This window comes from Harpegnathos saltator, unplaced genomic scaffold, assembly GCF_003227715.2.
Source record: "Harpegnathos saltator strain DR-91 unplaced genomic scaffold, Hsal_v8.6 scaffold587, whole genome shotgun sequence".
In the NCBI taxonomy this organism is placed as follows: Eukaryota; Metazoa; Arthropoda; class Insecta; order Hymenoptera; family Formicidae; genus Harpegnathos; species Harpegnathos saltator.
This window is the reverse complement of record NW_020230412.1, coordinates 937,462-1,043,901: the sequence shown is the minus strand read 5'-3', so window position 1 is coordinate 1,043,901 and position 106,440 is coordinate 937,462. Positions and strand designations below refer to the sequence as shown.

The window sequence follows — 106,440 nt, the reverse complement described above, 5'->3', positions numbered from 1 at the left end:
AGTTACAAGAATGGGATTCACTTAACTATTTTTTATTTTGGCTGAGAAATAGCTCTAGGGATGAAAATATTTCTTCAAAGAAAATTGGATTCTTCATATTTTTGTTAATATTACTGAAACCATAGGAAACATTAAATTAAATTTAAAAAATGTTAAATACAATATTAAATGTAACGGTGTGCAATGGTCTTTACCATTATAAATAACCATAAAAAAATTTTATTTAATTTCCTCATGTCTTTATTTTTAAGAAATTTTATTGTTTTTTAATAATAAAATGAAAAGATCTTCCTAAGCCTTTTATTCATGTGTATGAATTGCCGATGGTATTTTTTTAAAAGATGAAATTCACTCTTAATCCGTAACCAGTCTCTTCGATCAAGCTACTAGTACAATGGAGTCAAGTGGACCTCAATGAATTACTGTTTTTTTAACGTTAAAATAAAAAGTGATTAGAAAAGACATATTATTAGTATTATATATTATGACTAGAATTATTCAGTAACAATCTTGATTTATAACTAGAGAACTAAAATTCGTTGGGTCACTGAAGTCCGAGAATATCAACTATATCAGATATCCGGGAGTATCAATATCTGAAATTATAATAGGAAAAAAATATATTTTTTTCCTATTATAATTTCAGATATTAACCCATAGTTGAAATTCCTGAATTCCAGCAACCCAAAAAATTATAGGTTTAGGATGTAAAAAGCACAGGATATAAAAAGTACGGAATATAAAAAATATAGCGACTCATATAATATTATTATGATATATAATATTTATACGAACAATATTATTATCGTAACTATTATATAATAATTATTAATATTTTTATTTTTTTATTTAAAGAGAATAATAGCAATCTTCTTTTGACAATTATGAAGAGTATACGTTTTTTAAATAAGTTGTATATAATATGAATAAAATTAAATACTTATCATATAGTGTTATAGACTATTATACACTATAAAATTTTGTATTTAATATTTTTTCAATGTCTTCTATAATTTCAGAAATATTAGCAAAAATGAAAAAAACTGGTTTTTTTAACAGGATATTTTCATCCTCGGAATCGTTTCTCAGCCAAAATGAGAAATAATTAAGTGATAAGGTCCAATTATATTGTATTTCTGCAAAAGTTTAAATTTTCTAGAATTTTTGCTTACCCAGACCTTTTTAGTTAACCTGATTGTATTCTCTAACCGCAATCAAGGGTCGTATATCTGTAAACAGTGTAAGGAAACTACAGCTCTCCCCTCCAAATTTTATCTTGAAATTTCTCATAAGAAGGAGCAGTATATGTATATAGTTGACGGGAATAAGTCAATGAAAAAGGAAGTCAATAATTGATAATCAATCGTAAATTATTGCTTATAAATGTTAATGTAATTATGGATGTAAAGGCACGTACTTCCCAGGTATTTCAAAGACCTATAAAGGCACCGTACTGACTAAGGAGATCATTTTTTGCCTATATATAGGGTATCTCAGACTGCTTGAACAATTTCTCGTAGAGGCGTAGAGCGGATCGAAGCGAACACAAAAACCGCATACCATTTTGCGAAATTCGCAGTAGTTATTATTCACAGAAATCTGAAATGCACCGCTATTCGACAATGCACTAGTCTTCTTTCGCTCCTACGCGTTGTCCTTCCCCGCACCACAAATCGTCAACAGTTGTTAAATCCACTGGGCCGCGCTGCTGGCCCGAACGGCTGCAAAGCTCGACCAACACCATCTCGGCGCTCACTCGTCAGATTTCTGTAATTAATAATTCGATAAATGTTGCGAATTTCGCAAAATGGTATGGGACTTTTGGGGTTTGCTTCGATTCCACGAGAGATTGTTCAGATGGTCTGGGACACTCTGTATATGTATACGTAGATATATTTGTTTTTAAATGTCACGTGCTCGGCATGTCACAGGTATGTACGATGAGGAAAGAATTATATAACTGTACAAAGCAGTGGAGATACAGAAGAAGAAAGAGAGTGAGAGAGAATAACAATTTTTATCGAAAACAGAGTTTAATATATTCTATGAATGAAGCTTTATATAAATGATTATAAAAAAAAAATACATATATATATATACATATATATTTTACGACAAATTATGAACGAGCGAGCGTTGGACGGAGAAGAGAAAAAGCGCACCATTGTCTGTTACGATTACTTATCACTATTAACCGTTGTCATGATCTATTGTTTATTTCTTATATGCGATATGGAAACGTCATGCGTCTATTATAACCTGTTCTTGGCGTCTATATCTATTCAGAATCCTTATATGTATTAGCAAGACACACACGTACAGTCACACATACACATACTATATACCACACCACACCACATCACACTACACATTCTACTCGACGACGTTTCAAGTCCACTTATTATGTATGACTATAATGTATCTACACGATAACGCGCGGTGCCACGTGACTGTTGTAACACGCGGTGCTGCAACTTCGAGAATGGATGTGTTATTCGACAATAAGAAATAAACACTTGTGAGCTAACGTGGTACGCTTTCTATGATTCACATACCCGCGTGAGCATACGTTACATACAATATTATCAGGTTTGGAAGAGTTACTCCTTGAAAGTAACTCGTTATCATTATTCGCGACACTTATTAAAAAAGAATAACCCCTATTACCGTTACTATTATTCATTTTGAGAACAATAACTATTTAAATACATCGCCAATATAGAAGCAACCTTCTTTAGAAGAGATTGTAGTTGTTATTATTCAAGAAATAACGAATCGTGACAATTTCAGTTGCTCTCCTCATTAAACCTCGAGAAAAAACCGTCTTTTTCGCGACTCATCACTTCTCATCCCAGGAAACAAAGTAATGATAAAAGTTATCACATTTATTAGCCTTACTCTAAAAATATAGTTGTCACTAACCAAAAAAAGTTATTAGAAAGAACAGCAAGAAGATGTGTTTGTAAATTAAATTACGGTATAACGAGCGAGTTTGAGCACCGCTCGTTGAGTTTTAAAAATATCGCTCATGTACATTCGGGTTCATCGAAAGTACACGAGGCGGGGACGCCCGGAAAATCGGCGAAGTTAACCGAACGACATATCTTTTGTCCGGAAATTAATGGAACTTTCTCATTTAAACTGCGCGCGCTTGTGGAATCTCATGTTGTAATTTTTTTTAAGTTGGTGCAACTGTCAGTGATATTTATGTCAAATTTCATGACGATATTAGTATTCACTTATTAGTATTCACACAATTCACAGTGGTTTTTGTTAGACGGTTAGACGGATTATTGTTCACGGCGATTTTTACGATGTCGAAATCTGCTGATCAAATCTGCTGATTTGCATTAAAATTTTGTGTTGCGGACCAAATAAATTTCACGTAAACGTTGGAAATGTTAAGAAAGGCATACCCTGAAGATTGTCTATCGCGAACAAGAATTTTTGAATGGTATAGGGCGTTCAAAGAGGGCTACTAAGCCGTCGATGATGAATTACGATCTGAATCCCATCGACATCAACTGACAGCAAACATGTCGCTCAAGTCAAGTTATTGGTGCTCAAAAATCGTCGTATGTCCGTCAGAGAGTTAGCAGCTGAGGTGGAAATCTCAAAAACACAATGCTATGTCATTTATGTGTGAGCACCAGCACACATCATCGATTGTTTGTAAGGTTTTGGCCAAAAATTCAAGCAATACTGTTCCCCAAGCTCCGTATTTGCCTGATATGGTTTCATACGACTTTTTCCTATTCCCAAAACTCAAGTTGCCGCTCGGAGGATATCATTGAAGCCATAAAAAAGATTCGCTGCATGAACTAAAGGCTATACCACAAAGCGCGTTCGCAGGAGCGTTCAAGAACTGGAAAAAGCGTTGGCATATGTGTATTGCTTCCAATGGGGAATATTTTAAAGGCGACAAAATAAATATTGATGAATAAATAATCTCTTATGTATTTTATTTCAAAAGTTCCGTTAGTTTTTGGACAGAAGATAAGCTCGCTCGACCAACCGAAGAAAGCCGAGCATACCTGAACAACCAGAGAGCAGACCAGAAGGAACTAACCGATAAAACCGAGCGTGGTTGACAAGGAGATGGCAAGACATAAAATCGATAATTGAACGAGTCATATTCAAGGATCCGGACTGAAACAAAATTTCGGTCCGGTTACGGTTACGGTCCAACAAGATATTTCGTAATGGTTCTCAATTTCGGTTTCGATCTGGTTAAGCATAACGGGATCTGAAACCATTTGAAATAACGGTTTTTTCAGTTTCGGTTACGGTTTTTCCAAAATTGTTTTTTATATAAATATTTATTTTTATAAATTATAATATTACAGCATGCTTTATAAATTACAATATTACAATATGTAATATATAAACGAATTTTATTCACAAAAATATTTAAGCGGCGTCATTTTTTATCAATTTTAACTACCGTTAATGGTTTCGATTTGATGTACTTGTACCTGGTATTACTTCCTCTGTTTGACTCTGTTGGTTACGGTTTGAGCATAAAAATCGATTTCGAAAGGGTTATCGATTCCGGTACCGGTCTGGTCCAGATTCCTGATTATATTTCATTCGAATGGAGGGGTTGAGTACATAAAAACCCTGAAAGAGTTTGCGTGCATGGACCTTTGTTTGCGAGAAATTTGTAATTAACGGCGAGAATCCAAAATGCAGCAGAGATTATTCGAGGAACACTAGGAATTTTACGAAAGAATTCGTAATTCTGTAACACATAGATGGTGGTTTTTTGGAAAACAATAGAAAACTTTTTTGTTCACTTCGAGCTAATTTACAAATACATGGCGTCATAGTAGCTTATTTAATAAGTCGCACATTCATTTACGAATTTTATTTAATTAATCTAATATTTTACATACTTGTCTGCAAAATAATGAAAGAATTTTTTTTCAATTTAATTTAATTTACATAATTACACAGAAGCTTTATTTGTTATCTTTAGACATCCTGTATAAGTTGATAGTTTTCCTAGTTATTAGCAATCTATCTATTAGATCTTATATAGATCTTATATATCTTATATAGAGGTCTAAGAAAGAATCAAAATACTCTGCTTTAGATCTAAATATATTAGAAAAAGATATAGAAATGACGATACACTTAACCGTATTTAAAACTATTAGATTAGTGCAAAAATAATTACGGTTTTTACGTATTGAGTATAAAGACGCATGTATCAGTTAAAAATTATATTTATTAATCAAAATAAAGACCATTGGCTTGCACACATTTCTCCCAACGGGAAACAAGTTTGTTTATTCCTACAAGATAGAATTCTGGAAAAGATAATGGTAACTAGAAAAATCGGCGTTAAATTTAAAATGATAAAAACCGCAATTATTTTTGCACCAATTTAATAAAATTTCAAATCGGTTGAACAACTAGGATTTCGATCAAAATTGTATTTATATAATTCCTTTATAATAATGGTATCTGATCGATTATTCAGTTTAAATTTGGGTCTTGTATTCACGATTACAACAATTTGTGTGCGAATTATTTATTAATCGTTTATTTGTGTATATTTATTACATATGTGCGAATATTTTAACGGCAAGTTGAGACAAAAATTGCGATAATGTTGAAATGACGTCAAAATAACGACAAAATAATCGAATCATTATCAAAAATTAAATTTTCAGACATTTTCTCGTCATTTTGGCACCATTATAATTTTTGATGCTATTTGGGTTGTTATTGACGAATGTGTGTGTATTACATCATTTTTTTCTACGCTTGATCGTTTTTATTTTAAGATTTTATGATCTGCAGAATATTCTAACATCACTAAAAATGTTCCTTTTGCCATGCATTCTTTAACAGAAAAAATTTATTCTCTTCTTTAGTGTTATAAAATTTTAAATCTACTTTGTTTCAATAAGCTTAATTACACTTGACTTTTGCAGGACAATATGATTCCCGATCGTCTTTCGCATACATATTTTTTCACTCTTTCTCTCTCTCTCTCTCTCTCTCTATTACAGAATTAATTATATTTGATAATATTATTATATTTATAAAATAAAAAAATTAAATTGACGATGTACGGTGTACTTTTACTCTTCGCTATCCATTTCCACGTTCTCCAGCTGTTCTTCCACTTTGCCTTTAAGAGCAGTAAGACTGAGAGGAGTATCGAGCATCTCACGTCCCTCGGGCTTATCCCGCTTGGATCTGTATAAGGGATTCTCGAATCTGCCACCACCAGTTGGTTGCGTTATTCTTTCCGCGTCATCAGTCTGCTGTCCGCTCGTTCCGGCAACGTCAGCAATTTGGACGTTGCCTTCTGGGATGTTTTCAAAACGAGCGAAACCGTGTTTCTGCTTCTCCGCACGAATTCCATCTCGAACGGATGACACTGCTTCCATGCATCCCGAGAGAATGCTGCAAAGGTTACATTTCATCAGAAAAATGGACGATTATACAGGGTGGGGGGTTATAAGTTTACAACCCGAAGTGTAAAGGTAGATTAGGTTAAGACAAACGTAAAAGTCCCATACCGTTTTGCGAGATTCGCAATAATTATCGAGTTATTAATGACAGAAATCTGAGGAATGGGAGCGCGCCGTAGGTCCGGTGAGATAAAACAACGAATAGCGGCGCATTGTCTGTCCCCTCGCCGCGCAACGGCAGCAGTTGTTGGATCGACTGGGCCGCGCTGCAACGCTTCTCCAATCATCTATGCCGGCGCGCTCCCACTCTTCAGATTTCTGTCATTAATAACTCGATAATTATTGCGAAACTTGCAAAACGGTATGGGATTTTTATGTTTGTCTTAACCCAATCTACCTTCACACTTCGGGTTGTAAACTTATGACCTCCCATCTTGTATATCGTTCTTATATACAGGGTGTCCGGAATGTGATCATTAATATTTTGTGTACTGGTAGAACTCGTTAAAACAATTAAAAAAGTCCTGTGCCATTTTACAATTTTTTCAATATTTATTCCGTAATTAATTAAAATGTGTAAACGAATGAGCGCACGAGAAAGCGACAGGACCGGCTCTGTGTATAAGAAGATGGCTTACCTCTTAACAACGATGTAAGTAAACAGCTGATTTCGGGGCGGAGTGACCAGCGTCACATAACAACGGCCGCTGGTCACTTACTATTATTATTGTTACTTACTAATCACTATTGCTTCGAATCATTTATTTTTAATACTATAAATCATTTTCGCTGATGTTTTTGGGATCACTGAGTTCGAATTGGCTATTACTTGCATTCAAAATGGCGGATCCAATATGTCGACCGGTACTACAAAAAAGTGATACTGACTTTTGGAAATTTCAAAATCATCAAATTAACAAAAATCAGGGCGCTATTGTAACAATATGTTCTTGAGACTAAATAAAGCAAGAAAGTCTAGTACCACTTTTTTTTCCGACAAATAGTTAGCGAGATATCGTAAGTTAAATATTGAAAAAAGTTACCAAGTTATCCTTAAATATCTCAAAAAAATATTAGACAAATAAAAAAATGTTTTAGACAAAAGTTCAAATTAACTAATAGAAAAAAACAGTGTAATAAAAAATAAGAGTTCCCATTTAAAAAACGCAAGTTGACCTTCAAGTTGATCTTGAAAATAAAGGTCAAGGTCAAAGTCAAGGTCATCATAAGGTAGCTCACTTAAATCCCTACAACTTTTATTCAAATAATTTTCCTTGAAACTTCAATACTGAAGAGTTATTAGGGTGGTCCGTTACTTTTGGGACACCCTGTATAATTAAGTTTATATTAATTCATGTTTAATAAACACACATACACACACACACTAGGGAAAAAAATTTAATATTTCTAATAAAACTGTTCAGTTGAGGCATTTTTTAATAGCAACCAAATATCTTGTTTTATATAACAAAATATTTAGTTGTCTCAACTAAATATATTTTTGTGCTTTGTTTTCTGGACTAAATGATTTTGTTCTTAGACTTCATATATAAAAATTAAGCATTTTAGTTATTTTATCCATAAAAATGACATAATAACGAAATATTATTTTACATAAACTAAAATAACGCCCAATGGATACTATTTTGTCTTTCTGTGCACTAAAATTTAGATTTTATATATTGTTGCGACCGCGCCTTTGCGGGGCAACGTGGTGCTCACGCCGTTGGAACCGAGATCGGCTCATTTGGAATAAGTGAACGGAGAAATCCTGACAGCGAAAATAACAACAGTTGACAGTGAGTCTCTGACAAGCTGTCATCGAGGACAGACACGAGAATGATAAAATAGAGAATTGTTCCTCTAAGAAGCTTGAGCGAGCTGCGCTGTGAATAGTAAAGCTTTATATTTGTTTCGCGAGTGTTTTCATTTACCTGAATGCAAGCACAAGTGCAAGAGTGAGCGTAACAATATTAAGAAAAAATTATGGTGTTCTTAACAAAATTCATATAGTTAAAGCTTTTTGGTTGTTATAACAAAAATATTACGTTATACGAACAAACCGTAACCAAACAAGATATTTGTTTACAGGAACTAAACAGTTTTGTTGGGCATATTTTAACCAAATTATTTAACCAAAATTTTGTTGTTACAACAAAATTTTGGTTCGCGCAACAATACATTTTTCCTAGTACACACACACACACACACATATAGTTAGATTTGAACAACAATACATTTTTCCTAGTGCACACACACATATAGTTAGATTTGTAAGTAACAAAAAATAACGATTGGTTACTTTTTGAGTAACGGTAAGGGGAACGAGTACTTTTCTTCATCGAATAACGATTAACGGTAATTAATTACTTTCAGAAAGTAGCTTTTTGGTTTCCATTGCGTCGGCTGTTCGACACTCTCGCACGCCTTGTGCGCGATTTCGCGGAAAGGCGCTACGAAACGGATGACGTATATATGCCTGTACGCTGAGAGAGAAATGCATTATACTCACTGCCCCAAGGAATAACCGAAGTACAGGAAGCCCAGTAGAAGAAGAACAATGACGACGAGCGGTGTCCCGAGAAGTGGCCCGAGCGCGACTGCCAATCGAGAATCCTTCACGGCTGCGCCTGCCGTCTCCGCGCTCGTCACGTCGATTCCTGTGCCTGACAAAAAATTCCCCTTTGTTTCTCTCTCATTGATTATCATTTCTTCGCTTAGGCTAGTAGACTGTTATATTTTCGACGCGAAATGCAGCGCTTCTAATTATATAACCACACAAAAAAATGTCTTAATCTGGTGACTAGACCCATATATCCCTATGTACTTTGACCCGCTGAATCCGAATCCGCCATCAGAATTGGCCCATCGGGTCAGAGTTTCTCATAAAACTCAAAAAATAGATAAAAATTCATAAAAAATTTGTTTTACGACTATCTTCTAAGATTTATTCAATATTTATACATTATATTTATTTTTATTTACTTTCACAATAGTTTTCATATATTGATGGCAACAAATGGTGCAATTTTGTTTAAAATGGCCAAAATTTTTAATTTCATAAAGAAAATTAAGATGGCAAGGCCGAAAAATACCAAATATAAATTTTTTTCTTTCAAAAAAAATTTATTCTTAATACGGTTTTCTTTAACGGTTTCATCAAAATATCGCGCATTTTTCTCCTTTTTCTTCACTTAGATCGTCCTTTCTCGCACTAGTTCTTTTTCCTCTTTTTCCAGCAAGTCTCAAGTACATATACCTGTTTCTTTTTCACTCTTGAGAGTGTACGCTAGTTCTTCAAAAAAGAAAGAAAAAAAAACAGACCAATTAACTATCGTTTCTTCACATACAGATCGGCGGAATGTTATCCTTTTGACGATTAAACGCGAACCTTTATCGTTTATTAAAAGTGCACCTGTAGTTCGATTTATTGGAATAATTAATGGTGTCAAATACCAAGTAATATTCCTTTGTGCATTCGAAGAACCAATAATTTCAACATTATAATTTATGAATTATTCTTGAAACTCGGTCAAAGCATTTTCATGGCGCGGGAGAAGTACGCGAAGTATAAAATGTACGGAATTAAATTTTCATGACAAATAAATCACATTTCGAGCATGCCGCACTCAAAGGGACACGTACAGTTCGATCACGTAGTTGTATATGTGTATATACAGGGTGTCCCGTTATAATGTTCCACCCCAAATAACTCTTCAGTATTGAAGTTTCAAAGAAAATGATCTGAATAAAAGTTGTACGGATTTAAGTGAGCTACCTTATGATGGCCTTGACTTTGACCCTGACCTCTACTTTCAAGGTCATTTGAAGGTCAACTTGCGTTTTTTAAATGGGAACCCTTATTTTTTATTACACTGTTTTTTTCTACTAGTTACTTTTTTCTACTAGTTACTTTGAACAACTTTTGTCTAAAACATTTTTTTATTCGTCTAGTATTTTTTGAGATATTTGAGGAAAACTTGATAACTTTTTCAATATTTAACTTACAATATCTCGCTATTTGTCGGAAGAAAAAGTGCTACTGGACTTTCTTGCTTTATTTAATCTCAAGAATATATTGTTATAATAGCGCCTCGACATTTGTTAACTTACTGATTTTTGGAAATTCCAAAATCATCAAATTAACAAAAATCAGGGCGCTATTGTAACAATATATTCTTAGGACTAAATAATGCAAGAAAGTCTAGTACCACTTTTTCTTCCGACAAATAGTTAGCGAGATATCGTAAGTTAAATATTGAAAAAGTTATCAAGTTTTCCTCAAATATCTCAAAAAATATTAAACAAATAAAAAAATGTTTTAGACAAAAGTTCAAATTAACTAATAGAAAAAAACAGTGTAATAAAAAATAAGGGTTCCTATTTAAAAAACGCAAGTTGACCTTCAAATGACCTTGAAAATAGAGGTCAAGGTCAAAGTCAAGGTCATCATAAGGTAGCTCACTTAAATCCCTACAACTTTTATTGAGATCATTTTTCTTGAAACTTCAATACTGAAGAGTTATTTGGGGTGGGATATTTAAATGGGACACCCTTTATATATGTATGTGTGTGTGTGTTCCAATTATGAAATTGAATAAAAAATCCGTGCCGTCACGGGCTTTCGTGATGTCAAAAGCACTCTCAATCGATATTGTTGTGACGAACAATAAGGACATCACGGGCAAAACCACTTTATCGCTTTTGTGTGACTATATTTCCGATTTTATCCATACGATTTCTAGTTTTCCCAATTATATCGATCCTATGACGAGATCGCACAGTATAAATCGCAATGAAATTGTTCTCCGAAGTTGCTGCGAAGATCCGCCGGCGAGAACAGAATGAACGCACTAACTTTGCAGCAAGTCCTGCAGGTTCTCCACCGCTTCCTGGATCGCGATGGCGGAATAGTCACCCTTAGCCTTCACGAGGACCTCGACACCTTTGCTCCAGGTGCGTCGGACGTGCCAGGCGATCTGCGCCGCGTATCTTTCCAGAGCTTCGTCCGCTGTGGTCTGCACGATTGCTAGGGAGATGGTCTTCTTCGACATAGAGACGCGCCCACCGCAGTACGGACAGCAGTGACCTTCCACCTGTGAAAATATGATGCGCCAGTGTGCCGAGAAAACGTCAATCGAATAAGGGAATGAGACGCGTGATGAATTGATCCTTCAGCTGCTGCGAAACCACTTGGTTATTCGCGTTAAAAAATTGAAGCTAGTCCATTGGAATTAAGCCAATTTCATTTCAGGGTTGCATACGAGGTATTCTATCTTAATTGTGCACCCTGATTAACATCGCAGAAAGTGGTCGGATGAAAAAATGTTTTAAAGAAAAGTTGTTCGGTTTGAAGGGGAGACATAAGACAACGGTATCATTTTGTTTGATAGCGCCACTTTCGAGATATCTACTGATCATCACTTTTCTTAAATGAGAGCTCCAATTTTTTATTATATCATCTTTTATTCCTAATTAATTTGGATCCTTATATCCCCTTTCAAACTAAACAACTTTCGTCTATAACATTTTTTTCATCCGACCACGATGTTAATCATAATTAAAACGGTACACAATTAAAACGGGACACCCTGTATATAGTGAATTGACTACTCCAAATTAAAACTGTCTCTTATTAACATTTTCAGATTCTTTTGATGTCTTATTTATGCGACACGCTCCAAATTTTGTCCCATTTGGGTTTGGTCGGCCAAAGCTTATTCTTCGCACAAAGCCAAGTTTTTTCAATATTCTTTATATTTCAAAAATGATCGATGCTTCGATATTTTTTCTAAGACAAAAATGTCAAATTTTCAGGAAAATAGCGCTATGTAGAAAATAGATGCGAATTATTGGACACCCTGTATATATACAAGATAAAGTTACTTTTGAAAAGTAGCGTTATGCAGAATTATTTGTATCGTGAAATTAAATCAATTTTCTAGTAACTGAAAGAACTTTTCTATCATATAATTAGTTCTAATTTTATTTATTTTTTACTATTGGTTTAATTGTTTATGTTCTTACGTTCAATTGTTGAACTAACTCAATTTTTATCCAATGCAACTCGGTAATAGATTATGCAACAAAATTTACATAATTCTGAAACTTCAATATTTTTATCCGATTTAAATGTTTTTCCGCGAGATATGTGTGTATGTGTGTGTGTGTGTGTGTGTGTGTGTGTTTATAGAATACACAATATTATCTCTTATAATCAAAGAGTTTATAAATTTTTCACATCAATGGGAAAAACGCAGCATCTAACCGTGAGAGGATATTCGCAGTCTGTGAATCCGCATCTCGGTCTCTGAATGGCGCAGATCTCTTCGAGGTAATCATCTTGAAATAAAATTTCCTGGCAGGAACATTTCGGACAACTGTACTCGGTATATCTGGAAAAATTATTGGGAAATAATCTTGTGATATTGAAGGAAGAAAAAGGAATGAGGCTCGAATAATAGAAATAGAATTGAAAAATGAAAATAATTTTGACAAACTGGGAAGTAGAAATTGGGCGGAAAAATTATCAGTGAATAAAACCACTTACAATCGCGTGATGTCATCGTCGCTCAGAAGCGAGAAAAATTCTTACGAATTACATCGATATAATATATTATATCTATAAAATGATACTTGTAATCAATCTAGCAGATTTGTATAAAATATTTTTCTTTTTAACTTTAACGATTAATAAATTATCATGAAATTAATCTAATATGCAACACACCCACATTTTTAATCTGACTTTTCTCATGATTGTGTCACGTTGATTCTACTGTTATTTATTAATCGTTTGAGGAAAAGGAAAATGTATGAACTATTTTACAGATTTGCTCGATTGCAAACATCATTTTATAAACATATCTATTTTTATTTACTTCATTTTTTATTATTTTACTTATTTATTTATTCACGCATTCTATTTATTTCAATATATTTTGCAAAAATTTTTAAAATGTTCTTCCTCGTTTCTGACTTTATAAATCAAGATGACAGCAGCAAAGAAAGAGAAGTCTCAAGAAAAAATATCTACATTGTACCTTTCTCTCTCTCTCTCCCCCCCCCCTCTCTCTCTCTCTCTCTCTGTCTCTCTATTTCTCTTTTTCCCAGATTAAATTACGTGATCTGAGAACAATAGCTATGCTCATTCCAGTTTGAATAGATTTTATTGAACGGCAGCGTTAATACGCATCATCATTGCTAGGAACTTACTTACTTCACTGTAAATCTGCCTCTGGAGAACTCCCTGCGATCTTGAAAAGTCCTCCACTCCCAGCTGGTAAACGGCTGCCCCTCGTTCGCTAGCCGAATCGACTTTACCTGTGTCTCCCTTATGGGTAGTAGGATACTCAAGGTGCGATTTGCGCTTGGCAGGACGACGCTATCATAACGACAAGGCACTTGCTCGAGATGTGGCGCCGCCATTGAGCTACCGTTCCAATTTGCAGGATCGGTCCAGAAAAAATTACCCGCCCTCGACCATCTGCTGACTTTCGCGTCTGCCTTCGCATTGCTCAACTTGCATTTATAATACACAGAAAATTATTTTAACACGAACGTGAAACATGCGGTGAATATTTTAAATTAGTAAATTTGGTCCGTAAGCCCAGCCTTTTAGAGATTCTTTTAAATTTGGATAGTATATTAATGGAGGAATAGTGTGTAGACGCATGTGCAATTAGAAAAATATTGATCGTATCTTGAAACTGAGATGATCGAAATAAAAATTAAAATTCATATATCGTATGTACGAAATGTACGAGATGTACCATTATCACGTTTTGAATTTTAGCAACCAAGTTATTCTTATTGAGCTTTGGAAATTTCAAAATCACTAAATTAACAAAAATCAGGGAGTTATTGTAACAATATATTCTTGAGACCAAATAGAGTAAAAGAGTCTAGTACCACTTTCCTTCCGACAAACAGTTAGTGAAATATCGTTGAAGTTAAATATAAGTTAAATATTGAAAAGTTGTCGTTTTCCTCAAATATCTTAAAAAATATTAGGCAAATAAAAAAATGCTTCAAACATAAGTTGTTGAGATTAATTGGTAGAAAAAGATGATATAATGAAAAATTCGGATTTTCGTTTAAGAAAAGTAATGATCAGTGAGTATCTCAAAAGTGCCGCCATCTGTAAACAAAATGCTGTCGCTGCTCTATGTCCCCCTTCAAGCTAAACAACTTTTGTCTTAAGCATTTTTAACGCAGTGTTTCTGATATATTTGGGTGGGTCCTTTAAAACGGGACACTCTGTTTAACTACATGTAATCATTCTTTTTTGGGCAGTTCTTTTTGGACAAATTCTTTTCCAAATCAGTTACGAGATAACTTGTATTTGTTACGAGATAACTTTTGGTAGGCAATATATTAGTGTATTTTGGAGTTTAATCTAGATATATGAAAACGTCCTAGCACAAAGGTGCCTTGAACCTTTATAATTCGAAAAGCACCTCATAAAAAAACATTTGATTATAGTGTTTTGGAAAGCTCTCGAAGTTAGCTACAAAAATATACAATAAAAAATATAGTGTTCCATTCAAAAAATTAAACGTGACCTTCATGTGACCTTCAAATAACTCTTCAAGGTCAAACCAATGGTACCCTCTTATGACCGTTACTTCGAAACCATACAACTATTGTCTGAAACATTTTTGTTTTAAATGGATTTTGAGAGATCTCAGTGCGCAGATTAAAATGGCCTACCCTGTATACACACATACACATATATATCTTTCTTATTTTAGAAATCAAAATAGTCACAGACAAATACAATTAAATGTTTAATTATTATGGAATATTATTATATTATAAGGAAAAGTAGAGAAATTATTGTTTGTAGCGGATAATTTAACATTTGACAAAATCAAGAAACAAAATATTCGCATGTGGTGGAAATTTTACCCATGGTAGCCTTTAAGGATTAATGAACCGTGTTCACCTGCAGTTTATTGTTTCTCGGCAAGACCAAGGATCCTTGTCTGGGCAGATCGAGCGCGGACAACCTGAGATCGCCGGGTCCAGCGATACCCACCGCGTGGCGGGTCTGCTCGGGAAAAGTCACACGGCTGTCGGTTTCTGGAACACGACCGTCTTCCCAGTTGCCGGCGGTTTGCCACTCCAGATCTGGCAGCCAGTGCTTCTCAAGAGCAACGGCGCATCCGTACGACGACACCAAGATAACGCAGAGCGCGAGTCGGCAACTTAACGCGGAGAAGCCGAACATGCTTCTTCCTTCTCTTCCGTTTCTACTTCCCTTCCGAGTTAGTTGATTAATCGGACGAGAAACAGTCGACGTAACGAATGCGTCGCGAGTTGCGCGAGTTCTTCGCGACTAATCCTCACTCGTGCGACTTAGGAAACGAGTCGTTATTCGTGCTCGTTGTTATTAACGGTTTGATTTACAGCACTCCTCCGAATTCCGGAGGGAAAGAAAAACGTGACGAGGCGGGCGAAAGTAGCTGGACGTGATTGAGAACTCCGACGAGCGGAAACCACGGCGGATTATCGAGACCGAATGGGGGCGTGCCTGATTCATGGCGGTTCTGGCGCGGACTCGCGTTATTTATCGCGATCAGGTCGCCGTGAGTCCCACCGTGAATGCGCTGGAACCGAAGTCTTTATCGTGTGACTATGAATTCACGTTGCGATCGAAGTATCGAAACGTGCGACGGAACGTGCGTCGAACGCGTCGCGTTGCGCGCGCAAACGCGACGCCGACGTCGCGATATTGAAACTCTATTAGCGCACATTACAAATATATGTTATTGTTCTGTCGAAGAGCCGAGTGCGCAGGCGGTCGTGGAAATCGCGCTCGCAAAAATGGAGCCGCTTGGAAAATCCGACGCCGACGAAAATCTGTCGCCGACGCAATTTATTCATTCCAGAGTCGAAACACGCGCGAACAGCTAAATTCCCGTTATTTACATGAAATATGTCGACGTGTTTGCAATCATCGTTTATTATAATGGTATACACTTAATAAATCATGCTAGCGAATGCGCGCGTCGCGCACGATAAATATCGGAATAACATTCGCCGCCGGTAAATCCTCATTTCACTGTAGCAACTAAAATAATAATAGCGCAAGCGGTGTCAAAGGTGCATCCACACATACGCACGCACTCACGCACGCATACACATACACACGCGCGCGCGCTCACACACACACACACACACACACACACATACGTATGTCACGTGTCACGAAAAGAAGATTATAAGATTTATTATCACATTCAGTATATAGGTACAATCATACAGCAGCGAATGGTTTCTTTGTGCCTATGTGTGACGGTCGGAAGTAAATATCGAGCAATAAAAATGTGTGCGTCAGCAGTGTCGCAGTTACGGCGGTGGGGAAATGGAATTTTTCATTAGCACATCGAGATATTATTCCTATCTATTGCACAGTTATTATTAATCGACATCGAATCGTCGCTGTAATAATTTGCGATGGATTACGACAGGTGAAAAACTCATTCCAAAACTGCAAAATCGAAATTGACGAAACTCGGCTGCTTTCGTCGCGGTGCCGTCGTTATAATTCGTGATCGCAAGGCGAATTGAAAGACCATTCAGAGAGAGAGAGAGAGAGAGAGAAGGGGGGGGACGAGAGAGTGAGGAAAGTATTATTTAAAGTAACTCATTTAATAATAATTATATTATTGTACAAGTCCCAGCTAATTGAAAGATACGATTTTCTTCTCTCTTCCTTTCATTCTCTCCTCTCCCTTTTCTCCAACACCGATAAACGCGTATTAACCCTTTAACGCCCGACTTTTTCATAAGTGTTTTAAGAATAAAATTCGAGTTCTTTTTTAACTGAGACTATAAGTAGTGATAACCAAAAAAAATATCAGAATTTTACATTGGTTTTTTTTATCGTTCGTTTTTTGTTTATTGATAAATATGACTTGAATTCTAAAAGCATATACGAAATGAGCAACCTATACAGAGAAAAATGAAGGATAATCTATACGACATAACTCTGATAGTCAGCTTGACATTTCTGAGCTGAAACTTTGCTATATTTGTGAACGAAGTTTATCATTCAGAGCGCCAAGCTTACTATTTCAGAAGAATATCTTATAGATCACCATTTAGATTGTCAATCGTCATTTTCCGCCGCATAAAAAACTGTGGGTCACCAGGTTTCACGAAAATAAGTTGATTTTTTGATTTTCGTATCCACCATATTGGATTCGCCATTTTGAATTTCTATATTCTTTTAATTTCACATTTTGCATCTGAGAAAGTTTCCAAATGTATAAAATTACAACAGATACCAATCTATTCATTTATAATGCATTTCTAGATGTCAGTAACAATGCTAACTATGCCTACTTGGAATTTGACAAAACATGTTATGATTAAAACTGAGCTAAAAACAGACTAAACCGAATCTACATACAATCTACATACCACTTTTCAGAAGAAGAATTCACCTTTACAGTGGTGCAAAGAAAACGAAAATATCTCCCTTTTTGACTAAGTTATGGATTCTTAAATGCGTTTCTGGTAACTATAGTTACCAGTAGGCGTTAAAGGGTTAAACACAATATACTCGAATTATTAATCGCGACGAGAGGAGCGGAGGAGCTGACGAAGTTAGGGAACAGCTGCAGGAGAACGGAAAATTTCTTCTACGATTGCGCTGGACGAAATATCTCCGTCATGTTTGCGTTACATTCGCAGTCGGAGCGTGGACTGTCGACGATGCACGAACTTGATCTGAAGAACTCCTCGGAGGAAGAGCAGGATTCTGGAGTCTCATGGTCGATCTTAACACACTGAATGCCGTGTCACTCATAAATGAATGATGCTAATAATTTATCCGCAGCACGTTTTATGTACACACGTGTGCGTTAATTCGCGTAGCGAGAGGAGAAGCATTGTTCCTCCACTCCGGCCATCATTCTCCGCTCGAGTCTAACGCGAAATGTAAACAAATACCTCGCCATGATGACTCATGCGCGCCTCCTCTTCCCGGTCTGCCAGTAAAAACTTCTTTGCAATATTCGGGAAACATGTATCGGCCTTGGAGACGTCTATTGTTCGGATCTACGGCTTCTTCTAACAATTTCGTCCTAGACCCGCCCACCACCGGCAACTGGCAGAGAATGATGGCGGAGTGGGGGAGCAACGCTCTCCTCTCGCGGCGCGAATTAATGCACGTGACTGTACATGTCCCATTCTAGAGGGTTACGGCCACAGGTGACAAGATAATTAATGCGAAACAATATTTAGAGGTAAAAACGATGACAGTTGAAGAGAAATGTTGCAAGGCTACAGGGAAGACCTTGGTCGCAATTAGCTTGGCACGCAATGTGTTAACATTCAACTTCCGCGGACGATCGCGTCTCGCTCTCAAGCATTAGCATCAAAATATCTCGATCGAGGAGAATGAACCAATTAACGGTAAAGAAAAAGGAAGGAAGATACTTGTGATCAGTCAATCGTTTCGATTCGTCATCATTTGGCTCACATATGCTTACTTTGCTTATGTACATCGGGTTTCAAAACGATATTCAAAACGATTTTTTGTATGCAGTTCGAAGAGACAACTTAACCTCTGAGACTTTCTTGGCAATACAGTTCTCCCTCATTGGATCGTCAATTACGTTCCAAACTGCAACCAACGAAAATGTTCGATTCGTTTTGAAATCTGTATAATCTGTATAAGTTGTACAATCGTGGACAGAAAGGTTACCCGCTGCTGTTTGCATGAGTTTCGAAACGCATCTGCCTTGTTCAATGGGGAAACTTGCTTCCCAATGGGAGAATCCACCGATTGGATGAAACGGACGCATTCCGAAGCACTCTAGAAAGTAGTGAACATTCTCTATACTTTACGACACATTGACGACTTGCAACAAATTGGCGCAATAAATTTCCAAGCTGCTACTTCAGCTGATTACAGATATCACGGCATCGTAACTTACTCCTCACTGCTAATTAGACCTTCCCTTTGTAGAACGGTTCGTTTAGGACTTATATCCAAGTAGCAAAATACTGTTAAATGACATCTTAATAACATTTTAATGGCGTCTCGGAGGTCAATAAGATGCCACTAAGACGTTATTTAACATCACTCTGTTACTTTGGAATTCTGCGCACGTGTATCGACAACTGTCGGCTCAATACGTGTCGTCGCGCAGGTACAACTCTCATAGAAGAGTATTAATGGCTATAATAAATTAACCAGCGATAAGTTACTGTCGTTCAGTAATTTTAATACTCGTATAAGTAATCAAATTCTATTTATTATATAAAATTTTATTACATCCGTATGAGTAATAGGTACTCATACGGAGTAATAAAAATCTATCTATTATTATAAAACTTATTACTCATATGGAAGTAAAAAAATTACCGAACAACGATAACTTATCACGAGCCAATTTATTGTAGCCAGTAATACTTCTCCATATGAGAATAGTTCCATAAAACAGCTACGCAACAAAAACTAAACCGACAATTCGTATCGTCGACAAACGTATACCAAACACAGTCCCAGATATTTTTATATGATGCTCTTCAATGAACTCATAAAAGTGCTCCTACATACAGGGTGTCCCATTTTAAAGGACCCACTCAAATATCTCAGAAACACTGCGTTAAATCGAAAAATGCTTAAGACAAAAGTTGTTTAGCTTGAAGGGGGACATAGGACAGCGATAGCATTTTGTTTACAGATGGCTCCATTTTCGCTCAATATTTACTGATTATCAATTTTCTTAAATGGAAATCCAAATTTTTTATTATATAATCTTTTCCTATCAATTAATTTGAACAACTTTTGTCTGAAACATTTTTTTATTTGCTTAATATATTTTGAGATATTTAAGGAAAACTTGGTAACTTTTCCAACATTTACCTTACGATTCAACTATTAACTCATTAACCTCATAACCTCATTAACTATTTGTCAAAAGAAAAAATAGTATTAGACTCTTTTACTTTATTTACTATCAAAAATATACTACTATAATAATGCCCTAACTTTTGTTAAGTTAATAATTTTGAAATTTCCAATGGTCGATAAGTTAATAAAAGTTAGGGCATTATTATAGCAATAATATATTCTTGATAGTAAATAAAATAAAAAAGTCTAATACTATTTTTCTTTCGACGAATAGTTAGTGAGATATCGTAAGGTAAATGTTAGAAAAGTTACCAAGTTTTCCTTAAATATTTCAAAATATATTTAGCAAATAAAAAAATGTTTCAGACAAAAGTTGTTTAAATTAATTGGCAGAAAAAGATGATATAATAAAAAACTGGGATTTCCATTTAAGAAAATTGATATTCAGTAAATATTGCGAAAATGGAGCCATCTATAAACAAAATGCTATCGCTGTCCTATGTCCCCCTTCAATTTCAACAACTTTTGTCTTAAGCATTTCTCGATTTAACGTAGTGTTTCTGAGATATTTGAGTGGATCCTTTAAAATGGGACACCCTGTATATCGCAACGGCGATTGCGACGTTCGTCGCGACGATGAGTGCAAACTCGTGGCGCGGACTGACATTTGATCTTGAAATGGTCAATCGGTACGAGGCTTGTTTCGAAATCGGTTTCGGAAACTTTAGTTTTAGTTATAAAGTTGGTAGGCCTTAAACAAATTTAAATACGTTCCGTAATTGATTCATGTGACCGACGTTACGATCGGGAGATTCGATAATCAAGATAATAATTAACAAAAAATCGATGCATTTCTCTATCTAATATTATAAAATTAGTAACTAAAACCAACAGTTTGTGAACAGAAGTAGTATATGTCTGTGAACGTCTAACTGTGACCAACTGTCAAAATCAATTACAAAACGTACCTAAGTTAGTTTCAGGCCTACCAATCTTATAACTAAAATCAAAGTTTCCGAAACCGATTTTGGAACGCAAGGATTGTCTTTACACCACTGACGTCTCCAATCGGCTGTCACTGAGAGCCAAATAAGCTCACGTCCCGAGTTTAACATCACGATAGACGTGTAGAAGAGCCTTAGCCATTCCTTATATAAAAATACTGCTAGCTGTAATAAATTGGCTAGTGATTATTGTTGCCCAGTAATTTTATTACTCATATATGAGTACTAAAATTACTAAGCAACAATAATTTACCACTGACTAATTTATTACAGCAAGGAATAATTTTTTTAGGGATGACGTGACACGCAGACTTCTCGAGGAAGCTGCGCGAAGCCGCAATCTCGAGAAGCTTCGCCCACCGAGATAACCATCGCGAGTTCGCCACGGCCATTGATCGCTGTTCAGCGGGAGAGAAGCATCATCAGATGCTCGATTATCAATACCGATTACGATTGACGATTATCAACTTACTTGTGAGCGACACGCAGTCGTGAGCGCCACGAATCAGGCGCCCGGGTGGTGGATTGATTTTATCAAAAAACGGAAATCAACGAAGTTAAAACGCGATTCTCATTCGTCGATCGGCTTGTCTGCCGACGAGCCGATCGCGTTTCCCGACATGAGACGGGTTCGCGCGCGTTTCTCTCGCGTGATCGTCCACAAGGATCGAAGCGTACAGGGAAGAAGAAGGAGGGGTGGACAAGAGCAAAGGGAAAGACAGTCCGTGCTCCTTTCGGCGAGGAAGCTCTACTGAGCCATCTCCTCGTCTTCGCCTATGCCTTTGCCCAAGCTCAGTAAATAACGCGGAGCAGCGACGACGTCGGCGTTGGGTCTCCTCGCTGTCGCTCCGGCCAACTTCCAGCCGCGTTTCCCGATGCCGAAGCTGAACGGCTGGTTACTGCGCTTCTCCTCCATGAGATCGTCCGCGTTGTCCTCGCGAGAGTGATAAGCCTCGAGGTTGTCGGCCGGAAGGTAATCCAGGTTGAGGGGGTGGCTGTTGCGCTTGCCTATGCCGAACCTGTAGTCTCGCAGACGCTTGCCGATGCCGAAAGAGAAGGGCCGTGTTCTCTGCGAATTGGAATTATTAGGACGTGTGAAGGTTTCATAATTGCATTATGCGACTGTACGTGTGCGGATAATTCTCATTGCATGATACATCGTATCACGCGTGCGCACACATACACACACACACACACACACACACACACACATACACAATTAGGATATACAGAGTGTTCCAGGACTATTGTACGATACATTGGCTACACGTTGACTGCAACATATCAGTCTATACCTAACCTATACAGTAGAGAAGTTGCAGCAACATCGCTGCAACGTTGCAACAATATTGCTGCAACTTTTGTGCTATATAGGAGAATACTTCGCTTCCGACGCGGTGTGTTTCTTGAATTTTTAATTCAGCATGTATTATTTCAATGTTAATTAATTATGTATGTTATTTAATGCTAATTAATTGTGTGTTATTCAACAAAACTCGCGAGAAGACGGTATGCGAGTTTATTTGTAATTGGTGCACGGAATATCCGGAGAAAAATTATTATACAGGGTGGCCTACACGTAAAGTGTGACAATCCTAAAAAACTCTAAAAATATTTATCGTGCCAAAAAGTTGTTCATAAAAAAGTTTCATGTATTCACATGAAGTCTTTCTAACTATATAAATAAAAATTCAGCCTTGAAGAGAGTGGGAAGGGGGGGAGGAATTTCGTAATTTCAAATGAAACTTTAGAAAAGTTATGAAAGAGTTAGACAAAATTTTGTAGAAAGAATTAATAAGTATTTATGAAATGTGGATGATTAATAGTTTAAACATGTAATAAAGTAAAAAAAGCTATGTTAAAACTTATTAACTATTAAAAGCTAAAAACTATGTAGTCAGAAGAACTATGTAACCTTTTATTGAATTTATGATTTTATCACATTAGTTTGAATACATTCTATTTTAAAACTTAATGTTTATAATTTTATATAGAAGCAATTTTTAAAGAAATGTTCCAGATAAAGTTTATTTCTTTTTTCTCACACAATCCGAATATGTAACATTTTATAGGAAGTGGTATTTAAAATTACGAAGTTATTTCCCACTTTCCTTCAAGAAGAAGGAGGGGCAAAATTTTATTTATATAGAAAGACGATATATATGAAATTTTCTCATGAATAACTTTTTAATACGACAAATATTTTTAGTTTTTGGGTTATTACACTTTATGTGGATCGCTCTATACAGGATATCTGTAAAGTCCGACTCCACCACTGGATCTCGGAAACGGCTTTAAATATGGAAAAATGTTTCAGACAAAAGTTTTGGCGGAAAAAATAGTAGTTTAATTTCAAAACGGATATTTTGGCAAAATAAATAGACTTTAAGTTCTCAAGTTGTCTTAAACAGAATAAAACAAAATGATTCATCCTTTGTGTACGTGTGACCTCAAAGTCGACATTTACCCGGCAATTTCTCATAGATGACTTGGAAGAAGTGCCGCCTGGAGCAAATGCGACACTGAGCTTGACAATATATGAAAGCTGCGGTTTCTGGCTTTAAAATGCTCTCGGGAATATCGTTCTTCCTCTACGATATTTTTCCTCTCTCTACGACTTTTGTTAATTTGATGATTTTGAAATTTCCAAAGGTTGATAAGTTAACAAAAGTTAGGGCACTATTCTAATAGCATATTCTCAAGACTAACTAGAGTAAAAAATTCTAATACTATTTCTTCTTTCGACAAATAATTAGCGAGATATCGTAAATTGAATGTTAAAAAAGTTATCAAATTTTCATTAAATATCTAAAAAAATATTAAGCAAATAAAAAAATATCTCAAACAAAAGTTGTTCAAATTGATTCATAAAAAAGGATGATATAATAAAAAAATTGGAGTTTCCATTTAAAAAAAGTAATGATCAGTGAATATCTCGAAACTGGCAAATGTTCTTACAAACTTTCGTGTCAGTCCGAGATTGAGATTGATTTTCAAATTCCTGTAATTCGGAATGGACAGAGAATTACTTCACTTACCCGGAAAATTTGAGGTACGTTTCGATCGCGCATAATAACTGCTCGCTCGCAAGGGAATTCGCTCGATTTAGTGAACTGCGTCGCCTGGCGCGCAATTTCAGCGATATATTTTAAAGGACCAGGCATTTTAAAGGATCCACTCAAATATCTTAGAAACACTGCGTTAAACCGAAAAATGTTTCAGATTTCATTACTTAAATGGAAACTCCAATTTTTATTATATCATATCATTTTATTATATCATTATTTTCTACCAATTAATTTGAACAATTTTTGTCTGAAATATTTTTTTATTTTCCTAATATTTTTTTAGATATTTGCGAAAACTTGGTAACTTTTTCAACATTTAATTTACGATATCTCGCTAATTCTTTGTCGAAAAAAAAATAGTACTTGACTCTTTTACTTTATTTAGTCTCCAGAATATATTGTTACAATAATGCCTTAACTTTTATTAACTTATAGACTTTTGGAAATTTTAAAAAGTAACGGCATCTGTAAACAAAATGATAGTTGTTTTATATCCCCTTTGAAACCATACAACTTTTGTCTGAAACCTTTCGTATTATCTTTCATATTTTTCGACATTTTTGCCTGGCTCATTTAAAATGGGACAACTTAATGTATAGAAAAAGGGGGAGAAAGAAATTATATACATTTCAATATTATCACTTTGCCGATCGACCGGAATCCTTTAATTTAGTTCGATTTAGTTAGACTTTTTGATTTGATTTAATTTGATTCAATTAAACGTTCATCTTTTGGTTCAGTCTTCAAACAATAATACACAAATTTATACATTGTTTTTGCATCATGCTATTCTATCGGGCATCAATTTTATTTAATATTCTTTCGCACACATTCGAGAGCGAGACGTTTGCCACCAGCAAAGCAAAGAGATTTCTTAATGAAGAAGGGTGAGACGGCTTTATCCGCCCGCAACTCACTTTATCCTCGTTGTCGTCGACCCATCGCTTTCCGATGCCGAAGTTGTACAGTGGTAGCCTCTTGTACTCGGAAACGTAAGCGTACGACCTCTTCTCAGAAGGCTCCTCGTACTCAACATGGTTCAACAATGGATTTAATCGCGGCATATGCAGAGATGAAGACGGCATATCCTCCATCGCCGCCGTCGATTCACCAACCACGCTCAACAGACAGAGCATGATGAGCCTCATGGCAGTCAGACTCGTTGATGTTGGTCTCATGACGTCGTTGCGGATCTGCGAACAAAGGCCCAACCACTTGTAATTGGCAAATGTTCCTACAAACTTTCGCGTCAGTCCGAGATTGAGTTTTCAAATTCCTGTGGTTCGGAATAGACAGGGAATTACTCCGCTCATCCGGCAAATTTTAAGTACGTTTCGATCGCGCTTAATAACTGTCCGTTCGCGCGGGAATTCGCTCGATTCCGAACTGCGTCGTCTGGCGCACAATTTCGGCGATATCGGCTTTTTATTTCCTCCGCGATATATACAGGGTGTCCTATTTTGAAGAATCCACTCGAATATCTCAGAAAAACTGCGTTAAACCGAAAAATGTTTTACATTTCATTACTTTTCTTAAATGGAAATCCCAATTTTTTATTATATCATCATTTTCTACCAATTAATTTGAACAATTTTCGTCTGAAATATTTTTTTATTTGCCTAATATTTTTTGAAATATTTAAGAAAAACTTGATAACTTTTTCAACATTTAATTTATGATATCTCGCTCTTTATCGAAAAGAACAGTATTTGGCTCCTTTATTCTATTTAGTCTCTAGAATATATTGTTACAATAATGCCTTAACTTTTGTTAACTTTTGTTAACTTATCGACCTTTGGAAATTTCAAAATCATCAAATTAACAAAAATCAGGGCTCTATATGTAACAATATATTCTTGAGACCAAATAAGGTAAAAAATGTTTAGTACTATTTTTTCTTCCTACAAATAGTTAGTGAAATATCGTAAATTGAATATATTGAGAAAGTTACCAAGTTTTCTTTGAATATCTCAAATAGCATTAGGCAAATAGAAAAAGTGTTTCAGATAAAAGTTGTTAAAATTAACTGGTAGAGAAAGATAATATAATAAAAAATTAGGATTTCCATGTAAGAAAAGTAATGATCAGTGAATATCTCGAAAGTAGCGACATCTGTAAACAGAATGATATAGTTCTTTTTTGTCCCTCTTAAAACCATGCAACTTTTGTCTGAAACATTTTTCAATTTAACGCAGTGTTTCTGAAATATTTGAATGAATCCTTTAAAATGGGACACCCGTATAACACGCGTGGGCGTAAGAATGTCGTGGAGTATCGCGGAAAAGTCAGGAAATTAAGAGAAATAACGCAAGAACAAGAATGGGTGAATGAATGAGAGGGTGGGAGCCAGAGAGAAAGAAAGAGAGAGAGAGAGAAAGAGAGAGAGAGAGAGAGAGAGAGAAAGAGACAGAACGAAAGAGGGTACTAATAATAATACGGTCATCCTGGTCGTAACGATGATTGCCTTTACAACGTTCCGAAGTGTTTTATATCCATACGAAGAAATTCCAACGAGGACGTAAAAGGGAGATAACGCGTACTCCGCGGAAGGTTTTATAGCTGCTCCAGGGTGCAGATGCACGCGAATGGAATTCCGCCATGTAAAATAAAATGAAGAGTTATTTACGAGTAGCGAGGGATAAATGCCATCGCGTCGTCCGGTGGGAAGCAGCTACCTCCGTGGCGCGTACTAACAGGATTGTCGCGACAATTTTACGACGCGGATTTTCCGACAGTCCTAAGTATCATACCTCTTGGCAAAGTACCTTCACCGCCGGCGGATGCGAATCCCGACGTTAAATCTGGACAAAATATCGGGAGTCGCTTGTTCTTGCTCACTGCGCGTCACCAGGCGTCCGCGAGCAACGCGGTTTTCCACGGTCTCGTGCAACCGCGCAGCGTATGGGAGATTTTGTGGAAGTATCGATGGAACGCGCTAATTATATTCTTTTTATTTTTAATAGAGTTCTTCTCGTCATATGTTGCGAATTTACCGCATATTGGCATGTACCGCATATTAGCATGTACGTGGATTTGAATGTAAAGCGCGAATGTGTAAAGCGTAAACTAAGAAGAACATAACTAAAAACAATAGTCCAGTATGCGTAGAAGTAATTAATTTACTATTTATTAAATATTTAATTATTGATATTAAATATATGCTAACAGCGGGATGAAAGAGAGAGAGAGAGAGAGAGAGAGAGAGAAGAAGAAGCGCGCATGGAAAAAGAGAAAAAGGGAGAGAGAATGCGTTATTTATTATTCGTTCTGGAAAATAATTTCCTCAGATGCACATTATGATATATGGCTTACATTATATACAACAAAAAAATCAAATAAAATGAAATAAGAATAATACGTGGTAAAGAAACAACCATAAAAAATTATACGCTATATACAAATAAGGAAATAAATAAACACTTAAACAAACAAAGAAGAAAAAGAGGGCGTGTTATTTATTATAAGTTCTAGAGAGACATACTCAAACGTCAAATCATGAATAGTACATAATTGTACGCAGTATGAAAATAAAGTAGAATGCAGTAAACAATAAAGGTATCATCTGATAAAACGACGAAACCATAATTATATAATCTAAACAAATAAGGGAATAAGTAATTAAGAGCAGAAAAGGAAAAGGATGAAAACGAACAAAAAATTGAACAAACGAAATGAAATATGCTCAAACATCAAATCACGAATAGTGCATAATTGTACATAATACCAAAGTAAAACATAAAATAAAAAAAACAGAATAAAAATAAAATAAAATAAAAATACGAAATAGAAATAATATCCGATAAAGCGTCAAAATCATATTTACACAATCTGAACAAACAAGGAGATGAGTAATTAAACGCACAGAAAAAGAAAAAGTTAAAATGAGCAAAAAATTAAACGAACCAAAAGGAAGAAAGAAAATATGTTATTTATTATAAGTTCTGGAAAAATATTCACTCAAACGCCAAATCATGAATATTGCATGATTAATACATAATAAGGAAGCAAAATACGACAAGATAAACAATAAATATAACAAATTATAAAAGAATGAAACAATTGCTACGCACATAAAAACAACTAAACAATCAAACAAAAACAAAGAGAGAGACAGAGAGTCCAGGAAGACGCGGCTGGTTATCACAACATCATGCTAGCCGCTAAAACCGAAATCCGCTCGGAGGCATTCCGTTCAATATTTGATGGCGAAATCCGGCGGATTATGGATCCTTCTTGGTCCTACTTGGTCACGCTGCCTTTGGAGAGGCTTAAGCGGATCGAGGGGATGGGCACGAGGACATGTGGATTTAGATGAAAATGGCCGATAGAGGAGAGTCCTGAAGTATCGAGAAAATAATAATACGGGCCACTTTCGGCCATACGCACGCATCGCGACGCTACAGGCGCTTCGTTTATTCATTTTTTATTTTCTCCTTTAATCGTTCCGAGAGAATATTCCGCCAAGTTCGCACGCTGTACGTGCGATTAAACGACGTCGTTTATTAGGATTGGTTAAAAAACCACCGACCCCATATGCGATTCGCAGCTTTTAATAGTACGTAAAATAACGTTGGCGCGTCGCGGTCGATTCGAATTAGCGCCGCATAAAATTAAAATGGCGATTCCATTAGGTTGAGGGGAGAAGCGCCGGCAGCCAAGTAACGAACGCGCTTTCGTGCAATGCGACCACGCTCGACCGTGCGCGCCACAGCGTAGACTCGTAATGGTCGGCGAATGAAAGCGGGAGATTTTATCTCCAGTGTATTTTTTATCTTCAGTTTGTGAAACGGTTTTAACATGATTTTTTTTAGATTAAGTTAGAGACTCTTCAAATGGTCACAATTGCGAGCCACTATTTACGGGTTTGCATGATAATCGGTTGTGACAGATATGACAGTATAAAATTTGTTTGCGGTATAAAAAGATATTGACATTCTTTGTTTTATATATTCTTGTTTAATAGATGAAAATATAATAAAGATAACTGCGTGTTTCTCGAATTGTCCCCGTTATAATTATGACGTCAAGAGAGCGTGTTCTGTATATTTGTCATTTCGGCTTCTGTTATAACGGGCCAGGTTCACACTTAAAAATTTAAACTTAAGTGTATCATTTTGGCTGAAGTTTTTCTTGTACGTTTCTTGCCACTTTAAGTCACGTCATTTAACACGCTCACAAACGTATGAATTTTCAATTTAATTTCAGTTAAACCGATTAGAAAAGATTATATGATAATCTTATATGATATAATATAAGATTAGAATTATATAAAATCATGTATGTATATACATATACACACACATATATTATATATTATATAATTATATTATGTAATTATATATTATTATAAATAATTTTCATATATATATATATAATTATATATAATCCACGTATACAGGATATCCTATTTTAAAAAACGCACCTCGATAGTTCTTCAACGAAGCATTTTCAGCAAAAATGTTTCGAACAAAAGTTGTATGATTTCAAGGAGGACATAAAACAACTATACTATTTTGTTTACAAATGGCATCACTTTCAAGATATTCGGATCATTATTTTTCTTAAATGGAAACTCCATTCTTTTATTACATCTTCTTTTTCTACTAATTAATTTAAACAATTTTTGTCTGAAATATTTTTTTATTTGCCTAATATTTTTTGAGATATTTAAGAAAAACGTGATAACTTTTTCAATATTTACATACACTTACATACATAAAAATGAGACATCTTAGCAAAAATGAAGTAGCGCAAGTAATCGCTTTAATAGAAGAGGGTCGTTATCTCTGCTGACACACACACATCACGCACACTTCATATTAACGTACACATACACCATACACATGATGTGCAAAATCCGATCGAGCAACCTCCCCGTGATGTATTATATACATCACGGGGAGGTGATACATCGGATAACGCGAATGTTGCTAAAAATCTTGCAAAATGCAAGGGTGACTTTGAAATGCGACAATTCGGCCCCAAGGTATGATAGAACAATGTTCCTTGCGGTGTTTTAAAGGGGAAATTTCCCACTTCAAAGAGTGTGGTGTCATTTTTGCTTCCATCCTATTCATCATATTCGTGTATGGCTACAAAATCATGAAATTTTCACAATTTTTTCGCGACCTGACTTTGGGCCTCACAAGAAAAACAGTTCGATGAGACGAATAATGAAACTTTAATTTCTTTAAAGTCAAGGCTTCACCCGTTAAAATGCGCCCTGGAACATTGTTCTACGACCTCCCCAAGCTGAAATATGGCTTCTTAAAAACTATCAAATTTTGCAAGTTTTGAAGCGCTCTCCTAATTATTTTGAGTAGTGTATATATGCATGCGCACGCCTACACCTGCACATAAAACATCATTAAAGAAAGAAAAATGTTTATTAATAAGCTAACTTGTTAGAATTTCTCTTCATCACAGCGCTGCCGCGGCGTTACGGCTTCGCGATAACACCGATCGATAAGAATGTTTCTTCTGTCGTTAGCATAACGCAGCATAGCGAGGTCTGATAACAACGTTCGATCTAACTGCTACTTGGAATTTGTCACCCTGCGTATTGTACGAAGGGACGTGCCGGTTGGTGGTGCTCTCACGAGGATGAAAAGGGGTCGAAAAGTTTCCCGATGATTTACTTAAAGCCGAGGAACCGTTTGCTGATCGCAACAGGTGCGACCATCTTCACCTCTTGTCCGTCTTTGAAGCAATTGCGGCTGCTTTCTTTTAATCCTCTTTGTAACTTTTAATCTCTTTCACGTCGTCTCTAACCGTCGTCACACGGAATATTTCACACGTTTTTTTCTGTCCTTGGAAATAATTTTACAAAACCCATTTGAAAAATTGGTGGTTATTGTTATCTTTCATTCGCCGACCTGACGAATATCGTCTTCATAAATCCCGTCCGAATTAAGACTCGAAAAATCGAACTTGAAAAATCGAAGCTCGAGAAATCAAATTTAAGTTTCGTAATTTAAGAAGATTCGAAAAGAAAGAAATAAAAAATTCGAAAAGAAAGAAAAAAAAAAGAACGTCTTTTTTTCCGTTCGAGTGAAAAACCGAGATTGATTTCTCGCGAACAAATGCCGACCTCCTTTTTGTTTTTCTGCGCGTTTTCTCTTCTCAAAACAGCGAAATTCCCTCGGCTCTTCCCGTGATACGTTTCATACTTTTGCAAATTCCGAGATGATGTTCGACCTGTTTAGAATATATACGAGCCAGCTCGAGACCTGTCTGCGTACACATGCATCCAAGTACGTCGGGACAATCTCGTCTCCTATCCTCGTTTACTTCAAATCTCGTCGAATTCTCTCACGAGGGAGCCTAGAATCTCTCATACTCGTGATTATATGTCTGATAAAATTGTATGATCACGCGCTTCGTAATTGTCATGTAAATTTTGTCAATTTAGAAGACTATTTCCTATTTGTTTTTCTCCGAAAGTAGGCTCGCACAATGCTTTGGACGTTATTAAGAATGTCCCCCCTTCTTGCTCCGAGGATTATTGGACATACCCTGCCGAAATGAAATTTCCTTTATCGATTCCACCGTGGCTTCAGTGGCGGCTCGTTCGTGGCGCGAATAGAAAGAAACAGTCCAAAAAAAATTATTATGTATTCATCTCTGTATGACCATATATAGAGGGTGTATAGAAAGTACCGGGACTGTCAAATATCACAAAAACCAAGCATTAAAAAAAATGTTTCAAATAAAAATTGTAGAGTTTCAAAGGATTTATTTACTGACATTGTGAGTTTGACCTTGGATGGCGTTGCCAAGGTCAGGACAAGGTCACCTTAATTTTTTTAAACGGGATCTCCTATTTTTTATTGCATATTCTTGTAGCCCTTCTCCAGATCTTTTCAAAGCACTATAATTTTTTCTACTTTGAGTAAGTCGTTTCGAAGTTATCGAGCTTTTTATGATAAGATGTCCAGCCAACCAAGGCAAGATCAAAGAAGTGTTCAACCAGCCAATGCAAGATCAAAGAAGTATCCAGCCAGCCAAGGCAAGATCAAAGAAATATCCAGCCGGCTAAGGCAAGATGATCATAAAGGAGAACTAGCAATTGAAAGCGCGATTAATGTATCAAATGTTCAAATTGTTCACCATTTATTGTTTGACAATGCGCTAATCGATGATAAAAAATCTGAAACAGCATCAGGAGTATTCTCATCTCGAAAAGTTACATTGAAAAGATCCTTTACATCTTGATACGATTTTAATCTATCACCCCAGCCCCCCATTATCAAGACAGATATTCTATCGCGTTCGGTAAGGTGTTGCACTTTTAATTGATGAAAATTATCGAGATGGAAATTTTGAAACGAATGAATAACTATCAATAATACTTCAAAATGAACTAAATGGAAAAAAATGTATAGAAATAAGCAAAATGAAAAGTGAGGAGAAATCTTTACAAAAGCGTTTGAGAATAATGTTAATCTCTAAAAAAGAAAGTAAAGTCTAACAAATAAGCTAGGAAACAAAAACATTTATCCGATAAACAGAAATTTGTATTAGTTAGATAACAAAATCGATAATTCAATTAAAAAAAGAAAAATCAGTAAGAAAAATCATTTATCTTTTCCATATGAAACAACACGTATCACGTATAAGTAATGTGTTCTACTTTAAATCAAATTCATTGCAATTGATTTGAAATGATTCGAAGGTGAATTTTAGTGCTGTTATAAATTTAGTACATTAGTATTACTTTTTAATATTACATGTGTATCTGAAATACGAAATTGCGAGTCTGAAGTCACGAAATTGCTCCAGCCGCTGGCTGGATATCTTATCATAAATAAGCTCGATAACTTCGAAACGGCTTAAAAAAAAAGCCAAAGTCAAAGTAAAAAGACTTATAGTGCTTTGAAAAGGTTTGAAGAAGGGCTACAAGAATACGCAATAAAAAATAGAGGATCCTGTTTAAAAAATTCAAGGTGATCTTATCCTGACCGTAGCGACACCACCCAAAGTCAAACTTATAATGTCAGCATAGATCTTTTGAAACCCTACAATTTTTACTTGAAACATTTTTTTCTAAAATGCTTAATTTTTGTGATATTTTACCGTTCCGGTACTTTTTATACACCCTGTATATTAATTTTACGAAAAACGCATTTCCGTAAATATCCATTACATCAAAATATTAGGACATTTTCAATAGAACAATGTCGTTGTCTCGTCAACAAGATGATCGTAACATTGACATGTCTATAATACCGTCGCTATTTTCATCATGGAATGACGGTTGTTCAGAAGTAAGGACTTATCGTAACTTCTTTAATCCAAATGTTTGTCATATTTGCAAGAGATGTCCAGAAAAATCGCTATTCTATTGTGAAAATTATAATACGTATTGTTCGTGCAACAATGATTCTTTATTCAGCATTCACGAATCAATACATAAAGTGAATCATGAAGAGATTTGCAAACTTTTAAAAAGTTTTCACATAATCACCCGGTATTCTGGCAAACGCATAATTTCAATCGGGAGGAATGAATCAATTCGAGTAAAGATCTTTTACGTTTAATCAAAGTAAAGTTACGATATGAAGCCGCACAAAATACAAATGATCATGTTCGCTAAATCGTGTTTTGTTTGTCATGAACAGTGTAATCTTCAAATTTGTACGGAATGTTATTGCGTGACTATTGTTCGAATCACGCAGAAGTTTTGAAATATCATTACATTTTAAATTGCGCCAAATTGAAGTCGTGTCTCGAAACAGATAAATACTTATATTATGCACCATTATACTATAATAGATTCTACCGAGTTAATTTCACCTTTATGCGTAATGTTGTTAACATGCAACAATTCATCGACTTATTTATGTCTTGTAAATCTGATCATTTAAAGAAATTCTATTGATCTCTGATTAATTATCAGGACCATTGACACTCGATGGAATAATGAAGAATTATCTTCATACACAAAGTATGCACTATGCCGTTCACATAATAATCGCAAATATTTTAGATGCATAATATACATTAGCCCGGGAAATTATGCTGCATATTTTATCTGGGGAAGTAAAGCATGTAGAAGTTGTACTGATAGGATAAGAAATGCAGATCGTACATGTAAATGTCGAAGTTTGTTGCAGATGCAAACAATGTAATAATAAATTCTGGATAAAAAATTATCGTATGCACTTAAGCGATTATGCTAACATAATACTTTCATGTAATCCACCAAATGTAATTATAGTATTTGAAGCAGATTTTAGTAACTGGGATTTAAGAGCGGAAATAATTTCAATATTATCAATATCGCCAGATCGTATTTCAAGTTGGAAAGGAACATGCAGGAGTTATATAAAATTCTGCGTGCACCATCAGATTTAACAACAATCGAAAATAAATTTAGTTCTCTTAAGAATATATAGGAATTTCGATGACGATGACGTGTCTTATCGTAATAATTCACCCCCTCCCCAAACAGATTCTAACCTAACCTAACTTATTTCTCCTTTATATATTGTTAGGCATAATTGTTAGGTATAATTATATATAATATAATGTTAGGTATAATTATTGAAAAAATCTCTTTAAAACCCACAACACCTAATTATATACAGATATAATAAGTTAAGTTAGGCTAGGTGATAGATTTTAAGAGAACTTTTTCAACAATGTCCACAAATAAATAAAGATGCAATAAGTTAGGTTAGGTTAGTATTTGTTTGGAGAGGGGTTACGGGGAAGGGGCAAAGCCCCTCTCAGCATTCAATGAGCTTCAGCGGCTGTTTTCTTCAAATGAAAACAGAAAATGAGAACTTCCCGGAAATGATGCTTTTTTGGCTCGAATTTCGACATTTTCGAATCAGATAAACACGATGTTGTTATTACAAACCCAAACGTTTATCAACTGAATATTATTGCCAGATATTACAACTAAAAAATAAAGCCTTTTGCAGACATTAGAGATTAGAAAATTACATAGTACAGCAATTGACCGCCAGATGGACCGAATTAATTCACACACCTAATATTTACCTATGATATTAATGATAGAAAATGAGCACATTCAAAGGGTTTTTTAATTGATAACTTGAAAACTTACGTAATTTGCTCAAAATGGTAAAGGATTTTTTGTTCAGAATGACCAAATCTACAATTAGATGACGGCTATTGTGCCTAGCGATAGATATGAATATATTGAATCCTGAATCTTGAACTTGTCGTTACACACACAATAGCCGTCATCTAATTGCAAATTAGGTTATTCTGAACAAAAAAGTCCTTTACTATTTTGCAAATAAATACGCAAGTTTTCAAGTTATCGATTAAAAGAGTCTCTATGATCTCTAAGATGTGACTCTCTAAGATGTGGTAATTTTCAATCATTAATAACTTAATAACTATTGCGATTTTTGCAAAATGGTACTTGACTTTTCTTCTCAGTCTGATCTGATTAATCTTCACAATTTTTCTTTTTCAAAAAATACCGGATACCCTGTATATATATTATATTTATATAATATATATTATGTTATATAATATTTTTTTGTCCGGCACGGATAAAGATGGCAAGAAGGAAACTATGCGATAGTTTTTTTCTGCTGATTTGGCAAAAACTATAAATTCTTGAATTTTACGCGCTTTCTCGTCGTCGGCCCGCTGTCATGCTGGGATGAGCACGCGAGACGTTTCACGACGGTTGAAAAAGTGGCGAGGCGAGAGTAGCGTCGCGAAGAAAAGCGCGCAACAAGCAGTTGCATTCACGTTTTATCGATGTTCGCTTCGATTACGAGAGTTTTACTGATCTATAAAATAAATTTCATCCGTAAATACCCGTGAATACTCGTAAACGCGCGTCGGAGCTCTCAAATTGTTTGTCACGGAATATTATTGCGGTGTATTGCTCTACATCTACGATATGTATATTGAGAAAAGAACGAGTGAAAAGAACCAAGTATCTGAGTAATGTAAGTTTTTGTACAATTATTGCATAAAACGCAGCGTCGAATGAAATTGAATAAAACTCGAGTAGGTCAACAGCCCAACGTAGAAATATGGACTGCAAAGTTTATTAGTAAAACTTTAAAGAAATTCAAAAATGTACTTGTATGCATGACATAGCTATTTTATAATCTACCAAAAAGTTGATCTAACTACGTAATGCAAGTAATTCTACCTCCAGTTGGAAGATTAAATAAACCGGACGGCTCGTTCGACCAATAATAGACGTTGAGTTAGCTTTATACGAGCTTTATACTTTGTCGAACTAAATTTTCAGCTTGTCTTATGGAAGCGAGAGTTTAAGGAATATCAAAATTTTCTTGAAATAATCAGGCCAGTTAATTCGCTTTACGCGTTCCTGAACTTGTTTCTTTGATTTTGGATTTTTTTAATTTATTTTACACTGATTTCTTTTTTTTATAATATACGGCATACGGTGTATTTATATCTGAAAGTTACGCGTGAAACGACGTGAATGGGGAACCCTTCATACGCCAGATTACGTCACCGCGCCGTATGTGCTTTAACGTTGTAATTAAATTTACTTGCACGCTTTCCAATTTTACACATCCATCCATCTCTCTTAAGCAAAACACGGATAGGACACTCAAAATATACGTGTCGAAAATATTATATTGTTACCATACGCGATTGATTGTTGCACAATAAGCGCGATGACGGAGTAAGCGAGCAAGCGCATGCGCGGATGAATGACAGGTTTGAATATCGAAGAGGATTGACGTGTGTCAAATTAGAAGGTTGTTGTATGCGGTTATATTTTTAGTGTGAAACAAAAAAATGCAAAGACTTTCGTGGTAAAGTATTAGCGTGAAAGACGCGCGCAATATGCTATTACAGTAGTTATAAAGAAATTAAAGCCGAATCGCGAAAAAAATCGAACTCGATTTCAGGATTGCACATAGCGAGGCGTTTCCTTAATCCTTTCAACACAAACTTCATGTTCTCTTAATTCCTTGCTTGCACAAAATAAGCTTACAATCTGGTTCAATTAGGAGATTGTAAAATTATTCCGACTCATTATCAGCCAGATTCGTGTTCTCATTGCTCTTATCAGTTTTATAGTGAAATATATTTTTAGTCGATCTTTCGACAGTTGAAAGAACTATCATGCGTAAAATTACATCTTACACAATTTGGTTCACCATTTATCGCAGGCTTTTACCGTTAATGTTGTGGTTTAAATTTCTACGGCAGACCGTTAAATTCAAATTTCACATCGTCCAATTTAAATTTTTAATTTGAATTTCAATTTTTATGATTATTAATTTGCGCAACCTTAAGACTTCATCCTTTTTGCCAAATTCTTTTCTAAAGTATACACTTAAAGGCTGAAAGTCGCAGGGATCTTCTGGCAAATATAAGCGCTGAAGCGTGCACGATGCTCGCCATACACATGTCGCACATCGCTATCGTGGTCCGATCGTGGGGTCGAAATTTCTGTCGTCAGTTAGCAGATTCGTGGCGAGACGACGACGCGACGTCTTCTTTGGAATTCTGATAAGATGACACGCGCAAAATGGACCGCCGTCGGATTTGCGTTAAATGAAGTAGAAAGAGCTTCGTCGAGATCCGCCAGCGAGACCGGCAGAGGAATAACGCGTGGGATAGGTTCAACGATCTCTCGTGCTGGATCTCTCATGGTCCGATGAGCGCGCTCTTTCCGCGCTGACATCGATCATCAGCCGACAGCCCACTCAAAAAAAGTTACGTCGTGAGTGTCAACTATTTCAATTAAACTGTGCACTTCTGATGGATAAGCGGACGAGCGCGGGCTCCTTCCTCGTATAATATACGTGTATAAAAGAGAGCGCCTCCCCCGGTCTGGTCCTCTCCTCTCTCCTTCTTCAAATTATCAAGCAATTCTATTAGGACGGACGATGCGACGATTTCGGTAATTCGTTGATGAACATTTGCGGAACGCTTCGAGAACGTTCGTGCAATGTCGTTCCTCGGCTCTCGATAAGAATCCTGATTATATCGCCCTTTATAAGATACTTGTTATTCATGCCTTTTTATGTGTGATAAAAGGGAACAGGGTATAACATCAACATGCAGGTCAGTACGACGGATTGCCTGCCTCCATTCGGATGATAATGCAGGGGTTGTCGAAAAAGTTACTCGTTGAACTCGTCGATAATGATATTTGCAGTGCTCTCAGTTATGATGAGTGCAACTAATTTTGCAGCGGAATCGTTTATGACAGGAGCCAAGCCTCATTGAAAATTCCTCATTGAAAATTCCTCATTAAAATGCTCGTATTTTGAATTCTTTTTATCGGATAAAGTGGCTTATGAGTCTCCTGATTTGCTTATAAGCTTCGAGCAAACACTTTGAAAAATAAACGCTATTTTTTATAAAAGAGACGTCAAAATACAAGATTATGTATCGAAAATATGCCGTTTAATAGTTATCATCGATTAAGCTGCGATCAATAATTTATATTGCGTCTCCGGTCGATTCATATTTTTGCAAAAGCGATTTATTCCAGAAACAATGAAATACAATACATAAGGCTTCTAAATATTTCTATACCATTTTTTCTAATCTCCAATTCCCATCAAACTTTCCAGTGAAGAACTTTCCAACAAAGAAACAAGAAAATTATGTTACATTATTTACCCCCTTAACTATCACTCTTATTTGCTTTGCTTAAATTCGTAATGTTTATTTCTCAGTTTCACTTTTATAAACATCTGTTTTTTTATTTAATGGGGCTCGGTTGCATAAACGATTATGGTGCAAAATTAATTATACTCGTCATAATTGGGCACACTGCAAATATCATTATCGACAAGATCAACGAGTGACTTTTTCGACAATCTCTGCATTATTGTCCGAATGGGGGTAGTTATCCCGTCATCCTATGTGTTGATGTTACACCCTATATACTCCATTGTAACGTGTGCGTTCATACTCGCGGCGAATCTTTTCTTTCTCCTTGCCGACACGTGGTTGCGAGGACCTTTATATCTCAATCACTGTACCGAGACTCGCAGCCGAGAATTTCGAGAACAAAGGGGAAAATAATAATGGCGCGTAGAATAATGGTACAGCGAGATCCTTTCTCGCAGACGACGATTTATTTTTTTGTAGTTTAATATAGACACACTCTGTTTCTCTTTCTCTTTCTCTCTATTTCGCTCGCGTATCGTTCCAGTCACTCATCATTCTGGCACCTTCCTTTCTTTTTTCCTTTTTTTGGCTTCCTTCAAAGAATATATACCGTGGAGCGCATCAAGTGAGTCTCCCCTCCCTTCAAAGACGATTGGAAGATTTCCATATCACGGAGATAATGAGGATCGACAAAGCACAGGTAAATGCGATCTGTTCGGTTTGTTTCAAGAATGACACACAACAGTTGACCATGTTGACTGCAATGTTTTCTTTCGCTCTTGACGCGTTTCGTTCATTTACAAGACTCTTTCTGCGCGCGCGACAATGGAGCTTTCGTATTTTCACATCGAATGCCATCGTCGCAGCTGCGTCGAAAACTGTAGCGTGAAAAATTGCATGAGGAAAAAAAGAGAGAAGAGGGAAAGAATTGCGCCGGTGTGAAAAATAAATATCTCGAAACAAGTGTGTTTCGCGCGCGCTTCAACTCGACACAAAATAATACCACAAGTGTCTCCCGGCTGACGTTCCAGACGAGTGTTTTTCGATATTCTGTTGTAGCCAGCACCTCCCCACCTTCTCCTCCGTTCGTTTGCGTTTATCTTAATCGATAGCACGAGCGAAGAAACTAGCGCGAATAATTCAGCGATCTTCTCGGATTTCATCTTACTTCCTTTCATCCACCGCACGGACGAAGAGAGGAGAGTCGCGTTCGAGGATAATTCATCCTCTTTAAACGATACCATCGCCTTGCCTCTCCCTATTCACCCACCTCTTCCCCTCCGTCTCGATTCCGCCCGTTTCGATCGCAGCTTCAATATTTACGGAATTCAATACAGATCGCGTATTATATCGCCGGATTTTTCTCGTTAAGATGCAAAGCATGTCCGCACGTGCCGCCATTTAAAAGCTACTTTCTCGATCTTCGAATTTGCGTATCCCGCCGGAGCGCAATCTCGCGTTCGTCGCTTTCGAGTTTAACGTCATAATTGAAGAACTGCAACTTCCTGCCTCCGATTAATTTGCATTTCATTTTCGTTTATCCGCTTAGCAGCGCTTACGTTGCTACGTCGGTTATGTCGTGCGCTCGGTCGTTCGCGCTACATGCAATACGCGCATGCAGACGCGTAACATCGCGTACGGGGATAAACAAATAAGTGGTAAGCGGAAACCCGCTGGGACACGATTGTCCGATTGCGGAAAGCTGAACCGTTCCCTCGTCTTCGTCGGCGAGAAATCGGACTCGTCGGGCGAAGAACGTGACGTCGGCTGTTCTTCGCCCTCTCCGGAAACTATCGCATTCGGAAACGAGATTAACACGTCTTTTGTTGCACTCTGACAAATTGAAATTCGGGACTCGTGTTTTCTTGTCAGCGAATACATGCTGATTATTTGCTACCACACCTGCCTTCGGTGATAATCGGATGACTCGCGTGTGACGTGCGTGCTTGTTGCGCTATGAGACGCAGTTGCGAAAATAATCGCAATTGTTAATCGAGAAAATTTATATTTATGTATATTTGATACAGCCGTTTGTATGTTTAAGAAAAGGGATTCTAGATATCAAAAGCAAATAAAATACCCACAAAATGGAGGAAAAATCCTAATAAACATGTCATGAAATTAATATTTATCATCGGAGTTATAAACAATTATTTATTTTAATTAAAGGGAGTGATTTACTCGCTTCTGGTACTTACAAAGTTTACAGAAAATTTTCTGTCCTCCTCCTATTTCTGCAGACGCTTCACATCTTTGTACCATAAAATTGCAAACTTTCAAAAATTCCCGGCTTTATTCTAACTATTTAATGAGCATTTTGTATTCTTTGATGTAATTCGTCTGTCATTTATCGATAAAAAATACATCATGCTCTTAAAAAATCTCCGTAAAAAATGTCCATGGGATTTAAATGAGTGAAACTGGTCTATTCCGTCCAATTCTTTCACCGAACACCGAACATCAAACCTTTTCAAGAACCTTTTAGAAGAATTAAGATTTAAGAAGAATTTAACTAAGACGAATTATATCAGAGATGTAATGCAAAATGCCTGTTTTACAGTTAGAACAAAGTCGGGAATTTTTGAAGGAATTTGTAATTCTATGTTACAAAGATATGAAACGTGTTTAAAAATAAGAGGAGGATACGTAGAAAATCTTCTGGAAATTTTGCAAGTACCAAAAGAGAGTAGCTTACTTATCTTAACTAAAATAAATAATAGTTCATAATTCTGACAATATTAATTTTTCGACCTATATTTCTTAGGATTTTTCTCCTCCATTTTGTGAGTACTATCTGCCCTCAAAGTCCTAAACTCTTTTTTTAAAACATTATATATAGGATGTCCCATAATTCATGTCTGCTATGTACAGCGCTATTTTAAGGAAAATTTGTTATTATTTTTCTCAGCAAACGGAAAAGTAGGGCTTTTCGTGAGCTAAGCTTCGAACGATTAAATGAATCACGAAATTATTTTTCATGAATGATTTCAAGCAGAATTTATTTCAGCAGGATTTTAGTTAAGCGCTTAGCTTAAAAAAAATATGTTATGTTAGAGATTAAAAAAATCACTATAAATGATCTTCCTCAACATCTTTGGCAAAAAAAAATTGTCAAAAGTTGAGGAACAGTGCTATATAAATATGAAAAATATAAATATGAAGAAGTATGAATTATGTACTGGTTGGCTCATTGTAATGATTCACAGAACTTTTTAGACACGTGCGATGGTTTATGAAAAAGTAAGAAAGACATTTATTTGTTCCGTGCAAACTACAACCTATGGTCTAAAAAAATCAATTGTTTTAGAAAAACTCAAGATCATCTTGTATCTTTTAAGTAAGATTATTTTTCATAAATAATATTGTAGAGAATATTGAAACGATTGCAACTTACTACCTAAAATGTCATTTTTATTAATACTTAATATTAAATTTACAACATTATTAAAAATATCATTTATTCAATAAAAATCTCACTTATTCCGTTATTATTCAAGCTCTTGTAACTTATGATATTTTTTAAACTACAAATTGTAATTTGCATGAAACAAATGGATGTGTTTCTCATAAGCTTTCCCTTAGATTGTTGCAAATGTCATAAAAAATCATTGTTGCAATAATTATCTTTTATGTCAAATATCAAGAGAGATCAAAATTATTTGTTATATGAATATAAATATTTTACAAAGATACTTCTTATGTGCATATATTTGTGAAAAAAAGTAGTAAAAAAGTAGTAAAAAAGTTATATTTTGTAACGTTTATATATATATACATTACACACACAAATATTTTGTTTAAATTAGAACTTCATATAATCGTCAGAGTAGGGTTATGTTTATCTATAATCGCTTGTATCATTATTCATGATCGTCTAAATTGATAACTGTTGAAGCAAACAATTATAATGTATATCGAACAGATGATGTATAAATACTATGTAAACAATTATTTGTGGAAATATCCTTAACATGTTAATACACGCGCCCGTAATATATCAAACGTTACATCAAGCGTAAACATAAGTAGCGTAAACATAAGAGCAGGTATAGAAACATAAGTGTAGAAAAAGAAGTGCTTACTGTACATCTCACGATTATCATATTTATTGGCACCTTTCGTCTTTCGCCTTTCGTCGAGTACTCGCGTCGGTATTACGTCGGTGTGCCGTTTTGCAATAAACGAGATAATTTTAAAAGCGAGAATCGCGTGAGAATCGTAAAGTTGTTACGCGAAACTTTCCTATCAACTTTCAACGCCATTAAATTCGACGTGACGCACATACCACAGGCCGTGCAAAATAGTACTTTTCCCTCCCCCCCTCTCTCTCTCTCTCTCTCTCTCTCTCTCTCTCTCTCTCTCTCTGTGTGCAAGCGAGATCTTTTATATATGCATTCGCACCTTTGAACACCGGAGATTGCGGATATATCGGGGCAAATTGCCGCAAGCTACACAACGAGTCCTCGAAAAATATTACCATTCTTTTGAAAGCAGCGAGCATGCTCTCTTTATGCATCGCGTAGAACTCGGTTTTCCCGCGCGACGATGATATTTACGCCCCTAAGTTCTGAGCGCGATTAAAAATTAACAGATTTTATATTAACGGTTTCTGACACAAGGCCGCGTAATGGGCTCGCGAAACTTCGTCGGCCAATTAATCTCGCGCGTGTGCGCTTTGCTCCTTATCAAAGTTTTAATTGAAAATATCATTGCTGGATTACACAATATCGAAAATTCAAGCACATTTCCCGCTCATTCGCGCGCGCGTCTCAGAACATTAATAATCTCGACGGTCTCTTCGCGGATAAAATCGGTTATCCTCTCTCCCTTCGTCTCTTCCTTCCTTTGTCTTCTTTTCTCCTCTTTCCCTCCCCGCCCCGTCTCTCGCGCCTCGCCTATCGCGCAGCTTAAGCGCATTTCACTGTCGCGAAATCGGAAATACCGATCTCTCCTTGACAGTTTCGATATATACGTATCGATATACAGCCATCTTTCAACGTTCTCCATACACGTGGAACAGTTCGCCCTCATCTTCCGTTTTGATAAACGACTTGACGCTCCCGCGATAACACCGCCGCATTTCGCCTGTGTTTACCTCGCGCATGTCTCTACATTATGCACTACATAACAATAGCGACAGTGCAAGAGCCACTGATGTGATAGAGACTACAAGTGTCGGCGTCCTGCTGTCCTCCCCCCTTCCCACTCCACGAAGTTCTAACCGATAATATTGTCGTCGATCTTGTCGTACAACCGTGAGAGAACCATCGGGTTCTCACCACGGCGCCGAAAATGAGATTAACGTCACACTACAGTGCGTTCCTCCTTCCTCTCACGCCGAGAATGGCGAAAGGATGGCGCAAGATTAAGTTTCTTCGCATCCCCTCCACGCTCCCACCCCGAATCCTCGTTACGTGTACCTCTTTGATCCTACGGCGATATTTTCGGTTCTCCCCCCTGCCCTGCCCCCCCTCTCTCGGCTCGCGGTGAATAGTTACATGGAGATGAAACAATCAGGCAACGGACCGATTAGAGGAATTGATTAATTCTTTTCGACAGTCGCGAAATAGAGATTTCCCACGTATTTTCGCCCGGACTTTTTGCGTGATTTTATAACGCATCGAAGTTCTCGCCAATATCGCGTGATGTCTCGTTTTGTGAAGTGCACGACGATTGAAGTTGCTAGAATATCCACAGCGTACGTCCGCGGGTCGAATGAAATTCAGCTGTGAATAATAAATAATAACGAACGATGTAAAATATTCGTTTTCCCGGGAATGCGTTAGCGTATATTTCATGCATGTATTAATAGATTTCCAAATGTAATAGCACACGAGTGTGTGTGCTTTTACAAGCGTAAGGAAGAAATGTATCGACGTACATTGTTATAACAAGAATATATACTAGGTGTATAAAAAGTACCGAGACGGCGAAATATTTTGAAAAGTAAGCATTTAAAAAAAAGTGTTTCAGACAAAAGTTGTATGGTTTCAAAGGCGATATAAAACAACTATATTATTTTGTTTACCGATTGCGCCACTTTTTCGAGATGTTTACTGATTATTACTTTTCTTAAGTGGAAACCTCAATTTTTTATTATATCATTTTTTTCTACCAATTAATTAATTTTAACATCTGTCTGAAACATTTTTTTATTTGCCTAATATTTTTTTAGATGTTTAAGGAAAATTTGTCGTACTTGTTGTAAGGTAATCTTTTCAATATTTAATTTACAATATTTTGCTATTTGTCCGAAGAGAAAATGGTACTAGACGTTTTTACTCTATTTGGTCTCAAGAATATATTGTTACAATAATGCCTTGATTTTTGTTAATTTGATAATTTTGAAATTTCCAAAGGTCCATAAATTAACAAAAGTTAAAGCACTATTATAACAATATATTCTTAAGACTAAATAAAGTAAAAAAGCCCAGTACTATTTTTTCTATCGGCAAATAGTTAGCGTGTTATCGTAAGTTAAATATTAAAAAAGTTACCAAGTTTTCCTTAAATATCTCAAAAAATATTAGACAAATAAGAATATGTTTCAGACAAAAGTTGTTAAAATTAATTGATAAAAGGAGATGATATAATAACAATTGGGATTTTTATTTAAGAAAAGTAATAATTAGTAAATATTTCGAAAGTGGCGCAATCTGTAAACAAAATGACATAGTCTCTTTTTATGTCTCCCTTGAAATCATACAACTTTTGTTTGAATTTGTTTTTCTAAAATACTTAATTTTGGAGATATTTCGCTATCCCAGTAGTTTTTATACACCCTATGTATACATATATATATATATATATTTATGTTAATAAATATATGTTAATAAATACATCTGTCGTAACATGTGATAAAACTTGTATGCGGACAAAACGGCTCAAAATATAAAAATTCACTACTATTTTTCAACAGTTATATCAAAATTTCGAATTATTAATGAGAGAAGATTAGCAAATAAACTCTCGATGTGATTTCATATGAAAAATGGCTACGACCGTTTCTTCATCAGCGATCAATAAACGGAAATCAGTTTCGGAAATTTTGATTTTAATTATAAAGTTGATAAGTCTTAAACTAATTTAAATATGTTCCTTAATTGATCAGCTGATTCATGTGACCGATCGAGATTCGATTACGATCGGGAGATTCGGTAACCATAAGATAAGTAATAAAAAATCCATTCATTTTTCTACTTAATATTATAAAATTAATCTAAAACTAAATTTATAAACAAACACAGTACATGGCTATGAGCGTTCAAGTGTAATTAACTGACCAATAACGAAACATATCTATGTTAGTTTAAGACCTACTAACTTTATAACCAAAGTCTGAAACTGATTTCGGAATGGGCTTAATATCATCAGATAACCGTGACAGTCGGCCATTTTTCAAGATCGCTCCGTCCTATCGCATCGCGCGCGCGCTGATTTGCTAATTCTAATAACTCGAAGTTTTACGTAATTGGTCGGGTGAAATAATAGAGAACTTTTCTCCTCACTTTGATCCTATTTTTATACGTACACGAGCTCTGTCGTGTGTTATGATGCGGACATCCTGTATAATAATCTCATATTTAGGATCTTTATGCGTTATCCACAAATATACTTCGCCTGGCGTTGCCTCGGGACATGACTGTCGAGATTTTGACCTTTTACAACTCGCCGTGGCTCTCGTGTTTGCTCGCTAGTGCCTGTTTTGCAGTTTGTTGCGATTGTTTGCGAAATAAGTCTACCGTGACGATACGAGCGAAGAAGCAACAGGCAATATACGCTGTGCAAATATTCTTTCACATAGGCAACTAATTCTCGTCGTTACTCGAAGACACGTGTCGCGATATTCCGCGCACTTTTCATCGCTCGCTGCATTTTCTTTTCCCCGGCTCATCCATAAGCCTTCTATTTCCTCGCCACGGACAGCTTGATTTATGACGTCGGAGGCGAGGAAATATGCTTTAAAAATTCTTGCAAAATATGTTGAGACAAATAGATGTGTTTGCAAAACGACACTCGCAGTCGATCGAGCAAATCTGTTAAGTAGTCCATGCACTTTCCTTTTGCTCAAACAATCGGTAAATAATTGCAGAATTGACGTGACAGAATCGTAAAAGAAGTTAGGTTAAGTCAGGATAGATTACATATGGTAGATTAATTTTATCGTAATTTATTAATTATCAAAGAGAATGCAAAAGGGAAGTTTTCGGACTATTCGACTATTCGAAATCTGCTGGACCGATTATAAAAGCGACATTTTGTGGATATACCTTTTCATCCCAACATATTTTGCAACTTTTTAGTGCGTATTTCCTCGCTTCTGATGTCATCACTCAGAAGTTGTGCAACAAGGAAGCAAAAGTCTCACACGCAGATGAATTTAGTTTTGTCGACTCTCTATGAATTGTTTGCTAATTAACACTAGAAGAACCGTAGGAGCCATTTTGGCTCCAAGGATATCTTTTCGTAAAAAGCAGATAAAAAGAAATAAAACGTATAGATAATTATAAATATATAGTTAATTATGAAAACATAGATAATTATAAAATTGAACGTTTGAACAATAATATCACTAATTTATTGAACAAAAAACTGTTAGTTATATTATATTGAATTTTTTTTAATCTTTGGTGAAAGACTAAACATAAAATATAACGCCGTTATGTACTGCAGAAGACGTATTTGTACATAATTTTCTTTGTACGTCTACCGCACATACATTTTTTACACGAACGACATTTTCCAACTTTGTGGTTTTTTTATTTGACAAAATGGTCGTTTGCCTGAAGCATCGTCGGATTCAGTTTCTTCTTCGGTTGAATCAAAATTTTGACACTTTCGTCTTTGGGCAACATATGAGGCACTCGGCTCTTCTGCGAGATTTTGTAAAAAGATATTTCTTAATATTTTCTTAATATTTTTTACACGTAACTTTCTTGTATATAATTCATACATTTATAGCAGCAAAATCCAAAATATTATAAAAAGTATAAACTAGCCAACGGCGAGATGCTATATATGCATATTTATGTATACATACGTATCTATATAAATATTTTTCAAGCAAACAAATGGATAGATATACATAAAAATATTTATTTATCTATTTAAAGTCATAAAACTTGTAAATAAAACCGTAAAACATACGAGAATGCAATATCAGATATAACGGAGCCAAATTGGTTTCAACGGTCCTTCTAGGTAGATAATTAAATAAAAATTCAACCATCTTATATAATGGAAAAATCTTTCTACCAAAATTAAGAACGTGAAAAATGATGAAAAGTCACAAAAGGATATCACGTGGAAGCAAAGTTGAAAACAGTTATAGCAGTGTGAATTTCGCGTTTTTCTAGTATTAAATTCAAAACGCATACGAAAACAAAGCGAAACAAAGCCCAGCACGGACAGTTTGTTCGTTCATCTGTCTGTTTTCAATGGAGACCCCCTAGCCAATCCCTTCACACGGCAGACCGCTAATTAACGGCGATGAAGAAGCATGAAAGTGAACGGACTGAAGTATAATAAATAACGAGACGTTTAATGTGCTATCGAGGAGCCGTCAAAGGCTCATAAATTACGCGATGTTACAGTCATAATTAAAGACGCAGCATCATGGAAGCGGAACGGCGCAAACGCAATTAACGACAAAGCCGTTTGTGGCGCGTGCGCGGGAGATTAGGTTCTTTTTTTATGACAACGGCGTAAAACCTTGCGGTAAGGAAAGTAGGTGCGAGGTGTATAACGTGCACGGTACTTTACTTCTCCCCCCCTACCCAGTTCATCGTGCGTGTACGAAGTATTGCTTTCCTTGTTTGCATTCGGAATTGTCCTAAGGGTATTATTGTTTACAGAAAAGCCCGCGGGGCAATATTGCTGGCTATCAGATGTACAATATTACGACAGATATCTTGAAAACAAGAAGAAAAAAATTTCGTGGGATGTGTGCCGCGAGAATATCACGAGAGTACAATAATTATTCGGACGATAATAGCTTCATATGCATGTATATAATTAATATCATACTTGTTTCATCAAAATATATCGAAAAGATCTAATTAGCACGCGAAGCGACTATAATTCACAGTCATACCAATGACGATAAAAATTTTTATTCTCGTAGAAATATACGCCAAGAGAAAATATGATTTGTCTAACTACGAATTATATTAGGTCGTTAAGTATGAAATGTCCGATTTCGAATCAAAAGTTTGGTCTTTATATCTCAAACTAGAAATAGTACGATTAATCCAAGTATGCGCCTAAACTATCGGCACTGTTCTGCCATTTTAACGGTAGTTTATTTATGCGGTAGCGAAGAAGCCTGAATTCAGCAACTGAAGAGCAGATAACGATGAAATCGCGGAAGACGTTTTCCACAGTTGCTGAGAATTGAATATTTTTTTTTGCAAGAAATGGTCCAGTGCCTGAAAGAAGTATTAGTCAGTTGGTGCAAGGTCTGGTGAATACGGTGGGTGACAGAGAGTTTCCAGGTTCAGCTCCTGCAGTTTGAGCAATGTTGTTTGTGTGACATGTGTCAAACGTTGTCTTGCAAGAGGATTACCTGTGTCTATTGATCAATTTCGGCTGCTTGATCACCAAGCATTTTCATCATTTCGCCTAGTTGGTTACAATAGACATCCGCTGTAATCGATTGACCAGGTTTCATGAAGCTGTAGTGGATAATATCAGCGTTGGACCACCAAGCAGACACCATTAGCTTTCTTCTGTGAATATTCGGTTTCGGACTGTGTTTCGGCACTTCATCCATATCCAATCATTGTGCCGAACACTTGCAATTGTCGAAAAGAATCCCCTGTTTATCACACGTAACAATACGATATAAAAATGGTTCGCTTTTACATCGTGATAGTAAAGAAAGGCAAACTTCGAGACGACTTCTCTTCTGACGCTCGTTTAATTCATGCAGAACCCATTTATCCAGCTTCTTTATCTTGCTGATTTGTTTCAAGTGATCCAATATTGTTGAAATAGTAACGTTAAACCTTGCTATTAATTCACGCATAGTTTGAAATGTATCCGCTTCCACACTCCAGCTTTCAGCTCATCATTATTCACCTTGGTCTCGGGTCACCAACGTGGCTCATTTTCAAGATTAAAATCGTCAGAACGAAATTTCTCAAACTATCGACGTATTGTTCATTAGCCACATCTTCACCAAACACTTCGTTAATATTTCGAGTTGTCCGTGCTGCATTGGTTCCACGACGGAACTCATATTCGAAAATAACATGAATTTTTAACTTATCAATGGTTACACAAAAATTGCTGTAACAAAAATAGATTCGAAAGATAATCACAAACCAAAACATGCAAGAAACAAAGAGTGATAACGTACCTTCACAACAAAAAGAGACCAAAGACTATAAAAATGAAATGTCAGAGATATCGACTATCGAACTTAGTACTAAGGAAATCGGACATTTCATATTTAATGACTCAATATACATGGTGTCCGAAACCACCCGTTCACCCTTTTTAAAATCAAGAAAATTAATTTTTTTGAGGATCTGAAAAATTTTTATAGCTGCGTCGAGTACGCTCTGTTGATTGGTGATATTATCAACTTCCGGCTCCGACCGGAAGTGGGTTATCCAGACTGGAAGATCCTTTTCTTTAAATGGAACATGCATATTTTTATTGCGGATTCCAATTTTACGCATAAAAAAACGTAATTTTTCTTTGAAAAATTTTTTTCGAAAACGTAATTTTTGACCTCTGAATGACCTTTACATTTGAGCTTGGGTCCGGTCCGCACGAAACTCTTTTCAAACTTCAGGGACTGAATTGTCGAGAAAGTAACAGTATTATCTAACAGAAAATCGAAAAATACGTAAGTTGACATTATTTTCTCGACAATTCAGTCCTTGAAGTTTGAAAGGGGTTTCGTGCGGACCGGACCCAAGCTCAAATGTAAAGGTCAAAAATTTAGAGGTAAAAAATGACGTTTCCGAAAAAAAATTTTTCAAACAAAAATTATGTTTTTTTACGCGTAGAATTGGAATCCGCAATAAAAATATGTATTTTCCATTTAAAAAAACGATCTTCCGGTCTGGACAACCCACTTCCGGTCGGAACCGGAAATTGATAATATCATCAATCAAAAGAGCGTACCCGATATAGCTATAAAAATTTTTCAGATCCCCAAAAAAATTATTTTTCTAGATTTTAGAAGGGGTAGACGGGTGGTTTTGGACACCCTGTATAGTCGTTTCAGGTTCCAACTAGATCGTTTTGATATCTTGACCAAAAAAGTGTGAAAATAACGATATGTGCATAAGAAGCTATTGTCGCTAATATCATGTCGCTAACATCAATATGATATTACATTGTAGCACTTGCTGCAAAATTTGTTTCACCATGCATTTATAATCACAAATTCCAAAGGCTCTTTTCTCGGTAAAAAAGGAAACTTCTCGTGGTAAACATGGTAAGAAATGTCTGTTTTCCGTTATATATTTTGCGTATTTTTTTTCTTTTTTTTTTGACGAATTTATTTCTCGATTCTCCGCAAATTTATTATCCGCCGATTAAATTCAAACTTAATTATTTAAATAATTAATTTCGACTTAATTTACACTACATTTATAGAAATTCCGGATTTACAAAGACATGTAAAACAAATCGAAGCTACTTCTTTCTCTCCTTCTATTTTCCCATCACATTATTCTCAGACTGTCGTAGTCTCGACGGAGTAACGGCTTTCCCCGGATTTTGGATAAACCGCGACGGAGTGAATCGGGCGCGAGAGTTTTCGAGGGCGTACGTCTTAACACCTGTGAAACGTATTCGAGTTACGAACGTTAATCCAATTCGCCATGGCCCGGCGCGGCGCGACAGCGCGCGCGAGCTCGCCGTTCATATAACCGGGTGTATCGTAAAACTGTGTTTAAAAGCTGCGCCAACTTTACGGGAATGTGCATACACTTCGTCACAGCTGGCGCAGGGTCTCCCTCCCCCTTCTCACGCCCTCTCTCTCTCTCTCTCTCTCTCTCTCTCTCTCTCTCTCCCCGGTTAGCCGTCGTGCCGTCGTTTCTCTCCGCTCGCCGTGCGCTCGTGCGACGACCCGGTTAAGCACAGTTTCGGATTTCATTCGCACAAAATGATGCGTCAGCCCGAAGCGAGGAGCTAATAAGCGACGCGGAACAGCCGAGGCAAGTAGCGACTTATGAGCTGCAAACAAGTCCGGCAATAACCGCCGTCCAATAGCCTCCGCCTGACGAAGCGCGTCTCGCCTCCTTTCTTTTTCTACTCACTTTCCGTCGCTTTACTCATCTTCATCGTCAGACGCTCTCATTAAACGCACGCGTACCTACCGAGATTACTCTTTTCGCCTACATCCGCTTTCCCGATATCAATTTCATAACCGGCCGATTTATGCGATTCATTTTTTCCTATTACGAGCGATAATTTTGTCCTCTCTCCCTCTCATCTCTCTCCTCCTACCGTCTCTCTCTTTCTGAAAACAAAGTCCAAGACTCTCTCTCTCTCTCTCTCTTTCTCACACACATACATACACATGACGGTTGTCTAGCGATGCCTGTGAGACGTCACTACAATTAGTGATCTTTTATTTAGAATCAATCAATTTAATTTAATTTAATCTAATTTTAGTTAAATTTCATTTATTATCCACACTTATATTTTTTTATCCTCCCATTTTCCTATCATCACTACCACCTTGATTCTTGCTACCATTTTCGTTGCATTTCTTTATTTTTATGGAAAATAATATTGTAATATATGTAAAACCCTATGTTAGTTATTACATACCTATTAAATCTGATTATTAAACTCTATATTATTAAACTTTATATTATTGTAAAATCTCCTTTATAAAATCTTATGTTGATTCACCTCATAATACTTATAATATTATTTTGAACAATCTAAAATCGTTATTATATATTTTTTTAAAAACCTTTAGAAAATATGTGTCCCAAGATTATAATAAATGCTCCATCTCCTCCTTTCTCTCTCAGCTTTTTTTTATTAAAAATTATAAATTCGTTTAAACTTGCTCGGTATATAGGATGCTGTGTATGTAATTTATATCATCACACATTTCTTAACAGATAAATCACACAGATCTATAGCAGATCTTTCTTTTTTAATCCGCAATACCAATTTTCTCTCGCGGTGCGAAGTGTACCGAGTTATTTATAGAGCCGTCGTACTTTACGAACGACAATTCACACGTTGAACCGAACGTCTAGTTAAAGATTAATGTTTTCGTCGCGATAGCGATGTAATTAACTGCATAATAAGAAACGTCATCTAATACCATATTGTTGTACAGCTTTACTATCATCTCATTTTGTCGTCTCCCTCCAACAAGCGCCAGCCTATATGGATCGTAAGCAGATAGAAAATGAAACAGAGAGAGAGAGAGAGAGAGAGAGGGAGGGGAAGGAGGTCACCAAGGTCAAACGAAACAGTACATCCAATAATTTAACTGTCTCTATAAAGAATGAAATTCGAGGCGGGACAGGCGATAACCCTTAGTCTTTGTAGCGAGGGTGAAATGTATACGAGTTCCTTGTTCTCAACTCATGAATTTTCGGCATTGTCAAAATTACCGTGACATGCGCCTCTTTTCTTCACGTTTCTCGCTCGGAATTTGATATTCAACAGAATTAGCGGGTGCCTCAAGTACAAAGCTAATAAGAGCATATGCAAGATTCCACTCGCGAAACCTACCGAATGCATAAATCGATCGAGAAACGAGGCACAAGGACCCTTCCAAGAATTATCCAAACAGTCGGTTACAATTTCGACCCTCCTCAACATTACCAAGTCTTGTGTCGTTCTTAAGATATGGAACGTTCTTCGGTTAATCTATATGTATGGCAAACCCGTAGTCGAAAATTTTTGGACTTTAATTTTTAAAATTTCCTTTTCTTTCCGTAAACAGCATCTTGCGCTGGCTCCCGTTAATTTTCCAGATTTACAGGATGTTAAAAAAAAAGTGTTCAGGGCGTTTTAAAAATAGATAGGAGGAGAAACGTCCTAATAAACACGAGTGGAAAAATTAATATTGCCGGAGTTATGAACAATTATTATTTATTTTAATTAAGACAAATAACTCGCTTCTGGTGCTTACAAAGTTTACAGAAGATTTTCTCCATGTTTTTTTTCTATTTTTAAACACGCTCCACATCTTCGTGCCATAGAATCGCAAACTATTTAAAAAATTCTCGGTTTTGTTCTATTTGACAGGTATTTTGTATTCTCTGATGTAATTCATCCATGTTATCCATCCATAAAGAGAACACCATGCTCTTAAGAAATTCCCATAAAAAAAGTCCAGGGGATTTAAATCAGAAGAGCGAGGGAGCCATGAGATTGTTCACCCCTTTTTTTTTTTCTTTTTTTTTGGTCACGCAGGAGAAATCCTCATGGATACCCCCGCCCCTTGGGGAGGGCGGGGGTTATGTCGGACTTCTACCGACTAAAATCCCTGCGGGGTGCCTACCGCTCGGACCATGATGGGGGGAGTCAGGGGAACTACGCCTGTATTCCCTCCCCGACAGATTGTTCACCCCGTCCAATCCATCTTTCACCGAAAGACCTGTTTAAATGTTAGACAAATTACATCGAAAAATGCAAAATGCTTGTCAAATAGTCAGAATAAAGCCGGGAATTTTTTAAAGAGTTCGCGATTCCGTGGTACGAAGATGTGAGGCGTCTGTAGAAATAGAAAGACATGTAGAAAATCTGTAAACTTTGTAAACACTAGAAGCGAGTAGGTCACTTGCTCTAATTAAAATAGATAATTGTTTATACTCCGACAATATTGATTTTAAGACCCATGTTTATCTTTGTTCCTACATTTTGCGAGTACTATCTGTCCTTAAGTCCTAAGCCCTTTTTTTCAACACCCTGTATAATTGATTAAAGCTTTCGATACGGCGAGTACTCGCCACGTGGAATTGCTAAGAATTTTCATACGTCACGTCTCCTATGACGAAGTAGTTGCGTATTAATCTGCGTGGAAATTCCTATTGGCAAAAGATTATCTTGAGATACAAATCGCCTTATCGATAACAAGATAAAGAAAAAAGCGCGAGTGCCACAAAGCAGTGTCCTCGAGCTCTGCAAGCAGCGCCGTATTAACGAGCATTGATTGATGCGAAATGTTTGGCCGATTCTTGTCTTGATGATACGACGATCGCTCATATCGCGCCGCGCTGGCGACAATGGCGGCTGCGGCTTAATTTTCGATTCACCCGCCAAGTGAGCTCCGCATTACTCGCGGCTGTCAGCATTCAGTCAGACTTCGTTTCCACGGCACGAAGCACCACTATTGAAACGTCGTATCCTCCGCGTGTCGGCGAAGAAGGATCGTCCTCGCGGGAACATCGGATGCCGAGAGGACGAGTGTCAAGTAGCCTGATCGGTCGGAGCGAGGGAAAAAGGGACGGAGATCAACTGCGTCCCTCACGAAATATTTAAAAGTGTAAAACAAAAGGCAGTGGCCTTTCGGCTGAGCGCGATACAAATTTATACGGCTTGTGCTTGCTTACACCTCGTGCACGCGCGCAGTCCTTGCGTGTGACACCGACGAAATAAAAGGAAAGACGCCGCTTTTCCCTCGGAAAGGATTCAGTGCGTGCGAAACATTTCGTTGCTCAACCATTGTTGCGTCGCATGATTTTTTTGCACACAAAGACTCATACTCGGTCTATTTTATAAATGGAAATTGTTTCTAAATTACGACTCAAACATTTTAAATATCATGAAAATTATTTTATACAATGTAACATAATGTAATATAATATATTATATAATAACATTATATAGTATTATATTATATAATATTATAGCATATAATATTATAGCACATAATATATAAATATATTATAATATAAAGTATATAATGAAATATATGTTATATATAACGTAATATGATAAAAATTATGTAATAGAATGTTGCGTAATGAAAATATTTAAGCTTCGAAAAACTTTTTAAATATTTTTGAATAATGAAGATAGAGTATATTAAAAAGTTTGTGTTCAATATTACTTTCTAAATGTACGCACATGATAACGTTTATGATTTCTGAAAGCCAATTTATTTTTGTGTCTCGCCGGTCGAGACGCGAGTCAAGTCAGAAGATTAATCTTCAGAATGCTACGAACACATGTCTTGCATGGGAGGATACGCTTGAAGAATTTCTTCGACTTATACTTTCGACATGAGCAACAGTTACCAACTGTTGCAGTAACCGCAACTTATATTCATGTTCTTTTATATATAACATTGATAATAAACAGTATTTTATTTGTTTCAATTTACTGCTTTCGATTCTTCAAGAAATTATTTCTTTCATTAAAGCCTAAAGTATTCTCAACGATTGTTTAGCTCTGAAGTAAAGACGTGCGAACTATTCGAATTCGAATCGAATCGAGTTGAATCTAATGTAATTCGATTCGATTCGAATCCGAATCCCTATGATTCGAATCCGAATAATTCGAAAATTTCGAATCGTGAAGATTCGAATATGAATCAAATACATTAGCGTTTGCGCACATCAGCTACAAAACAGGCCACCTGAGCCTGTATGTTTGAACTTTGAACTTGTAATTAACTTAACTTATAATTAATAACTTAATTATAAATTACTTTAAATATCTGAATATATATTTTACTTTAAGATGATATTACAATATCAATATTCCCTTTCATATTAAAATCTTCCATCATTATTTGCATGTTTAATAGTCATGTTAAATTTTTTAATGATTCGATTCGATTTCATTCCATTCCATTCGAATTCGAATGAAATTTCATAGATTCGATTCGATTCGAATTCGAATTTAAGAGATGAGATTCGATTCGATTCGATTCGACATAAAAATTCTTGATTCGCACATCTCTATTCTAAAGTTTTTCTCATATCTAAAGGGTTTTTTAACTAACTTTTTCTCGTAGTAAAACGTAGATGATAACTGAGAAGATATATGTAGTTTCACAAAAATATTTAATCTAAATATTTCATTGTAAGTTTATATATATATATATATATATACATATACACACACACACACAGGGTATCCGGGATGTTTTGGAAATGAAAAATTGTGAAGACTAATCAAATCAAACTGAGAAGAAAAGTCACGTATTATTTTGCAAAAATCGCAATAGTTATCAAGTTCTTAATGATTGAAAATAACCACATCTGAAAGTTCTTAATCGATCACTTGTAAATTTGCGTACTTATTTGAAAATTGATAAAGGACTTTTTTGTTCAGAATAACCTAATCTACAAATATGACGGCTTGTATCTAGCGATAAATATGAGTATATAAATTTTATATTGAACTTTGAACCTAGTCCCTGAATCTTGAACCTGTCCCTAGGCACAATAGCCGTCATATAATTGAGGATTAGGTGATTCTGAAAAAAGTCCTTTACCATTTTGCAAATAAGTACATAAATTTTCAAGTTTTCAATTAAAAAAGCCTCTTAATGTGGTCATTTTCGATCATTAATAATTTAATAACTATCGCGATTTTTACAAAATGATACATGACTTTTCTTCTCAGTTTGACCTAATTAATCTTCACAATTTTTCGTTTCCAAAAGTCCTAAAGATCCTATATATTGAAAGAACATCGGAAAACACTTATTATAAAATTATAAAATGAATCATTATAAATAATGATTATCAATATGAAATTGTTAAAGCAAATTCATTTTGTAATTTAGTAATAGTTTATTATTAGGTCATTAAATATGAAATGTCCGATTTCCTTAAATATTAATTTTAACAGTCGATATCTCTAACATTTCACTTTTATAATTCTTCGTTTTTCTTTTTCTTTTATTATGAAGGTATACTATTACTCTTTCAAACGGATATTTTGATTATCTTGATTTGTGATTATCTCTCGAGTTGTTTTTATTACAATAATTTTTATGTAACCATAAATGAATAAAAAATTTGTGTTATTTTCGAATACGAATTCCGTCGTGGAATCAATGCAGCGCAAGCAACTCGAAACATCAACGAAATGTTTGATGAAGATGGCTAATGAACGCATATTACATCGATAGTTTGAGAAGTTTCGTTCCGGCGATTTTAATCTTGAAAATAAGCTCGTATGTGGGCGATCTGAGATCAAGGTGAGTAATGAGCTAAAAGCTGTAGTGGAAGCGGATACATCTCAAATTACGCGTGAATTAGTAGCAAGATTTAACGTTATTATTTCAACAATACTGGACCATTTGAAACAAATAGGCAAAGTAAAGAAGTCAGATAGATCCGCATGAAAGAAATCATCTCGAAGTTTGCCTTTCTTTACCATCACAACATAAAAGTAAACTATTTTTATATCGTATTGTTACGTGTGATAAAAAATGAATTCTTGTCGACAATCGCAAGCGGTCGGCACAATGATTGGATATAAATGAAGTGCCGAACCACAGTCCGAAACCGAATATTCACTAAAAAAGCTAATGGTATCTGTTTGGTGGTCCAGCGCTATTATCCTACAGCTTCATGGAACCTGGTTGATCGATTACAGCGGATGTCTACTATAATCAATTGGACGAAATGATGAGGATGCTTACGATTAAGCAGCCGAAATTGATCAATAGAGACAGGCCAATCCACTTGTAAGACAACGCTTGACCACGTGTCGCACAAACAACGTTGCTCAAACTACAGGAGCTGAACTTGGAAATTCTCTGTCATCCATCGTATTCACCAGACCTTGCACCAACTGACTTACCAGTTCTTTCAGGCACTTCTTGCAAGGAAAAATATTCAATTCTCAACAAACTGTAGAAAACCCTTTTCACGATTTCGTCATCACTCTTCAGGCTTCTTCACTGCTGGCATAAACAAGCTGCCGTTAAGATGGCAAAACTGCGCCGATAGTTTAAGCGCATACTTTGATTAATTGTATTATTTTATAATTGTATTAGTTTGAGGTATAATAAACCAAACTTTTGATTCGAAATCGGACATTTCATATTTAATGATCTAATAATAAACTACACATTCAATTGGTAAACACGTGTAATTAGTAAACTACGCACTAAATATAATATCTGAGTATTTAATCCGATGCATAGAAATTTCCAGATATTTATATACGACTGACAAGACAATGGCGAAATCATCATTTTTCAGTTTACCCAGAAAAAAACTCCGAGGCTTTTTTCATGATTATGAAAACTCAAAGCTGTGACCGGCTTTTACTTGTAGCAAATCTAAATATATTACTTCGACACGCATAAGCGTGTAATTGCTGAGGTGATCGAAGAGCTGAAACTTTCTTTACACGTCTTGTCTCGTCTCGAATCTCACGTCATTTAATACGTTTAAACGTGCTAAATGATGTCTAAACGAATTAAATGCAGTGATTTAGGACAAGAAGAAACGCGTAAAGGAAGCTTCAGCCATTTTCACGCTTATGCGTGTCAAGATAACAATAATCGGATTTGCAGTTCTCTTATCCACTCAGTCTTCGTGTGTGGTCAACGGCAGAATAAGTCCTGACGTACTCGCGGCCGACCGTCAACGGCAATTTGCTTGTTATCGTTTTGCGACGTTTGCAGATGCAAGTCTCGCGAGTCTTATCCGGTCGAACTTCGTGTTACAGGAAATTATGCACTATCACTTAAAATGCCGCTGAAACCCCGTAGAAGTTTTCGCCTCGTCTTTCAAGCGGCCAAGAAGAAGCCTCGCAGCCGGCTTTTCGTAAGAATTTCAATTGTTTCCCCGCGACCTTCAACATTCAGAGAAACGTGACAAAGAGCGGTAGAGAACTCGGTCGCGGGATTATGAGAAACGACGGACTCAATATGGAAGGAAATCTGGGAGATATTTGTACTGGCCTCAACGATTATTCTTTGCATCACCCACGACGGATAGCCCCCACGCAATTGCAATAATCTACGAGAGAGTAGAAACTTGATGAAAACCGTGCGGTTATGCACAACAGTTACACATCGTATCGATGCACGAACCGCAAACCTTGTAGGAAATAACAATACAGTAGTGTAAATCGCAATTAAAACAATAGCCTTCGTCCGACGCTTCGACGGAATGAATTCTCGACCTGCACCGCAATTTTGCCATTTTTATAATTTATCAAACACACACGCGATATCGTAATAGGGCGATATTTATCCCCCAATAGGTCGACCATCGCGGTCTACGGGCGCGACAAATTGCGAAGGGATATTAAACCCGGCGAAACTTGTGAAAGATCAAACGCACGATGAGAATAATAACGCGACAGCTGCACGTTGCGTGCCCTTTTTGCCAACTTCTGCCGCTCCTGCTCGATATTGTCGCGATATATAACGATACAACATATTTATCAAGATTCGATAAAACCTCAACGTTCGCTGCGACACAACTCACTTGTGGTTTTGATGTTTATGTCGCATCGCGATACTCGTATACAGGGTGTAACATCAACATATAGGTCATATAAATATGACAGGTTGCCTGTCCTTATTCAGACGATAATGCAGAGATTGCCGAAAAAGTCACTCGTTGAATTTGCTCGATAATGATATAATATTTGCTAATTATGATGAGTGCAACTAATTTTGCATCGTGAGCGTTATGACAATTTATTGACAGTTTACGACAGGAGTCGAGCCTCATTGAATTAAAAAAAATGTTTAAAAAAATAAAACTGAGAAATTACAAACATATTACAAACAAACATATTACAAACAAACATTACGGATTTAATCGCGCGCTCTGTCTGATTCGAAGCAGAATAAATAAGAATAGTTAAGGAGATAAATAATACAACATATTTTCTTGTTTCTTAATTTCTTAATTTCTTTCTTGCGTTGAAAAGTTCGATAGAAATTGGAGGTTAGAAATATTAGAAGTCGTAAATACTATATTCCATCCATGTTTCTACAAAAGATCGCTTCTGTAAAGATACAAATCAACCAGAAACGTAGTTGTAAATATTGATTGCAATTTAATGTCGACTACAACTATCAAGCGACATATTTAGCGGTACATCGTAGTCGTGTATCTTGACGTCTTTTTTATCAAAAATAAGGTTTGATAGTTGTCGTCGATCAGAAGCGATCTTTTGTAGAAACACGGATGGAATATAGTGTATAAGACTTATAATATTTCTATACCGTTCTTTCTAATCTCCAATTCCTATCAAACTTTTCAACGCAAGAAAGAAATTAAAAAATTATGCGAAACAAGAAAATATGTTGTATTATTTATCTCCTTAACCATTACTCTTATTTACTCTGCTTAAATTCGTAATGTTTATTTCTCTTCACTTTTTTAAATATCTTTTCTAATTCAATGAGGCTCGATTCCTGTCATAAACGGTCATAACGATCACAGTGCAAAGTTAGTTGCACTCGTCACAACTGGCAAACTGGTCACAGCATTGCAAATATCATTATCAACAAAGTCAACGAATGACTTTTTTGGCAACCTCTGCATTGTCATCTGAATAGGCGCAGGCAACCCGTCATACTGACCTATATGTTGATGTTACACCCTATACATTGCGACTGTTGGTTTTATTCAATCTGTCATTATGACAGCTTGACATGTCATATCACATTTTATATTTAGACAAGATGCGAATGATTAAAAATTGTTGTGAATTATAATGTAGGAAATATCGAGGTTTTATTATACAGAATTTAATTTAGTGGCAATCGGGGAATATCATTTAACTGGACTGTCGTTGTATAAAAAATTAAATTAAAACAGGGGTGAAATTTTCACTTTCACTTTCCTTCTCTCCCTCTCTCTCTCTCTCTCTCTCTCTCTCTCTCTCTCTCTCTTATTTTATCCCGTATATACGTGAAAAGAGTTAATTTAGCATAATTAAGGGAACAAGAGCGAGATGTAAAAACTTCGCGTAACGACCTCGTTAAGGGGCAAAATTCTTAACACACGCTCACCTGTTGCTACTGTCTCAAAAGACGTGCTTGCGAGTAACAAGCTGACGTGAAAGAATCACTTGTTGAGACTTAAGGGTGCTCGAGACGCGAGTTGCTGGATCGAAACGCTCCTCGCGGTCATACGGTCCCTTAAAGGGACCGTAATGTCACCATTTCCATGGCATATAACATATTTCTCTACCGATCGAATTGATTCTTTCAACGGACTCCACCCGCGAGATGAAATGTTTAAATTAATATCATTAAAGCCCACTCTCATGCGAGTAAATATCGAACGGGCTCAGACGCGTAATCGGCTTGCGAGCGATTAAAAAGGGAGCGATTAACGCGAGAAGAACGGAATGGGAACGGAGAGAAAAAGAACGAGCCGCGTGATGAGAAGAGTCTGTCGTGCGTGTCAAACATCGAAGAAAAAAGTACAGATATCTTCGACAATGTTTTGCACTTCTGGTTCAGGGATCTCGAGCGCACCGTGTCTACACATTCCTCTACCTTGACTGCTGAAAAACTGCTTTTGAAAAGAATTCGGCAACTCGGCCGCATGAGGTACAGCAGTACTTGTATGTACACAGTGAATGCACATGTGCGCGCCATTACTGCCGCACTTAACCCTTAAATGCTACCATCGGCGAAATTTCACCCTATGCGTGCGAATATCTTATTTTGATCTTATTAGTTAAATTATCCACTGCGAACGATAACTTCCCTAACTTTTCATCTGACATTCGATAATAATAAAACATTTGATTGCGTTCGTTTGATTTTTTCGATTCCTAAAATGAAGAAAGATATGATATCGGGGTGAAATTTTGTCATTACGTGATTTTCTCCGGCGATGACTTTTAAGGATTAATGCGACTGGTTCGCCGATTCTCCCAAAAGCCAGTCAAGAATACGTAGACAGATGCGGCCGAGGCGAGATCTCGAAAGCGGAAATGGGGTTAACATTATTATCGGAGCTGCCTGTGCGACGCGAACTATTATCGTTATTATTATTGTTATTATATATACGAGGAACATCAGGCGGCGTTTGGCACTGTCCGAAGAACGTGTCGTCCTGATGATGACGCGATCACACTCGACAGTTCTATTCGCGCTCACGCCTGCAACTTGCGAGATGAAGCACATTCCATCGGACCCGAAACGTGTCGTCACTCGATGTCCGAAGATTTCCCCGCCGTTCAGTTCCACCTCAAGCACCCGGCTTGAAATCAGCCTGGACGATACTTTTGTCTCTTTCTCTCCCTCTCGGTAGGCGAAATTCAAGCCGACCATCTCGCGCGAAGGCAAACGAGGCGGAGAGAAACGAATCTCCGTTGCCTGTTGCGCAGAGGAGCGCACAGCAAAGTAAGCCATGAATAACCGCGGTGAGAAGGGAGGAAAGGGAAAAAAGCAGGATGAGACTCGCGTAAGGACGACGAAGACGCCGAGAGAGTATAATACGCGCGAATAAAAGACGCGCGAGCGAACGGTTGTTGAACTGCTCACCTGTTGCTGGGAAAATATCGGCAGCGATCCTGCGGTCCTGCGAGACAATCAGGTGCGAGGGAAAGAGAGACGTAAGGAGAAGCTGTCGTTCGCGTTCTCTCTCTCTCTCTCTCTCTCTCTCTCTCTCTCTCTCTCTCTTCCTCTTTGTTCCCTTTCTTGCTCTTCGGGGGTGAGATTTTTTGTGCGCGCGAGGGACAGCGTTCCTTTCTTCCGTTCGTTCGTTCGTTCGTTCGTTCGTTCGGCCGTGCGTGCTTTCACACGTGACTCCGAGGATGCAATACGGCTCTCCTCTGTAGGTCACCGACGCCGCGCGACCGGGCACCGTGGCTTTAGTGTCTGCGCGGGAATGACGCCGAGGGCGCCGCGACGCCGGCCTTTATACGTGTTTGCGTCGACGCCTGCCTGTGACGGCCGAGCTTTCGGCGGATCCGCCGTCGCCGCCGCCGTCGCCGCCGCTGCGCGCCCACACGGGGTGTTTCTTTCTCACCCCTCGGGCGTCGTGCCACCTTTCTGCCATCCCTCACCTCCTCTCTTTCTTTCTCTTCTTTTCCTTGCTTCCGTGGAATCCGCGACGTCTCTCGCTCCTCTGTGACAATGTGCGCGAGAATTGCATGCGCGCGCATTGAGAACGAAGTATTTGGTTTCTTATGACTGAGGAATTGCGCAGTGAAATAATTATAATTAGCAAAAATGCCTATTATATATATATATGTATTATGTAATTATAGTTATACTTAACTTAGTAATTGATAGTGACTTAGTGCTAGTGGCAGGGCTGGGAAAGTTACAAAAGTAATCTAGTTACAGTTGTAATTTGTTTATTGAAAAGGTAACTGGTTAAAGCTACAAGTTATCGATTCTGACAAATCGTTACAGTTACAGTTGCTCAAAATTATAGTCAATACTAAAAAATTGCTCAAAAAGTCGTTAGGTTTCAGTTACCTTCTTGCAGTAATTGTGTGCGCTACTATTTTAAATATGACAATCTTACGTTTCAAGTTTTGCTGATTTCTTACATACTACATATTTAATTATATATTATATAATTTAACATTCAATAAATGACAATCTCTTTCTTGTGAGATAAAAGAAATAAATCATATACTTTATCTAAATACTGATAAATTTATCATAAACATATACATCACAAGACGACATGTAATATTACAATAAAGTATATTTTAACGTTCATTTTAATATTCATTACGATTCATTACATTACATTTTGATTAATATTCATTACACATTAAATATTATTTTCTCATTACAAGACAATATATAATATTATAATAAAGTACAATGTTTCAATATTTTAATAAACTTTATTAAAATATTAAAACACGTGTTTTATTAATAAAATATTAATGACATACTCACTTTATTCCGCAATTCTTGATCTATAATTCCCGAACAATTTCGTGAAGTGTACAATATACAGTAATCTACATCATGACCAGCTACAAAATACAATAACTATTAAATTAGTTATTAATTACCAAAAAAATATAACTAAGTTACAATCACCGAAAAAAATGATTCTAATTGTAACTTCATTATAAATAACGAATTACTTCCGAATTCTAATTAGTGGCAAAAATCTCATTCGCATATTGTTACGGCTATTTTTTATATATACTATAATTATATATTATATATAATATCAAATAATAAGTCTAACCCTATCTAAAATTAATCTCTAATATATATTAGATTATATATTCTATTAAATCATATATATACCATATATATGTGTAATTTAATGGGACTAACGATTATAATCATTAATTATAATAACTATAAGTGCATTGAAATTAATTATTTTTTTCTCCGATTTTGTTTTCTGCATCACGAGATAGAAGTTCACGTAATTACACGAAAACATAGCCCGCGATCCGCCAATTGCGGCATCGAATCCATTCGATCTGCCTCGCCGGTGCAGAGATGCTGGATTGGAAGGTTCAGAAAAAGCCATGGGTTGCATCGTGTCGCTTTGCCAAACTTCGTCCGGGTAATGGATTTCCGGTGCTCTGCCGTGAACGTAACTTCCGGTTGATCCGCGAGAGTGACGCGCGCGCATCGCTTCGTTTGACTTTAATTTCGCCATGCGACCGTCATTGGGAACCGCTCTCGGGCAGGCTCATTCCGAGGAGGAGAGACTCCCTCGACAAAGTAAGACTTACACACAGAAACAAGTCACAAAGTCGACGTCATTTGCAATGACAGTAGCCGGTACCGAGCTCGCGAAGCGCCACGAATTAATGAACGATGCCGTTGGAAACGAATGAATTTCGCTGCATATTTTACGTTTCCCCGTCAAATGAGAAGTAGATTGCTTCTTTATCGGATTATCTCGCGCTTTGAACGTTTGACGATTTTCATCTCTCGCGGCGTCTCTCAGATTGACATCTTTTTTTCTCTTGCTTCCGTTCTCCGATCCTTCACCGAGAGAAGCAGCCCGATCCACCGCCCATTGCAGCGTCATTCGATATTTTCCGTGAACGGTAAATCGTATAGGCAACTAGACAGACTGGAATAATGAGGAAGAGAAAAGGCGGGGAGGGGGAGGTTTCCGCATACGTACCAGGGATTCTTCGCAGGACGAAAATTCCTCCATAAGCCGAGCCGCTCACCTCAAGCCAGGCGAGGGGATGCCCCGAGTTAAATCCGCAGGATGTGGTTAAGCGTTTATGGGCATCACCGCGCATCAACCACATGCGGCACTGCCACGAGGTTTCCGCGAGATTTCCTCCGCTAAACCGCTCGTAAACGAATCGAGGACTCGTCGCCAGGCTCTTCATTGCTCGTCGTGGCTCGTTGCGGTCGTCGTAAAAATTCGTTCGCGGCAAGTCCGTGCCGATCGCGAGCGGTCGTCGCGAGTGTGCGTGTTCGCGCGGACGTCGAATCGACGAGAGAGAGAGAGAGAGAGAGAGAGAGAGAGAGAGAGAGAGAGAGAGAGAGAGAGAGAGACGTGCAATTTTTCAACGCCAGTTGCCGCGTAGGAAAGAAGATCAATAGCAGCGTTGTCAGTATAAACTGGGTATTTCCCGAGTATCCAAATACGTGGGTACGAGCAAGTATCAATTTAGGATGGAAAAAATGTTTTCAACAGCATCGCATGTTTGTCTTTGCGCAAATATAGTCTCCTCGACGATCTGCGCAGGAAAGTTTTGAAGTAAGGTCAACAGAAAGAGAGTACTTTATCGAATATTTCGTACCTTATTTCGACGTATTTCAGCGTGTGAAAACTAAACATTTCATAAAGTATTCGTTCTTTGCTGACCCATTACACTCATAATATTGTTCTGCGCAGACCGATTTATAAACAAATAACTAATAAGTGAGAAGAGATGATGATCAGAATAATGATAATAAGATAATAATGCCAATAAGAAAAACTAATAAACAAAAAGGAAAAGTGACAAGAGTCGATAAGCGGATACTCGAGAGTACTCAAGTAACCGAAACCGGAACTACTTTTTTTAATGGCGTCTCACATGTTTGTCTTTATATAAATATATTCTCCTCATGAGTCTGCCTTAATATATAACTATTAAGTTTAACAGAAAAAGAGTGCTCTATCAAATATTTCACGTTTGATTTCAACATATTCAAATATAAAGCTCTAAGTAAATGACTCTAAAGTAACCATCTATTTTGCAAAATAAGAGGAATTATAATAAAGAACGCCTCCATGATATTGCTATATATCTAAACAAAATATATCTCAAAATAAATCTCGGAACATAATGAAATCCAAGGCAAAGAAATCTAAGGGTGTTAAATTTGAAGGCCGCGTTGGCCAAATATAGAAAGCAGTGGGAAAATTATAAATATGCGGGTATTGTACAGAAATATGCATAAAATTATACCAATATGACAAGTATTTAGACTACAATTTTCACGAAAATAGACAATTAATTCGGAGACACCGTCTTTATTTTCTGAGGGGGCCTTACTTTGATACTTTTGCGCATTGAATAACTTGAAGAGTAAATAAGAAAAAGATCAGGAAGAAACGATAATAAAAATAAATAACTGAGAGACTCTCGGGTAACACAGTAATACCCGAAAGACTCACATAGCCGAGTGGTACCCGAGACGCTTGGGTAGCCAGAATTGATACCGTCAGATCGATACGAGGAAAAGCTCGAGAAAAGCTGTGTAGACCGAGCGTAACTTTGAAATGTATGGCCAAAAGTCGTTTCCCCCGCTCGTCATTGGCTGATAGTGAGTTACAACGTGCATAGCACGAGTAGTTTTCCGAATCGGCTAACTCAAACACGGATAATAAAGAGTGCTCGCAACATTTTTGCAATATCACAACGCAATATCGCATTTTATCGTGAGCGGCGGCCTTTTTATGGCGGCGATTCTAATAAACTTGAAAGATATTCATGCAGGGATGCGTCACACACACACACACACACATACATACTCACGCGTGTGACGAGGTCCAAATGTCACGTATATCAACTTCTCGAGAAACAATAAAGAGCGAATTTAGCTCCTCCTTTGTGACGTCAGGACGACCGTATCTTGCGTCAAAATTGATTCGTGGGAAAGCGGCAAGGAGGTTTGTATACATGCTCGACGTAGCATAGATTTTATATCGAACATACACAGCTGCATACCGATATGCACACGCCATTGTACGCACACGGAGTTATACACTCGACAAATTCCAAATCGCCGGAGAAAAGAGAAATTACGTTTTTGCTTCTCTTTCTTTCGAATAAACTTCTGAAAATGATCCACGCCTAATTATTAGGAGGTCGAATTGCTTCTGGTCCTAGCAATAGGTGGCTTTAGTAATAAGTTAATGGTTGGGACAAATTTTGAAATCTGGCAGTACTGAAAGATTTGATATCTCTCTATGACATGTGACAGTTTATGCGCTATTGTTACTGATAGTTTCATTGTTTGTACGCATCTAAAATGAATGGTCCAAATTGCATTTTCGACATTCATTCCTTTTTTTGTTTGACTTGAAAAAATCGGTAACTGAAGCTCATGAAATGTTTGTTATAACTTGTGATGATTAAGCTCCATCGTATTCCAACTGTAAATTTTGGTTTCAACGATTCAAAAGTACTGGTCAACCAAAAATATTCGAAGATTCTGAATTGCAAGCATTATTGAATGAAAACACCGCTCAAACGGAAGAACAATTGGCTGAACAACTCAACTGCGATAAGTCGACAATTTCTAAAGGCCTATACGCCATGGAAAAAATTGAAAAGTTCCACATGAACTGAGTGAAAATGCCATTGTAAATCGTTTGAATATCGCCATGTCTTTGCTTGCTAGACAGATAAAAAGAGTGGCGAATTTTAACTGAAGATAAAAAGTGATTTTATTTTAATAATCCAAAACGAAAAAGATCATGGGTTGATCCAGGGCAACTCCAGGATCAACATCGACACCAAAACGGAACATTCACGGTCACAAAACAATGTTCTGCTCTTTCAAAGTGAATCAGTGAAACTCACTGTCAATCGGCGATTATACACTGATTGTCAATGCTAAGTATGCCACTGAAAAATTCAGTGGTATAATCGCTGATTGACAGTGAGTTTCACTGATTCACTTTGAGAGAACGTATTTGATAGGATATGGAAAGTGTGGTACTATAGGCTGTAGGAGGTACTATAAGCTTCTAAAACCGAATGAAACAGTTATGGGAGAGCGATGCCAGCGACAATTGAACAAATTGAATGATAAATTGATGCAGAGAAGAACAGCCATAGCCAGTAATAGAGGCAAAAAGATTCTTTTGCACGATAATGCTCGTCCACATGTTCCTTCAATCGTTAGACAAACATTATAAGAACTCGAATGGGAAATCTCTCCGCACCCAGCGTACTCTCCAGACCTAGCACCATCTGATTACCATCTATTCCGAACGATGCAACACGCTTTGGCAGATAAACACTTCAATAATTACGAGGACATGCAAAAATGGCTGTCTGATTGGATTGCCTCGAAAGACGGATCGTTCTAGACAAGATCGTCGCGGAATCGCTATGTTGCCAGAAGGATGGGAAAGAGTCATAGCCAACGACGGGAAATATTTTGATTGATATAAATTTAACCATTTGTTTAAAATAAAGATAAAAAATTGATAAAATAAGACCAGAATTAATGCATCCTCCTGATACTATAAATTTAGCGCCAAAAGTATTTAAATAACATTATGTGTATCGCTATTAATATTACATTGCTTTCCTAGATTTATCTACGTCTTGTGATTATATGTTTATATGATAACAAATAAATATTTGTTCTAACCAAACTCAAGGTAAACCTAACCTAACCTAACCTAACTCACTGCAATGTAGTTGCTCCATCTCTTAATTTTAAACCCAAGTGATCATTTGCGCAAAAAATGTGACTAGAATATTAGCTAAACAAATATATAATTGCAGTACGTAGATTTTTATCTGGAAAAGTAGCGTGATGTTATTATCAGCGATAATATTACGTTACTTATGCCTTTGTAGCGTGGTATTAAATTTGTACGTTGATGAAAATCTTTTAATTTAAAATCTGAGTGATTATTTACGCACGAAGTAAGATAAATGAGTAAAGTATTATTAGTAAATAAATATATAATTGCAGTATATAGATTTTCATGTGGGAAAGTAACGTGGTATTATCAGCGATAATAACATAATGTTATTCAAACCTTTGTGGCGCATCATAAACTTCTATGTCGGCGAAAATTCAATTAAAGACATTCGTTTGAGATTATTAAAAATATCTCCACCAAAATTCACACAGCCTAGGTGCTTTTCACAAAAGTTTACTCTTTTCTTTCTTTCCCTCTCCCCTCCCCTCTTTCTCACGAAGCTGCTGGATATCAACGTCACTCGTCTTGCATAATGATAACGAGCGAGGAAGGAAGCACGAATAATTTTTGAAGTAAGCAACGCCACGCAATCTCCGGCACGGGCTTTTCACGCAGGTCCCTCCCCTCATCACCCCTGGAGGATTTAAAGCGAAAGTTAATTAGAAGAACGTCCACCGACTGCTTTCCCAACCGGATTCGCCACGCTTTTTCGTCCCACGCGCAGACCGCGAGGCGCAACAGAAACGGGAGAAGAAGAAGAAGAGCGAAAGGACTCGACCGGCAGGAATGGAGCCGGTCCTGCCGTTCGTCTTGCCTCATCAAAATACGCGCCAGTCAGCCCGATAACCCGCCACGATACGTGACTATTACATATAAGCGAGAACAAGCAGAGGCCGTTGTTCGCTTCCCACGTGGATTAAACGCAAATCAGGACGCGCGGCCGTTATCGGAACGTCCCTGCGAGCGGACAGACGGACGGACGGACGAACGGACGGACGGATCTCATCTCGATCGTCAACGAGATGCTCCGATATTAACTCTATGCGTCAGCAGAGATCCTTAATCGCCGCTGCCAAAGAGACTGATAGCGTCTCTAATAAAACGCCGGTCGTAAATCGTCTGTCGTTTGCATTCGCGATTCTCTCTCTTTCCTCTTTCTCACTCCAGCTCTCCCTCACCTCCGCCCCCCCACATATCCCCCTCTCTTTCTCTCTCTCTCTCTCTCTCTCTCTCTCTCTTGCTCTCTCTTCGTTGAAATTCTCCTCGACGATTCCCGGCCTTAATATCGCGCGACCGATCGATACTTTTACTCGAACGTAGAAGCCGCTCGCACGTTATCAGTGTGCGAACAGAATACGAGAAAGAGAGAGGAGAAGGCGCTGATAAGAAGACGAGGCGACGCGCGCGATTAATTCTTACGATCGTCCCTCGTCACGTTCCGCTCTGGAGAATTTCTCGTACGAAGGCGTACGCGACCAGTCGGGAGGCAAGAAAATTTTTTAGTTTCCTCTCTCTCTCTCTCTCTCTCTCTTTCTTTCTCTTTCTCGCTCTCTCGACAGGGCGCTAAAGAGACGTAAACGACGCTGTTCCGCTATCGGTCTCTCGTCTGCGTCCCTATGTGGATATTAATCCGTCTAACGTGACATAAAACGGAACCACTTTCGCGTTTATGGCGGAAACGTAAGCGGGACGGCGAGGGGCCGGCAGAATGTAACGGGGAAATTGTAGCTTCAGCGAAGTCGAACGTCGTCACGGCCAATTGCGCGCAATAGCAAAGTATTATCATCCCAATTAACGGTGCCACTTCCTAATCGAAGGCGTTCGACGATATAAACGCGCTGGAGATCCATCGGAGATCTCATTATCGGGGGACGTCATTTCAATAATAAGCGACCTATCTGTAAGATGGAGTAAAAATTGAGAGTAAAAATACATCCTGCGAGCTCTTCCTTTCACCGCCGTCAGAGCCGTGTCTCCCGAGGCAACTCTGGCTTGAGCGACGTAAAAATAATTATTTAAGAGCGGGAAACATAACGGATTAGCGTAATTCACAGACGAGTCTTTAGTGTCAAAAACGAGATGTTGTATATCGGCGAAACGACAATTTTCACGTCTTTATTTCATCATCCTTCTTTCATACGCGCGCGCGCGCACAACTGCGTGATTCGATCGAGTGAGATACGAGCGAATTTCCATTGAATCGGGAAAACGAAAATTGATCTACGGCAAAACTCGCACGAATTTTCTCAAGTCCGTGAAAACTCGACTCGAGGGAATTACCTCGTCTCGGTTGGAGCTGGCTGCCATATTTCAGTCGTACTTCTCACTCTCGCTTGGCCCAAACTACGCAACGGTATAATCCATGGCGTCACGTGGGCAACGTATGATGGTTCTATTATAGGTGATCGATCAAAACTTGTGCCGTTATGTTTCTGTTATGGCAAATTATCGGGAAAATACATGTCACATTAGATAACTCGACCTTTATTGCTTTTTCTTTTTTTCGTTCGTAAAGTGTAGAACGCTCCTTGTCGTTTTAAACTGTCTTGTAGGCGTTGATTTTGAAATATCCAATTTTTCTACTGTCTCGCGCACCTGCCTCTATCTGTTTTGCTCAACAAAAACTACAGGAAACTACAGAAAACTAACTGTGAACCATGTTCATAACTCTTGATCAGTCTCTGTACTTTTTTCACCCAAATGAACATTTCCTCATTAAAATTTCTTAAACTATTTTCCAATCCGACGTAACACTTCCCCACTTATACTGAGGAGAAAGTATTTGGTGTGTGTATGTGTGTGTGTGTGTGTGTGACTATAATTGCATAGCGAAATAAGTACAGTCAGGGGAATAATTTTTCTGGCAAGCGTTATTATAATGTTAGCGATGTGAGTGTATAATGATGATGATAATGATGATAACAGCAATACACACATAAGATCGTTATCATATTTCATTATCATTATCATTAAGATACCGCTATAATAATACTTATTACAAAAAGTAAAGAAATATAATTGTCGTTAAAAATTGTTGTAATATTTTAATTTCTTCTCTCAATGTATAGACGATAAAAATGATTTTTGTAGATGAAAGATACAAATTCTTCTTTAAAACTTTCGCAACACAAGATGCAAGAAGAATGAATTTCGCTCATGCTCATAATATTTCACTCAAAACAATCAGAATAAATATTCGCACGAAAAGGCGTCAGATACAATTTACCTAAGAGTCAACTATGTCAATTCAGGTATAAATCGAATGTTCTTCACTTCGATAAAACAGCGATAAAGTCGCGGTATCCGAAGCGGCACGGATTTCCCGGACGTTAGCTAACCCGGAAATAATGATTGTACATAATTATGTAAAATTTTGTATAATAAAAAAAAGCAAATTAAGTATAATTATATATAGTCCACATATAAATTTTGTTTCTATATGATCATATATATAATTATAAATATCGCGAAAGAAAGATAATTTTGAACAGGAGAGAAGGAGAAATAGCTTAATTCAATCAGAGACCAACACTATGGGCTGTCACAAATATTAGTGTTTACTCTTCCATTGTACTGTACAGCAGCATGTTTCTTTTGGACGCAGACATAAATATAATTATGCGTGATTACGGTCGTATTCTAGCAAGGACGCAATATTACACAGAGCTATTTTATTGGGTTCATATCATCTTCAATGATATCTTAAATATATAGGCGATAAAAGGGTTTTATGTATAATGTAGCGTGCCTTTGCTAGAAAACGGCCCATATACAGGGTGTAAAAAAGTCCTAAGACGACAAAATATCTTAGAGAATATAAGTTTTATAAAAACATATTTTAGAGACAAAAGTTATAGAGATTAAAATGATTCTACTTACTAATTTCATCAGTTTGACCAGTTTGAGGTTGTATCACCAAGGTCAAGTCAAGGTCATCTTAAACTTTTAAATAGAATTCCCTAGTTTTTATCGCTTATTTTTATGGCCCTTTTTGAGACTTTTTTAAAAAGTGACCTTTTTATAATTTTATAAAAGATCTTTTTATAATTTCATCCATTTTGAATCAGCTGTTTCGAAGTTATTCGTACTTCTTACGATAAAATGTCGGCGACTGCAGTTTTGCTTAAGATGAAATAAGAACAAATGTCTCTTATTATTTTTGAGAGATATCACTATTATATTATACCCATATGTCGAGGATCGAGGGTGTGTGTTGGAATGGATAAACGGGAAGTAAGATACAGTGGAAGTAGGAAGGAATGAGATGAAGGTGATTGAGTGGTAAGAGTTAAGAATGCGTGAGTATACCAGTCATTTAAGAACTTTTAAAAGCATTACATTGGTTTTTACTGAGTACGAATCAACTGTTTAAATATAAAAATGATTTCAAATCAATTGGCCGCCAACATTAACGTTACCCGATGTGCACTGCGAGGAAGCTACTTGGTCAGACTTTGTATCATGTAACCCATATATCGAAAGCTTGAAAGAGCAATCACCCCTTTTTATCATTTACTACCTCCTTTTCCATACGCAAATATAATACAATAATGGTATCTGTACTTATTTTGAATAAAGCTACAGTCGTCGATACTTTACCATAAGAAAGTCGCTATTTTAAAATAATATTTTAATAAAGTATTGAAAGGGACTGTAAGAATATATGATAAAAAATATAAATTCTTTTTAAAAAATAGATGTGACCTTGATTTGACCTTAGCGACGCCATTTGAAATCAAACTGATAAGGACAATAAATAGACTTCCTTAAATCCTATAACTTTTGTCTGAAACGTTTTTTATAAAACTTACATTTTCCGGGATATTCCGGGATATATCATCTTGGAACTTGTCAAACATACTATATATATATATATATATATATAATCAGAGTTTAGATTATTTCAAAATTAGCTAGATAAAAATAAGATGAAATATGCAAGTTCTTCTTGGCACTTTGTCCTGATTATAGATCACCAATTATAAAATTCTAATCTCAATCTTGATGCTATCTAATACATGCTGTGTTAACATCTATGAAACCAAATTTTTTCAATATTTCACATTTGCAAAAATGTAGACTATATTATATGCAAACATCATCTAGACAATTTTGCAAAAATAATTTTTTTTTATTTAAAATGCACATGAAAATAATATATATTTATATTATTTATTTAACGAGAGAGAGAAAAAAAGAGAGAGAAAGAAAAAGAGAGAGAGAGAGAGAGAGAAAGAGAGAGAGAGAGAGAAATAAGTTGATACCAGAACTTTATCTGGATGATCATCTATACAATTTTTATCTGGATAACAGCAAACACTGTATACAACCATGTGGAGACAAAGTTCATGTACAAATTATCTTTTCTCTGAAATCGAAACAGAAACAAGCACGGTCAGTCGATAGAACGAAACCCAGCCTGAGACGAGGATTAATGCGTGCAAATTACAACGATGATTCCTGGGCGTCGTCGGCAACCCTCGAGAATGTAACATAAAATGCAACGTCGCGATTATACGCGATCGACACCGATGTTAATTCCGGCACGCGATACCAATCTGTCCCGAGCAGCGGTCAATGTCCGAGATCGCGATCACCGTAACGATCGCGAGCGTCGCGAAACTATCGTCTCCTCCGTGGCACGTCCATCCAGGCTCAGCGCTTACGCTTGTGGCCGTCGCCCTTCTCGTAGTTCCACTTCTTCCCGTGTTCGTGGTTGCCCTTATCACCGTAGTGGTGACCGTGTTCGTAATGATGGTTGTGGCCCTCATCGACTTTATGGCCCTTGTGCTCATGATGGTGGCCGCCCTTCTCGTATTTATGCTCCTTGCCATGCTTCTCTTCGTGATGCTCGGCGTCGTGATGAGCCTTCTTCTCGTGGCCGCCCTTCTTCTTCTCGTGCTCGTGGTGATGCTCTCCGTGCTTCTCTGTGCCGCCGTCCTCGTGGAACTCGTCGAAGAACTCCGTCTTCTTCTCGTACTCGTCCTACGGCGAGACGTCGAGGGTGCAATTGAGAGTCTTTTATTCCGCGGAAAGGAGGATATTAAAAAAAAGTCTTTCTTGTCCCGTGAACGGCGTGTGAGAAGGTTATGAGGTTTTGATCCGCGTTTGAATCAAATTTTATTCATAAAAACATCTCCAATACGTTTTGGGAGAACATCGAAATTTATCGAACAGGCGGAAGTGCCAGGAATGTTCATAATTATGTTCCGAAATATACGATAACATCGCATTGAGGAATCTAACAGAGATCATTTAAAAAAGTAGAGGGAAATGAAAAAATGCAATAAATCTTATCCGTCTCGTAACAGGGAACGTGAGAAAATTTATTCGCTATTCTGGGAAATTATCGTGCAAATAAATTCAGTAAAACATAATAATAATTTCGATAGTGACAACGGCAAATATTTTTTAATGTGTCGAAAATATCAATGAGAGATACTCCTCTGGCTTTATCAGCAGCTATTTTTAATGCGAGGTTTGATAATAATTAATTAATCAGTTAAAAATTAAGTTGAAAAATTAAGAGATTCATAACTTTCAACTTAATTTCAACTTTAACATAAACTCATATTAAAATGTATTGACGTTAACTTATTAAAATAATTCAGTAATATTAAAATCTCTAAGAGTAATAATGTTTTTTTCTTATATGTCGCATTTTTCTTATAATCGCAAGCATAAAACAGTTGACATTTTCTTATGAAAATTTACCCTTCTTTATTAATTCATATTTTAATTTCAATTAAATTTGAATGAATTGCACGGAAAATATATAACTCTTGCTTCATATAATCAACTTTTAACTTCAATACAAGTCAAGTTAATTTAATTTTAACCAAATTTTTAATTTTAAATTAGGTTTTTTTAGGTAACTTTTAACTTAATCGAGTTAATCTTATAAACCCTTAAAAAGTAAACATACTCAGCTCTATTGTAATGTAAAGTATGTAATGTAATGTAATGTAAAGTATGTAATGTAATGTAATGTAAAGTATGTAATGTAATGTATTTATTGCTCCCAGTCGGTGTTTCTATATATTTGCAATGATAAAAGGAAACTATGGAATATCAATACAACTGACTCTCTGTTTATATCGTTCATCATATTTGGCTCATACATTTATTCTTACTTGTTGCGTTCTTTGCTATCAAGGTCGAATGCTTTCTGATGTATTATTCACAGTGCAGTTTCTCCCGAGCAGTTCTTTCGAATGCTGAATATTTGATCGTTGGACGTCGCTTTCGCGTCACGATGATTATTTGATATTTCGAGCTTATGCTCTACTTGATATTTTCAGCAATTATCATCAGCAATCATCAGCAATTTCATATATTTTAGATAATAAAGGCAGAGTAATTCTAAGGAAGATTGAAATAAATTCTAAATTGTATATTGTATAAATTTTTTCATTCTTTCACATCCTTTAGCGATTAAAAAAATGTTTTTTCTTTCCTTCGATACAATTATGAGCGTTGCTAATATTCGAAACTTTTCGATTAACGTCGCATGATGTTTCTCCAGTACGCTGGAAATTTTTCAAGTAATTCAATTTCTCAGTATGTTGGGAATGAGCAAAACTGAATCAAAGCAAATTGAAGGGTTTGGGAGAACGTGATTTTCCAACACATCTCTCGCGGAACAAACATAAATATTTTTCTAATTCCCTTCTTTTTTCAGTCATTCACGGCGTCTTACCTTCTTGTGCACCGAGTGCTCGCCCTTCGTGCTGTGTCCTTTCTGGTGTTCTCCTTTTTCCTCGAAATTCGCCGCTTTCTCCCCCTTTTCGCCGTGACCATGATGCTCATGGTACCCACCTTCCTCCTCGTGTTTCTTCTCTTTGCCTTCTTTTTCATCGTACTTCTTGCTAGAGTGTTCCTTGTCATGATGTCCTTTCGCTGCTTTCTCATTCTCGTGCCAAACTTTATAACCCTGCAACGAAAGCATCAAAACAAGATTCGCCGGCATTTCGTCCTCCAACTCGTCACAAATATCAGGAGTATATACGTAAGATAAAGCCGACGTCCGCACACGCGACGAATAACTCACTTTTGAACTTTTGAAAAGTGAAAAGACACATAGGAGCCAACGCTAATAAATTTTTTCTCGTCATTAAAGTTTTGCGCGAGCGAAATTTTAATGACAAGATAAAATCGCTGCTTTATACGCAAAATGTTTACATACTTTTTCAGTCGGAATATTCAAACTCTCTTCAAAACAGTGACAAACAAATAAATAACTCAAATTGATAAACTCTCATAACTTAAATATATGGCCCTGATTTTTACTCGCGGACTATACGAACATATTCGAACATTGTGACAATTTATTAGTCATGTGTGATTAAATTATTAATCTGTCTTCAGATAGCACAATGACATCCTCCGGAAGTCCTCAGGACGGACATTGTGGATATTCTGTGGATATCCGAATTTTATCTCAGGATATACTTTGGACGTTCCGAGAAAGAGAAAATGAATAGCTGAATATTAGCCTTCATGATATCCTGTTCGATGTCCTGAAGATTTCTACAAGAGATGTTATAGATATTTCTTAGACGTCTAAAAAAAAGGAAAAAAAACATAGCGTATTAAATTTGCAGACTCTGAATTGTATCCAGTTATATTCTTTTTTCGGTTTGAACTATAAATATAAGAAAACAAGCATTTGAGTCAGTCCGGAGTTGAGTAGAGTTGAATCAATCGGAGTTGGCAAATTGAATACACTAATAGTTCAATTTCATTTTCAGAAGTAAAATGTTTTTTAATTTTTTAAATTTTAATTTCTTAGAATTCTAAAATCTTTTGGCTCTAAAAGAAATCAAACTATTAATGTATTCAATTTGTTAAGTCTATTTTATTAGGAAATTGAATTAGTTCTGGTCCTTAGCAATAGATGGCTTTAGTAACAAGTGAGTGATTAATACGAATGTTGAAATCTGGCAACACTGAAAGATTTGACATTTCTCTATGATGACATATGACAGTTTGTGCACCATTGTTACTGAGTTTCATTATTTATACGCGTTTAAAATCGTACAAAATTGGATCGTACAAAATTGCATTCTTGATGTTCATTACTTTTTTATTTTATTTGAAAAAATTGGCAACTGAAGCTCATGAAATGTTTGTTACAACTTATGGTGATCAAGCTCCATCATATTCCAACTGTAAATTTTGGTTTTAGCAATTCAAAAATGGTGATTTTTATTTGAGTGACAAAGAACGTATTGGTCAACCAAAAAAAATCGGAGATTCTGAATTACAAGTATTATTGAATGAAAACACTGCTTAAACGGAAAAACAATTGACTGAACAACTCAACGTTAATAAATCAACAATTTCTAAATGCCTACACGCCATGGGACAAATTGGAAAGCTCCACATGAACTGAATAAAAGTGCCATTGTAAATCGTTTGAATATCACCATGTCTTTGCTTGTTAGACGGATAAAAAGAGCTTTATTGTAGCCAATTGTAACTGGAGATGAAAAGTGGATTTATTTTGATAATCCAAAGCGAAAAAGATCATGGGTTGATCTAGGACAACCATCAACTTCGTCATCAAAACGCTACATATACAGTCACAAAGCAATGTTCTGGATTTTGTGGGATATGGAAGATATGGTATACTATGAGCTTCTAAAACCGAATGAAACAGTTACAGGAGAGCGATACCTGCAACAATTGGATAAATTGAATGATGAATTGATGCAGAAAAGGCCAACGATAGCCAGCAACAGACGCAAAGCGATTCTTTTGCATAATGCTCGTCCGCATGTTGCTTCATTCATTAAATAAACATTGTTAGGGCTCGAATGGGGAATTCTCTCGCACCCAGCGTACTCTCCAGACCTAGCACCATCTGGTTACCATTTATTCCGATCAATGTAACACGCTTTGGCAGATACACTTTTTAATAATTACGAGGATGTGCAAAAATGGGTGTCTGATTGGATTGCTTCGAAAGACAGTTTTATCGTCGTGGACTCGCTATGTTGCCAGAAAAATGGGGAAAGGTCACAGCTAATGACGAAAAATATTTTGATTAATGTAAATTTAACCATTTCTTTAAAATAAAAATATTGACAAAATTAGAATAGAATTAATTCAACCTCCTAATAGGATCGAGTCGAATGTTTTCTTTTCCTCATATTTATAATTTAAACGGGAAGAATAAAAAACACATATCTCAACACAACTTGGAATCAGCAAATTCAATAAATTACATTTCTACTGTTTATCCTTGAGACATCTTTCAGAAAATTTTGTCGTCTGGGTTCTTACTATGCTATTTGAGATTAGCGGATATGCAGTGGACATTTATGGAAGATTTATATTTTATTACAGTACTTAATATTCCGAAATTGCTTCTAATTTTACACAATAATTAATAAAGTCAAATATACACTTCAAATTTTCATTTAAGACGTCTACAATAACACAACTAAATATCCTCTTTATATATATTAGGATTATTTTAGGAGGAATATTTTCGGATTATTTTGAATTTTTCTAGGATATCCTGGGAAATTTCCAAAATATGGAAATATTTTGACAGTATTCTAGAATATCCTAGACATATTCAGGATTATCCTAATTAAAGACATCTTGTGCTGTTTGGGTTGTCATATTAGCTCAAATTATTAGATGACCAAAAAAATTTATGCGGCTTTTGTTTGCTATGAATTGTCGAATCTCGTTGTGACTTATCGTGCGCGTGAGTTTATGCGTATTACATAGCATAAATTTGTCTCAGTTAATTGGTGAACTTTGTCGTGGCATAGTCTCTTCGTTTGTGATATTCATCCTTTTGAAATGACTGTTGAATTAAGTACAATTCGAGCATGTTTGCTTTATAAATTTAAACTCGAGTCAAAAGCTGCAGAAGCATGTCGTAAGATATGCGTAGCATTTGGAGAAAATGCGCTAAAAGAACGGACTGCACCGAAGTGGTTTAAAAAATTTTCTTTCGGCGATGAATCACTCGAGGATGCACCATGTTCAGGAAAATCCCCCGTTATTGATAACGAAAAGTTATCAGTCATTTATTCACATATTAATTATAATATTTATTCACACATGTCAGTTGTAACATTTTTCTGAACATTTCTACTCTTGCTCAATTTTTAATATATAAAATCGCACGAAACTTTTTGGTTACCTAATATTTATCTGTTAATCAATCGCTGAAGAGGACCCGAATATTGAAACGCTGAAACGTTCGTAAAAATTCTACACGCAAAGAGCCTCTTCCTTTCATTATTCGCTCTCGGGCTTCTGCTTCGATTCTCACTCGCCTTCTTCAACTGCGCATCTCATGAAAGACTCACCTTGTCACCTTTCTCCCCCTTGTGTCCATGGTGTTCTGCGTCGTGCTCGCTGCCTTCGCCCGCCTCGAATTTGTGATCTCCACCGTGCTTCTTCCCATCGTGATGCTCCTCATGTTTGTGCGCGTGCTCCTGAGTCTCGCCGTGCACATGATCATGCTCTTCCTCCTCGTTCCCGTGACCCTGGCTCTTGTTGTTCTCGTGCCTAGGGTCACGATAAACGTCCTTGACGCGTCCTTGTCGCTGCTGATATTCTGCGCGGACGTGCGGAGGATTGGTCTCCTGGTACTCCTGCCTGTACTGCGCTTGGCGATGAGAATCAGCCTGCGGGCTGGCCAAATGACCGCGATACGTGTTATCGTCATTGTGGTTCCACTTCCTCTGGTACTTGGCTCGCTGGCGAGCGCGCTGGTCCTTGGCGCGGCGAGTGACCGACGTGTCCTCGGTAGCGGCACCCTCGTCTTCGTGCTTCTCGTGCTCGCGATCCCGATTCCGCTTTTTCTTGCCGTAGCGGGAGTCTCGTGCCGCTTCCTGCTGGCGACTAGCGGTGAGCCTGCGGTTGAAACCAACATCGACAGCCTGGTGATCGTAGTCCTTGGAAGCACCGTAACGTTGCTGCTTCCTACGTTGCTCCTTCTCGTCCGCGTCTCGATCGTACTTGAGCTTGTCATATCGGTAATGACCGTCGCCATCTTCGTCCTCGCTTCCTCGGCCGCCTTCCTCGACGTGCTCGCCCTCTAGCGCCTCACCGGCGTCTGCCTCGTCACGGGCGTTCCCGGCTCCGCCGCCATCGTCGTCGTCGTCGTCGTCATCGTCGTCGTCGTAAAGCCCACGTGGCTGTTTGTCCTGGCGCTCTTCGTCATCGCGACTCCGCGGGCGGTAAGGATCTTCGTCGTGTCGAACCTCATGAGCAACCGCCGACGGCGCCTTCGCGATCTCGCCGGCTTCGTAATTAACCCCGCGATTAACCTGACTTCGGTAGCTCCCGGAGGCGCTCTTATCGTCGATCGCGGCTCCCTCTCCCTCGTCCTCGTCCCCGTCCTCGACTCGAGACCGCTCGCTCGTCCCGACATTTCCTTCGCCGAGTTGCCCCCCGGTTGCACGCTGCGGCAGCAATAAGCTGCTGTCATAGTATGGCGCGATCGGCCGGGTCAACGCAGGCGAAACAGGCTTCAAGGGCCTCAGAGTGACGTAGGGGAGAGAAGAAGCCTGTACAGGCAACGCCGGTTGCTTGAAGTTCCCGTAGTCCTGAGCGACCGCCTTCGGTCGCTGCACGTGCAGCACGTTGGCCACGTCGGCGTTGGGCGTGTTCGAATACAAGTCCGCGAACTTGTTGTACAGCGCGTCGCCGGGCTTCGAGTTCGGCTCCGACTGGCCGCCGTCGTACACGAGTTCAGATGCCAAATTCGTCTTCGGGGTGACGTCCTGTGACGGCTCCAGCCGTCGTTGGAGGATGTGGACTGTGGGAGCGGGCGATTGAGCGGGGAAGATCGTCGTGGTGGCCGCGACGGTCCTCCTCTCCGTGGGCTTCTCCGTGATGACGTAATACCCCGGACTCTGGCGGCTGTTAGCAGACACCACCGCGGGGCTCTTCGTGGCGCCGATCACGGCTGCGTATGGCGCTGGGGAGCTCGTGGCCGGGGAGTTGGTGAAGAGGGCCGTGGCTGCCACGTGGAAGCCATCCGGGGGGTTGAAGTCGCGATTCGCACGCTTTATCGGGACGTAGCGGCGCGCTGGAGGCATGCTGAAGAGGTCCGTCGGGAGGATCAATGGCAGGGCAATGCTGGTGGGCTGGACAGCCTGGTGCGAGCTCGCGGCTGCCGGAGAAGAGCTCGACTTCCTGTACGTGGCGATCTTCGTGGTGGGATCAGCTGCGTTGAGTAACTGCGCGGCCTCAGTCACGGTTATGGAGAACGGCCTGGGCACTTTGCTATGCTTCAGTGGTGAGTGGAGACTGTTGAAGTTACTCTGGAGGCCCAGCTGCTTCTTGTTCGAGTTGAAGACGTGATTGGTGGATGGCTGTACGAATGGAGACGGCGAGACCTGGGAGAAAGAGGCTTCCGCGTTCCACCCGCGACGATTCCCCGGATTTTCCGGCAGATCGACGGCAATGCTCGACGGCGATTCAGTCGATGAGCCGTTCTTCAGCTTTGGCTTCCAGGTCGCTGCGTGAAGATGTTCCTTGGAGGATTCGGTGATATCAGCAGTCCCTTCGTCGAATCTTGATTCCGCCTGCAGCGGGACTCGCGGAGAGATATTTGGTTGCATGTACTTTTGGAGTAACAATTTCTTCTTCTTTGACGCAGACAGGGTGTGTGGAGAATCGATGGTAGCGGAGAGCGACGGCCTGTCCGTTTCGCCGCCAGCCACCAACGTGCGAGTCGTCACTTCCGCTGTGGGAATTCGTCTCAGATTCTTCATCGATTGGGACAGGTACGAAGTCAACGATACACCGGCGTTTCTCGCTGCCAATTGGGGTATTCCGCGAGATATATTCCGCAGTACTTCGTGGTAAGTGCTCTCGAGATCCGTCGTGGGTCCGCTTGTTGTTGACTTTGCGACCTTGCTGTCGCTTGTCTTCCGTGTATCTAGAGAACAAACGCGCAACAACGTGACTCCTCGAGCCGCGTGGGAGGTCTCTTGGGATCTGATTAGGATTTAGCCCGGTTAATCCACGCAGATCTTCCACTTGGAAATATAATTGCTTAAAAGGCGATGTTACATGTGAGAAAGCCAAAGTTTATCCAATACTTTTTTTTGCTAGTCTTCGTCTTGTATTAGAATTTCATTTTCCTTTCCATTTCTTATTCTAACGCTAATGCTGTAACTGACATATAAATATCTGGCATCCTTGATTGATAACATCAAAGTAACAGCTGTTACCGACTGAGAAAAAAGCGCCCATTTCTGTCTCGATTCTCAGCTGAGAAACCACGTGTGTGATAAGAATATTAGGATTTCCAATTGAGACAAGCAAAATTCTAAGGGCGCATTCATACCTTGTAAAGGTAAAAATGCAGAAAGCAGAACAGCAGAAGCCAAGAGAGTGACAGAGAGAAAAATTCTCGCAAGAGAGAGACGGACTATCAGCGCGAGTTCTGATTGGCTGCTGCCTTCCTGCTTTCTGCTTTTCTACCCAGGTGTGAATCCTCCTTAAGACAAATTTGGGAATTTTAATCGGAATCTCTCAATGCTGAACCTGGGAAAGTCTTGAGAAATTTCGACGGGTGCTTCCGGTACCTTCGATGGGAGAAAGATGCGGCGGGGCAGGGAGGGGGAGGGAGAGAAGTAATCTCGCTGTTCATTTACCATGAACGTCGACGGGCGCGTCTGTAATTTTTCTCTTGGCTATCCTCGAGGCGATTCTCTGCGGCTCGTACTTCGCCACGACGCGCTTCAGTTTCTCCAGCTCGTCCTCGTCCTCCTCGACGCGGACGACCGTCGTAGCCTGTGACTCGCCCACGTCCTGATCTGAAAGCAAACTTCGTTTGTGCGCCTCGCGCTTCGACAGAAGAGCGAGGATCTCGCGACCGAGCTTCGAGGGCTCCTCCGCCAGCGCGTTCGCGGTTATCCGGGTATTGTTACCGCTCCCGCTGATGATCACCTCCTCCAGGATAATTTCGTCGGGAGTTGTGCGCTTGACGTCCGGAAATTTTGTTACCGTGTCTGCGACGCCCGCTCGTAGCGTTAACTGTAAATATTGATTAACTATTGATGTACGTATTAATCGTTAATATTAATTGGTGACTTCATCGGCGTAAATGTGTAAGTCGCTTATGTCGAACGAGCGAATGTTAATCCAGCCGACGAGAGAGAGAGAGAGAGAGAGAGAGAGAGAGAGAGAGAGAGAGAGAGAGAGAGAGAGAGAGGGAGAGAACGACTCGCGAATTTCAAGGCAACGAGATGAATTTCGCTTCGTGTGCTTCGCGTGCGAGTAGCGACAGTTCGATGACTCTCCATGTTATTTCGTATTTATTTACCGGCACGCTGAAAGCAGGGAAAGCGGTGGAGAGAGAGAGAGAGAGAGAGAGAGAGAGAGAGAGAGAGAGAGAGAGAGAGAGAGAGAGAGAGGGAGAGAGAAAGAGAGAGAGGTAGAGGAGATAAGCGGACGATATAATTATTTGTACAAATTAGACGAAATATATTATACGCGATTAAATACGACATGTCTATTAATTAGATTAATATCAATACCGAGACAAGATCCCGTGTAATATTTCACGATAATCAGCATCGCGTTCCACGCGGCTGCTACCCACTGCCGGCTTTAATTAAAAGTTAACACAAACACGCGTCAGCCTTTTGTCCGCCGTAGCACTCACATCCGCACATTCGTTCGTTTTCGTTCTCGCGGACAAGGGCGCGTATCGCTGCGAGATGTGCACCCTACGTCGGCAATTAATTCAGTTTATTACGCACGATCGCTGTCAATTTTCCTAACCGACTCTTCGCGTGGTTCTCCTCTCGCGTGGTCTTCCTTCCCTTTTCTTTTTTTTTCTTCTCTCTCTCTCTCTCTCTCTCTCTCTCTCTCTCTCAGGGTATCTCGCGACGTCGGGGTATTACCAGATGGAGCAACAGCAGCGGCGCCATAGCGACCGGCCTCCGCAGGTGGGTCTTCATGTTTCGCCGGGTCGGAGCGACGGAGACTGAGCCGCGGTGCCGCCGCGGCCGGGCAATTATATTATCGCGTCGTTTCCTCTGTCTGGAAAAGCAGCTCGCGAATGATATGACAGTTTCACAGGCGGGCAGCCACCTCGTGGTAGCGTCAGCAGGAGCCGGGGCGAAATCGATGGTCCTGCATCGATCGCTCCTGCCGATTCGGCTTCCTCCTTTCTCTGTCGGTTGCACAAGAGATCGTCGCTCGGCCGGAGCCGATCCGTAAGCATCGCTCGATCTCTCATTATTCAGTCTATTATTAACGCCCCCTCCCCCTCCCGCTCGCCCTCCCGCCGCTCCCTTGCGCAACGCGCGACGCGCTTTTTGTCGAACTGTCGGGCTATCGTAACACGCGGAAAGCGATGTTGAACTTGCGTGATGTCCGGCGGTATGCGAGATGCTGCGCTATTACCGTATTTGTTCGCTCGCATTTTCTTCTCCCGCCGCTTCCATCGCCGCTTCCAGCGGCGCGGTCTCTCCACTGGAGCACGCTGAGGGGGAGAAAAAAGTGCCGGAGTCCGAGTGACTTCACTGTTGAACGAAGAAACTTCCAAGCTGACCAATCGTCCGGTCGATCGGACAAATTGTACAACTGCTACGACGAGTCATTAAACTAATGCCCCATGTTAAAATATACGAGTACACGTGCACATTTTCGGTTTTAACTCGAGCATTGCCGGCAAAGATGCAACAAACACGGCTGTGAGTAGAAATTCGCCACGAAATCTCACAGGAAAAAAGATCTCGTCATACACAAGTGGAACAGATATTAGAAAGTTAAATTAATTCTGTTCTTATTTTGTCAGTGTTTTTATCTTCATTTTAAATAAATGATTAAATTTACATCAATCAAAATATTTTCCGTCGTTAGCTGGGACTTTTTCCCATCTTTCTGGCAACGAACGTAGCGATTCCGCGACGATAGAACGATCTGTTCTTCGAAGCAATCTAGATATCCATTTTTGCACGTTTGCACGTAATTATTGAAGTGTGTATATGCCAAAGCAGGATGCATCGATCGGAATAGATGGTAATCAGATAGTGCTAGGTCTGGAGAGTACGCTGGGTACGAAGAGATTTCCCATTCGAGCTCTAATAATGTTTGTTTAATAATTGAAACAACATGTGGACGAGCAAAAGCATTATCGTGCGAAAGAATCTTTTTGCGTCTATTGGCTATCGCTGGTCCTTCCTGCATCAATTCATCATTTAATTTATTCAATTGTTGCTGGCATCGCTGTCCCGTAACGGTTTCATTCAGTTTTAGAAACTCATAGTACACCACACCTTCTATATCCCACCAAATACAGAACTTTGTAACCGTAACCGTTCTGTTTTGGTGTTGATGTTGGTAGTTGTCCTAGATCAACTCGTGATTTTTTTCGCTTTGGATTATCGAAATAAATCTATTTTTCACCTCTGGTTATAATTCGCCACAAAAAACTTTGTTTTCGGTTTGGTAAGCAAAGACATGGCAATATTCAAACGATTTGCAATGACACTTTCACTCAATTCATGTGGAATCCATTTGCCTTCCTTTTGAATTTTCCCCATGACGTATAGACGTTTAGAAATTGTTGATTTACCGACGTTGAGTTGTTCAGCCAATTGTTTCTCCGTTTGAGCGGTGTTTTCATTCGATAATGCTTACAATTCAGAATCTTCGAGTTGACCAATATGTTCTTTATCACCCAAATTGTAATCACCACTTTTGAATCATTGAAACCAAAATTTACAGTTGGAATACGATGGAACTTAATCACTATAAGTTATAGTAAGCATTTCATGAGTTTCAATTGCCGATTTTTTCAAATCAAACGAAAAAAATAATGAATGTCGAAAATGCAATTTTATACGATCCATTTTAGGAGCGTATAAACAATGAAACTATCAGTAACAACAGCGCGCAAACTGTCATATGTCATAGAGAAATGTCAAATCTTTCAGTGTTGCCTGCATTTTAATATTCCTACTAACCATTAACTTGTTACTAAAGCCATCTATTGCTAGGGACCAGAACGAACTCAACCTTCTAATAACATTTGTGTCAAATTTCTCTCCAAATTAAATAATTTTCCTCTGATTTTTACAAATTTGTTGATAAAAGGATAACTGATTTAGTAATGCTGGATTTAGCCTTTTGAATTAGACGACGAGAATTCTACGTTAAAAATTATTGTCGAATTTTGTAGCCAAGAAACGTTCTGCCTTTATTATTCTTCCATCGCATATGTGCTATTCATATTTTAGGAACCGTGGTCCGTTGATAAAAATGTTACTATGCTACTGAGCAAAAAATAAACAAGATGAACCGACAGTCTATGCCTGCATTACCAGAAAACATGATAAAATCGAGAAGAATTTAATTTAATTTAATTTAATTTAATTTAATTTAATTTTTTTATTCTCGATGATTGCGATTTCGACTGCGACAGCGTGTCAACGCAATGTACCATTTCGTCAACGCAATATAATTTGTGTTCAGCGGACACAATATTTCTTCTAACGAGAGTTACCGATTTTTCCCGTTCAACCGCTCTTTTCTTGCTCCCAGTGCGGCATTTACACGCATAGGCGCATACTAATCTTGCAATTGCATCAGACTATTTACTTAAAGCACGTCCGAAAAATGCATAACCGCCCATACTCGCGCGGAGCGCGTGGCTGTGGGGGGAAGGGGGGGGAATTATTACTTCGCGAGATATCGATCGATAGAAATCGAGCTACCTCGCGAACAAGTCCGTCCGCGGTGAGTGGTGGATTTTACGTTTTCGTGCGTAGCCATAACGTTCACCGCTTCATCATAACTTCTCTGCTTCTCGTTAATGATGCGCGACGCCGAATTTATTGAAAATTTCGCACGCTCTTGCCCACCGCACACCGCGACTCCGATGTGCGGATCGCGCGGCGCGAAACACGAGATCCGCCACGGTTCTCGGCGTCACGTAGATTATTACTTCGAATCGAACGGAGTGAATTGCAGGCGGTGCGAGCAGCGATAGGATGCGATCGAAAGAATTAACCGCAAGCCATTATCTTGCATCGACATAACGATGGAACGGACTTGTATTTCCTTCCTTGTTCCCCGCGATGTTTTCATCAATCTTAAGAGAACCGAACGAGTTCACACGTTTTCACGTTCCTTCCCTTTCATCTCGTTTTGTAATGTTTGATAAAACATAATGACTATATATGAATTTCTTCTCCATATGATCATATATAAACATACATAATAATACAGGGTATCCCAAGTTTTAACGGCCAAACTGCGTTAGCATGTTCTATGGAAAAATGCGGAAAGAACACGTTATACAAGGTGTCCGGGATCTTTTGGAATTTCTTTCGGAATCTTTTGGAAACGAAAAATTATGAAGATTAATCAGATCAAACCGAGAAAAAAAGTCTTTTACTATTTTGCAAATAAGTACATAAATTTTCAAGTTATCAATTTAAAGAGCTTCTGGATATGGTCATTTTCAATCATTGCACTGAGAAAAAATTGTATTAAAATTAAACAAATTTTTGTTCGAATACGAACATCTAAATACATTTATTTAAATTAAGCAATTATTTTCTAAAATTAAAGAAAAAAGTTCACATTTAGAACATCTATATTTCATTTTAGAAATTAGTCGCTTAATTTGAATAAATTTATTCACAGTCGTATTCGAACAAAAATTTGTTTCATTTTAATACAATTTTTCCTCAGTGTAATAATTTAGTAACTATTGCGATTTTTATAAAATGATACTTGACTTTTCTTCTCAGTTTGATCTGATTGAATTTTCACAATTTTTCATTTCCAAAAGATTCCGAACACCCTATATATATACATATATATATATTTACGAGAGGAAATATTTTTAATTTTCTTTATTTTTGTAACTTTTTTGTCATAACTTTTTAATAAAGCTTCTACAGATATATATATATATATATATATATATATATATTAGCTTTATTAAAAAGTTATGACAAAAAAGTTACAAACCGAACGAGTTCATACGTTTTCACGTTCCTTCCCTTTCATCTCGTTTTGTAATATTTGATAAAACATAATGTTACAAAAATAAAGAAAATTAAAAACATTTCCTCTCGTAAATGTTGCTTTATCAGTCCATTGAATTGTTTATGTAACAAGAGGTAACACGTCGAGACTTAAATAATCATTCAGAGAATTAATTCGCGGAAAAATTAATTCAAAGAATTAATATTGCATTTGCTAAGATAAAACAGAATCAATGTGAGATTCCTATGGCGATTATAATAATTCCATTTTTCCACTGTGTTAATCGTATCGAATGTATCGTATTAAGTGTATCAAATATAAAAACGGCTAAGATTTAAAAATGGAATATTAATAAAATAATAATAATAAAATTGCTGATAATAAGAGCAGATTTCTTTCATTCGCCTCACATTTCAGTTCTTTTTTCTTATTTTTATATATAGAACACACTGGTGCAATTTAGTCGTTAAAACCTGAGACGCCTCTTATATACCCACGCAGAAAACAATATTGTTGTACAAATATAATTAAAATAACTGCTTATGTTTATGGCAGGCCATAATGTAGACGTGTAATTGGACATGAAACATGATCTTTCCTTTATTTAACAGTTTTCTTCAATGTGGACATATGTTTTCGTAAAGCCATGTATATACATGGCTTTACGAAAACAAAAATTATATATGAATTATATATAATAACATATAATTTATATATAATTTTTCTTGATTAGGAATAGAGATTTTGAAGACTCAATTAATTTAGATTTTACCTTGTGTATACAGGTTTTAATAAAGCCTTCTCACGGAAAATTATCATATTTAAATTCCGTTTTTACGTCTCTATATATAGAGTGTCCCCTATTTTAATTTACCCTCTCCAAAATCTTTCTTATCTTTGATTGTAAGAAAAAATGCTTCTGGCAAAAGTTACTTGATTCGAAGAGAAACATGATTCCAATATGAGTTATATCGTAGATGTCGCCATTTTCAAGAAGTTTCAAAGACGAGAGTTTCAAAGACTAATTTCTTAAGCGGAATTTGATTTTTGCCTTCGATTAAAACTTACAGACCTCGTCGAAACCGTTTTTAAAATACTCCCGAATATTTTGCGTAACCATTTCAGAGATATGAAGCTTTAAAGTGTTTACGTATTGCTAGCTCCACATATATGATTTATGCAAAAAGCTTTAAAGATTAAACTCATTTCGACGTCATGAGAGATTTAATGAGATTTTTACAAGAATTAATTAGGAGTAAATATTTATGTTTCCTAAATGCTATGTATCAGATGCTTTAATATTGACATACAAATTTGAAATTCTATAAGAATTTTATTAATTGTCGAGTTTTTGTATTTGTATTTTCAAAATATATTTAGAACATTCTATAAATTCATACAACATTCACAAATATTTTACAAAAATTGCATAGCTCAGTACTTCGGTTATTCACTAAATTACTAATTATGAAAGATTACAGCCCAGTCGAAATAGTTGTTATAATAAAAACAATTGAGTTGTGCAATGACAAATACTTAACGAGATATCATAAGCAAAATGTTGAAAAAATTACCAAGTTTTCCTTAAATATCCCAAAAAATACTAGGCAAATAAAAATATGTTTCAAACAAAAATTGTTAAAATTAATTGGTAGAAAAAGATGACATAATAAAAAATTGGGATTTCTATTTAGGAAAAATAATGATCAGTAAATATCTCAAAAGTGACGCCATCTGTAAACAAAATGATATAGTTGTTCTGTTTTTTTTAAAACTGTACAAATTTTGTCTAAAATATTTTTTTCTAAAACCTATTTTTCTAAAACTTAGTTTTCAAGATATTTCGCCGTCCCGGTATTTCTTATACACTCTGTATAATTTTACATAATTATACGTTAAGTGTGCAAATTAATTCGGTGCCCTTACATTTAACATCTTATAACTCTGATTCAAATTAAAATTCTTTTCCCGTCTTATGGTGATTTGAAAATGCTAATCTTAAGCTTTAAGAAGCATTAACGACTCTGTCGACATAACCTCACGAAACAACAGTGAACACGACGATCGAAAAGTAGCATTTGAGGTTCTGCATTCTTTTCGCATTAAATTGAAAAAAATATTAAAGCTATAGAAATGATTTGTTTCGCTCTGGGTAAAGACGCTGTGACGTATAAAACATGTGAAAAAATGGTACTAAAAGTTTTTTAATAGAGATTTTGATTTTTCGGATTGAGAACGTCCAGGCCAACCAAAAAAAGTTTGAAGACGAAGGACTCGAGCAACTGTTAAATAAAAATCCCCGTTCAAACTCAACAGGAGCTTGCACTACAACTGAGAGTTACCTACCAATACATATCTCATCGTCTACTTCCGAAAAAATTCAAAAGGATATCCGGAAAAATTCAAAAGGATAGTAGATGAATTCCGCATAACCTTAGTCTGGAAAATAAACAGCGAAGATTCAATACGGCTACGTCTTTGCTGACTCTGTTTAAAAGAAAAGATTTTTATACAAAATTATTGTGGATAATGAGAAATGGATATTGTATGACAACTTTAAACGCAAAAAAATCGTGGGTAGATCCTGGCTAACTATCGACATCAACAGCTAAAATTCACGTAAGAAAAATTTTGCTGTATATCTAATGGGATATGAAGAACTACTATGAGTTGCTAAATCTTAGCCAGACTATTAATGCAGACTACTACCAACAGCAATTTATTCGTTTAAGCGATGCTTTGGAGGAAAAAAGTCCTTAAACTGGCGACAGAACTAGGCAAGTGATTTTGAAGCGCGACAACGCTCGACCATATGTCGCAGGTCGAAGGACCTCATCAATACATTGGATTGGGAAATTCTCCTTCATGCAGCTTATTCGCAAAATCTAGTCTCGTCAAATTACCACCTACTTCGGTCACTTCAACATCACCAGGTAGATACGCATTTTAAAACAGTTGACAAAGTCCGAAAAAGCATTGATAATTTTATTGAATCAAAATCGCCAAGCTTTCTTTTTCCGCAAGAGCATCATCAGCTCCTCGATAGATGAAATAAAATCACAGAGAATAATAAAAATTATTTTGAACATTAGACTTGTACTTGACCTTTTGCAAATAAATTTTTAATTTCATGTCAAAAAAGCACCGAATTAATTGGAATACCTAATATAATCATTTTTTTTCACAAATTAACATTTATCATGTTAAATTTCGTTGGTCTTCTTAATCATTTCCAGTATGTCTAGATACATTATAATATGATATATGATATGATATGATGTATCAAGCTATGGAAATGATAGATGAGCCAAATAATCAACAGTATACAACTTTTATATATATATGAACAATGAGAAATACGATTAGAAAAACTAAACTAGAAAGAGTAGCAAATTTCAGCTTGATAAATGCTAGCTTTTTATTTTGGACTTAATGTGAGGGATTCAATTCCATTGATGTTCCCCTTCCATACTATTTACCAAATCGATACTCAATATAGAAAGTTTCAACCAACAATACTCGTTTCTAACTATTCGTTTTTTATGATTGTTGATTCACCCAACAAGCGGGAATATGTATAAAGCAGAAGTGGTTTTCTGACAACTTGACATTTCGTACGTGTCAGTACAGAAGGTACTATGTTGATCAATATTCTATGTTGATAAATATTAGGAAGTTGCATTAAGAGCCGCTGTTTTGATGTTTTTTGAACATTTATTTCAATAACAAAATGTGTGAATACATCAATGAAAGTATTTGATTGATGTATGAATCTGTGAATACTGAATAATCAAAGTATTTGATTTCGGAAGCTATGACTTTTTCCCTCTTTTTTGGCAGAAGTTGAATTCCGCGAAGGAACGGTCTGTCTTTTGAGCCAATCCATTCAGCAACTCCATTTTTTATTTCTCCGTAATTATGGAAATGTATATCTTCCAAAGTATGTCGCATCGATCGCAACAGATGGTAATCACTTGATGCCAGATCCGGAGAATACGTCGAGTGCGAGAGAACCTCCCATTCGAACTTCATCAGTTTTTTTCACGACTATAGCAACATGGTGTTGTCATGGAAAAGAATAACTTTTCGGCGATTTGATGCAATTAATGGTCATTTTTGCATCAAATTATCATTCAAACGCTCCAATTGTCGATAATGTTCGGCGGTGACTGTTTTGTTCGATTTCAACAGCTCATAATACACGACACCTTCCATATCCAAATAGAGAGTATTGCTTTATGATCGTGGATGTTTTGCTTTGGTGTCGACGTTGATGGTTGGCCAGGATCAACCCATGATTTCTTATGTTTCTAGTTGTCGAAATAGATCCATTTTTCATCGCCGTTCACGATACGCCACAAGAAACTCTTCTTTTTATGTCTTGCAAACAAAGAAATCGAGATGCTTAAACGATTAGCAATAGCATTTTCGGTCAATTCATGTGGCAGCCTGAATCCCTGAGTTCCCTTCTTCCTGAATTTTTTACATTACTTGCAAATGTCGCGAAATAGTTGATTTATCGACCTCGAGCTGTTGAGCCAATTCTTTGAGTGTTTGAGCAGGGTTTTCTTCCAACAGAGCTTACAGTTATTCATCTTCGAACTTTTTCGATTGACCTGGTCGTTGTTTGTCGTAAACCTCACAATCACTACTTTTGAACCGTAGATATCAATCTCTACATATTGTTTCCGAAGGAACAGATTCACCATAAGTTTTCGCAAGCAATCGATGAGCTTCAGCTGCACTTTTTTTCAAATCAAAGTAGTGTAGAAATACACATCGGAAAAAAAAATTTATCGCATTTTAATTTGATTATAGAAAAGCACTTGTATAAACAAAGGATGGCGTCTGACGACTGAATTTTAATGGAAAATGTTCACATTTCAAAATGGCATAAGAGATATCTGTCACTGCCCACAGCATACGCAGCTAGAGCCATCTACATGTGAACAGAGGCTATGCAACCTCCTAGTAAAATTGTGTGTGTGTATATATATATATATATATATGCATGTATTAACTTTTTACCTATCTTTCTCAATATTTTTCTCCTTCTTCTTCTACAGATTGCGCGTTATACGTGAGAGGATAACCTTTATAGTGGCACGTACAAAACGTCAAGCTGTCAAAATGTCACCTCAGATTTGAACACATTCCCCTTTGCTGGATGAATCAACAGTCACGAAAAACGAATAGAAACGGACACGGCTGGTCGAAACTTTCTAACGACAATCGATCTGAGGAATATAGCATCAATAGGATCGAGTGTATCTACATCGAGAAATAAGACCGATTGGATCAACAAAATCGACAGTCATCCTCAGTAAAACAAATATTACGTCCACTAAATAAATCAAAAAACAAAATTGGAATGACGCAATAATACGTTGCGTTGTTATAGTTATTGAATCCAAATCTCACCAAATCTCAGTCGTTGAATTAATTGATAGCTTATCGTAGTTATTATATAATTTATTCAATCGACTAAACCTTTACTTGAATTAATTTTCTCCTAAATCGAAATCACGTTTCGTTAGTTTCACTATTTTCTTTTTCAGAATAGTATATATGTTGTGCATTGCTATTTATTATTTGTATTTCGTTATTTCTCACTTATTGTTTGTGCTTATTTATTTATTATTTATAAACTACATGTACTATATCGGATTAATTTTGAAGAATTCCGCGTTTACAGTTCTGACGCAGTTTTAAGGCGCGCGCACGATAACTAAAGTTTTAAATGCGAATGCACGGGTGTTCCGTTCAGCTAGATGAGATTAGAATTGATTATGTCAGCCAAGAGGTAAAAAGAAATTTCGTGGCGCGACTTTTCGTCGAACGGTCATTACATCGTCGGATTCTGCGTGCACTCAAGCTTAAATGGGTTATGATTGCTTATACACCGCGTCCAATGCTCTGCAACGCTTCATGTTGCTTAGGACTTTAATTAAAAGAAGTAATTGAAGGAAATTCGTTACGCAAGTAACTCGCAGTCGTTGTCTAGACAGAATCTAGTTTCGAAACTTCGCTGAATCCGTTTCAGAAAGGAGCAGACAACGACTTTCGAAATAACGGAATAAGAACAATTGTCGTTCTAACATAAATGTGATATCTAGATTTATAAGATGACGCGGTGCTTCGTGCAATAAACTTTACATTATATAAAACAAAGCACAAAAAATTACACGCAATATAAATAAGAAGTGGAAATACTAAGAATTTTAATTTTACATTTTAGTATCATCAGATTCATTAATAAAAATATCGATAAGAAATACGATCCTCCTTTAATGCTTTTATTATTGAATTTATTTTCATATTCCTTTATTTCCTGCTTTCACTATTCCTTATTTATTTCTTTATTCGTTTTTATCTATTTATTTATTTATTCATGTATACATATACACAAACTCATGTACCGGGTGTTTCAAACCACCAGGGTCACCCGATTTTTTCGTTAACGCAACATTTTAGAGAAAAATATTTCAAACAAAAGTTGTAGAGCTTCAAAGGATTTATTTACTGACGCTATGAATTTGACCTTGGGATAGTCTTGAAAAGTCCAGTCAAGATCAACATAAAAATCTTAAATGGATTTCTTATTATATCATCTTTTTTTAGCAATTAAATTGAACAGCTTTTGTCTGAAACAAAAGTTGTTCAAATTAATTGGTGGAAAAAGACGGTGTAATAAAAAATAAAGGTTTCCATTTCAGATTTTTATGTTGATCTTGACTGGACTTTTCAAGGTGATCGAAGCAAAATACGATACAGAATCGTAATAATACCCTATCGGTTGTAACTTCATCACTTGCGAATACATACATACATACACACACACACACGCGCGCGCGCGCGCACAGAGAGAGAGAGAGAGAGAGAGAACAACAAATTCTGCCGACCTATGTCACGAGGTCAATGCGAAGCATTACTGACGGTTTTCTGTTTCTCTTTTTCTTTTTTCGTCTACTGACTAGTCCGCCGGCAGATGAAATCGTCTTCGATAATTCCGCGGTACAATCTTCGCGGAATCGTTTCGCAGACGGCAGTTTTATTTGTCTCGGCGAATGCGTACTGACCTTATTATACGCAACGGCCCTTTACGTACGTCCTTATTTCCGTGCAAAGTTCAGCACACGACGTCGTAGCAATTGGACGCAAGGGACTCGACGGGACGTGCCGAGTCGGACAGACGCTTTGCTCGCCTCGCAATCCTGCTCAAATTGAAATCTCACCGAAAATTCCCCGGTGATGTAATAATACAAATATACGCACGTAGATAGGTTTCTTTTAGCTACACTTTTCGTGCTGAGTTTCTTTCTAATAGTGAAACTCAAGCACGTACCCGTTTCATTTTGATCTTTCGACAAACTTTGTGTGTACATGGTACTGAAGAAAAAGAATCACAGAGACTTTAAGGGAAGATAATATACATCGAGAGATAAAAAAAGGCAAATTCCTAATGAATTTGTCTTTTGAAATAAATACTTCCCGAGATAAGTTGATTTTATTGTTAATATTAAGGTAAAAGTGCTCCGTCGTCAATTTTTGTCTTTTTAAATTGATCAGTAAAATTTTCTATTATTTCACGATTTAATAATGTAATATACATTAATAGAAAAGATACATTAATAGAAAAGAAGCCTTTTTTTTAATGTGGTCACAACGAATAAAACAAATGGATTCGTTTATTGATGGATAATATTTAATGAAGAAATTGTGAGAATGTTAAAATCATATATTCTTATTAAACAGCTTCTTGTTTTTCGTAATAGCTGCCGAAGTTTTTCTTTCTGGTTATATTTACGAAAATCGGTGGAATTCGCGCGATGGCAGAGTTTCAGAATTGGTTTATTAGGATTCGCATGTTCGAATTTTAATATTATTTAATTTTTTGAAGAAGCGACACCTAAGGTACATCGTGTTACATTTTATTTGATCTGTGAGCTCCCGAGAGACAAAGCCTCTTTTAACCGCCATTTGGAACAAATAAATTTTTTCCAATACAAATAAGTTTAGAAATTTTTTATAAAGTCCATCATTTATTTTCTCGATATCAACCACAAAATCAATCATCGAAATTATTATTGTTGTATATCATTTTGCGCTATTTATCGAGTATTATATCAGATTAGTTAGAAAGTATTTTTCGTATTAGACGTTAAACGTTCTAAAGCAATATGTATAAATAAATACCTGCTGTTATGGGTAGACTGTTCCGAAATCAGTTTCGGAAACTTTGGTTTTAATTATAAGTTGGTAGGCCTTAAACTAACTTAGATGCGTTCCGTGATTGATCAGCTGTCACGCTTCGATGTTCACAGCCATGTGCTATTTCTGTTTGCAAACTTAGTTTTAGCTACTAATTTTGTAATATTAGATAGAGAAATAGATAGATTTTTTACCAGCTGATCAAGATTAGCTGAGTGCAATTAGTTTCGCGAAACAATTTCTGTTAGTGTAGCGAGTGGGACATAGCTTAGACGTTCATGGCCATGTACTATTTCTGTTTACAAACTTGACACATTTTTAGCTACTAATCTTGTAATATTAGATAGAGAAATAGACAAATTTTTTATCAGCTGATCATGCGCTATTAGTTTCGCGAAACTTTTCGACTAATGGGACATAGCTTGGACGATCACGGCCAATGTACTATTTCTATTTATAAATTTAGTTTTAACTACTAATTTTGTAGTATTAGATGGAGAAACAGATAGATTTTTCATTATTTGTTATCTTGATGAAATCTCCTGATCGTAAAGTCGATCGCATGAATCAGCTGATCGATTACGGAACGTATCTCGTGACATCACACGTTTCACTCGTTTGCTCGCTTGCTGCTCGCGTACTCACCTCTCGATATCAGCTGATATCCATTGTTACTAACAAGTAACACTATCCAACTGTCATTCACCAATCGAAATGAAACTTTGCTCTCTTATAAAGCATTGAAAAATATTGAAAATCCGTTTGTTTATTTTTCCTCAAAATGCTTTTTGAGGAAAAATAAAACCCTTTGACTGTCGGAGGCAAATTGTACTTTGTGGGACAAAAATGCATTGACACAAAGTAATTTTGATAGTTATAAAACTCGGTATTCTAAGGTTTTTTCGGTCGCTAAATTCGAATATGATATCAAAATTTTTAAATTCATAATGGATCCACATACAATAATGGTGGACACCAATTTCAAAAAGTCAACATATTTTCATAAAATTTGGTATCCTAAAGTTTTTTGGATCACTGAATCCGAATATGATATCAAAATTTCAAAATTAGTATACCGAGTTTTATAAAAATATGTTGATTTTTCGAAATTGATGTCAGTCACATTTCGCCATTTTCAATTTTGAAATTTTGATATATTCGGATTCAGCAATCCAAAAAACCTTAGGATATCGAGTTTTAAAAATATGTTAATTTTTTAAAATTGATATCTGCCATATTGGATCCGCCATTTTGAATTTTAAACTTTTGATATCATATTCGGATTTACCAATCCAAAAAACCTCAGAATTGACCATCAGAGTTATTTTGTGTCAACTTATTTTTGTTTCACAAGATACAATTTGCCTCCTCAAAAAGCGTTTTGAGGAAAAATAAACAAATGAAAATAATTTTCAATATTTTTCAATGCTTTATAAGCAAAGTTTCATTCCGATTGGTGAGTTGGGTAGTGTTACTTGTAAGAGACAGTTAATAAGATGAAGCCATTTTCTGTGAGGTTTTACTTACAGAGCTCCCACCGCACCAGACGGATTAATTAGCTTATTTATTTTATCGATACCTTAAATTTTCTTGTGGTATTTGCAAAATAGTAATTTCCATTTAATTTGATCCAATCTACAATATCTGCACACGGTGGATATATCTCGAATCTTCAGACAACCCGTGTGCACGCGTGCACGCGCGCGTATGTTTAATTTTAACAAATGCGATGAATTATTATGGGAAAGAGAAGCGTTTCTGAGAGAAAAATTCGAAAATCAAAACTCGTAGTGTTCCAAGAAGGCAACAACATGGTATAATATATGTTTCCTGAAAAATCCCTCCAGGAGGTGATGGTGACTTTATAATTTAAGTATACACACGCAAAATGAACCGAAACATTTAAGGATCGATCACATCAGCACGACTGAGCAAATTTGCGTAAGCATTATGGATAAGCGTCAAACCAATCACCGCACGTGATGCCGGCAGATCGACTGCATACACTGTAATTGATTGCCCGAGGTAAGTTTGAACAGGCAAATTTGTCAGAAAATAAAGCCATCGAGCACAATCGATCGGTTCTGCCAGTAAAATATGCGAGCACAGTAGACCTGCACACACGCTGTACGCTTAGTACAGCCCGACGACAATATAGCACGCGCATCAATTATGGAAATACTAGCGGCGATTATGGTATTACGAGCGGTATTCAAGAGGACGGTTTACCAGCCAATGCGCTACATTAACGCGATTTCACCGCGTGCCTTCGTACGACAATGAGAGAACATTTCAACTGTTCCGCGAAAATAATAATTAATATTTATTTTTATCGAGCGATATTACGAAGACGAGTGAATTTCGCAATTTTGTAATTTATCATGTTGGATCAGTGCACGCACGAGAAACCACTGTTTCTTGCCTCGTCAATGTTTACACTTTGTCCACGCACGGATCCCTTGAGGGCGAAAGTCAACTTCGACAAGCCATACTTGTGGATCAAGAAAAATCAAGTGAGATATTAATGCAACATATCGACTGCTTTCCAGTGTAAAGCAGTTACATGTCACTTTTTACAAATTAGTTGTGTAATCGTTGATAGAAAGATCGTCTGACTTTTCGTGATGAGTTTTGGGACACATCCGTCTTGTCCGATAGGCGAATTCTGCTATTGGAGAATAAATATTACTGGTGTACGAATAAATTTCTGACATTCAGCGCTTGTTTTTCTCGAAATCAAAAACGAATTTAATCATTGAAAGAGAATTGACCAAAATCCACTCATCATTTTCTCCGTTTCGGATTATCGTGGTGTATCCATTTTTCATCGTCCGTTGCGATCTTCCACAAGAATAAAGAATTTTCCTTTGCTACTTATTGTAAAAACACTTTTCAACTCGATTGTTTTTTGCTCGATTCGTGCGACAGCTATTTTCATCTCTCCTGAATTTTAAACAATTCTTAATTGCTATGCGAGTTTTTTTACGTTCAGACTGAATTCTCGCTAGGCAACTCATCGTTTTCGCACGGAAGCTTCTAAAACATTCAGATCCATTACCTTGTTTAAAATATTTGAAAGAATATAGACACACGCATACAATATAATCGTCACCAAGAAAGGCACAAATGGATTTGTATATTTTCGCAACATTTTTTCTTCTTCTTGCTTGAATTGAATGAAATTTGAGATTATGTTCATCGCCCATTAAATGACGCGATCAATTTAGTTCAAAGTCAGCACTACATAACAGGAAAAGACGGGAAAATATTTGGTATTTAAATTGCTTTACTTTAATTGTTTTCACAAATAAAATTTCAAAAACTTGTTTTTGAAATTCAAAAAATTGTTTTTACAAAATTTGCCGGGTACGAGTATATAATAATCTTTAAAATTTTAATAAATAAAAATATTAATTTGTTTATCTGCTTTCATATTGTTTTCTCTTTTATGTTTTTTTTCTATTATTAGACATAATTATCATTTTATAAGTATGAGTACTTGCATATTATGCGTATCTTAACATATATAACGTTAAAACGAAAAACAAAAGAAATTTGAGTGCTAAAATATTAATACGATAAAAGTGTTTTCTCGTTTGTTATTAATGTACGTTTCATATTTACATTTTAAAAATACTTATGTTTGAAAAAATATGTTACATGTAAAAAAGAAGAACGTGTCATATGTGATATCAGATATAGACGACGAAAGGTTATTCTTTGCGTCAGAAGCAGATACATACATCATAATGGAAGACCATAGTTGCGATTTCATTGAAGATAAATCAAATCACAAAAATCGTGTACTTGTGATCCGGGTTATTATATTCGACGTCCGTCTAAATAAAAAAAGTTCAATGGTACAAGCATGCTTTTTATATCTTCTAATAACGCAAGTGGATCAAAGAGTTAACGAGTTTCGCACTCCGCAAAGATCCACCCGCTTTAATCGAGAACGTCGAAGCTGGCTGCTGTCTCCGTCTTCGCAGCTATGTAAAATCCTAGCTCGTACACGCGGTTGTTTACGTTAAATTATAATTGAAGGGCTTCTCACGAGAATGAGCCCAGCGACCCATTTGCGACCCTCTCGAGCTAATAAGCGTGATTGTTGATCAGTGAAGGAAGCTCATGGATACAACGACGATCTTTCGGGCGCCACGAAGAGTTGTACTTCTTTCTCGCGATTTTCAACGCGCTTGAAGGTAAAACAGAAAACGTGACGTAGTATCGCGAGAGAAAACGAAGACTCGCAAGGTCGCCTCGATACCGTATATCTGCATTGTAGAATACACAAGTTGTGTTCGTTCGCGCAATACAACGTGCATCCAGGCACAACCGGTTTGGCATCGGTTTTCACTTCTTCTGGCAATCGGCGATAGCGAGTTGCGCTTTGGGCCAAAAAGTGGCAGCATGATGCAAGCCTGCTCGAAAAATCATACTGTCTCGATCCGCGTGAATAACTTTATCCAACATATTTTTATTTACATACACTTAAGTTATATACTTAAGTCTCAAGCATTTGCGTATAAAAATATATTAAAAAATATATTATATATAAAATATATTATATATACACAAGTCAATATATATGTAATATATTACATTAGACACAGTACATATTGTATTAAAATAAAGTGTATTAAATTAGACTAAAGTTTTATTTAAATAATGAAAATAATAAAACTCTTAATATGATAAAAATTAAGTAAAAATAAAGTTTTATTATTTTGAGGGTTTTTATTATCAGGATCTTTTGAAATTTAATTGGAGTTAGATAAGAAGCTTCGGACTAGTTTAACTATTAAGTGCTTGCAAAAGTTTGTATAATGTTGAAATATAATAAATTTTTATTTTTATTGATAACAATGAGATGACATGTGATGATATTTTAATCAAAATATTGGGCGCGAGTCCTACTTCCAAACGGAATATCTCCTCGATTGGATTAAAACTTTATAGATGATATTGTTACGATATATGTAGTGATTATTTATCAAAGTTATTTTCGAGTTTTCTGTAGATGAAAAGATAAAAAATATTCAACCTAACCTAACCTAATTAAAAAAATAGAAAACTAGAAATTAAAAAATTAAAAAGATCAAAAGATACAAATAAAATGTATGTTGTAGGTTTCAGATTAGGTTAGGTTTGCTTTGGTTTATTAAATTTACATATTGTTAACATTAATATGCGTATGTACGAAATTCTTTTCATTCATAATTTTTTCTTTTTTTTAATAAAAATTAAAACATGAATACAAAAATCAAAAGAACTAAAATGTATAAAAATAAAAGAATTTAAAAAACATAAATAAAAAACATGTAGATTTTTAATTAGGTCATATTAGGTTAGGGTTAAGATTTAGTTTAGTTACTAAATATGCATGATGTTGATATTAATATGCATACCAGTTATTTTCATTTATTCCTTTTTTAGTTTTATCTCTTTTATCTTTTCAACTATATAGAACTCGAAGATAGAACCTTCATAAATAATCACTATATATCGTAACAATATCACTTAGAAAAATTTCAGTTCAATCGAAAGGGTTTCCCATTTGGAAGTATTGTACATTCTTGGTCGTTACTATCGATAATCTTTTGCCATCTTTCGGGCAATAGTTTGATCCTTCGTCGATAAAATGATTCATTTTTTAAGACAATCTGTTTGTCGATTCATTCTTGCACTTCTTTAATATTTCAGAACCGTACTGCATCGATCTGGATAAATGAAAGTCAGATGGGACGATATCCGGAGAGTACGCTGGGTACGACAGAAATCTTCCAAACCTAATAAGAACAACATTTCTTTAGTCGCAACAATAACATACCTGGCATTATCGTGAAAAAGGATAACCTTACGTCGATTCGAGGTTATTTGAGAGCGTTTCTCCCTCATGACTTGGTTCAAACGCCATGATTATTGACTGTAGCGGTCTGTTAAAGCGCTCCTTCTTGGTCTTATCAAGACATAAGAAGAACTTTATAATTGTGGATTGTCTTTTTTGCTGTGGATATTGATGATTGACCAGAATCAAATCATGACCTTTTGCGTTTAGAATTGTCAAAATAGATATATTTTTCATCGCCCACTAACTATTCGTTTTTCATAAAAAAAAATTGTTATTTTTTCAACTAGGATGTACCTTATTGTTGAGATCATAATCACAATTTCTAAACCTCTTAAACTATTGTACTTTTCACAGGCAGCAGCGGATACAATATTCTCGACAAGTTTTATAAATCAATCTTTTAGTTATTACAACAGTTCTACCTCGATTAAAGTGATAAAGCATAGGTGCAGAAGATGTGCTTTATCTGATTTCATCTTCAATCATGCTAAATGTGACATTTCGTTCAGAATTATAAATTATCAACCATCAATTCTGATCGAATACGGCCGATGTTTAAATACTAGAAAGCAACTTAAAGTTTAAAGTGACGACTAAAGACGCGCTACGAAATAATGTAAAATAACTCGTTTTTAAAAAGGAAACGCAAAAAAACTTAGAGTGCTATACGGAAAATGAGAAGCGACAAATTCAAGTATTATTGCGCGCTTTTAAGAGAATACTAAGAAATAGAGCGAACATTGAATAGATTAAAATGTAGTTGAAAGGAAATCATTGCTGTTGTAAAAAATTACGTCAATCGGTGCGAATAGTACTAAAAGAAAGATAATAATAATCTAATCGCAAAAAGTAATCACACAAACAAAAAGTCTGTTAATAATTACCGACATTCTGAATTGACTATTCGAAAAACGTTGGACATCGTCGAACCCTTAACTGCGACAAGTAACAGAAACAGATATTTACGTGTGTGTTCCAAGATAATTTAATAAATTTCATAAAGCGATTCCTATACCGAACTAAGAAGTGTCCAATATTACAGACTTTCAAAATAGTTAGAAGCATTATCGATAGGACCAAAGGACGTAATAAAAAAGCATTCCGATGTAAATCGTAATAAAAAAGGGGCGACAAAAGTTTATGCGAATAAGCTTACTATTTTATGAGAGATTAAAATTTGCGTTATAAAACTAACGCAATATCCACCCCCGTAGTAACTAGAGCCGCCTAAAATACAAAGCGTGAACATCGATAACCCAACATGGTGGAGAAACTGCTAATATAGCCGGAAATTTGTTTTCAGGCTAATACTTATCAGAAACAGTTTATGTCAGGGCAAGCACAACCAGGGCAACGAGAATCTCGAGTTCCAACACACATTGGTATGTACATATATTGGTTGGTATGCACATATTTTAATAAAATCGGAAGATTACATCCCCAGAATCAACAGAGAGTAGTCGCAAAAATAGATATCGTTGAATAGATACGTTGAATATAAGAGCTAGTCACCATGGTAAATAAGAAAAATTTGCGGATCAACCGTTAGTTGTACATTCCCACAAATCTCAAAATACAAACAACCTGTCATTTACTAAATGAAGTAGCATGTAAGAAATTAGTCGTTTGATTTGAATAAATCTTGATTTGAATAAATATTCACAGTCATATTCGAACAAATATTTGTTTAATTTTAATACAATTTTTTCTCAGTGTGGAATTTCCAATTTTTTATTAGATCATCTTTTTCTACCAATTAATTTGGACAATTTTTGTTTGAAACATTTCTTTATTTGCCTAATATTCTTTGAGATATTTAAGGAAAACTTGGTAACTTTTTCAACACTTAACTTACGATATTTCGTTAACTATTTGTCGGAAGAAAAAATAGTACTGGACTCTTTTTACTCTATTTAGTCTCAAGAATATATTGTTACAATGGCTCTAGCTTTGCTCTAACTTTTGTTAACTTATCGACCTCTGGAAATTTCAAAATCATCCAATTAACAAAAAGTAGGGCGTTATTGTAAAATATATTCTTGAGACCATTTTTTTCTAAAATGCTTAGTTTTCGAAATATTTCGCCGTCCCAGTACTTTTTATACATCTTGTATAATATATCCACGAATTAGAAAAAAAGCATCACAATATAATATATTATCAAATTTGACACATCGAGTTTTTCAGAACCAGCAAATTAGACTCCAAATCCACATGCGAAATGTAAATGTACGAACAGAGACAGCAAAAAAAAAAGTCTCGCGGAAATGGCTATACACAGCATATCTATGGAACAAATAATAATATATTATAACAATAATATATCGAGTTAAACAAAAAATAAAAAACAAGAATTAAAGGGACAGAATTATTACGTATAATACAGTTATGTGCTACGGTTATGTAAAATTTACATTAACAATTAATAATAAGGTCAACAGGAGCAATGAATAATAATGGGATTGAAATATACCTACCTGCTTATAACTGAATATTTTCACCAATCAACACAAATGTAGAAAAATACGTTAAAAATATTAAATTAAAATAAATCATTCGAGATTTTCACATACACACACACATACACACACACACACGCACGCACGCACGCACGCACGCACGCA

The 106,440-nt window shown here is 36.9% G+C and overlaps 3 protein-coding genes across 4 annotated transcripts; all 3 read right to left on the bottom strand.

Annotated features, from left to right (window-relative positions):
- Nucleotides 1-5,490: 5,490 nt before the first annotated feature.
- LOC105186961 (protein amnionless) lies at nt 5,491-16,136 on the bottom strand. The gene is made up of 6 exons (XM_011147506.2): nt 15,376-16,136; nt 13,648-13,949; nt 12,697-12,823; nt 11,287-11,524; nt 8,941-9,094; nt 5,491-6,420 (listed from the first exon to the last, which is right to left on the bottom strand). Exons 1-6 carry the CDS (start codon nt 15,658-15,660, stop codon nt 6,093-6,095), a joined length of 1,434 nt encoding a protein of 477 aa, XP_011145808.1. The 5' UTR covers nt 15,661-16,136; the 3' UTR covers nt 5,491-6,092.
- A 5,906-nt stretch (nt 16,137-22,042) lies between these two features.
- Nucleotides 22,043-63,813, bottom strand: Apime-ASTA (allatostatin A). The gene is made up of 3 exons (XM_011147505.3): nt 63,411-63,813; nt 25,291-25,566; nt 22,043-22,374 (listed from the first exon to the last, which is right to left on the bottom strand). Exons 2-3 carry the CDS (start codon nt 25,549-25,551, stop codon nt 22,054-22,056), a joined length of 582 nt encoding a protein of 193 aa, XP_011145807.1. The 5' UTR covers nt 25,552-25,566; nt 63,411-63,813; the 3' UTR covers nt 22,043-22,053.
- Nucleotides 63,814-74,990: 11,177 nt separating this feature from the next.
- LOC105186978 (uncharacterized) lies at nt 74,991-85,876 on the bottom strand. 2 transcript variants are annotated; one of them, XM_025304068.1, is made up of 6 exons: nt 85,653-85,876; nt 84,675-84,780; nt 84,399-84,560; nt 81,093-83,677; nt 77,459-77,692; nt 74,991-75,744 (listed from the first exon to the last, which is right to left on the bottom strand). In XM_025304068.1, the coding sequence occupies exons 1-6, from the start codon at nt 85,707-85,709 to the stop codon at nt 75,415-75,417; spliced, it is 3,474 nt and encodes a 1,157-aa protein (XP_025159853.1). In that variant the 5' UTR covers nt 85,710-85,876; the 3' UTR covers nt 74,991-75,414. The 2 variants fall into 2 exon arrangements, with proteins under 2 accessions (XP_025159853.1, XP_025159852.1); XM_025304067.1 differs by having other exon boundaries at nt 84,399-84,780; nt 85,653-85,875.
- Nucleotides 85,877-106,440: the final 20,564 nt, after the last annotated feature.

Excerpts from the sequence above, each read along its gene's own strand:
- LOC105186961 (XM_011147506.2), bottom strand. The coding sequence starts at position 15,660 with ATGTTCGGCTTCTCCGCGTTAAGTTGCCGACTCGCGCTCTGCGTTATC. Across the intron at positions 13,950-15,375 it reads CGAGAAACAATAAACTGCAG|TTGAGCAATGCGAAGGCAGA; the intron begins GTGAACACGGTT and ends TATAAATGCAAG. Across the intron at positions 12,824-13,647 it reads AGAGGCAGATTTACAGTGAA|ATATACCGAGTACAGTTGTC; the intron begins GTAAGTAAGTTC and ends TAATTTTTCCAG.
- Apime-ASTA (XM_011147505.3), bottom strand. The coding sequence starts at position 25,551 with ATGAGACCAACATCAACGAGTCTGACTGCCATGAGGCTCATCATGCTC. Across the intron at positions 22,375-25,290 it reads TCGACGACAACGAGGATAAA|AGAACACGGCCCTTCTCTTT; the intron begins GTGAGTTGCGGG and ends TCCAATTCGCAG.
- LOC105186978 (XM_025304067.1), bottom strand. The coding sequence starts at position 85,709 with ATGAAGACCCACCTGCGGAGGCCGGTCGCTATGGCGCCGCTGCTGTTG. Across the intron at positions 83,678-84,398 it reads CGCGCCCGTCGACGTTCATG|ATACACGGAAGACAAGCGAC; the intron begins GTAAATGAACAG and ends TTTGTTCTCTAG. Across the intron at positions 77,693-81,092 it reads AGGGGGAGAAAGGTGACAAG|GGTTATAAAGTTTGGCACGA; the intron begins GTGAGTCTTTCA and ends CTTTCGTTGCAG.